Source organism: Diadema antillarum, unplaced genomic scaffold (assembly GCF_040938485.1).
Source record: "Diadema antillarum isolate AM-2024a unplaced genomic scaffold, OU_Dant_1.0 seq00000931_RagTag, whole genome shotgun sequence".
Lineage (NCBI taxonomy): Eukaryota > Metazoa > Echinodermata > Echinoidea > Diadematoida > Diadematidae > Diadema > Diadema antillarum.
The window spans coordinates 463,921-608,099 of NW_027271782.1; the positions used below are offsets into that span (position 1 = coordinate 463,921).

General features: G+C 38.4%; 1 protein-coding gene across 1 annotated transcript; it reads right to left on the reverse strand.

Annotated features, from left to right (window-relative positions):
* Positions 1 to 7,656: 7,656 nt before the first annotated feature.
* LOC139741458 (uncharacterized) lies at positions 7,657 to 73,615 on the reverse strand. Its single transcript, XM_071652042.1, has 2 exons — positions 73,261 to 73,615; positions 7,657 to 9,909 (listed from the first exon to the last, which is right to left on the reverse strand). The coding sequence occupies exons 1-2, from the start codon at positions 73,333 to 73,335 to the stop codon at positions 9,409 to 9,411; spliced, it is 576 nt and encodes a 191-aa protein (XP_071508143.1). The 5' UTR covers positions 73,336 to 73,615; the 3' UTR covers positions 7,657 to 9,408.
* Positions 73,616 to 144,179: the final 70,564 nt, after the last annotated feature.

Genomic DNA, 144,179 nt, shown 5'->3' on the forward strand with positions numbered 1-144,179 from the left:
ACCCTACCTATCACCACCAGTACCACGATTCATAACAGTCACTATCCTGAACAATACCAACATCCAGCAACCAATAGCCAAAAGATAACGAAAATCATCAGTGTAGCCCCAACAAGTAGGCCTACAGCAGACATACTCACAATACTCATTGTGGGCCCTATCCATACACCCACCGTACATTGATCTCCATGAATAAAACTCTTCTCCAAATCCGAATTTTCGGAGGCCTCCCCCTTCGTCAGGGATGAAAGTGCTAATTACCACTTTCATCCCTGACGAAGGAACGAAAGGGGACGAAGCCCCCGAAAATTCGGATTTTCAATTGAAATCAAGGCAATTGGCAATTAATGCATTCCTGTATTGTGACATTATTATTGCTATATGTATATATATATATATATATATATATATATATATATATATATATAGCGTGTATTAATTAGGCCATTCACTATGACAGCCTGATAAAGTCACCGGCATTCACTTGTCTCTGAATTTGTTTTGTTTTTGCTTTTGTTTTTACATTTTGTAGACTCCCGCTGTTTCCCGATGTTCCATGTTATATTGCTGAAAAACAAAGACGAACAAGCTAAAAAAAAGGTCGACACGATAGGCCAAACAACTGAGCCTGAAATTTGAAAATGTCTTTACAGTTTGAAATTTTGTCACATGGAGGCTGATATCTAAACGCACATAGTGTCCTTGAATAACGTAACAGGGTGTTTAAACTCAACGAGCCCAAAATGTGAGATGAATTGGTGGTTTTGAAAATCATATTTTTTGTTTTAATGTTTTTTCGTTGCCAGAGACTTCCTTTCTGTATTATCGTGTTGAATGGTCGTATGATTTTTCAACATCTATATATCCGATTTCCCCAAACCCAGACGCTTCCGTCTGTGAAGGCGAAATGGCGTCACGTGACTATATGAGGCCTCAGTATCAGTGGTGATTGGTTGATGCTTCTTGACCCTTCTTGACCTTTGCCATACACGCATGCGTACAATCAGTTAACTTTTCCTTCGTTTCCTTTGGATGTCCACCTTTTGATTGGTAATCCCTAAGAATTTAGGGTTTTTGGGACGAATACTGAACTAGGGCTTTCTATAGCTCAGTTTGTAGAGCACCGGGCTAGCTCCAGAGATCTCGGGTTCGAATCCCGATGGAATCCCATTTTCTTTGCACATTTTTCCACTCACAAATGATACTGATAACACTGTGTGTGGGTTATCCATTTTACTAAAGGGAACATGGTGCAGCGTGCATTACACATTGGATCAATGACCATATCTTGCGAGGTAAAAGGTTGATTTTGACAATACATCTCTCCGATTTGTCTTCTTAGGATTATGGTTTTCAAAAAAAAATTGATAAATACTGACATTTGCTCCCTCCGTCACGTGTGAGGGTGTGTCACAAAGAATTTAAGTCGATCTTAACCCATTCCATGCTGAATTCTGAAATCCCCATAGACTTTTACACAGGCCACCAGGTTCCCGTATGGAATTGGTTAAATCATAAGATCAACTTAAGGCTATAGGCTGTGTGCGTCTTCAATAATATTCTTACTTATTAAAAGAATGACAATTTTGGAGACTCTTCACCCATGCATTAATTAACAAAACAAAGTAAGCAACCAATGATTTTTTTTTAGTAAATAATCAAAACAATCTGAAGTGGATTCTGAAAACATTTTAGATAAACTGAAAAAACAAACCAGCGGCATACCATAATCATTTTGACGTCCATCTTAACTTCTAAGTTCGACTGAAACTCTTCGTGAAACACCCCCCCCCCCCGGGTCTGTTATTGCCGCTGTTCTTGATCTTCTTGTGCTTTTTTTTTTGTTTCTTATTGTTGTGTATATACCCGCTGCTTGACAAGTCATTGTCAGTCAAGACTCTCCCGCCATTCAGAAGTGAAGACGCCATTGTACTTTCTCCCTGACCTGACTCAAGACTGCACTCAAGATACAACAGTGGCGGATCCAGGGGGAGGGGGTGCACCGGGTGCGCACCCCCTTTAATTTTTCTGAAAATAAAAGAAATACAAAAGAAAACAAAAATCTGTTGGAGTGGCACCAGAAAATTGCGTTGAAGTTTTTTTTTTCCTGCTTGTCAGCTGATTACAGTGGCACCAGAAATATTTTTGCGCCCCCCTCCCTTTTAGAAATTTCTGGATCCGCCCCTGTACAATCCCCGTGGTTTGACTTCGAGTTTTTGAGCCAAATCATCATGCCTCTTCGTCAAATGCAAAGAAATCACATGGGATTTTCCGGTTAGTAAGAAAATCTACCTCGAAGAAACGAACTGGATCATTTTCTTATCATTATAGTCTCGCAAACCCATTGCGTATTTGATTCATACAATCTGAGAAATGGAAAAGATACGATACAGTAGACAGTGGTAGAACGTGACAGTATTGCAGTATTAGGATAATGTAAATTGAGCATCTCTTTATACTTCAAGGGATCGTACAGGTTTGGTTCAGACCTGTCTTCAGGTTTCAAACATTTTTCGTGAGATAATGAGAAACCTCTTATGAAATTTGAAAGAGCATGTAATTCCAAAAGGAATTCAACATTTCTTTAACGAAAATTGGTTTTGAATTGGCTGAGATATCCGAAACAGAGCGATCCCAAATATTCCCAATAAAAGGTGGGATCAACCTTTTATTACGATTGCCTTCTTGTAATTTGCTTTTGGATGTCTCAGCTATAGCAAAACCGATTTTCGTCAAATAACCTTTGAATTCCCCTAAGAATGGATGCTCTGTACTATTTCACAAGTGGTTTCTTGGTATCTCACAAAAAATTAAAGACCCAATCCTCATCTCCACCAATACTATACCATCCCTTTAAAGTGAAAGAAACATCACCTAGAGAACAATACTGACCTAACGTATAATAATGGACTCTTTTTGATCTTCACAGGCAACATCAAAAGATGATTTTCGAATTTCGTATCTCACAAAAAATTAAAAACCCAATCCTCATCTCCACCAATACTATACCATCCCTTTAAAGTGAAAGAAACATCACCTAGAGAACAATACTGATCTATCATGTAATAATGGACTTTTTTTGGTCTTCACAGGCAACATCAAAAGATGATTTTCGAATTTAATCGTCTTCGGCGAATTTCATGTTTGAGAACGCTTGATGTCCTGACGCTCTCATGACTTCCAAATTAAATGAATACTTCTCGTATTTCAAGTACTTCTCGGTTTTCTACTTTAAAAAATTGCATCGCAGTCTCATGACAAGGAAGGTCAAATTGATCGTCATCGGACTTATAATCAAACGTTATATAAATACCAAAACGTTCCTATGGTTTCTATAGTTGATTATTGGGGCATACATTTTTTTATTATGTTCTCTGGTTCTTGAAGTGTTTTCTCAATAAGTTAGTAGTAGTAGAAGTAGTAATAGTAGTAGTAGTTGTTGTTGATGTTGCAGCTGCTGCTGCTGCTGCTGCTGCTGTTGTTGTTGTTGTTGTTGTTGTTGTTGTTGTAGTTGTTGGAAATGTTAACTCTGAGGAAAAAAAGGATTTTATTATATAAAAAAAACCAAAGAAAATAAAATCCACCACCAAAACAGCAATATCAGTGGATCGTTGACAAAGTAATGGCAATTGATTATTGGTCATTTATATTACTAGAAAAGTGGATATCATGATTGGCCGCATGATGAAGGTGTTATGATTAAGAACTCGTACACTGTAACGTGATTTACTCTCATTTCAATGAAAGACGAAATTTTCCCCAGGGATGTACTGAAGACAGGTCAAGAATTCCATGTTTGTTCACGTCCTGTGAGATAAGTGACGTCAATGATTCTATGGAAAGTGATTCAAGGTCACTTGGATGACACTTGAAAGAAGATCTTTGTAAGAGAATAATAATAGGGGAATAATTATATACAAAACCACTTATCTGCATCATCCCAAGCCGTCATCATTCTAATTCCTCTCAAGTTCTTCTTCAAACTTCCCCGATTTTTCATCTTCATAGTTTAATGGGAATTTATTAATGTCCTTTAATGCAATTTCTTCGTTGCAGTAAAAATACCTTATGATAGGCTTTCACCGAGGAAGGGAACTCAACTAGATGACAATGACAACGGGGTTTCGGAGATTATACCAGAGTGCAATGTACTTGCGCTTTGTACCTGTCTTGGGGTAGGAGGATGAGTATCGTGATTTTGTATTCTGCGAGAGAAATTCATAACCAATGTCTGGCCATCTCTCGTAGGTGTAAGTCCCTAATGTGCTTGTTAGTAAAACACGACGAATATGAGCCATGCTTTTCTTCGTGACAGGAATCGCCGTCAGCATTGGAGTTTGTGTGATTCTTTTTTCCCCTCCCTCTCTCTCTCTCATGCCTGCAGGAACAGACTTAGAGCGGGGATGTCGAAATCTTCTCAGTTGCCGGGGTTACAAGTCATCTCAGGGAAAGGGACCCCGTGGGCAGCTTCCGTTCGACAGCGGGTGTTGCTGAGAATCAAACGGGCATCTTTTCCTCTACTCATTTCCCGCCTTTTTACTTTTCGCCACTGATAATTCTCACTAATACACGCGGTAAGAAGGTTGCCCTATAAAATGCCAACGGATACCGCAGGCTTTCATCCCTTGCTCCACGACATTCTGACATCCGGTGAAATACCTGGATTGCAAATGTTCAAAGAGGGCATGCACTTTCCCTTACGTTATAGCACACTCTATTTGTTATTGTCAATGACCATCCATGCACCCAGCTTCCCTTCACGTTAAACCTCTGCCGCATATTTCTGCGCCTGTGGTTAGAATTTAGAATTCATGTCAACTATACACGTACAAGTTTTTGTAGCCCAGGAGGGCACTTCATGAAGCATGTTGTCCGACAAAGCTGTCAGATAAATTTGCTCTCAGCCAATCAGATGCAAGGATTTCAGTAGCTTGTAACAGTTTGTCAGAAAAATATCCGACCAAAACGCTTCATGAAATGCCCCCCCTGGAGTTTTTGATGTTCACCCTGTTATACTGAGGATATCCCCTAACTATTAATATTGTGTAACCAAACCATTAGGCCTGTGAGATGTACAGTGCGTGCGTGCGCGCGCGCGCATGTGTGTGTGTGTGTGTGTGTGTGTGTGTGTGTGTGAGTGCGTGTGAGTGTGCGTGTGTGTAAGTTTGTGGGAGCGGCATGATATAAAGAATAATGACATGTCAAGGCGATGCATCTCTCTCAGTCTTTGCAAACATTTCAGTATCACACATATTTTTAACCGGGTGGTGTTCGTTATTCCGAAAATGAAATAAGTTTCGTTAATCATATTAATCCGAAAATGTTAAGACGGTGCGTACTAACGAATCTTCGGGACAATGGACCTCATTTTGTTTTCAGACTTACGAACCTTCGGAATAGCTGACTCTTTTCAGCTTCGGATCATGAACCTTCGGTATAAGGATCCTTATTTCATTTTCGAATCAACAAACTTTCGGATAAACGAACTTTTGGAAAAACAAACCTTCGGAATAAGGAACTTTCCGAATAACGAACCTTCCGAATAACGAAATACAATCTTTTTAACCACAAGACCGTCTCTGCCTGTGAGTCAATATTACTCTATAGACTATATCTTGGATTTTCTTTTTCTATATCAAAGTGTAGCAAGATCGCCACAGGTAATGATGTATTTTTTTAGAACCAAAACTCTATGAACTCAACAGGTTATCATGTGTATTTGCAATGCAACTGCAACAACAGAATAAATGCTTCATCAATATGCAGTCCAGTAACGGTATAATCAAATCATTTCGTGTTGTTTTATTTTGTTACTGTGTGTATTATGTACTTTTCTATCATCAATGTTCATCTTTCTTCTTTACGAATCTACGCTTCTTAATAATGCATTATAACATGTCCTATCTTAAAGGGATGGTACAGTATTGGTGGAGATGAGAATTGGGCTTTTAACTTTTTGCGAGATACCAAGAAAACACTTATGATATAGTACAGAGCATACGATTTTAAGAGGAATTCAAAGTTTATTTGATTAAAATCGGGTTTGGAATGACTGAAACATCCCAAAACAAAGTAAAACAAAGCAATCGTAATAAAGTGTGGGTCCCACACTTTATTAGAATCGCTCTTTTTTGGATATCTCAGCCATTTCAAAACCAATTTTCATCAAACAAACGTTCAATTCCTCATAGAATTACATGCTCTTTCATATTTCAGAAGAGGTTTCTCATTATTTGACCAAAAAATTTTAGAAACCTGAAATTAGGTCTCAACCAAAACTGTACGATCTCTTTAAAGGCAAACTGCTAGTATCTCAATATGTGTTATGAGAGCCTCAGCAAGATGTACATATTAGCTTTAAAATAAAGCTTTTGTCAAGCTTAGAACAGTATAGAAATAATCAAGGAAATCGCCGAAAGTAAGCAAAAATATTTGCGTTTTTCAAGTAGCCAATATATATATATATATATATATATATATATATATATATATATATTACCTCTGAAAATAACTTTCTGATATCATCTGCAAAGACATGAATTAATATCCTCTTAAGTATATGCTGACTTTTTTATTTGAAAGGAATCAAACAATCTTTCATGATTCTCATTTGAACGATCAGCCCTTTTGGAATGTGTATTTTATTTGTGTGTTTTTTTTTTTCATTTGGACAGGAAGTCAAGTAGTTTTACATTAAAACTATGGATTTTTCGTCATTACTTCGTATGATTTCACGGTTGCAGTGATTGCAACTTATATATCATGTCAATGTACGTGGAGACAAGTCACACACACACACACACACACACACACACATTCACACATGTCTGTCCGTTATCATATGTACATAAACATACACATTTCAATATAATGTATAAATATCATAAAATTATATGCTTATATATATAAATATAATATAAACATAATTCATATATATTTAAGGATAAATGTACATAGATATATAGAAAGATAGACAGATAGATAACAGGCATAAGTTCAATGTATGCAGCTTTGTGCAAGGGCGTTAGTCTGTTTCATGGGATGATAGTGATATTTATGGTGTAGGCCTTATATGGAAGAATTTTATTGAATTAATTATTTTCTTGCATTTACTGAAATGTAACTAACTTTATTCGTATTCCTGTGTTGTTGTCCCCGTTGGGAACTCGTGTAAAAAAAAACGATTGTTTCAGTTTCAATTTTTTGTTTGCAGTACCCACCGCAAACTTACCATTTCCATCATAATTGTGTTTGAAAGTTCAAAATAATTAATTTTGTAGTATATTCCTGAAATTTCTGTTAAAAAACTTTGAACAAAGAAGACACAAATATCATGTGCCATGTGTCCATTATGATCCCCAATCATGCTAATATGTATAGTGAATGAGGTCCACAATTTGAATGTATCTGTCCAAAAAATAAAAACAAATCTATTTACCATAACTTCACTAAGGTGAAGGCACCTCTCAACGTGCTCAATGCCGGTTTGAAGATAATCATGATAACCCCCCCCCCCCCCCCTCCCGAACAGCAGATAAAGCTGCTTCCCTGGATTTATGATCAGGCCGTGATTATTGCTTTAGATGTTGTGGAAACACGAGTGCAACTGTAGAATGCAATGATCGTAGATAGACACAGTGAAGATGTGAACTGAAAACGATTGCTTGATTTATTCCGATATGACAAACAATGCAAACATGAGTACACAAAGCGTCGATTCTTTTGACCTGGTGCCGAAAAGTGGTAGCTAACCCTGGACAAGGATCATCTCTCATCCTAACTGCAGGGCGTGCCCCCCTTGAACAGAAAACCTGAATGTGCCGCTCCTGATGTGGTTAAACCAGAATAAACTCTCCTACCTGGTGTTGATGCATGCATGATATACGGAAACTAGCCAGAGCTTTGTCTACTACCAAATGTTTTAAGATTGCCTGACTTACCAAGAAAACACAATCTTCTTTTTCTCTATTTACTCTATAACAGTGTTCTGTGCTTCCCCAAGCTGGTTTCTAGATCAGTAAAACAATTCGCAGTCGCCTCACGCTCTTCGCCCGGTGGGGAAATACAACTTAAGAAAATAGACCTTTCGTGATAAAACGTCTAAGTTGTTTAAGAGCAAAGCAAAAGAATGATAAAGATATCAATGAAAATATAACATATATATTTTTTTATCTGCGATTAGGTATTTACATTTGGTGCCGCAGTGGACGTTCCTAAAAGTAGCTATTTACTCTAGCATTAGGGAGCACTAGAAATAAGTGAGCGTTACTTTTTTTGTCACCTCTCACGTGAAATTGAAAATAAAGAATCGATTCAATTTACCCGGATAGCAAGAACGAACCTGAAGCACCGCACCTGACAACCATAAACAATGTCCTCTTTGAACGCAATAATTTCTAATACCGATGAGGATTCGCTAATTTTGGCATTATTTCATTGAGGAATTGTCTTTCAAGTCAATTCCTTTTTTGTGTGTATGTGTTTTGTTTTAAGAACTCTGTTCTGGGAAAGATTAATGACGAAATCTAGAATAGCCGTCAACATGGCGTCTGGACCCAGTTTGTTCCTCTTTCATACCCCGCCTGGACAGATACCTCTTCAAGACTAGAACTGCTACAAAGTCCTCAAACATGGCATTTGTTTCTCTCTTAATCTATCTCTCTCTCCCTCTATGCCTTTATCAAGAGAGGCTTCAATAACCCCCATAGGAAATAACAAGTCTTGTTTCTTTCGAGTGGTGGAGCACCCCCACCTAACCATACTTCACAGTACTACGAAAGTTTCTATGCTGAAGCCTAATTCATGTTGACGGATGGAGAAAGACTAAGAAAGAATAGGAAAGAGAGAAACACATGCGTACCGTAGGTGGCAGTATTGGTATAGACAGATAAAATGGACACGAAATTTACATTCGGAATAACACATTTAACTCGTTATTCGTTATCCCAGTCTAATTTGTATTTGGTCACATAAATACGCCCCCTGTCCCTGTCATCGTTTCCTCCTAATCATAGGTGTGATTCGTATTTTTGTAAGAAACAGGGCATCCCATCATGAAGCGATCTGCTTCGAGAAACCACCATTGATGTTTAGAATAATCCAGCAGTATTATCTTCTGGGGATTTTGTCGTCCCAAGAATCAGAAGATACTACTCCTGGATCCTTATACACCACATGACAAAAAGGAATACTATTGATTCCACCAGTGTTGTGAACACGAATGTCTTGCTCTGTTTTATTTTTTATACGTCAATTTATTTGAATTTTAAGATCTCTCCGACAAGAGCTTCTTAAAAATAGGATTAGAATTCAATTAGGACAAATTCCAGTCGGGTGAATAGGGGGAAATTGCACGGACAAGAGTTATTGTTTGAATTATATCTTTGTAGTGAAGTATGCGGTTATTATTCAGTCTGATTCGTCAGCTTGCCTCTTGAAAAATCCGCTTTGCATTGGTTCCATGTTCATGCTTGCTCCGAACCGCTTGAAGAATCCGCTCTGCATTGGTTCCATATTCGCGCTTGCTCCGAACCGCTTGAAGAATCCGCTCTGCATTGGCTCCATGTTCATGCTTCCTCCGAACCGCTTGAAGAATCCGCTCTGCATTGGTTCCATGTTCGCACTTGCTCCGAATCGCTTGAAGAATCCGCTCTGCATTGGTTCCATGTTCGCGCTAGCTCCGAATCGCTTGAAGAATCCGCTCTGCATGGGTTCCATGTTTGCGCTTGCACCGAACCTCTTGAAGAATCCGCTCTGCATGGGTTCCATGTTCGCGCTGGCTCCGAACCGCTTGAAGAATCCGCTCTGCATCGGTTCCATGTTCATGCTTCCTCCGAATCGTTTGAGAAGTCCGGATGAGAGCGGTCTGAAGTCTAGAGCCTCACCCCCCTCTTCTTGATCTACAGCATCCTATAAGGGAACAAGAAAAGGAAAAATAACACAACGACTTTGTTAGACACAATGGAAACAACGATTGCACGTGTATCAAGGAAAGAACCTGCCCCAAATGGAATACTGAATAATTGGATATTGGAAATGACATGATTGAAAAGACTAAAGTGCTTGAAGTTTATTTTGAAGCACAATAACGTTGATTGTACGTGACTGCTAAAACGTGAAAGGACTGCTACGCAGTAGTTCACAGACAAGGTGGCACGTGCACAAAAAGAGAAGACAAAAACAAAATCTGAACAACAGGCACTGAGGGATAATTCGTTAGTATGTATCTTATCCCTCCGACAACATTATGAGACCAAAGTGTGCTTCGGGACTCGTGAGAACGCCATTAGCTCAATTACATTTTGTGCAGACAAACACAGAGATTTCTGCTGTCTCGGGAGCCTGAACCCAGATTGAAGATTGGGATCACGTTCCAAATTAGCTTCGACTCTCGTGCGTCAAGGATGGAGCACGTCCTTTCGACTGGGGGAGCCTCCTGCGTCGCTAAAGCTAAAACACAGTAAGACCTGTACTCGGAAAAGCTCATCTTCCACCATTTGGCATTCGCAATAATATCGAAAGGCTTTACCGTGAAACCTCTCTGGCCGATGCGATTTGCTGGGATAACGAGTTGTTTCGAAGTATTTAGAGATCAAAAGTGTGAAATGATAAAACCTTGAGCGTCCTCCCCGTTCAGTAGTAGGTATGTAGAGAGCTGCTAAAGCTAACAAGTGATGATGGAATCGTGCCCAAACATTATTAAATGTGAAACGAGCTACATGCATTTCACTCGCGCAATGGGTAACACAAAGGCCCGATATATTGCAATCGGTGTAATCGAACATAAAACATGACGTAGCAACCACGATCGGGTAAGCTCTGAGATAGTAGTACTTCAGGTGAAGCTTTTTGGCTGATATTTCTCATTTTCGTCGTTACCCAACTGAAATCGTGTTACTACGGCGTAGTTTCACACATTTCTTATGCAATTTGTGTACATTTTAGAGCAACTGAAATCGACAGTTCTGCAAGCATGATTATGAAAATGCACGGCCATCGGGCGATGCCGGGCGAAGGGCGCCACCAATTACTAGAATCAGTTAGCCCTTCTAGTTCAAAGGCCACCAAACTTTTTTTCAAAACCTCTCTATTGAAAGTGATTTGAAGAATCTTTCTTAACGGCGAGTATTGATAGGAATATATGCATTTCACTCTGCAGTATATATACCCGACTTATCTTTACAAATTATATCAATTTTCCTTGTTTGACTGATATCGTTCTTATCTCTTGTTGAAGCTTTAACCAGATAAAGCTGAGGGTACAACCTCGAATCTTGTCATTTCTTGATATACCTACAGAAAATGAAAACTTCAAGATAGAATAAAGAATCGGCGTGACTCTTATGGTTTCTTTCTCTCTTTTGTTTTGTTTTCGTCAATCGCTGATTTTATTGTGGCATATAGGTTCTTCGAAATCGAAGATTTTCGAATTCATAAAGATTGACAATCGCGCGGATCAAAACTGTCATCAATTTGCGACGAATCTAGCGGCCTTGATGTCGCATTTATGGACGAAACAATCAAAACAAGATGAGCAATGGAAAAAGCTCCGCGTCTGCGAAAAGGAGAACGTAGACAAAACAAAACAAACAAACAAACAAAGAAACAAATCAAACTGGCAAAATGTTGTTGTTGTTCCTCGAGAATGGAAACCATGATAGAATGTTTTGTTTTGTTTTGTTTTTTGTCCATATTCAGCACCATTCTTCAAGATTTACTTCCGAAAAACCGGCCGTTCCCGGTTACAATCTGTTATATAAAGGCTGTCCACTCGAAAGCCTCTCCCAGGGTGACACAACGTTCGGAGAGACTAAAAGTGCCATGAGGGCACGCAGAGATTATTCTTTATATCGAAATCACCAAACAGGCAAAGTGCAATTTCCTCTTTTTTTTCCAACTGCGTGATCTGCGGGTAAACTTCAGCAGAGAGAGAAAAAAAAAGAAGCTCTTCTGCCGATTAGAGCACACAGCCGCGGCCGACTGCGCGTTGATGAATGTCACAGAAACGTTTTGCCAGAATGAATGAACATTCCGTGGATGTGACAGGCGCCTGATTGAACCTCTAAATTTGAGGTGCAGATGATGCGGAAAAAAAAAGCAAAGATCGTGACTATCGTCAGACTGACATTACACAGTTGGCAAATGAGAAATGACTAATATGCCTACTCGTATTTCTTTTCTCTCTCTCTCTCTCTTTTTTATTTTTTTTTTTTGGGGGGGGGGTATATCAACATGAGAAATGATTGAATATCACAGTCGTTCAATCAATATTGAAGTACATTCCGTGGCTACTTTGTGTACCTTTATGTTTTCATTCACACTTTTTGTGCAACTTCGTCATGGCAGATGATAAACGTGTATGTTGTTTTTTTTTTACAACGGTCGATTTTCATTTTATTTATTAAGCATTCGTTACATGCACCTACATATCAAACGATAATAATATACATTTGAAAACCTCGTTTATGCAGAATGAACTTACAGGTTACAAAGTACTGGTACATTAGACATCAGTCTAGAATCTGTCGCCTGAAAAAACATTAAATTTGCCGATGAAGAGATAACGCAACTTTACAAAACGCCTGATGTGAAGTATAGACCAGGTGTACAAATATTTGCAAGAAGCCTGACATCGCGCTTAAGCCCTTATTCACTCCTCCACTGTATTCTTGTCTTATAATACTTGGGGTTTACGGTCCTATCTATAGATCCCCAGTCCCCACCCCTCCCAGTATCCCCGTTTCCTTACCGCGACCCATTTTCAAGTCGAGACCGCACGCTCTCTAGCCAGTCTTTGCAACATGATACGAAATCGATCACCACCTTAACACCCTACATTCTGGCGGTGATACGCCGCCGTTGAGCGCGTCGTCGATATCCGCTGGGTCCATTTGTCGCTCTCTCAACGGCCGACGCTCTTCAAGTGGACGGAAGGCGGGTGAGATCATTCTACTAACCACCCCCTTTCAATATTCTCAACCATGCCCATCAGATGGCATACTACCCGACTCTAAGTGGTCATTCCCATTTTCTACCTCTCTTTTTCGTTCTTTAGTGCAATTTCATTCTCATTTGTTTCCCTGTCCTAGCTGACCGTTCGAAAGAAGGTTGTTTGACCTGCAGGTTCATGACAGGCGTTCATGACAGACATGGACGTCTTACGGGGTCCCGTCATCATTCTGTAATGAGCTGACAGAGCTAATGAAAAAGGAAAAATGGGGGGAAAAAACTCAGAAAGACAGGTCGTCAAGTTACATAAACCTATATTATAATGCAAACTCAGAATAAAACAACTTGCAGCGCAGGGGAAAAATTGAAGATTGACATTACATAAGGGATAAGATTTAATATCAAGACAAAATGCATGCATTATCACAGCCAAAGGGAATAAAAACTAGACTCAATTTCCTGGCAAGATATCATGAGCAAACGGCGGGACAGTGTTCAATCATTGTTTTATTCAGTCAGATACTTTTTATGGATTTACATAATCATGGTGATACAAAGGTTCCAGCAAGTCAGCTACTCCATTAAAATGTAGAAAATTATCCCTGCATCATCAGCAAACTGAGCTTCAGAACGAAAACAATAACAAATCATAGCGCACTCTTACTGATTGTTTATTGGCGGCATATAGTTATTTTTTTTTTTTATCAAAGCGGGTACAGTGTTAATCCTAATCATGGCTCGAGGTTATGACTCGATGTGAGGAAAATAAATATCCTTGAATCTATCTTTCCTCTTTTCTCTCTATTCAGGTGTGTTTTCAGAGTTACAAATCTCCCACGAGAAAAATTGTGTTCCATATACATGTTAATCCCAGATTCAGAGTATGGTTTTATTCATGGCAAATTTATCACTTTCTTGTCTTTGCGTAAACGCAGTAACATTCCTTCCTCCACATCTCTTCAATATTTCATGGATATATTGTTCTTTTTTCTTACTAGAGAAAACGCTGATATCATATATTTTCGAAGTGATAATTAAAAAAAAACAGTAACACCGTAGTAATAACACAGATACGATTCTGCAAATCCAACTGCATGCCATGATTTATGTTTTTACTAACTTGGCAGAAGAGTTCATTATTTTCCCCAACTCTATTCAGTTGGTAAAACTACTTGAAGTATCGACACTCCTTTGTCCCTTACCAGGAAGTTTGAACCTTTAAAAAGTTAGGTGTTGTGTCTGATCGGGACGACGCTCAAAGAAAAATTTAGCGCCCCCAAACTGATAAATGAAATCGCGCACACAAAAAAAAAATAATCAGCGAGTACATGAAAAGGTTAAGAGGTATTATAAAGACTACGGACGATTTCCGAGAAATATCCGGGAAAGAGGGATGATACAAGAGACAAGTCCAGGGACTTTGAGAGAGGAGGCGAATAAATGATAGCAGTTTAGTTTTAAAAGATCCATTCTTTAAATCATGGGCATCTACTTGCAGTACCTAGGTGCACCAAACCTTGTAAAATAAAGAAAAATTAAGCAAACATACAGCTGAAAGATGAAAATGCTGCTCGACAATTTTCTTTCCCGATCCCTGGCAGCCCATCAAACCTCCACCTCGTATAGCCGGTGATATTTTTTTTTTTAGTGAAGTCTGTATCTGTTGACATGCAATGTGGATTCTATGTATTTTGTGACACTGCATGCAATGTGGTCATCAAAGAAATGAACACATTTAGAATGCTCACAGGATGAGGTAACGCGTCCTCAAAGAGAAAAAAAAAATCAAACCTCCGCATTTGATGGGATTGGGGAGAATTTGTTCGCGAGGTCCAAATCAAAACGTATTTACTTTCCGGGTTTGACATGGAGGGCTTTAAGGCATGATTTTCCTTACATCAAGTCATTTTTTGAAAGATGAGGGAGTGAGTATGAGTGTGTGTGAGAGATTGGGAGAAAAAAAGGAGATAAAAAGTTGAAGTTTCTGAAGTGCAAATGTGTTTAAGGTCAATATTGACTCCTATGGCAAGCATGTCAATGTTACCTTACCAATTTTGTATACTTCGACGTCGGTAATAAAATGTGGAGAGTCTCTTAAGAGCAGTGAGAATTTTTGCTGTGTTGACGGAGACGTTGGTATCTTCAGCAGCATTCAGTCATCACTTACAAGTATGCAATCTCTCGAATCATCCTCAAAAGAGGATCAACTGCAATGAACTACCAGAATGATAATAATAACAAAATCCAACAATTTCATTCATTCCGCATCTTGTGTCACAGTTACGCAACTTGGGTCTAGTTCAACACGGTACAACGATCAATTCATATAAGAATATGTATTTTTTTCCCTATCTTTACAGTTGCAACAATGATTCGTAACAACTAAAAGTTATTTATCGAAATACGTTTAAGCACCTCATCGCAATGCGTGACACTTTTATTTTGCCCCGTTCAGAACGATCTCGGTAAAAGTATAACAAAGTAGACCAAGCGTTGGTTTATTCTTGTGACGTCACTTCCGATCGTCACTCATGTCTGCAATAGCACGTACCTGGCTCTCGGTAATTACACTGACCAGAGTGGTATCTGGATGGATAAGGGGAAGCATGCGTGACTTAACCTGTTGACTCCGAAACAGGTCAATTCTCCCTAGAGTAAGAGCATCGGTAGATCCTATAGCCGTAAACAATGGCTTAACTCGATCTTACGCTCGGTCACGATGTCAATTTTTTCGTTGCACTTGTCACGTCTACTAAATGCAGCACAGAGGATACGAGAGGAGGACAGAGTGCCTTTTTCATGTTTGTTTTGGGTTTGCTCTACTCGATCCTTGAAGAGTAAGGAGGGAAAAAACCCCGAGTGAGAATGGTAAGTGCTTCGAAGTGATTGTTTTGCTGGAAAGACACGTTGGTGACATTTTGGTTAATGGTTCGTTCCTTTTTCAGATTATTGTGTATCAGTTGTTGTTGTTGTTTTTTTTTTTTGGTCAGTCTGTTCGTAAAAATTGATTGTGTAACACGGTTTCCACATCCGACGCTTTCCTTCTTTTCTCAAAGAATTAAACAGAATACCCGCTTTTGCGCGCGCGCGAGTGTGTGTGAATATTGGTAGATATGTGCAGAATCGTTCACGAAAACTGGAAAAAAAATACGCTTGTTTGTTTGCTTTTTTTTCCCCCAGGAACTTTTGAAACCACTTGTCAAGGAACATGACAGCATCACAAATGTTCGTTCCTGACTCCCCGGGCAGCTAAACATAAAGCACGAAACAATATCTTGCACCAAAATCCCAACGTTTGTCTGAACTATACCCAAAACATTACGCTGCTATAAAACGCATTAAGGAAGCACAATGTCTGCTATTGCCACTTATAACGGGGAATGTATATCTCTCAGCTCCATTAGTCATAGTACGATCAAACATTAGTTCACTCTTTTTCACTTTTCATTTTCACGTCTTGAAATGGAATTAGGAAAGGCAATTGCCATCATAATGGTCGTTTGTATGCTTTATAATCCATATAGAGGGTACCCCGTAACGCAATATTTTTATGTAACGGAAGGTAGTGAGGCGTCAAATGGCTTTGATACCTCTTAATGATCGACCAACTCTGAGAACTCAACGTGTATAATATTCATCACTCCGAAACATTACGGTATTTTATTCCTCTGTCAAAACATTTTTCATCATCCATTTAATTCTCGACATTGCCAGTCATTGAACACACACATACACACGCCATCCACCTCCCCCCCCCAAAAAAAAAAAAACAAAAAAAACAAAAAAAAAAAAGAGAAAACAAAGAAACCAATCAAAAACTCTAGAAGATGCCAATGAGAAGCAAGATTTTCACATGGTTTCTATAATATCAAACAAAATTGCGAAGAACTCTTTATGAGTATTTTTTGAGATACCGTCTGTAAGTATTGATCAGCCCCCCTCTTTACAACAACAGTAAAAAGATACAAGGTCGGGTCGACACATGAATCGCCGAATAGATTTTCCCCATCACTCCAAAAGTGTGTCTGAAGGCATAGATATCCTACATCATTTACCGCAAGTCCACAGCCTTGACCTGTGTCGATACACCATACAGATAATGGTGGTCATTATTATACGAGACGATCTCGACCCGTTCGCCTCATGCATACAAAAGTGGTAGATCAAAGCGCTTGAGAGCCGCTGTGGTGTGTCTCGTCGCGATGTTGGAACTCGCGCAGAATGGCTAACAACTTGTGAGTATATGTGATCCCTTCGCTTCCATTATCCAAGAAAATGTACAAAACTTTACTGGTTGGGAATACACAAAATTTATGATCGTGTTATTTTCTTTTTCTCGATCTCAAGGTCGTTCCCTTCTGTTACCGTTTTTTTTTTCCGATGGAAGTGTCTAATTAAACTTCCTAAATCTTTTATCAGATTTGTAAGCATACCTTTAAGTTATACCCTGAAGTTTTGTTGTTGTTTTTGGTTTTTCAGGTTATTACTTATTACCTACCTTACCTATATCCTTTTGTTTTTTGTTTTTTGTTTTTTTGATAGGATTCCTCCTCAGGCTCTGTCACCTTAAAGGTACAGTTTACCATTGGGAGCAGTGATTTAAAAATGTTCGAAATATCACATTTGATGCAAATGTGTACACAGATCAGTTGTACCACAAAACATCCTATTATACCATGTAAACATTTTGCAGTAAAGCCAAAAATATAAGGAGATATCACTATTTTTTTTTCAATAAACCATAACTGTATACGGTTTAGTCTAGAAACATTGTTATTATGACTATGTTCACATTGTGTATATTTAACAATACTCAACGTTAATTATACTGATTCAAATTTTTACATTGGTTGTTTCTATCCCTAACTCACATTTTAAAACTATTTCCAAGCACTATAAAGCTGCTTTTTTTTTTCATCTGCAAATGGCAAATTACGTCTTTAAAGTATCCCCCTCTATATACAGCCCCTCAGTCCACACCCGCTTGCGTGGAATTTAGGTAAGGAAAATATAATTGCTGACAATATTGGCAAAATGATATTGCACGACACAGCAATATCATTCAGTGTTTTCCCCCTTAAATTATTATGATATGGTTATTAGTCATTAGGGCTTCTGAAAAAGGAGGCAAGAGAAAACAAATATAACAGCGCTTGCGATTGATGTCCATGTGCCCCCGAAACCGACAAAAGGCCGCAGAGATTTAATTTCAAAAATTAAGATTTGAAAATTTGGGGTCAAGAACTTTCTTCAAAGCAACCATCAAAGTTGTTGAATAATAAATGCGAAATTGCAAGTTTCTGAAGAGGCCACTAATATACCATCTAAAGCTAAAGTTTTGAAGCATTACATTGCGTAAAAGTAACGGTTCTAGCTTTTGACATATAAACTAATGTGTTTTCGGCCTGACATTAATTTTTCTCCTCCATTTTCCATCGATGAGGCCCATAAAAGTCACCAGCGACATTGATACTTTGCATTATCATGGATAGAACGTCCTGAATGTGGCATTAATTTTCTGGATAAACATGATTATAGCAAAGTGGCTGCTAGGGAGCATTAAATTGCTTTATTGCGTGCACAAAGTATAAAGTAGACCTAAGCTTACCTTTTGCGTATGTGTGTTTGCGTGTGTGTGTGTGTGTTGAAAGAGATGTTGTTATAGAGTATGTAGAGGGATATAGTGTTTTCAAGGAACGTCCAATTCAAATAAATCATATATCATATCAAAATTGAGAATCTTATCACTTACAATCTGACCCGAACATATAAAAAGATACACTTATCTGGTAATTTTTCGTGCACTTTGTGATGCTCCATCTATAATATAATTCTTGAGTAGGGGGAAAAACGAAGATCTTTCCCGAGCTGCCATGCTCTTCGGTGAACCTTCCGGTATGAGTCATAACGACCTTTTAACATGCTTAATATGTTTATTTCTCTTCCAGCTTGTTCATGCTAGACACGCGTCGATGCATACGCGTCGTTTGCAAGCAAACTTAATAGATCGTTTAGCGCAGTGGTTGTGACGTAACAATATTAATTGTCAAAAAAAAAAAGTGAGCCTTAATTGTTTTTCATGGAAAGAGTTATTACCAAGGATGCGCCTTCAAATAAGAAGGAACGTCTACCCTTAATGTACTCTTCGAGAATTACCAGAATTAAAACGAGTCATAAATCGGTGCCCCAAAAGAGATGTGCATTTCGTCTTTAAGCAAATTTAATGTCACGTGACGTCAAAGGCTTTTCAGTGGACATGTTGTCAAACAAAATCGCATTTCCCCCAATATTTTGACCTGCACTTTATTATTCTTTTTTCTTTGGTATGACGGCCCTCGTGTTTGGTCTACTGCCCTCACAGGACTTACAGCAACCAATCCCAAACCCGGATATTCATGGGCAGTTGCAGATATCTTAATGACTTTCTAACTCTGATACTTTTGCTAAACTGTTTGGCCGACATTTCACATTTTCGTCGTTACCCAACTGAAATCGTTTTATTTCTTTCAAGTCATTACAGCGTTGCAATTATCACACATTTCTTATGCAATAAGCGTACATTTTGGAGCAAACATCGACAGTTCTGAAGAGATAGGAGAACTCGGTTTTCACTTTAATGTACTTCCTCCTTTCATGGGCCGACATGTTGACCGATTTCCGAACAGAAGCCGTATAGAGGTAAATGCAAAGATGGTGAACTTGCTTCCCTGCAGAACGTACACCAAGCCTGTTTTCTTTCTCACAAACCAAACCGAGCCAGTATTTTCGCCTCGGTGAAAGTGTATCCATTTTTCTCGGACAAGGAGGCGTCGCTAAAGAGGAAGGGATAGTAAGGAAATCTGCTATAGATGCTGCCTGGCCACTTGAGTTCGCCAGAGATGCCCTTCTCGGAAGGCTATCGCGCACTATTACCTGCGACTGCGATTCGACAATAGAAAGAAGAAATCCACCTTTCGGACCAGGTCAGGTAGACTTTAATATTAGCCTAAAATTGAATGAACGGAGCAATAGCTGTTTCCTTACAAAAGCAAAAGAAAGTAATATAGATATAAAAATGATGGAAATTTGAATCTTTCTTATGTTTTCATTAAATAGCAGTTTAGCGATCACAGTCACATACGTTTTCTACATAAGAAGACTATATATGTCATAGCTTCACAATGCGATTACCCATTTTGAAAACCGCACTAAATTTGCTACTCGTTAAAACAGGATTGTTCTAATATTTTCATCGATGCCAAATGAAAGGGTTATTAGGTGCTGATTCATTGACAGAAAGAGTCTGATTGTGTTATGATACGTTTACGTTTACAAAATTAATCCAAGTTTGAAGCTGTGATAAAATCTCTTATTTTTGTAAAATGGTGTTTTGCGTACATCAATCATGTTAATTCCCGTATCCATATGAGTGTGTAATGGCTGTATTTAAATACCGTTTCACGAAAGCATGTTAAACTTCGATATTTCCCCGCTTTCAGGCTAAACTTAATGTAGCTCTAAAGCTGGTATCTCACTGAGCGGCGAACGTTTGCCAACGTAGCGAATTTGAGATTCGCCAACTTTTCTGACGAATGTTTGCGAAAAATCAAGGTTCACTTCTGCCATTAGCGACAGTTAGCGACTTCTATCGATGTTTAGCGACAATTAGCAACACTTGAGCGAATGTTTGCGAAAGTGTTTGCGAAACACAGGTGGCGACTATTAGCGACTGTTGGCAAATGCTAGCGACACTTTTGAAAATGTTAGCGACACTTTCTCAAATATTAGCAACTGTTTGCAAATTCCTTGCGACAATTTGCGAATGTTTTGGGACCTGGAAAAGTACCCGGCAATTATGTAAAGTTAGAACCATAAAACGAACGTACAACCTTCCACTGCATTCAGATCTCTTGTAACCACCGTTCAAGATGGATTTCCAAAATATGGAAATGAATTTCTTCCAAGAAGAGGCTCAACGTGCTACAATCCTTGAAGAGTTGCTTTGCCTGGCTGCTGCTACAGCTATCGTGCAGCTTAAGAGAAAGAAGATGAAGAAAAACAAGAAAGGAAGAAGAAAAGAAAGACTGTTTGGGTCAGAGAGTGGTTGTTGAGGACAGACTTTGGTCAATATGAAAAGCTTTCGCAGCAATTATATGATGGAGATGTCAAGAACTTCAAGAACTCTCTTAGAGTGGAACCTTTCCTATTTCAGGAACTTTTATATACACGTAGGCACTCTATGGTTACTTATTCGCTAGCAGTGGCGAATCAAATAAATATGTTAGCGACACCGTATTACGACCGTTTGCGAATTCTTACGAGTGTATTGCGAATATTTGCCACTGTTAGCGAAAATAGAAATTCGCAAAGAAATTTTGAACATGTTCAAAATTTCTTTGAGACAAGAAAAACTGCTTGCGACAATAAAAACCGTTTGCGAATATTCTTGCAACTGTTAACGAACCTTTTGCAACCCTTTACTAACCCTGGCGAAATCTCAAATTCGCTACGTTCGCAAACGTTCGCCGCTCAGTGCGATACCCCTTTAACTGTTTCGATTGTTTGAGTTTACTCTTATTCATCAGGCTCTTCTTGGCAATGTCGTGAATCTACAGATAGCATTTCTATCCAATCATCAGGGCGAGCCAATAAGATGGGTTAGCAAACCCACGAACAAAGAGAAAAGAGGATCGTAAAATCGAAGTCGGGTTGAACAGTGAGCGGCTATAATATCGCCTTGACATTCTTGGTAGCCTCTGGTGTGAATAGCTGTCCCCGTTGCTGCACGCCCGCAGGGCCTGGCAGATTGGAAATCGGGGTGATTAAAATGTGTAGCCTTCTCAAAGTCAGTTGAAAAAAAAAAGGATACAAAAGTTGATTCCGGGAAAGGGTATCGGCGGGTTCGGATGGGAACAGGTTGTCGAAAACAACAACAACAACAACAACAGACCCAATACAAGAAATAAGAAAACTAAAGAAAGCAGCTCTTACTTGCATTTTCCCACTTTTCTTCTTTTTGCTCGGTGTCTGCAGGGGGAGGGGGAAGGGGGACGGGGTTGGGCTGGGCTCACGTTCGCTTCAAACATAGGACCGGACCGTTCCAGAGGTTGAGTCGAAGGTAACTTTCATCACAGCAATATTTCCCAGGCTCTGATAGAGCTGAAAGATGCTACTTGTACAATCATTCAGTGGACATTAAAATGAACTCAGTGAATACTTTCAATTTCAGCGGGAAGTTATTGTGAGATAAAGATTTGGATTGCCAAAGTATCGCGCCACAAGTCATCTGCAAACGATAACAGGACACCTTTCAGAGATGAAAAAGACCCTGCAAATTATTCATTTTTTTCCACTGATATACTCAACGGTTTCGAGAGACTATTTTGGCGAGTAAATAGTGACCGTATGCCCCACTGAAGGCCAGCCTTTAGATCTGTGACGAAACAGGAGAGGCATCGTATGCTTTGCTCAATTACTCACGTGGAACATCGAGAAAAAAACAAATGAAGATGAGCATGAAAGTGAAGACTTCATCTCCCTGTTGTCAAGCGCGTTTTGGACAGAGAATGCTGATATTGACCATTCAGAAATATACCAACACTAGAGGACTAATCTACACGAATCTACACAGATTTATCTCGAGAGTATCATTGGATATGAATGATATTCTCGAGATAAATCTGTAACAGGCTCTCTCTCTCTCTGTTATTCTCACTCACTCTCTCTTTCTCTATTCATCTATCTATCTATCTGTTTGTCTATCTATCTATCTATTTATCCATCTATCTATCTATCTATCTATCTATCTATCTATATATCTATCTATCTATCTATCTATCTATATATCTATCTTTAAAGATCAAAATTGACGTCATGAATACGAATCAACCCGTTAGATTATCGCGGATAGGACACACTACCATCTCTCTTCCATTCTTAATCTACGTGTATATACCTGTCTCTTTCTCGTCTCGTATTCTCTTTTCAACATTGACTCCATTGATCGCAGAGATTCGTATATTCCCAGTGAATCATATCAGAGAGAGAGAAAAAAAAAAGAGAGAAAGAGAGAGAATGGGGATGGACAGCAGCGCGCTCAAACATGCCAAATCAACGGGCAGTGACGGACGAGCAGCGCCGACGTTAAGTAACGCAATCCGTCAAGCGGCTAATTAACCTCAATGAACTGACGCTTTTTAATTTCACAATTTTCACGGCTTATCGCCTGGTTGCAGTGCATTTTTCTTCATTTCCTTTTCCATCTCTCCCTCTCTCTCTCTCTCTCTCTCTCTCTCTCTCTCTCTTTGCTTATCCTCCGGGCATATAATTCCATTTGTTTAGCTAACGCAATTATACGCTCTGAGGAGGGAACATCACCTGCTGTCCTGTATTAATGGAAACTTGTAACCCTCATGGTAGAATATGGATACGTGAGTAGTATAACTAGAACAGAATTTCATCAAATAATGTATTCAGTTTATGGTCTTTCTTTACTAAAATACACACAAAAAATATATCATGCTCTAATTATCTCCACAATCAGCACAAATAGAAGTGTTTCGCATACTGAGTATCATGCATGTTTCTTTATGATCCTTTTCTCTCTCTTAAAAGCGATCCTTGAGTTCAGGTTCGGTGTTCTCCTGCACGAGGGCCGAAAAACGCGTCGGAACGTCGAGTCATGATGAATCTGGGTCTACGCATGATTGACGTCGGGAAATGATTAACAGTACAGGAAGGCTTTTGCGTGACATATCATGCGAGACTAATATTCGAAATTCAATCTTCCAGATCTCCTGGGAGACAAGAGAGAGAGAGAGAGAGAGAGAGAGAGTCAAGAGCTGGATCTTTACAACTTTGTTACTTTAAACTATGAGAGATGAAAAGAGAGGGAGAGGGAGAAAGATAGGGAGATTCCACTGCACGTGGTTCGCTTGTTCGCTATTCAAGTGTGGGGGGCAAAAAGACCAGAGAACGAAAGAAAAATAGGTAGAAAAAAACACTTATGTATCGTTGCATTTAATTCAGAATCAAATAATTCTCTGTGATCTATGCCGACCGCGGTTGAGGGCGTGCTTTGTCGAGGTGGCAACGATGGTGACGAGTAAAAATCTAAACTATGAAAACTGAGCTTACACAAATTATTACTACACGTGAGCTTATATAGCGCGGATTCTCGCAGTCGGCATTGAGAAAAATAAGGAGCGGATTCTCGGTTTTATTTTTGTTTGTTTCTTCTTCTTTTTTTCTGGCGAGTAAATCCGCAATTCCGACCTGAGTTTATGGCGGGTTGCTAGCACTTAGAAGAGAGTAAAAAATCGGCTCCCGAGATGCGAATATGTGTCCTCATAATAACGGCGAGAAAATGTCATCCCGTTGGCTAATACCCTTATAGACTGCTTTGACATTTTCAGGCAAAAGTCGGTTTAACCCCATTGCATAATAATTTCCAATGTATTTTTTTCTTCATATTAATGAGGAATTGCTATTGGCTTTTTCTGAGTTGATTTCTACTGTGAATGAGATGATTGCTATTAAAGTGTACAGCGGTCTAATTTTCTACTCGATTTGAGGTTAAGAACGGCATCTGACTCGCATCTGCACCCGCTCTCTCTCCCCCCTCTCTTTCGGAACGTGTTGAAATCAGAACACGAACGATAATGAGATTTTGCGACAGACATTTCTCCATTACTACCTGATGGAGGCAAACTATAAATTGAAGATGAACCGCTTTGATTTTCTCTCATCCTTGATTGTCGCTAATTCAACTCTAACCTGATAGTGCTTAACAACATCCAAGTGTCAATTCGTGACCTTCTTCTATGCATGCGGGGTATTTTTCTGTCTTATGCTGTCCTACAAAAATAAATTATTTTCTGAGTTTACAAGTGAAATCAATTACTACGTCAACTTAGAATTTGTCATTTGATTATCATTATCATATGAGAACTAAAAGGCGCGGGAAAGTTAACTTTAAGATTACCCAAAATGTTCTCGTCCAATTATAAAAGTCATCTCTCGTTGTATTGTGCTAGGTTTATGGGGGAGTGAATGTAACATGAAAAAAGGTTTCTTTTTCACAAAGTTCACACTGTCATATAAAAGGATACAAATCTTAATTCAGTGGCAGAAGTGATCATGTAACCAAGTTCTTTTCGGCGTTATCTTTCGGTATTCGGCATCGTGAGGCTTTATATGCAGAAATGTGTAAATGTATTTTGTTCGTTTTGATCTATTTGGACTCGTTTTGGTTTTCTTATAATGGATTTGAATCTGTTCTCCTACGCTGGGATTTAACAGCAAAAATTGCCATGAAAGTAACTAATGAGCAGTTAAGCGCATTCAATATCAAAAGCTCTTTTTATGGGGAAGATACTAGTACAAAAGAAGTATTATCATAGTCCTTTGCAGACAAAGACAAAAGCATTATAGAGGGGAAAGCCTTATGCAAATATTAAACATGAACGTGTATACTGATTGTAATAGACGAAAGGATGTATGGGTATGATCACAGAAGGGGCATGTATTGTAGGGACTTTAAGTTTCCTCCTAATCGTGATCACATGCAAAATGAACGTACCGCTTCGTTTTTATTAAAAAAAATCCAGTGGCAAGTAATTTTTTTGTTTCCCGTAGACGTTTATTTCACTTGGTACTTCGTACGGGATCATCCCACTAGACCGACACCCACGAGTCATATAGCCCACGAGTCCGACATTAAAAACAGGTCCATGAGTCATACAGCTCACGAGTCATACGGCCCATGAGTTCGACACTATAGGCAAATAAAGCCGATGAGACCGACACTAAGTGAAAACAGCCCATGAGTTCGACAGATACAACACGGCGCGTAATGTGTCGGTCTCGTGGGCCTTGTTGGCTTAGTGTCGAACTGATGGGCTGTATGACTCGTGAGCTGTATAAGTCATGGACTGTATGACTTGTGAGCTGTATGACTCGTGGGCTGTATGACTCGTGGGTGTAGGTCTCGTGACGTGTGCACCCCTTCGTACGCGTAAAGAATCGCACACGTTTGTGTAGGCGTTCGCTGGTGGCACATGAATACAGGACTCGGATGTTTGGTAATCTCGTCATGTGCTTTGGGTGATTAGCAAGAGGTATGGGATGTGGCACACGACAATTTAGTTGTTAGTTCGCCCACAGAATATGGATGCGCTGCCGGGGAGTTCTCGTCAAAACTCTGATTACGGCTCTTTACAAACGTGAAATGCAAATGCTGTACATACACCTTTTGGAATTAAGATACAGCATGGCTGAACGACATTGACAATTGACTCACTTAATATGCAGAGTAACCAATCATGGTAAATGGTAAAATAACATGCTATACAATGAAATGAGCACGGGCATTGTGCTATATTGTAATTAAAAGGGCATGTATGCATGAATAGAATAAAACTTTGATGACAAAAGACTAGTATATGTCAGACTATTGAATGACATATTGGCTGCCATTTCCATTGTCGAAATTTTCTTGAGGCATCCATGCATGACTAGACTATTAACCTAACACATACTTGTAGTAGTTGTACTTAATCAAGTGGAAAGCCAGTATAATTATCATGTCATATTTGCTGACAGAGTTAAACGTTTTATGTCATGCATATACGTTGTACACATAATATCAAAAATGGCGCCATGTGGGCCATTTACCTCCCTATACGATATACGTTGGAAAAAAAAACTTTTACGGCTAACACATTTCCGGGGCCTGCACATTTTTCCACTATCCTAGAAATAATATGATATACATTTCACTCAAAAAAGAATTCTGTAGACAACGTCAAACAAAGATTTCATCAAATTTTACAAGTCTAGGGCACAAGTCTGACCCTTGCTCCCTCTGCTGGTGTTGTTGGTATCGCTGCCATTGCTCTTCTTGTTTTGTCGCCGTTTCCATGGTAACAGCGGCATAGGGGCTTGACTGGATGCAGCGATACGCTATCGAAACGCTAACTGCATTACCAAGCGTTGAGCACCCTCGGCGAGCTCTCCCCTCGCATCTCGAGTGGCCGGCGGTGTAAATACACACCGCCACCTAAGTGGGGGCATTTCGCCTCGATGGCATTGATCGAAAAACAGGAAAGAAAGAGGCAGAGAGAGAAAGAGAAAGAGAGAGAGGGAGAGGGAGAGAGAGAGAGAGAGAGAGGGTGAGAGGGACAGAAGTGCTACAGTTTATTTCGTCTCGTACAGGAACGGACGCAACTTTCAGGACCTTTCGTGGGTTCACGTAGACTGAAATGACTGATGTGCGTCCGTGTGAACTTGTAGGCATTCTTGTTAACATCTAGAAAGTTCTTTGACTAGCCACTGCACATCAATTTATATGAATTCATGAAGAAGCTATTTATAATGACTGCAAATGGAACGATAGGGTTAGTCTGTATATAACGTGTTAAACACATTACGTAATTTAGGCATATGGCCTCTTCCAGAATGTAACGAGCACATTAGCATATTGGAAACGATTTCTACCTCTTTAAACAAAAATAAATCTCGAGTTCGAATTCTTGTAAAAATCGTCAAGTCTACTTTGCGAGAATTTTGTGTTATTTGGATATGGAAATAGATGAAATGAAGTGAAAATGAAAATGAAAATGTTTTTATTCATATTATCCTCTTAACCCAGGTGAATCAATGGTTATTTTGTCAATGTTGAAATAGCATTAATTGAAACAAAAATCTCTGGGAAAACAGTAATACATGAACTGGAGATAGAGTTACTTACAATAGTATTGATAGAAGCCAAAATAGTCTTCTTTAAATCTTAACAGGATATCATTCCGCAAAGTAAGCACGTACAATGTACATCAAACATATGAAACTGCATATTATCGATTAGGAATTTTACATTTTTTGAGTATATTATACTTTAGCAGCCCTCGCAATAGTTTCCTAATAGTATTGGTACGGTATCACGCTTGTTCACTATTGCTTGCCAACTCACAATTCAGGTCTTGAAAGGGTGTCATAATAGCATGTATATAAAGACTTTTTTTCTCGATATTTTGTTGGCGTAATTCTCTTTAACACTTAATGAGCACGTTCTATCAAAAAGTGCGCTCGTAAATCCATAACATCAAAGTGTTTCAGTGTTTCAGGACAACAATTTTGTTGAGTTTTGTTTGTCCAATCCTCTTTTATTTACCTCGTCTTGATTTACTCTACTTATATTAAAGTTTTTTTTCAACAATTATTATGTCAAGAACACTTTACCACGAAACATATACCTATGATCTTATTACTTTGCTTTTATCAATATTTTATGGCTGCATTTGACACTTCGTCGCACTGTACCTTTTTAGTTGTGACTGCCTTATAGTGTTGTCTGTCAACAGGCATATGCTGTACACGTTACAATATCAATAAGAAAGCTCTTTATGAGGAACTTGTTCTTCATGAGCATTTCATTAAAACATTGTCTATTTTTATGTGTACCACTGGTACTGTTTTGATTTGGTTAAACAGAAAAGAAAAAAAAATCAGTCGAGCTTGACTGTAATGTGGAACGAATGAAGTGTCGTACAGTACTACGTAATTACCGCACATTATACGACGTTAATAAGCGGCGCGATTTAGACTGATTTTTGTGCACTTCTGTTCCAGGACTAGTCTCTTCTGTTCTTTCTTTCTTAACATTTAACTTTAGAGTGTGTGAGTGGTTTTGTTGTTGTCTTTGTTTTTGTTTGTTTGTTTGTTTGCTTTTTGCTTTTCGTTGCCATGAGTGCAATTGCTGTTTAAGGTTTAAGGGAACCAGCAAGCAGATTTAGACCATGCTTTCCTCTAAGACGCATCCTTCTAAGTATTCCCCGCCGGATCTCTGGCCGCAAGAAATGTGTCTTCAGCATACCACTTCGGCAGATCTTCCGAGAGACCGAGTTCTTTATTCTTTAGATTAATTTTTACGATATGAAATCTCAACTTATAGTTGGTGTTCAGTTTCAAACTGGAAAAAGAGCCATTCCTCGATAATATGATTGTCACCGTCTCTACAATGGTATTCACACCACCTTAAGGGGGGGGGGGGGGGGTGGCGGCACCCTCTGGTCCGGCAGGGGAATTTCGTCGAGACAATCTGATTTTATTTGATTGTCTTTCCCACTTCTTTTTCTTCTCCTCCTTCGCAGCACAGGGGATCACTTCACACCAATCTGCGACAATTCTCGATGAGGATTTGCTTTCCACACTTTTTCGCTTGTTTGTTTGTTTGTTTGTTTATTTACACTGTTTTTCGGGATTCCATATTCATACCTAAATTTCACCATTCTATCACAGGGATCGCTTGTCTTTCTGCCAAGCAGGAGACTATATTGCCTGGCATCCTCTCAGGCCAACCTCATTACGTTACACCCGAGCAGACGATCAGTAATCGTTGTAATTAATTGTGGTGGGTTTCCCGCGGCTGTGCGCTTCTCTGCAGTGATGTTTGCTCTTATGATGCTTCTCTGTTACCCACAGGATTACAGAATAATAACACAAAAAGAAGAAAAGAAAACCCAAAGTCGATCAGAGTCTGTCTCAAATGCAAAAGAAGAAGAAAAAGAAAAGAAAAAAAAAACCAAATTCACAACTTCGGTTTTCCCTGATTCATTCGAACGAAGATCATATACCTTGCACAGGTTACCAAGATTTGCATTCGATTCCCATGACAAAGCCGCAGAGCACTTTAAGTCTCTTCTATAGTTGATATCATTAGTCTTTGTCAACAACATCCTCTCATTCACGTTATTCATTATATTTGACAAAAGGTTGTAATCCATACGGCCATTGGAAATAGCCCACGACATGTTCTGCCCATTGAACTTCCTCGAGTATTGCTTTTTTTTACTTTTTTTTTTTAATTTGTGGAAGCAAGTTCTCATCATCCCTGTATGAGGTTGTTATCACCATGAATTGAAAAAGAGAAATCAGTAATTCCTCCGCTCAAACAGACTTTTACAGCGTAGGTGGAGGCATATGATCGCCAAGATGTCCTCGTTCTATTGAAATAAATGAGATGTACATCGTGAATATATAGGTGGAAATTGACTCAGTATGTCTTTAAGTATAAAGTTGGTTGCTCTTTATTGGGGACTGCAGCAAAGTTTTGCTGTATTCTGCAGTTTCATAGTACTCTTCCAGTGCAAAAGGTATTTGTGATTTTTTTTTCATCAAGATGGTAACCAGGGCATCAACACAAACATGATAGATAAAGAACTGGATTCTTGCTTGGAATAGTCACTGTTTTTTATATAAATCCATTGGTCCGCCATATCCTTTGATACACAGTGAGAAAGAAGTTAAAATGTCACGGAAAATGTTCTAAAGCTGCCAAGTTCAAGTTCAAGTTCAAGTTATCAGTTATATTGCATCATTATCAATGTCGTTTCGTCTCATCATCATCATCATCATCATCATTTAATTTGAAAAGGACGCTTAGTCTAAGGAGACAAAAACCTTATAGTCTTGATAGTCTTGTACATAGTAACGTTGGTGTAAAAGCCATGATTACATTCTAAACACTGTAAAGTACCGTGATGTGGTAATACGAAAATAGATGGGGGAAACGGGTATGGATCATAGACTATTTCCAATTTACCTTTACTAATTTACTCAGCAAACGTATGCCTTTGTCAAAATAATGTTCCTCGATCAGTGATTTTTTTTTCTTCACTTGCATGGGTGATTTTCATCTCCGATTTCACAGCTCGTCTGGCCGCCATTGCTACACTGCTCCTGATTAGGCACGTACAGATCATCCCTGATTTCTATGAGGCGAGAATTTGGTCCATCGTACAGACAGACAAAGATCAAACTCTTACTCCTTCACTTTTTTGTTTTGGTTTTGTGTATACGGCTGGAAATATACCGTTGTATGAAAAGCAGAAATTGAAAAGTCGCATCGCCTCTCACGGAAAGCCGTGCTTCCCGGCTGATCGGACATGGCGATTGCACAATCACACACGACATTCTCATTAAACAAATTTCGCAGCGCAAGACTCGTTAATAGACAACGTCGATATCTCAGGTGCACGTTGTGCACGTTGTTTGGAATGGACGATTCTCACGTATGAGTATAGGACAGTTCCTTATCGCACCTAGATGCGGTGGTGTGTAAGTGAATTAAGCATGTGTTACATCAGAAAGGAATAATATTACAGTCGCACATGAGACGACGATGTTACGCTCATGGTTGTGTTTACCCTTAGCAAACAGGGACGCACACTAATCTTAAACACAAGTTCCGTTGAGAGATATCGAATCAAATTCAATGATCAGAAATGCTATATTTTTGATGTGCTGATATACAATGTTAGTAATACGAAATGCATATACTTATATTAATTCAAACATGCTCCTCATCGCTGTCGTTATAAACGCGTGAAGAGAAGAAGAGATGGAGAGTGTTTGATTCTAACAAACTCGTCTTTCCTGCAAGAAGGCTCTTCTCTAAACAAGTTTCGAATTAAAAAGTATAAGTGTAGCTGCAATCTTGTATCACTGAAAATTCTCAAGGTTTGTGCACTTGAGTTTTCAACAAGGGTACCAAGGGTCAGATATGTTGCACAACTGTCCGTTTACCGACACACTTGCTATATTTGGAATGAAACGGGCAAAAGTATATTCTTTCTGTAATGCCTATCCGAAATAATGAACCATATATAGTATGAATGGAGGCTGCGAAATTTCTAACAATTTCAATCAATCAATTTTTCCTTCCTTGACTTGCTTTTTAACAGGTCATCACGCTACGTTTGTTTCTTCAAGGTGATGCACAGTAATTTTGTCTGCATGAAGGAAATGTGTAGCAAAATATTTCGTCGTTGCGTGGTTCATGTCTTATTACACACTATCAAGAGGTCTTTTTTATCTTCTTTCTCTCCCCTTTGTAATTGGTGGGGTGTTTCTTCACGACCTGCGTCAATATATAGGTTCGTGTTGAATCATGGTTTTGAGGCAGAAGCTTTGTCGAGTGCAGTGGGAACATCGCCTGCTGCCTCACATTAAAATATTTGATTAGCCATTTCCCACAATTGTTCTAGGGAACCATCAAGGGCGAATGTAGGACAAATTGTTTCGATAAGGCGCGCTGAAAGCAGCATATAGTTGTAAAAACTGATGATTTTTCACTTCATTGATATTTTACTTTTAAAAATGAAAATCCGTTACTTTACGAAAGAAATGCTTTCAAGTCCATCATTCTGAATACATATATTAGAGAAGGAATAGTCAAAGGAGAATTCCAGCTCAGTTTTAAATTAGTCTGAATAGAGAGATTAGAGTTTCATAAGAACAGCAGAGAAAATTTGATCAAAGTAATGGAAGATAGAAATTAGTGAAGTTCTGAAATTGTGAAGTTTAGCTTTTTTCCAGAGTTCTCTAAGAGTTGATATGAAAATGCATAGGCGTGAGCTGATGATGTCTTCATCATTGATCATGTGCATACAATTGACAAAAATTCAATTTTTCTGTTACAAAAGTGTAAAACGCAATATTTTTCCTTGTTGAATAACTTCAGAAGAATGATTAGTCAGATATTACTAAGATTTGGGACTAGGGCAAAAGTAAATGCATTTGAACAAAAATGTGAAATTTCAAGAGTTTGTATACGAACTATATGGTAATATGTTGTAAGGGGATGACATCAGCAACTCACCCATTAGCATACTTATACTGCGTGTTCGACAAATGTTTATGAACATGAGCGAAACTTCACAATTTCATAACTTCCTTAATTCTTGTACAAATTTTGATCAAATTTTCACATTTATGCTTTTCAATTTTACTCTATCTTAACTTTTAACAGGAAGGGAATCTCGCTTTAACAAATCAAGTTCGAGAAACTACTCTTTCGTTGCTTCATGATGTATGTCTTTATCATAATTCTGCTATTCATTTTTGTGTGGTCTGCAACCTTTCAAATATTGTTGCTTGGCTTTGTTGCAGAATTTTCAAAAGACTTTAATTGCTAAATTCATAAAGGAAACGTTAATTGGCATCCTTTTGTTTCCATAGGTCGTTTGTGATGTTAACTTTGACCTCTTCTATGGAATCGTCCTATAATATAAGATATGAAGTGGAATTCCGAGGTGCCAATTAAATGATTATGATATACCTTCTGCCGCCAAATCTTCCCCCAGGACTCTTAAACGGGTTCATGTTGAAGGGAGGATGGTCACTTAGAGTTAAGTGTGCTTGTTCACATGAATTAACATCTATCGGGCGGGTAGACTGTGAGCGCTTAATACATTCATATCTACCTGAGATAACAATATTGAACAACACTGGCAGTAGATGTTACTAATGATAACTTAACACTCTGGATACAGATTCCTCAATTTAAACATACACTTCAATGCACACACACACACACACACATACACACACACACATACACACACGCACCTACCTACATAACTTAATGTATATATAATACATATTATATACATTGTTATATGTATCATACACATATTTTATATGTATATCATCGAAACACGATGATTCATCTTTAATTAATCACTGTTTTTAATTTTGAATGTTTCATTTTTCCTAACAAAGATGAAATGTGATTTAAAATTCGTCTTCATGTGTATATAAATTTGGCGCGCGAAGCACTACAGAAACAATACTTACTGGAGCTTTGCTTGAGGGCTGATAGTTATGATCAACAGGGGCAGCCACTTGCTCATACAAATTCAAAGGCGTGCCGATTTGGAAGCTGTATACAACTCTCCGTAAAATCACTTTACACCCCCACTTCGCCGTACTTGCAGTGGGAAAACGGCGCGTCCCCCCGTGGCTATTTTGGCAGTCATTCTTCGCGGCTCACATTTCTCGTCTCGTTGGCAGTGAGTCGTTTTCAAGAGGAGAGCGGCAAAAAAAAAAGTTCCGGGAGGGAAGAGTGCAGTGGAGTTGTTTGCGCCCAAGGCACTCAGCCGGAGCGATCCGTGCGCCATCTTCGCTTTTCTCCCGAAACACCGGTAGCAGCACAGCGCTTCAAACAGGTTGGAATTATCCCATCATAATACACAATAGAATGCCTTCCTGATAGAAATCTTTTCAATGCTGTATGCCTCTCCCCACTCCCACACCTTTTGACGACTTTAGGACTTCAATGTACGGTGAGGTTTCATTCCTAGAATTTATGAACTGCGCGAATCCATAGACACCAGAGCCTTGCTACAAAATTGCCCTCAGCAAAACATGATAATGGTATTACAGTTAACAGACACTACCTTTCGGCGTGCTCGTTATGTCTTAGAATGAGCGTTCCAGTAAATCCGGTCGTATACTATATTTACGCTATCCAGGCAAAGATGTCCTACCGTCTGATACATGCATAATCATGATCACAGTGTATACTTCAAGCAACAAATAAGATTGTGCATCACTGGAAAATGATGAGTGCTTTAGTGGTAAAACTGAAAAGGCTACCCTGGTTATTCTTAGAAGACCATATTGCTATTGTATATCCTTATCATCATCACTCATATACCTTCATAATGCTTAGACCTGATTTGACCCGATTTTGACCCGATTTTGCGTTATAGTATCTCATCGAATGCGAAACCCCCAGAGCTCTGTAGAACGCGGGCCCGTTGCTGCAGCCGGGCATTGTGGCATAGTGGATAGGATTTTGGCTCTCTATCGGCGGTCCTGGGTTCGAGTTCCGTCGAATGCCTACGTCCTTGGAAAAGATGTTTTACCCACCGTGTCCCTGTCGACTCGTGTGGCAACCTGGAAACACTGGATGGCTAATGGCAGGGCCCTCTGGCAGAGCAGTAGCAACACTTATGAGTCTTCCCTGGATAATTATGAGACCATAATTTTACAATTATCATTTGTTATTCCTCCACAAGGCTTGGACCTGATTCTGACAAATGCACTTTAGTTCCTTGTCGGATGTAAAATGCATAGAACCTCATAAAATGCGGGGTCGTAGCTCCATGCCGCAGTTAATTAATCTAAACACGACGTTCGTCTATATTAAGCATTTTATCTATTAAATCACTTTCTATGTGTTTTTATTTCCTCACGCTAAGACTTTTTCTATCGCTCATTTGTTTCTCTTGTTCTCCCAGCTATTTATCTCTCTCCCATTCCCTCCCTCGTCTTCTTTCCTCTCTTTCCTATTATCCTCCCACCTCTCCTGCCCCCCTCTCTCACACACTATTTCTCTTTCCATCCCCCTCTCTCTATTTCTATTTTCTCTCGAGTATAACTCTCAGATATTTTCTTCTTTTCCCTCTTTGCGTACATTCTCGCCATATACTTGATGGTTATTATGATAAGCCGACGGATTGAATATTGGTCATGGTCGACGTATAAGGAGTCGCGACACTAATGCCAGTGAAAAGCAGGGTGAGAGAGAGAGAGAGAGAGAGAGAGAGAGAGAGGGAGAGAGAGAGAGAGATAAAGAGGTAGAGGTGAAAGAAGAGAAAGGGGGAGAGAGATGGAGAGAAAGCGACAGAAGGGTCGGCAGAAGAGAAGTGATATTACCAAGCCGACGGCCAAGCAGAGCAAAGATTGAGAGACTGTTAACCGAGGCAACACTGGATCCCATTCTAACGCGGGAGAAAACAAAGAGCTCATAAACTGAGATGAGTTTTCGTGGCAGTACACGAGAGAAGTGAAAAGGAGGGAGAAAAAACCGGGATAATAAAGACTTAACAGCGTGCTTGTTACTGGGTCTGTTTTATGAATGTTTCCATGCAGTGCTTGGGCAACCGTGTGAGTACGTTGACTCAGGGCGCTTTAAAGCGGTTGGCAATATTTTGACACACGGTGCGCGCTTGAGGGGGCTAAAACCGCCACAAGAAATTGACTCCTTTTCCCTATCAGTTTATACTCTAGTTTATTGGACAGTTTTTGCCGCTCTCCCTATAGTCATCTTCCGTGAAATGACCTTCCTCTTGTTCAATATTGTGTTGGCCTATTTGTTTTGTTGTTGTTTTGTTTCTTCGTCTTTTGATTGAAAAAAAAATATATATATATGGGTGAGTGGGGATCCGGATCATAGACCAGGTCGTAAATGATCCATGCGGCCTTATCCGCAGCAAAGTGCAAGCCGAGAATGTCTCTACTGCCGGGAGACAGAGAACTCGTACTTTGCATCAATAGTGTAGACAGTCTTGTTAGTTCATCTTCTCAAATGTCAAGTTCTTTGGTTAACATGTGATATATATATATATATATATATATATATATATATATATATATGCATATTTGTGAGAGAGCAAAGTTCCGGAATGGTATGAGAAGAAAACTATATCACAGACAAACTGACTTGGCATTGATTTTCTTTGTTCTTTGTCTGATAAAAAAGTATAAAATGCCATTGCTTGGCCCACTGGGAAATAAAAGATATTGAGTATTTATGGGTCAGAAGATGCCCCTAACGTAATTTAGAGGAGGATGTGTAAACAAACCTTGTCAGGAACCTGACCTTCATAATATAGGTCTACGCCATATTGACAGTAATAAAGTAAAAGCCTTTTGATAATACAACTGGTTGGTACCCGCTGGTTTCGACGTCCATGCGTCTCAGGTGCGTCACGTCTGACACTTCCGGGTTCTATTGCAAGTTTTTTTTTTCCACCTGCCGAAACTAACAGGAGTCAAAAGCTTTATCCACAGAGGGGGACTTAACGTACCCATTTACGCAAAGCCCTTTCCAATCAGCATATCAACAGTGATGTAATCTGTCATGTGTTTTCCCAGGCAGGTGGTATCATACGACAGGCCGGTGAGCGAAAATACTCTGACGCAAGTTACGGTACACATGCTCAATTACTTTCATATTGTTTTCCATTACTTATATTTCCTTGTCCTATAAACCTCTTTATGACATCCAAAACAATCTCAAGATCCAACCCTTACAAACCTAAACACAACGGTATGGTACATGTATATCGTTGTTATGACTTCTGTTCCCGCTTTCAATCTCGATCTGTGTATAATTATATTAAACACTAAGGCTGAATTTGCAAGAAGGAAACTGACAAATGAATGAGCCTCCCCAGTGTAGTCCATTTTGTTCAAGTCGATCTCTGTTTTGTGGTTTTCAGATATCACAAGCCTTGTCCAGCAATCTGGGGTGCTATAAGCTCTCCATATGTCTAGTATTTGGATACTATTATAATGTAATACCGGTTATTGTTATATATTTTCTTATTTTCTGGTGAAATTGTCCTGGGAAGAAAATGATGAGCCTGCCAAGAAGAAGGTTGACAATCTTCCTTAGCGTTAAGACATTCAGATATGTACAGTCCCTTTCACCAATTGATTAAATCACATCCGATCTTTCGTTCTGACGACAGAATCTGATCAAACTTTGGAATGTTCCATCCCTTGTTTCTCAAGTACAACGAAAATTCCAGCGGTGTGACTCGGTCATAAAAGCAAAGCCATTACCTTAGTAAACTTTGGCACGCTTTTGGAAGGGGGGGGGGATTGATGAAAAAGACACAGAGTATGCAGAAATGGAATTAAATTCCATAAGATAATTACAACGGGGACTAACCACGACCCAAATCGGCTTAGTACCGCGCAATCAAAGCCCTTTTTCCTACTAGGGGTTGCACATACATAATTCTATACAACTGAAAATGACTCGACCAAAGGTCATCTTATTATCAACGTTAGCAAATTTGAAAGTCACAAAAGTATGCTAAAAAAAAACCACGCCATTCTTAATGCACTCGGAGATGCCGTAGCTACTCAGCACACTTTGTTTGTCATTGTTTGTAACATGTTGAAATGTTGCGACTGTGATTGGTTGGCTGTGCGCAGACAGCGTGAAAGCGGCCTGATTACGCAGAGTGTACGCCAGGCGGAAAAGCACCTGCTTTTAATAAGCTGCACCTCTATCTGAATTTCGTGAGAGAAGCAAGGCCCCTACTGTGTCGATTTTAAGCCCAGACTGGTATGATGTTGTTCCGCCACGATGCATGCTACTGAGAGCATAATCCAATGTTATATCATAACGTGTGAGGAGAGGGTTCACTGCTTTAAAGGCGCTATAGAACTTTCGTAAAACTATCTAACACTGTGCATTAAAAGAAGTCGCTCAAGGTCTAGTCAAACCGTCTTCATCTTCGAAAACAACCTAAGTTTTGGCAACTTCCAGAAAATGAATCTTAGTAGCTGTCTGTCTGCCAATGAAACACACATGATCATCATGTAATCCACTCAAAATTTTCTAATCAATCAGGGTAACCATTTATCCGTTTTTCAGATAAGATACATCGTAGATACGACGCCAGTGAGAATCCATGTAACATAATATGCGGCGTCATTTCTCGCGTCTTGTAAATTTCAGATAATGATGAAGCCTTCATAGTACAAAGGCACGTATATCGAATCAAGGGATCATAATTGGGGGTACTATAGAGTTGAAAACTGTTGTTGTAATCCATGATGACACTGAGTACTAACTCTATTTGCCGCCAAAAGTATCACTTGACACCTCCGGTCACTTAGGGGCATTCATGACCGACCATCTACTTAAGCGCGTAATGCTTGTATGCTCTAGCAATCCATGTTGACGTGACTTAAGTTGACCTGGCGTGCAAATGTCTTTCCAGATCTTGTGGGTGGTATACCACTTGCATGCGGGTCTATCCACCTCGCCGTTTTATTCATGCATTTCCCAAACGACCTTGTTTCATCCCCAGCCTTTTCCTCAACCTCTTCCGACTCCCACTCCTTCCCATCATACCTTGCAGTCATTGTCTTGGGGGGGGGGGGGGGGGGAGGGATGGGGGTGAGGCGACGTCGGAAAACGCAGGCTGCAATCCGCATCAGACGTTTGTCGGAAAACGACACCTCTAAAAAGTGGGATCGGGTTACGCAATCAATTGGCCGAGTCTCGCGAGATTGCGTTCTCCTGGACGATCGAGTGCCATAAAACACTCCGTCGGAAAGCGAGCCCAAGAGGGGAGGGAGAAGTAGAGCTAAAGTAAGAGAGTCAGAGTTTGAGAAAGAGAGAGAGAGAGAGGGAGAGGGAGGGAGAGAGAAACACGACAGATAAAAGTGACAAGGAGAGTGGAAGAGCCAAGGACATGAAGAGAGGAAGAGAGGTATAAGAGAGAGAGGGAGGGACAAGAGGGGTGAGATAGGATAGAGAAGACGAGAGAGAGAGAGAGAGAGAGAGAGAGAGAGAGAGATCAACAGAGAACTCGACTGAACAGCGGGGGAATAGGTGGGAAAGGTATAAGTTTGAGTTGAGTCTGCGTTTATTTTATTCACCATGGGTCACTCACTATGATAATAACTACTTCTATGAAAATGAAATAACAACTTATGATAGTTATGGTATGAAAAGTAAATTCTTCTTCCCTCTCATGCAAGAGAGAGAGAAACATATATATATAAAAGAAAGGGAACATAAAGACATAAAGATGGTCAATGAGAGTCAGAAAGAAAGAGAAACACTGAAAAGTAGGGCATGACGAAATGGATCTATCAATTTCATTAGATAACCTAGTTTTAAAATGTTTCCAGTTGGAACAATCCAAACTGCTCACAGCGTCCCTGGCTTTGTGTAAGGAATGAAAGATTTTTTTTTTTTATGCGAAACAAAATAACCATTGCAATGCATTCCTCGTCCTTAGAAAAAAAAAAACAAGATAGAGATCTGTTAATGAACGATCTCAACTTACTCAATGTTTCACGGAAACAGTCATGTTACTTCCACAGATATTGATATACGTCCGGTAGTATGGTGGTATATGAAGATTTTAATTGCCAACGAATTAAGCGCCACTCATGAACAACTTTACATAAAGTTAGACATCATCAGTGAAATCAATCCTTTCCAATAATACATCACTTGAAAAAAAAAAGATATTCTTGAAGTGATGATTAAGAATATTCCATAGTTACTAATTATTTTCGTCGTTTTTCAGCAGCTTTTTGAGATCAAATCCTTTATTTGTAAAAATATATATCAATAGTGACGATATTACATGTATTTTCATTCATTTCAACGTCATACAGCTCTGTCAGCCAAGCTCGATACCTTTTCCTTTTCTTTTTATTATAGACTGACCAACCACAAAGTTGAACAGTGATTCCGAGATTTTGTAATTCAACATGGAGTTGAAACAACACAGAATCGGGTCCCGCCGTCGATGGGTTTAATGTTTGGGAAAATGTCGAGTTATCACAATGAGAAAATGAATAAAGTCAAGCGAAAAAGAGAGAAATTGAAAGGAGAATGGCACAGGCCAAATGTGTCGCACATGGAGGGGAAAAGCAAAGAATAAAATTATGATAATTATGCAGCAGACAGATTGAGCATTTCATGAAGGAAACCTTGGCAAACATAAACTAATTCATGGAAGAATGTCAGGGTACCAAAGACAACAAAACACGATAAGCTTTTGCCCTTCCGGAAAATAATTTGACCTTGCTTGACTTTCTAACGGAACGTTCTATCTGACATTCTGTGCATGCAGCTAGCTGTCTGAAGAAAAGGAAACGGAAATTGTATCCAATGGAAATTAATTTTGTCTTTGAAGAGCGCGGAGGAGACAGAAAGAGAATGATGGGAGAGCTGGGGGAAATGAAGAGTAAAATAAATAAAAAAGAAATCAGGGGAGACTAATACATACTGATTTTCTCATTTCATTACCGATAGCAAGTTTAAAAGTCCGATATGAATATGGAAAGAGGTGAAACGGGTCTACATCATTCCAGAGACACGCAAACATTCAGTACCGTGTCCGGAAATGCACCCGAACATATCCCCATACTTGTCGGGCCATCAAAAACATCTATTTTGAAAAGGTCATGGTTGTCTTAAAGGCAGCGTTTAACAATGTTTCCAGTTTAGATATCCTACATGAACGCAGCCTATGTGAAAGCCATATGATGCAATTGTGGGTGAAAATTGGCAGAAAGGCAGCAAAAACAGTAAATATTTGAGCATGGGGGTAGTCTTTTCTACCTCTACGATTTGAGTGACCTGGGCCCCATTTCATAAAACTTGTTATTAATAACACGTTACGATAGCTGTTATAAGCTACTGAAATCCTTACATCTGACTGGCTGAGAGCAAATTTGTCATATAAATGTAGTAGTTGTCAGTGATAACAAGTTTTATGAAACGGAACCCGGATTTACCATACTAAAGATCTTTCCTCGACATTTATGTGGAGCTACGACTTCATTACATGGAGAGATTATTATATTACATTAACGATTTTATACATCTAAATTTACTCGCATTTCGGCAAGACCAGCACGATAAAACATCAATCAGCATTATCACGCAAATGCTCAATGAATTTTAAACTTTTAATTCCTTCCACAGAGTCTTGACTCATCACTTTGGAGATACAGGCAGACAGCAGACTCGGGGGAAAAAACAACAACAAACCTTTAAATAGAGCATTAAACCCTGCCACAACCCCCCCCCCCCCCCCACCCCCGCCTCAAAAAAAAAAAAAAAAAAGTACCAGCAGTCAAGCACCACGATGCAACCCAACAAGTTTGTTGATGTATGCAGCTTATAGCTAGAACAGCTGGTCGACTGGGAAAAAATGTGATTGCAGTTATGATATCCTTACAATTCTTTTCGGGTTTACCTTGCAGGACACAACATTACATTATGAAATTATGAAAAAGAGATGATTAAATTTTGGTAATGATCCGGATCACCGAATGGATCGCAGAAGGGTTTGTGAGGGTGGACGTCGCAATATGGGTGGATTTGAGCTGCTTGGAGGAGGTCTGGGATGATAAATCGCAAATCCTTGACTTTTTGGAGCGCCCTGCTTCTGATTCTACCCCATCCCCTTTCTCTCATTCTTTTGCGCATGCGCATAAATTTCAGCAATGCAGGATTACGTTATATACCATAATTATAGAATATTTGTGTAAATGTTACAATGTATTCGTCTTCATCAGCGATTGCACCTAGCGCGTGTGATTCACAATGCGTATGTTTTTTAAGTGTACGTATATAATACGAACTCATACATTTCCACTCTTGTCTTTCTCATTCATTATTTTCTGAATTACTGAGCCAGCACCAGCATTCAGTAATAGTGGGGCATGTTGATTTTATCATGAACCGATTTTGCTTTTACTCGTGTTAACCGACCTCATAATCTGGTTATGATGTAAAAAGCAGACACCATTACTTGTCTGTATTTGTGTTTACTTATTAAAGTGAAATTAAATGGAAATGCCAAGTGCAACAAAGACAACAGCAAAGAAGAACAAGAACAACAATAACAACAAGAAGAATTCAATACAGTGATAACGTCCACCTAGTCTTGTTGCATGCCACTTTTATATATCCGGAAAGATGTATGGACTCACGGGTAAAATCTTTCGGCTTCAAATTTAACGTCCCATTGTCGGCAAAGAATAATTAATTCAGCCTGATTTATCAAATAAGGCAAATGGGTTGACTCTGATGAATATCTGCTTCTTTCTATGTTTTGTTTTAAAATATAGTGTGGTTTTTTTTTCTTACTAGCTTAGATTGATTTCATTGCTTAGGCATGTGAGGAGAATAAAACAAATCAGTCCGTATGCTCTTAAAGCCGGACGCGAGGCAATGTGCGGACCAGGCCCCCCATTAATGATTAATCATTTCCAATAATACCCAAATCACCGTGCGAGCCAATGTAAGTCACGTTCATTTCCCTGTGCCCGATCAGTGCCGGCCGACCTTCCCCCTATGCCACGCTTCACCGATTGCCAGACCCTCTTACGTTGATTTTGGGAACTTTAATAGCTGATTTGTAAACAGGAAAAAAAAATGCGTAGATATCGTCAGCATTTGGCAACGCATTTACCATGAATTTGATTAATTATTTTGTGTCTCTTTACGCTTGGATAATGTTTATATAATCATCATTTGCACATTTAATCAAAATATTAACATTTTCACATTACGTCCAGATCAAGTGCGTCATGCCAGCATCACTATTATGTCTGCCCAGGCCCCTCCCTGTTCCTCCATCACAATGCATTTCTACTTGATTTAAGGTCTTTTAAAGATATTGTTTACCATATGGAGCAGTGATTTAAAGAAATGTTCGAGTTATAACATTTGATGCATATGTGTAGGTCAGTTGTATTTCAAAACATCCTACCCTATAACAATTTTGACTAAAAAGTAAGGAGATATCACTATTTTTCTCAATAAACCATAACTATAGACGGTTTATTCTAAAAACAATTTTATTATAACTATTTTTTTTACATTTTGTAAATCTAATAATACTTAGCATTGATTATACTGATTGATAGTTTTACATTGGTTATTTTTGTCCCTAACTCACATTTTAGAACTATTTTTTTGCACTAAAGCTGATTTTTTTTTTGTTTCATCTGCAAATGGTGAATAATGCCTTAAATAGCTGATTTTATGCAAGCTCACTGTGACTCCTACAGAATGTTTTGTGATTAGCGGCTTTGTAAAACATGACTATACCAGAGACAACGTCAGAACGCTTTGCCACAAAACGTGTCGTCATAGCATTGTACAGTACGCTGGCAGGCATCTCAAACGACGAAAGAAACCAGTCACAAAGTGCGTGCGCAGTACATAAAAATCGAGGTGACATGATTTTCGAACTGTCGGCCTTATCGGCTTCAATAACGTGACATTCTGAATTTCTCATACTTATTTCAAATTGAAGTGAGCTAGAGGAGATAAATCCATAATATGAATAGGTGAAAATCATTGATGCGTCTATGGAGTATTGGGTACACTTGTCAAATACGATTACAAAGCAAAAACACAAAAAGGAAAAAAAAAAGTAGTTACAACACACACGAAAAGACACGTGTCTCATTAAAAGTGAAGAAAGGAGAGCGATGAAGTACGAAAAAAGCTTATAGCTTATAGAGGAGAGAGACGGAGCTAAACATATACACGAGTATACGAGTATACTAAGGACAATTGAGATAGAAATATGTGACCACACAGGAGAAAAACAAGAAGGAAAATATAACTTGAAATATTCTCTATAATATCTGAAATATTGTGCTCTGATTGGAAGTCATTCACGCTTCTCCCCTCTCTCCTTTTGTCTTTCTCGTTCTCCAAGAAGGCGTGAGGAAGGGGTTTAATCCTCCCATGGAATTGTCAATATAATATTATATTCTCGTAGACCATTATTCTGTCGGATTTTACGTTGATTGAATATTGACAATCAGGAGAAAAGAAAAGCTGGAATCAGTTTCTCTCTTTAGTCAAACTTCCTTCGCAAATGCTCTTTGTTCTCATTCCTAACCACCCCCCCCCCCCCCTCCAAGGGACTGATTTTTCTTTAATGCAAACTATGATAAGTAGAGCCCGGCAGAGACTTTAATACATCCAACCACTTCAAGGAGTAAGCCTCGTAATATATTCTGTTCATGTTTGCCTCAACCATCAACTGTAATTTATAAGCTATTTCCATCAAAACGTAACCAATAAATTCTTAACATAGTAAATGTGAAAGGACAAATTTTGTTAGCTTTTTTTTGTGTATTGTTTGTATTAGTGTCTTCTCTATTGAGTTCTATTAGTATTATGAATGTGAAGTGAAACATAAATTCGAATCATTTCACTATATTAACAGTCCTACAGCACGTGTGTCATAATTCCTTCAAAAGGAATTATCTCTCCCTCTCCCTTTACGGTGTAACTTCGCTAAATAAACGAACAAACTTTAATTCTTATACCACGGTGATTGTGAACGCGCTAGTGTATAGGCTGCACTGAGTATCGATAGGCTGCCAAATGTCAATTGCCATCCGAAACCGGAAATAACTATTATAACAACGAATATCTGCCTGCCTCTTAATCATAAAAATAAATGAAAAAATCATCATTCACCATTTTGGGTTTTCATCAGCGAGATATTCATAGTACTTACAAATCCCAATTATAACAAGAACTCAACCTACATACATGAGACATCCTCCCTGTATAACGACACATTTATCATTCTATCACTCCCAAGAAAAACAAAGCGAATAAAACAGAACGGATCAAAGAGAGAAAACGGATGACGCTTGCAGGAGCAAAATTATTGGCTCTGTGGCAATAACATAGCGATTTTTTTTTTTTTTTTTGGTTTCCTAGGCATAGGGGCTTTTTCATCAGAGTCATAGAATATGACTGAATTATTTCTTTCACAACAATGAAGGAAGGATGATAAGAGCGAGAGATAGAATGAAAGAGAGAAAGAGAGAGTCAGAGATGGAGGTATAGAGGAAGAGAGAGAACGAGAGGAGAAGACCAAATATGTTGCTAGGTAACCAGACAAAGCACTGATCACAATACGCCATGCTTATCGTCTATGAAAAGATTAAGGTGTTAGACCAAAGTTATGGATAGTGAAGACAAAGAACAAAAGAAAACACAGAAAGTCTAGTTCGTCCAGCTACTGTGTTGCGTCTGACGAGACAGCAACTGAATAACATCGTGTGTATGTGTGGGGAGGGGGGGGGGGAGGTACATAGGTTATGAGTAGCCGTTGTTCTGCGAGAAGTTTAGCGGAATTATTAATATCTAATATCAAGTAAGTTAGGATTGCAGCAGATGAAATGCATGAAAGGACGGTTTCCTATAGTGATTATAGAGAGCTGGGATTCGACGAATTGTTCACAAAGGTAGCCGAGGACCTAATCATTTTGCTTCGTTTATTATTTGCAATATCCAGTTTTAAGTACAAGGAAATAAGGAGAAATCTGCGCAGCCATAAACTTTTACTGAACTACTAGTACTAAGGAGGGTTCCTGAAGATGTCACATTGAGGCATGTCATGGCCCAAATTTCAACTAAAGCACACATTTCAGGGCGAAAAAACAAACACGTGCATGACTTTATGCTTTATGATGTGACCCTAAATCAACTCGTCGTTTTGAGAATAAGACTTTTCATCTCACATTATTCAAACAAATAATTAATCACACTTTGATAAGGGATCACATCGACGCGAGTTGAAAAAGAAAAAGGATAAAAGGAAAAAAAGCCAGGTGCACGCCACTGTACTTCTGCTGGAAGCGCAGGTGCCTCAATATACGGCTCACTAGCGCCGAATCGTGTCTCCCTCAATGAATTCGGCGGTTGCGGTGGGACGCCCACCTTAACGGAACCGACCTCATTTCCGAAGGATTCTAATGATGAACAGAAATACAGACACACATACGCACAAAAACAAACAAAGCAAGAAACAAAAAGATGCGCGCATACATACTTACTTACAGACACAACTACCAAGTCGATAGAGTGTCATCACCCCCCATTCCGGAGAGCCGAAAATCGTTACAACTTCCCGTTGTCGGGACATAACGCCGAACCAAAAGGGATAAAAGCAATGCATGCCACAATGAGTTTTTTCTATTAAATTTCATCAACCAGGCTTTTGGCAGCACACTAGTATGAAAAGAAAAGCGACTTTGGAATATTTGCCCAAATGACACGTTGGCATACGCAGAGGTGGTTGAATGTATTGTTGAACTCATCTTGACTGAACGTGGAAGGATTGAGATGACGTGGTATAGGCCCGTACTGATCGAGCTATCAGGAATTTGAGTCAGCGAAATGAATGACGAGACAATAAGCAAAATAAAAAACAAACAAACGAACAAACAAAAAAGCCCAGATGTACACGTTATTCTCTTCATCAATACAAACAAGTAACAACTACAAAGAATGACATCACCATAGATGCCTGGAATAACGATCCGCCTCCCGGACGCACTATCCGTGTTCGGTAACCATCGTTACCACTTCCAAAACTTAGGAAGGTTAACGTGTGCCATGCCTAATATGTGTACAATCGTAAGGTTTGTTCTGTTTCTCTTCTTCTTCTTCTTCTTCTTCTTCTTCTTCATCTTCTTTTCTGTGGGGGATTATCTACGTAAGTCAACGAGATAAGATCTTGTCGAAATTCCTTTCCTCAAGTGAATCTGCCTGCTATTCTTTTCTCATTTTACTGTTTGTTTGTTTTGTTTTGTTTTTCGGGGGGGGGGGGGGTTCTGAGGATGTCTTAAGATATATCTTCAAGTGCTTCCAGTATCACTCGGTTATCTTCATCCAAATCGTGTCTAAGTCATTCAATGTGGAATCAAGCGAGTAAATCAGACGGGAAAAATGTAGAGTTTCATCTATCAGATGAGAAATAATAGAAGTTAAAATTGCAGAGTAGTAATTCTGGTCGGACCCCGTGTGTACAAAAAAGAAAAATCTATATATCAACTGAGTTTGTGGTGTCGTCATCTCGCAACACACTCCAAGTCATAAGTTATTGTGTGTTGTAGTCCACAGTTAAAGAACCACAACCTCTTTTCCAAGGAAGCCATATTTGCTAGGTTAATGCAACACAAGAGAAATGCCATACGATACTTAAAACTTTCAAGACTTTTTTATTGCCTACAGCAGGTGCGAGATTGATAGACTATTTTGTATAAACTCTAATAGGAAGTTTGAACTGTCGTTATTGATAAGGAAAAAGTGGGAGAGGGTTGAAAAGTTGAAAAGTTGGCCAGGGATTGATTAGGCAATGCACCTGTTTGTTTGTTTGTTTGTTTGTTTGTTTGTTTGTTTGTTTGTTGTTGTTGTTGTTGTAATGATCCTACTCGATTTTAATTGAACTTAATGATCTTAATTACTAATTGCGTTTGATATTGTTTGACGAAATTCAATCCACAATACCACGTAAGTCATGATACGGGCAAGTGACATTGGTGGATATCCTCACTCACCGTTTTCCTGGTGGAAAAAAAAAAGAAGACAGAAACACTTTAACAGACGAAACAATAGAGAATGTTAAAGAGAGCGAATGGGATGAGGAGGGGAGGGGAACCCTTTAAAGTCTTTTTTATGCAGAACATAGGATACTAGCTGAAGACATAAATTCCCTTTCGAAGAACTGGTGCAAACTACTACTTAACGCATGTACACATATATGCATATGTATTCAATGACGTGGTTTTTAGTGGCCCTAACCTGAATTCACATTGCCCTACTAATCGCTTCCTCCTTCGTTCTCTTCTCGTCCCTGCTTTGCGAAATACGATGTAAATTATCGCCTATTTCGGGTCAAATTCTAGGTTTCTGGACGATATCGTTACACTTTTGACGACTGGACGAGATGATCTCCAGGGGGATATAGAAGTCAATCTACACCGGGTAATTCTTGGATCAGCAGAAAGATGAACGCCCCCAAGGGTGTCTTACACTCTGTGCTTAACTGAATGGTTATAATGGGATAAAGTACGGGTACTTATCCCCGGGATCCCCGAGGAGGGAGGCTGATATTCCGCTAACTCGTGATACCGGCCATCAGTAGGGAAGATTTGATTGCGTCGTATAGAAGGGATAGTGGAGGTGGTGGTGCGACTGGTGGAAGTGGTTGGAAAGGAATGGGGGGGGGGGGGGGAGGTAGGGCACAATGGGAAACTATTCTCTCTGAGAGTGTGCGTGCGTGTGTGTGTATACATTTGTATACACCTTCGTATACACGACATTTTTGCAAAAAAAAAGAAGAAAAGTTGTATTATATGTTAAAAAATGTGATTCAGCAGCACAAGTATTACTGATATGAAGCAGATGTTGATTAGTATGATCAGGTTGATCAAGATGGATTTTTCTGAGATTTATGCAGAGTTTTATATCACTTTCACATACATGGTTTGCTTTGTAAAAAAGACAAAACCAAAACAACTATTGAATTGTATGTTAAAAAAATAATGTGATTTAGCAGTATAACGAGTGAGAAGAACAGCTGCTTATTCTTGTTCGAATTAGTATTATTATGAAAAAGATTCAAATATTAAATGAAATTCAAATAAAGAATAACATAGAAAAGTGTGTGTGTGTGTGTGTGTGTGTGTGTGTGTGTGTGTGTGTGTGTGTGTGTGTGTGTGTGTGTGTGTATGTGTACGTGTAGGTGGGTGAGTGGGAGAGAGGAACTGCATGTATTTTTCTCTTCAACTGTGAAACATTTTGCACGAGTACTTTTTTCCCTAAGACGTGCAGAGCATCAAAACTAATCGCCAGGGAGCCATTATCGTACGTTCCATAATGTATGCTATTACGTATGTTTGAGAGTTAGGGACTCCGAGCCAAATAAGTCGTAGTCTAGGAACATTCGACAATACTTTGATAGTAGTAACAGCAGTAGTACTATAGTAGCTCTTCTTGTTGTTTTTATAGTCGCAGCAGCAGCAGTGGTAATAGTGGTAGCAGTAGTAATTATGGTAGTAGGCTGCTAGTACTGTACCTGTATAAGTTTGTCTCTAGTTTATAGGCACGTGACCTTTGCACTTTGATCCATGACATAGGCAGGCATTGTGTCTTGTCTTCAAAATGCGCACATCCTACACCATCAATGACGGAGTTCATCACAATCATTCTCCTTTTCATCAAAGACTTCAAGACTTAACTGCTCGTGATTTCTTTGCGGTCGAGAAAGAGTGTAAGAAAAAAAAAGTAGGAGAAAACAAGAAAACAAGAAAATATCCTCCAGCAACGTGATGGTACATCGGAGTGGAAGTGCATTTGCATTATTATTTAATCAAATTTCAAAACAAAAACAAGGAAAATATTGACGCGGGTGTACAGTTCACTTCATCAGTATGCTTACCGTACGGGGAAAAAAAATCAATTTCACGGAATTGCTTATTACGATGCAGGGACACTGAAAATACATGCTAATTGGCACGTAGTCATTGAGGGTTTTGTAGGTCTTTATCACTTCCGGTGCAAACTCAGGGTGATATTAAAACGTGATAATTCAGGACACAAAAGCTAATGTCACGGAGAGACACAGGCACATGATTACGCGGATCAATGTATCCTTGACTACCGTCTTGAGCACACCACAGCTCCATCACGATCGCCTGCCCCTATCTTCTCCTTTTTTTTTCATATACCCTTCCAATTTTTCGTCGCCCTGTGCTCATTAAGTTTTCATGAATTGTTTTCTCCCTTTTCAAAAAGTATCGGTTTACCAACCCTGACATTGATAAACAGCAATGAGTTTCCGATCGTTCCAAGCGCGTGCATAATGGACGGTATCGTAACGCCTCCGGAAGACCGCAGCCAAATCGCTTGAACGAGGTGAGATAAAAGACAGCATCGCGGAATCGTCTGCTGAAAATGAAATATTCTGATCATGGATGTGTGTATATCGCTCTCTTCCACGGCAGGGTCTAGTTTGATATCGACAAAGATTGCTCAAATAGCGGGGTGTGCATCACATTGAGGAGAAAGCAAACGGGAAGGTGCTATTAGTGCGCCCATGCAACGAAGGCAATTGCACAGTGCTACATTTCGGGTTCCTTTGTGTGTGCGTGCGTGTGTGTATGTATGTGTGTGTGCGTGTGTGTGTGGGGGGGGGGGGGTGCAAAGATACGTGCCACTTTTAAGGGAAGTTTTCCCAATATTTTAGTGTGAATTCAGTTAGTTCAAACATGGAGCTACAAACGAAATTGTTTGTAGCTCCACGGTTCAAACGATTAGTGGGTGATGAAGCACTCCGTGACAGACTTGAAAAACTAGCGGTCAATCCAAACATTTACTGAGTGCTTCAATAACATCTTTGCATTAACTAAATCCCCATTTCATATTTTTTGGGAAACCTCCTTTTCAATGTATGTATTGACGCGTGTCTTGTATAAAAGTCTCACTAGATGCAATGATGAAACAAGACAATAGGTGTTGAGGAACTGTATGTGTATGAGTGTATTGTTTGACTTGCATCAAAAAGTTCGGGATTATTTGGTTGAACTGTCTGCCCGTATATTGCATTCAGTACAAAAATGATAAGTGAACGAATGAAATAAATCTATCTAGTCTTCCATGAGCTTTAAAGAATGACGTAGAAAGAAAATCTGTGATCTTGAAAATGATGTATAATACATCTTATATGCCTTTAGTATGCTGGAGGCTGTTTCCGCAATAATTGTCCAGCAGTAATCTTCTCATCAATGTGCGCCATCAAGAGGCGAATTTGGCATGTAATATCCAGTGCAACAGCACGAGACATCGGTTCTACTCATAGAGGCTATTAAACATTCATGCTGAGAACTCGAGGTGGGTTCCTGATGGCCATATAATCTTCCCCTCGACACACGAGCAGTGCGTGGGGCGTGTGGTAATTCCATAGGACAATAGTTTGCAATACTGAGGGCGCCTCACATTACCTCACCGCACGGAACAACAGCCATACAAGAGCAGAAGGCTGCCAATGCATGGGTTTTCAGGGGGGCAACCGAGGTGGAATGAACGACAGAGTAAATGAGAAAAGCATGGAAGTTCTTGACTCCTGAGACTGGGGGACAGGGCCAAGAGGAGGGGATCAGAAGAACAGTGGGGCCATGATGTCAGTGTCAGGTAAAGGATTTGTCATTGGACATTGACTCAACACAGAGAAAAAACAAGATGACCGTCGACTTTGTCGTTTGGACTTCGTAATGGCCTAATGGTTTATTATATCAGATAGATCTATGTCACGCAGCCTGTAGTGACATCATGGTACACGTAGGCCTAGCTGATATCTGAATTCGGTTTGAAATAAATAACGTCCTACAAATTATCTATAAACACAAGGAAATTAGGTTCGTCCGATTTAGTCATGATACATTGTATGCACCAGTTGATTTACCATGTCTGGGTGTAAGAAATCAAACGTTTTACACTCTCTTCATAATCTCGCCCTAAACTTGAATTCATCCCCCCCCCCCCGCCCCCAATCTTCTGTAACGGTTTCAACAAGAGGAAACATCGCTCGAAATTTGATACTCCAATGGATGAGCGAAGACTTAAAGTCTTTTCAGATGAGTCAAACACCATTTTAGCAAAGCGTCGGTTTAGGGCTTCTCTTCTTGGATAGGCATGTTGCTGGAGGGGAAAAACCGAAACGAAACGAAATCCTGTGGTTGCATTTGAGCGCAGTACTGATTTGTGTCATTGGAAATTTCTTCGATTGGTAAACCATACATTGTTCGTAGGCGCGACCTACATTTTGCATGAACAGGTTGGAAATTGTCCTCCTTTTCTTTCTGTTCCCTTTTACGTAATAGAAATTACATTGTAATCTCTTAAAACATGGCGAATGTACCTAAACATTTAACACAGTGGTTTAAGGGACAGGGATATTTCAAACAAGAGGTCCTGAATTCGAATCCTACCCGGCACTTACGTCGCTAGAAGACATCTTTTTAATCGTCCTCTCAACCTTGGTGTATAAATGGATGACAATACGGAGCCCATCTTTAATCATAATAGCAGGGCCAGCTGTGGGGTCTGTGAGATAGCACTGAGGAGGTCACCCCGGACAATTAAGACCACTATGCTACACCAGTGACAGCCCTTTGGAGTTTCCCTTTGGACATAACAACTGTGCAAAATATGAGATGTGCAACTCTCTATACGCACTTGCTTTTCTTATAAACAACTTGATTATTAAAAATAACACTGGAATCAACGAGGACGGTGAATCTAAATTTCCAAATAACATATTTTATTACACATGACCAAAGAATAAAAGAACCAATCTTGCCCACCCCCTCCCCCCCCCCAAAAAAAAAATGTGTCAATCAAGCGGTTAGCAAAGTCTTTCAGTGTTAACTCTTTAATCAGTCCAAGGACCATTGAAGACGGACGCGTTTCCAATCTAATCTCCACTTTCGAAAATACGTAATTACAACGAGGTTTTTCAGAAAAATATTCGCAAGCTCGAGTAACATTCTGCGTCAGCCGAGGATGAAACGAAGATACCCGACAGGATTTGCGTCTTATAGTCTCAGGGGTTGTTATTCTTTCCGAGATCTTCGACCGGCGGTATCATCTCATTGTTACCAGAAACTCGTCTCGTTCTCCATCAACAATGGACCTTAAAAACCAGAGCAACGTGTGGTCAGTATAAAAGGGTAAATGAAACTTGATTATGATATCGAAACGCTCGGTCGTTGGCCGAACGATTTCCCTTGGCGATAATGGATATTCTCTGAGAAGATTATTGGATGTGGAAAATATCTCTATTAGTGCGTTTGTTGGTTTTCTTCCTACCTACCACGCTCTTTCTTTCTTTCTTTGCTGCTGATCGTACCGGAAACTGTACATGTGTGATAACGTCAAAACTACAAGTCAATGGTTTTATGAAGTATTGTAGCCATTCATGGTATCATAACTTATGTAGCCGGCGACAGCTTTTTATAGAATGAAAAACAAGAACTAAAATGTCACAATTCCATATCAACATTCCCATTTTGATCAACTTTTGTTAACAAAGATGTCATGCAACCACCTCGCGACATCCTAAATGACGCTTTTCGTGGTCTGGTGCTATTGATATTTTTCAAAGAAGTTTATTTTTAACCCAGGTGGATTAGAAAAGAATGTTCTGGTGTTGTTCGGCTCACCGATATGTTTTTCTCGCTGTCCTGTGTGGATCAAATGACACCAATTTCCATATCAGTCAGAGTTTTGAAGCGATTGTTGTGAAACATGTATAACGATATAACGTAAAGGAAGTCAATTGTTAATACAAAAATAGGTCTTGAATAAACCAGGCAAACATTGGAAGTTTGCGAAATGTGGTGAAATAAACAAAAAAAAACACACACACAGGCACATTGTTTTGATAATGTAATGTTTATGAGTCTAAAGAATAAAAAGAAAAGTTCTTTTTAATTCTCTTTCACGACCTACCTATTTCTGCTCTGTTTGTAACTGAAATTACTATTTCTGTGAGATTCGATTTAAACATGAAATGGTTCTGTTCTAGCCTACATTCCATTCTTTTGCACACACTTTATATAAAAAAAACCTGATCTAGACTATTCAACTATGATTAACTCGGTATTTGGGGTCCGTTGCGGCAATGGCGGCTCTTTGCTGAATGCGGGATCGCCTTCTGATCATCAAAGCTGTAAACGAAATAGTAGCTGTTTAATGGACGTGTGAATGTACAGATAACGATCGCAGTGCTTTCCATCAAGATTGCTCATTAGATGATCAAAAACATAAAATAATAATTTATCTCCGTTCTCAGATTGTTGCGGTTGATCTTGATGTATATTTTAGTGATGTTAGCTTAGGCCGTAATCAAATCCTGCAATGGCCAAATGATGAGAAACCAGGGTGAGGAAGCCTAGTGCGTTTGCTTAAAAGAGAGACTCAGAGAAATACAGTAAAAGAAGGGGAAAGAGAGTGGACAGTCAGACAGATAAAGAGATTTGTTGTATGTAGATAGATAGAAAGAAAGGTAGATAAAGAGATAGAGTGAGTATATTGAGGAATGAAGACATAATTCTTTTCTTTTTCTTTCTTTTTTCCAGTGGAAGCAAAAAAAAAAACACCATAGTCGTCCCCTTCAGTTGATGTACCCGTAGATACTGTTTCTCATGCCACTGGAGTCATATATAGGTCCTATCACATCACCAATCAGAGAGAAAACGGGCAACGGCTTGGTATAAAAGCAGACAACCGTTCAAACGCATTCGCGCCAAATCAGCAGGGACGATGTAAAGGTATGAGTCACAATCAGTGTGGTTCATGGTAGAAAAATACCCTGCCGGTATAAGCAAGTGAGATTAGTTGCTTAAAGTAAGAGAGAGAACAAAAGGAAAAAAAGGAGAGAGGACTGTCTATATTCGAGTAAATGGTAACTTGTTTCAATATCGGCAACGCATTTTGACAGGATGTTGTTTGATTACAATATGTCATATACATGCTGATTCTCTTTGTTTGTTTGTTTGTTTATTTAATTCTAGACACAATAACATGTTTGAGGCCGACCTTGCAGGATTTCTCATCTCTGAAATGCCTGATTGAGTCAGCTATACCCAAAATATATATTCATCAGTGGATGATGGGTGCATATGGTTTGACGTGAGGAGTGAGTATAGTTTTCTTTCAGCCTTTCTTATATGATATCGCAGTGTTTTTTTTTTTGTTTTTTTTTTTGAAGCCGTCAGGCATCCGGCAGCGTCTTTGTTGAAAAGTGGTGGAAGAAACCGTTCCATTTTGGGGACAAAATGCTCCATGGTTCAAACTATTACATCCACGTGCAGGAAGGAATAGGATGGGTTCACGTGTTTCACCAAATATTATCTAACATACAGGGAGTGAGAACGCGTGTAATCCGTTCAAGGGATATGGTATAGTTTTGGTGAAGATGGGGATTCAGATTTTATCTTTTTGTGTGTGTGTGAAACAATTAGAAAACACTAATACGGAAAATTAAGGAGCATACAATTTTAAGAGGAATTAAAAGTTTATTTGATGAAAAGAGGTTTGAAAATCGCTGCGATATCCAAAAACAAAGTTGTCTGAAGAAAAGGTGGGACTCAACTTTTACTCAGACATCTTTTTTTTTTTTTTTTTTTTTTTTAGATATCTCAGCCATTCTAAAACCAATTTTCATCAAATAAACTTTGAATTCCTCTTGGAATTGTGTGCTTTTTAAAATCTTATATAAGTGATTTTAAAATCAAAACCTGAATTCTCATCTCAAGCAAAATCTATACCTTACCTTTAAGAAGAGGATGGTCAGAGAATAAAGAAGTAGAAAGAGCAAGAGGTGAAGGTAAATATCTCCTTCCCCTCCAGAATTCAGTGGTCACATTATCTTTTGCAGGTGCATCGACATTGCTTCGCCAAAGTGCAAATTTTGCAAGAGCATACTTCTTGCATCTTGCTTTGAGATGACAATTGAACGTTACATGACGTACATAATTATACCTATCTGGTAAAACAGGCAGAACTGATATCAGAAGTGCCAAAAATACTCGGTTTGAAATATTCATGACGGGACGGAGCAGGGTCGTCTGACAGAGCAATGTCGTTAGAGTGGATCAACCAGGAACTTTCTATTTGAGGTGCCATTTTTTTTCGCATTTCCCTTTTCTCATTTCTATTATTCTTTTCACTCGATCTGGCAATTTTCATAATGCATCCATGCATTTGAAAAGCAATTATTAGCCATGTGAATAATTAGATAGGAAATTGAGAAAATGACGGGATGGAAATATTCTGTTCATAAGAGAGAGAGAGAGAGAGAGAGAGAGAGAGAGAGAGAGAGGAAGAGAGTAATATGGTTTCGAGCGAGTTACGACAGCATATCTATTTACAACCACAGTATGTGTACGATGTAAAGGTTTTTTCGAAACTTATTAAGTTCTGTAGTCAGAATGACTTAAACCAAAACAGGTTTTTTTTTTTAATGTTTTTGTTTTTTGCTTTTTTGCTTTTCATCTGAAGAAACCCGGAAGTGGAATGGAATGATAGAGTTGCGCTGAAAACCTTTTTTGTTTTTTTGCTTGTTTGCTGATGAAACCCGGAAGTGGCACGAGAAGTATAAACTAGCTCCCACCCCCCCCCCCCCCCCACTTTTAAAAACGTGGCGCCGGCTGTGTTAAAAAAAGTAATAATAATCATTATTAATCACACAACCTATAGCAACATAAACCTCTAAAATATCGTAGTCTGCGCGTTTAAAGAGGATAAAAGAAGTTAAGTAATTATCCTTAATCACACAACATAGTTCAATTATCCTAAACCACCCTTAATCTACTCAAAGCTCCGATAAACACACAAAAAAAATGTAATCATAAAACACACATTAGATATCCTTCATCGGGAGGGGTGTCTATATTCAAGACAGTGCATGTGTCACGCTTGATAATAACTCTACTTGATGGAACACATGCAGTAAACTTTCGGTGACGCCTGACTCCCTTTACATAAGGACAAAATGGCGTATCGGTGAAAGGACAGTTGAGAGTATAATTGTCATTGCTAGTGACACACTTGTATAAAGTGTGATTGGCGTCATGCGGGAATGGGGGTCCTTACCTCTGTTGAAAGTATGTTAGCCAGGAGTTCGCACGGCCCTCCCTCCAAAAATAAACCAATTCAATCGCGACGTCCCGCTAATACAATTACGGCGGCGATACCGAAGACGAAGCTTGAATATGATAGCCCAGAAAGCGAAGAGAGTTAGTTGACCATCGTGTCACCGGACCAATACAACACGCCCATGTTGAGTTTACCTATTGACTGTGCTTCAAACAGCATTATCAAATCACGAGTCAGCCAGCTTTTGCCAACGAGATATTAGAACCCGTGCTATGTCTTCAGAAATCATCCCCATTTTCTTATTCTTTATGTAAAGTTCCCTCTTATTTAAGAATAGTCTGAAAGGAGATATTATTGACGCACAATCAAATTTGTGAAGGGAACGCTACCACGAGTTGAGCTGGTTATGCTGGTCCCCGAAGTTTATATAGATTAAGTAATCAAATAATAAAAAAAAATACGTTATATTTCCTGGACGGACAGGAATTTCTTCATAATGATGTTTACCTTTTCTAGAGAAACTTGCACTACACAAGCCTGTTTTCATCGTTTTTTCTGACCTTATCAAGTCAGTTGTCCATGATAAGTGCATCATATCACACATTTCAAGAGAATTTGCATCTATTTTTATGGTATATTTTTAAACAAACAAAAGTCTATACTAGCTCTTCGTTCATATCAAAGGCACTTGGGGAAAATTAATCTTGTATACTTCACATACTTGGTTAATAGATTATGTCGATGAGTTTTGTTGCCTGCTTTTGTGGCAGCACAAAACATTTGGCAGAAATATCTCATTCTGTGCCACTGACTTTGGACAGTGTCTACAATTCCATGGGTGTGTTTCTGTTTTGTTTTGCTTTGCTTTTTTTATGCAGCCAATCGGCGCTGATACAAAGGGTTAACAGGTAGAACGCTTTAAATCTTTTTACTTTTTCATTGAACAACATCAGAACTCTTGTTGGCTTGGTTAGTGAACTCGAGGTTCTCTGCTGTGTAATTCGTCAGGTACGCCGCAGTTCCCGGTGTGTATATACGGCCAGTTTTGATAAAAACGATAACTCGATTGTAGATGCTACAGGCACGCGTGTGTCATTTATCGAAAAAAAAAAGTAAGGCAATATCCAAACGTGAGACGTAGCTGTGGCAGCTACATCAGAGAAGGTGCTATCATGTAACGCCCTTAATAACTCGGCACACTCGAAAGTGAGCAAATGTTGTGATGACCCCAAATGTCGCCACGGCCTCGGCAGCAACTACGCATATCTAGTTTCTCACGCCTGCTAAATGCCCCAGTCAAAACCCACCTCGATTCCGATATCTAGGTGCTAATGTCTAGGAGACTGTTATATTTTTGCTCTTTTTGATCATTTTGCTTCACATTCCCCACATGGGAGGGGGGGGGGGGAAGAAGGTGAAACGACAGTGAGGTGTTCTCCCGGCCCTCTCTTCCGAGGCATGGGGGAGGGGGATGATGGGAAGTTCTGTCGAAAAGAGAGGTTAATGAGCAGAATTGTTTGTCTTATAAACTTATCCTCAATTTTCGAATGGGAAAATAGTTTAACGGATTTTTTCAATAATCATACACTGGTCGTACATGCTACTATCGGTAGCATTTTTATTTACGAACAAACAACATAGAAACAGAGTGGAATAGAGAGAAAAGATAGCAAAGAAAACGAAATACTCGGTATCTTCGAGTGGTAATAGGCCCCAGGTGAGTTTTTCGTTGGACACCAGATAATCCAGATACCAAATAAGAGGTGACTAATGACACCCGTAGGGGGGCAAATTAGCGGTAACGTAACTCCCGTGTACCGACCACTCCGGGTCCCAATACTACTTACCGTGCTAGCTCCGGGAACTTCCTGCTCACCAGCGACAATTAAAAACGAAAATCCTAGGTAGGTATCGATATACCTATGGCGGAGCGGAATAAATCAAGCGAATTACTTCCTCATACTCCAATTTTCCTCTACGAGCGCCTAGTTTCATGTCCAAATTGTAACATAGCATCAGATAAGAGCAATCATCCTATAAGTCCTAACTTTTCCACGCATTTTTTTTCTTTTTTAAAGACTTTATATATATGGGTATGAAAAAGTAAGAATTCTAACAGTGCTTTTGGAACGCGAAGTCGCAGAAGATAAACTGTAGACTAAAGTGTATCTATTTTGCCAAACACAGAAACTGAGCGGTGCTGAGATTTGTCGGTCTCACTGCGTTTATCATGAGTTGATGGTCACGGCAGTTGTTGCTATTGTTTATCCTCTCATCCAAAATATTACCTTCCTTTGTATCGGTAGGGGAAAAATTAGATTCTATGGAAGAGAGGAGATAAAGGACCATTAGAGGGGAAAAACCCGTATGCATATACCATTTTACCAACTAGCAGCAACACTCGTTGAAAAGTTTCATCGGCGAGTGTAGCATCTTTTCATCGTGAGACAAATCACAGGTACAAGCGAGGGAGAAGTCTTAAAACGGAAATATTTGGTATATATATTATATATATATATATATATATATATATATATATATATATATATATAAGAATACACATAACAGTGAGTCCTGCCTGCAACACATTGATTTATATCACTCTATTTTTTTTTTGTCCTATTTGGTTTATGCGTTGGAAAACGTATCAATGAAAGTTAATTGGCTTAAATAACGAGATATAACCTTTACGCTCCTTTAAACTGCTTTTTAGGTAAAATTAATTCAAGTAAGACAATGACAGTTCTGCTCTATAGGCCTACCACCTAATAGCTAGTAAAAATAAAAGGCGTTTAATGATGCCCTTAGTTTTTAGTCATTCGACCTTACAAAAAGAAAGAAAAAAAAATCGCATAAAGGAACATTGTTTTGCCGAATTATATTTCCATTCGATGGAAATGAATACAGTTAATTCTATTTACCCATCCTGTACGACATTATTTGAGAAACGTACTGAAATTGATACATCAGACATATCAAGCTTGTAGAACATCTCATAGTATGAGTTTATCCAAACAGTTGTCATTTTGTTATACTTTCTTCTATATATTACTTTTTATCATCAAATTTTCCTTGTCATTATTGATTTATTAATGTGTTTATTCATTCACTTATCAATCCGTTCATTGTGGTAAGTACTTATCTATATTATGATCTCCTTAATTCAATAACACCAATGATTATATCTCAACAGCAAACAAACTTGTTTTCATGTTGAGTCCCATTACATTTTCGTGTTTCGTTTGGAACGTACAAAATATAACTGTGTCATTGAACATTTTGTCGCCCTGTATCAATAATGCTCATTAAGTCAGTCAGTTTTATTTGTGATTTTGTTATATTTTCAATCGAAAGAATATGAATATATATGCGAAATTAAAAAGAATAACACAGACCGCATGAGGAAGGGTACCAATTTTGCAATAATATGACTCAGAAAAGTGGAAAGATTGTGTGTCCCCGAGTAGTGAACGTAGCGCGGTAATTTCCATGATGTAAAGAAGAGGAGACATAAAAATGATATAATTTAAATTTCCTTCCGAGATGAGTTCATGATGCACAAACACTATTTCATTTAGACCACACATATCCTTCTTTCTTATTTAACTCGTCCGCCTCAAGCGCTAATAGGCCAAGTTGCAAGAGCGTATAAGCACCTGCATTCTAAGACAGAGGTTAGCTCACCCGTGGTCATTTCGCTTATTCGATGTTCGTTTATTGGCGGAAATGATTTGATGTAGCATGAAGGAGTGCCCTAAAATGGGCAAAATGAAATTACACGTCATCATATTTATATTTGTCTGTGTTTATTTGCTTGTCTTGTAATACATGGGAGTCCAGGTGTCGTCACAACAGCTGATTAAGAGAGACGCATTTCTACCAAGTTTAATTGCAGTACTGGTATTTGTCAAAACTGCATCATTCACTGTTCATGTTTTTGCCGGTGTACGTTGAACTTTCAAGACAAAAGTTTATTGACTTCACTTGGGAAACAAATTACTTAGGTCGATTTTTTTGTTGCTCCAACAAAAGATACTATTTTGTTTTATGTCTACGCACATATCATGTAACTTGTCTGAATAACTCATGCATAGCTCATTTACGTGTGCGTGCGTTTGCGCGCACGTGTACGTGTGCACGTATAGTTATAATCCAGTCTCTGCATTTTTCTCACCGTCAAACCTTACAATTTTTCTCTCTTGAGTGACTTTTCCAATACAAGCTACTATCTACCTAGCATGTGCCCTCCATCAAAAAAAAAAAAGTGTTTAGTTTGATCAAAGAATCGACGTTTATTCAACTTCGCACTCAAGGGGAATTTATCCAAAGCAGTTAGAGGTCGATTTTCCGAAGGTTCGTTATACCGAAGGTTCATTAATCCCAATAAACAAGGTTCGCTATTATGAAAGTTCGCTATTTATAGCATGTACCTTAATTTTCATTTTCGGATGAAAGGACCTCATTTCATTTTTGGTTAAACGAAATCCCGAATAACGAACCTCGTAGTATTTTCGGATTAACGACTCTTCAGAATGTCAAACCTTATTTTGATTTCGGATGAGTGAACATTAGCAACGAATAATCCAATTTCATTTTCAGATTAACGAACCGTCGGAATAACAGCAAACATGTTCGCATTAGCCAACCCTTTTTCATTATTAGGATTGACCGACATCAAGGCACAGGGAATTTGTGTATTTTCGGAATAACGAACCATCGGAATAACGGACATGTTCGCATTAGCCAACCCTATTTCATTATTAGGATTAGCCGACATCAAGGCACAGGGAATTTGTGTATTTTCGGAATAACGAACCTTCGGAATAACGGACCCTCGGAATAGCGAACCTTATTTCATTTTCTGATTAACAAACCTTAACAGGCATCATCCACCCAAAACATGTGTGTGAATCCTGTGAATGCAGACATATAATAAGAACACATTTTGCGTTCCAAGTTTTCCAAGTTTTTGGAAAATTGGTCAATCCGTTAAAAAATTAGGAAGTTTTTCAATGAATTCAATCCATGTTCCACGAAGAAGGAGGCTATACAAGAATTTTCTGATGTCGTAGTAGTTAAAATTGATATGAGGAACGAAGAGAATAATCATACCACTTGATTTTTCCTTTCTAACATAATGACAGGCCCTTGACTTACGCCGCTTTTGGAAGGGAGGGGTGTGTCCGACATGTTATCCATGTTATTTTAGTAACTTGGTAACAAGTCAAGGGGATACTGTACTCTATGTAAAAACATGGGTTTTTTCTTCACTAAACACATTATGTTTGCTGTAAATTTCTGTTTTTAAGTATTTCACCATCGTCGTATCAAATGATACGCAGGCAATCACACACACACACACACACACACACACACACAAATGCACAGCACAAGGAGTTAGAAAAAGTCGAGCTATATAAACATGAATTTCTCGCACTTTTTCCCGCCAAATTTCTTTCTCTTTGACGGTTTCCCGTGTCACCAGAGAATATCGAAGGCGTGCAAAGTCAAACTACGTCAAACGTAAAGAATTGCTGCTGAACAACAACTACCAGTATTTAGGAAATGAAGTTCCATATTCGGGCTTCCCAAGTAGGAAGCGACCTTGTGAAACAATAGCCATTGCCTTTCTTGTGGAAAGCACTTAGCTATTTCAGCCTTTCTGATTAATGTCAAATATTTGATTGAAAAACAACACAGTTCACTCACTGTTTTGTTTAGGTTTCAGAACGATTCACAACACTGGTGCTTTGAGGGATACTGCAATTTACCTCTTCTTTATATTCTTGCAGCATTTGGCCTTTAACTCGTACTCGTCTTCAATCAATTGCGAACGTCAGGACTGTATTTAAGTCATTGTTGTTCAACTGCTTCTCTCCTCTTAAAGACTGGATACCCTGATGAAAATCTTCGCGCACTCAGGCAACCCCTTTTTGAGTGGATGGGGTAAGGTTTATCTTTCTTTTTTTTTAGAACACCTACCATAATTTCTGCATTAACTGAATGCGCCTCATAAATCATATTGATTGTCAATATCATTGATTGATGTGTGAAATTTGCGTGATTTACAATATTGATAAATTGTCATTACATTTTAATGTCATTATTATCTATTTATCTTATTTCACGTATTATTCATTTCTATTTTTGATTAATCAATTCGCCTAGTTTCTCTATCTATTTAGTTTTATTTATTTATTTATTTATGCTGCTGACAAATCGACCAATGATTTAAGATTTTGAAGAATAACACTTATGATCAGTCAGAGGTCGGAATTTTAGGTTGTATCAACTGGCAATAATTTGTCTATTTAAAAAATCATCAATAATGTGAATCTTTCGTCTATCAAAGATGAACCTCGGAAGAACCGACTGCGTGAGGCGAGAGCTACGTAACGTGTCATCGAAATGAGGACATTTACAGCTAGGAAAGGACTGTAATTGTCTTCATGGCCATTCACCTTTGCGAAGCCTATTGGCGTGAAAAGTCATTTAATGCAGGCAATTTCAGATCGCTTAAAGTGTTCATGATCAGGAGAGCCCCCTCCGGCGACGACAAACTATCATGCATTTCCACCCATTAGCTGGAACAATACTTTGAATATTACGGAAAAAACAAAGGGCGAAGAAGGAAACAACACAAAAATGTTTACACTTCCTGAGGATACAATCAAGTCGACTCAATGTGGGTTAGGCATGAAGCGAAATGAGCACCAGCTGCGCCACACCGGGTATGGTGTTACGAGGCGCCGTTCTGTGTCGATTACATCCCGAACCCGCAACTCGATCAGGCGTAATGTCTTTTCCCCGCGGCTGCGATCAAGACTAATTGTCACGGGATCAGTCAAAAGACATGACGGCCTAAAATGTCCAAGGGGGGCATAAATACACGAATTAGCACAGGCAGCTAGGCGCGAGCAGGAAATACAGGTACGTGGTCTCCTGTGTAGCAAAATCTCTAGTGGCCAGAAAGAGCAAATAAGAATGGCATCGGCGCACTATTCTCAATTTTTTTGCCAGAGAGGTGCTTACCTCCTTCGCTAAATTGAGTGAAATTGCTTGTAGAGATTGTTAACCAAGTTCTGTTGTCCATGTTGCAAAGAACATGACAATTTACCCTCTCCCTTAACTTGATTGAAGGTTGGCGGGCTGTAAGTATATATATTGAGACCGTGTATACCTTGTAAACTATGCAAAGTAACTGACACTATTCCGTCTATATCCTCGCTACTTTTCTGATTTATTATGGACAAGTTGTTTCAAAAGATTGACAATCAAGTTGATTTTATTTTGGCTTCTTTAGTAGCTTGTTTGTTTGTTTGTTTGTTTGTTTGTTTGTTATTGTTCCATATTCCACAAACAACAAATCTTAATGGGTGAATTGTCGGACACAGCAATTAAAACAACTGGACATGTGAATATGAGGAATCTACATAGGAGCACAATTTTAGGAGCTAGATTCCCAGATGCTGATATCATAATTTAAGATGATAAGTATCATATTTGATGGTTATATTATGATAAATGATGCGAATTGATATGAACAACATTCATTCATCCCATCGCTTGATAGGCGTTGGGGCAAACCTCAATTGTTTTGGACGCTACTAGATAAACTGATTCCGAAAACAGTTGTATAATCATCTATAATTTATGTTATTTAACTATATTATTTATTTTCCATTCAGCCTCTATAAAGACGAGGAGACAACATGTCCAATTTTAGAATGTATAGTGAACTCATTTCCAATAAGATTCTTATATCATTGTAGAATTTTGTATTGAAGCCGTCATGTTCCCCTGGCCATACCAGTTGGTTAACTCGAGAAGTTTATAATTTCTGATATATATATATATATATATATATATATATATATATATATATATATATATCTACATATATGATAGAGAGAGAGAGAGAGAGAGAGAGAGAGAGAGAGAGAGAGTCTTATCGCAAAGCTATCGAACTGCATTCTTATCAATTTGAGATATTTGCGATTAAATCTGCTAAAAACAAGTAAAAATGTTATGTTACCAATGAGATATCACTTGAAAGGTTTTATTTTGCTCTATCTGATGATGGACTTACTTTAAAATGATTAAAAATGACACTTATCCCATTTTGCGATGAAATGTGTGTATGTATACATACATTTAATACATATTACATCAAGAGAGAGAGAGAGGAGGGGGGGGGGGGTATAAGAGGCCTGACACAAAATGTTCGTAGGTTTGATCTTAAGTAATGACGTTCACAATCGCTCGGCATTTACGAACATGGTGGGCGTTTCTGCATGCATGAGTGCGCAATGATGATGAGTTTTAAGCATGAGGGGGCAGTAGTCACGTTGTTGGACCTAAACACACATTAACTGTCCATCTCGAAACGCGTTAACAGTCACTCAGGCGGAGATAGATTTCGTCAAGTCGTGCTTCTTTTGCCAACTCTTAAAATCACGCAGATAAAATTATTCAAGCACCGGAGCGCAGCAGGGCGGGAACATCAAAGCTCATCCTTGGAAAGTGTTTCTGAGATTAGCGACTGGCTTTAATGAACACCAACGAATTAAGACCATGTTCTCGATGCGACAAGTATACAACGTCTATCAGAGACGTCCCAGAAAGTGCATGACTTCAAATGAGTATTTTGTTTATCACACATTACTGAACTTTAACATGTTCTCACAAAATTAATAAGGAATTTCTTGAAAGCTCACCTTGTGTTTGTGTATTTCTCTGTGTGTGTATGTGCGTGTATGTATGTACGTGTGTTTCTGGTCGCAGACTTGATAAAATTCATTGTACAATAATATCTCCACTTTGAGTCCAACTTGCAAGAACTATTCTCCCGAATTTTAAAGATCCCTCCTTGTTTAATATACGCGCTCAGCGAACCTGCGGGTTTACTTCGCGATCTAAAACATACATACTACATGCAATAGTAAATTAGCAAACCTGCCGTGAATTTTTTGGCCCCAAATCGTGGAGATTCTCCCGGACGGTTCCGTTGAAAAATTTAAACGAAAACGCAATAGATCTCTGCATCTTGGCCCCGACAGCATCAACTCGCCCATAATCACACATCATTAAAATACAACTCACCTTGAGACGAAAGCGGGAGATACAGAATTAAACACATGTTAAACACAGTCAACCTAACACTCGGTCCTTACAAATATCAGCTGCACAGCAAGTCTTATCTTGCCTCACTGAGCGGGTTTATAGCTTTCCTTGATTTATTTCTTTAGCAATGTGTAAATGTGTCCGACTTTCCTCAGCCTAGTTTACACAAGAAATAAATTAATTTGCAAGTGATTATAAAGGACCCCTTTCTTAGGAATTTGCGATTTAATAAACAGCAAGTGAATTCAGTACAACTAGCACTTGTAAAGGGTAAGGTCAAGGTGTTTTCGGAACAATACAATGAAGAAAACGAAAAACAGATTTGAAGTTATCAAACATGCACTTTATCATAATCTAGATATTTTTTCCCAACGTAGAAGAAAAATTAAAGTTAATTGACAAATAAACCCTTGCAATGCAAAGTCATAACTTCAACGTTGTCGATGGTTGTAGAACGTTGACTGCTGATTGATAATTTATTGTGTGGGTTCACGTTTGTCTATCATACGGCCAGATAAAACTAATCAAATTATGAGTGATCATTCATATACAATGACGCACACGGGGATAGTGGAACAATGTATCAAATTGGTTATGCACACTGGCAGTTTTTTTTTATTTTCGGTAATTCATGGTCGCAGTGTGACTGTGGTTCACGGCAGAGCGATGCTCATGGATCAACCCGCTGGCGGTAGATGGTGGAGGAGTCAAGCCGCTCAATCGCGGGCATTATTGGGAGAGCGGCCGCTAAGAAAATGATTGGTAGCAACAAAACTATTGCACAGCTTGTAGAGCATTGTTGTGCTGATTTGATCACTTTACTCTCACGTCGACTGTAGAAGTATAATGCAGGTAGAAGAGAATCAGAAAATTACCACGAATATTGTAAAGTGCTTAGTACTCATTGATCCATGACCCAAACTTGAAAGTATACTAACTGGAGTCAAACCACACGTGGCTAGCAGCTGGCACTGCTGTGAATTGCCTGGATTTGAATTTCTGATGTAAGACGCCTTTACATGAATTGATCATTAATCCTTGCCGAGATCGAAGCGAACTCACGAAGCTGAAAATGTCAGCCACGTTTGCCAATATCTTATCTCGTGTGCCTTCGACGTCTGCCGGGAGAGATTCTAATATAGGGCGAGTTGATTTATCTGTTTTTGCCAGGGCGCTCAAACAGCTAGCAATATTGTCGCTCTGAGACCGTCTTTATGCAATTGTTTCTACGAACCGTATACCATCTAGACTATTTTAGTTAGCTGCAAATACCGTGAAACACTGAAACCAATCCAAGCATGTTTAGACGAAAAACATTAATCAAGTGCCGACCTCTCACATATTTGTGTTTATATTCGATATTTAGCATTTGGAAATTTATGGCTACGAGTTTTTAATCACTTCTTTCTCTTGGGTATATATGTAGGACCGAAGAATTCTTCTTTCTCGTACAATGTCCAAAGGTTGTGCATTAGTGTCAGAAACTAGGCTAATTAAACTTAGCAAAATTATAAAATAGTATAACCAATCAACAGTAAAGATTGCAGATTCCATATAAGAATGTTATTATCAGCTCTTTAGAGACAATGAAGGAGGCACAAAAAGTCGAAAAGCAAACACTAATAAGTATTTTGCAATGTTGATACGTCACTAACTGACTAAGAAGTATATAATTGGGATGCAATATAAGACGAAATGAATAAAAGACAGGTATTTATGAAATTAAATTGACATAAAACGTATCATTAGGCGGAAATACTGTTCACATGTCAAGCGTTGAGTCGGAACAAACATTCGAATGAAAACGATTGTAAATCTTTTGTTAACTTTAATGGTTTCTTGACTATTAGACACTGCTTGGAGCAAATTGACATTATAACTAACAGCTTAAGATTATTGAAAACATCACACACAAAAAAGAACATAGATGAACTGAATTACGATGGTTTAATTACTAGCAGCCAGGGTTTATTGCAAGTGCTGCTGCAATTTTCCTTTACAAACTTTCATGCGGGAAATCATATATTGATTGTTTCATTTGCTTGAATAACACTGGAAGTTTTTTTTTTTTCATTTCCTAATGGATTGATATGTTTACGTTGGATAAGAAGTTTACAGTGTACGGTGATAAGCATTTAGTTTTCACATTCAAACATAACTTATGAACAAGGAAATACTTAATTAATGACGAACTTTACCCGATAACAACGATAAAAGTACTGGCGGTGCAACATGTACTCTCGAAAAATCAAGAAAAAAAAACTTTCAAAATTGCTTGTGTTCTTAACCGGTTGCCGGATTTTACCGGTTATATGATAAAGGCATTGCTATAGCCAAGAAAATAATTAGGCCGCATCATCCTTCACCGACGGAACTGACATCAAAAGGGATTAACCACGAGTTTGATATTAATTTCGGTGTCAACAATTATTAGGTCAATAATTTCATTGCAGAATAATTTCGTTTTATCTTATAGCGTCTCTTCACCAAGCCTGTCTTAAATTAGGTCAAGCCATTCCTTCTTCTTCTTTCCATTTGTCTTGTCTCAATTTAGTTTTCGAAGTAATTAGACAAAACAGTTTATGTAATTAGTCATTATTTTAGAATGCTGTGCAGAATATTAGCACAAAAACATGTCTTTGAATATATCCACATACACACATACACAAATATATCGCTAAAATACAACAGACCGCACTACGATCAGCTGTATTATGGCAGAAAACCAATAAATTCATGATATAGCACAGTTCCATTGTTGGATTCTGATAATGGTTCCTTCGTAGGTACGGGAGGGTGGGTGAAAGGGGACAGAATATGCTGTGACAAGCATTACCACGACTAAACTGGACGAGTATACAATAAGATCGTCTTGTTTCTGCGCGCCCGAGCGCCAACATACACACGTGATCAATATAAACGTCCAATTCCCAAATAAATCTCCCTTCAGACGGTAATTGATTCGTGTTTTGATATTGGAATTAAGGCCTCTGTACGGATTGAAAAACTTTGGGACCTTGACATGCCTTCCCGAGATCAAACCTTTGTATTCATTTGCTTAGCAAAACAGCTCGAACTTTACGAGAGAAGAACAAAAACGACAACACATCGAATCACTGTACTTTGACAGTAATGCTTCTTCATCTAGACAAGACGCAACAGTGACAGCGCAGACTTACAAATCGAAATCCCGCCTTCATGGAGATTTATTGGCCGGGTGAATATCCCACGATGCCCACACTTCACTATGTACTTGAATCTTTGTTACGTATCAAAGCTCCGTTTAATCCCTGTCATCGGCAGATCAAGTACACAATTTCTTCGACTTCCCTCCCCCCCCCCCCCCGTCACAAAACACAGCGTAAGGATTGTGATAAGTGATTTCTTTCATATTTTCGCCTTTACTGAGGCTGTTTCTTGTCGTCATGTCGAGCTGATGAATAAATATGGAATATCTGGTCGGTAGAATGTCAGATTTGAAATACTGCTGACATAAATCACAGCGCATGCGGAAACTATCAGTCCGGCAAAATGTTAGGCCAAAATATCTTTTCCAATTAAGCGGATTGAGTGTGCAGTAATCGAGATAAATCGTCTTGCATCGTGACCAGCTTCAACTCAACCTATATTATACTCTATTTTTAAAGACTGTAATGCTTAGAACTCTGGATACAACGTGTGCTTGATTAAAAGAGAAGAGAGAAAACTCGAAAGCACTTTTCTACAATTTAGCGTTCATGATTCAGTGCGACTTTCACAATTAACACGAACACACACACGCATAAAACCGTCTTACTCTCTCTCCCCCATTCTCTCCGTCCCTCTCTTTCCCCTATTTTAGCTGCCCTCCCCCCCCCCCATCTCTCCCTCCATTCTTTTCATTCATCTTTGCACGACACAATCAAAATCCTAGATGTGTCAGTTGTTTTAACTTCTAGAGAACCCCCCCCAAAAAAAAAAAAAAAAGAGAACATTTTGGCGCATGCAGGTGTAGACAAAATTGTCTCCGCCCCTACGCAAACGAAGACACATGCATTATTTCTCCGAAAAAAACCGGCAAGCCATCAAATGTAACAAAATGTCTATATGATCATAAGAAACTGATTATCTTTGCTTCTCAAAAAAAAGAGAAAAATGACATCACTGGTGGTAGTATGATGTCTTTAGTGGATCCGTGGTGAAAGGTGGACATTGCAGACATAAAGTCGAAGAAAGCTAAACGACAACATCCTCAACATGGCATATCTTGTCAAGGTGTAAGTTCGTCGCAGCAACAAGTCGAATATACGAATCGAATATTGCGTTCTCTGCATTTCTCGCCAAAATTTTTCGATCAATATTAAAGTCTATAACCAACCCTTTACCGAAGTAGCTGTTGGCTCTTTGCGTGTTCAATATGACGGGACACAAAAAGTTGTATTGTCGGTTTGGGGATCAATACAAACAGGTACTGACGGTAAAAAGAAAAAAAAAAAGCTTTATACACTCTATACGAAATAAGTCACGAATATGAATATCAACTTGATTTACTTGATTTCTGTGTGTTAATGCGTTAATCTAGAACGCGTTCAAGATTACCTCGTCGGTTTTAACTACTGATATAGTAACTACGCACATAAAGAGAAAATAAGATCACAAAATTGGTCGAAGAAAGAATAGCGTTTCGTTTTTAAAAGACGGTAAAATGGCTTCTTCACAGGTGGCGTCTATTTTAATTCTCATCCATCTACTCGCTAGATCAGAATGTATGATTTTTTTTTTAATGACGGTATCAAATGCTTGAAAGTGACTACGAGTGTCAAAAGACTAGTAACAATGGTCCCTCCTTTTCAGAATTATTGAAGGTTTATACCATCACCGTCAAAAATAGATTCAGTCCAGGTTCCTGGAAAATGAATTCCCAAGAACCCTGTAGTCAATATTGCAGCTCACTGAGACGTGCAATATGAAGCAAAAAGACAAAGTTTGAGCTTTGATCTAGCGTCTGTATTAACAACATTCAGGAATATTGAATTATTGAGCTTTGCTTATTTTTCTACTGATATGAACGAGTCGTAACTATTATATAACAAAACCCTTCTTTTGACAATACTGTTGTAAACACATATTTCATATTGTTAAAGGTGATTGTGTAAGACGCTGTTTGCAAGTCATTGTCTTATAGTATAATACAGTAAAATACGAGACCACCACTTTGTAACAATGTTAAAGGATAAAGTATAGCTTCCGCTTTCTAATGGCGAATGGAGGTTTGCATCTCTTGAGTTCGAAATTTAAGTACTTGATTTTTCTACCGTCAGTCTACAAGGATTATACGAAGGTCGAATTTGAAATTACCTCACTCATATACACTTTCCTTTCATAATCATTTCCTTCGATAAACAAAGTTACATTCCTTTACGAAAATGACGTTGACTAAATCACCAGACCACCATCCGAGCAGAGCATCAGATATTAATGCGAAGAAATGATCAAAATAGTGTCATTACAGTAAACTCTAGAGTCCGACTGCACCTTATGCAGACAGTAATGAAGATTGGAGCAACCATTACCTGCTCTTTCAAACACAGAGAAGAACCAACAGCACTTAGCATCTCCTTTTCCTGACGCGTTCGTAGATGATGTAACATTAAACGCGCAGTTATGGAGTGAGTATCCTGATCGATTAAAGTATACGTACAATACACATTTAATTACAAATGTGTCTTTTGCATTAATCAATATAATATATGTGCTACACACAGGGAGTGCTGCTTTTTGGCGGAGAAAGTCGACTGCCATATTGTCCGTTGGAGCCAAAATCTACACTCAAACATTTGTTGTTGCTAGGCGCTCGAGACGCAAGCGCACTTTCATGTACTGTGCATTTTTCCAACAACACTTTTATTTCCATCTCTTTTTTATGAGCGCCTGAAAAAGGTCAAGAAGATGATTTCTCATTTGGGATTATGTTTTTCTTAACTGAAATCTATCATACCATCATTGTTTTTCACTTCTAGGAGGCATATGAACTTTAATAGGGGTATGAACTTTCCCTCCTGCAATCATCATTTCGCCGGTAATGGCTCGTTTGCTGGGCGAAATGGCCTGGTAAATCACGCGGGCTGGAGACCTAGGTATGGCGTCCTCTTCACTCTCGCTGCTTTCTTAAAGCAATTATATTTTTTTTCTTTTCCTGTATAAAACGGAGTAATCATGTTTCCCAACTTCACACTATAAGCACTTCCTGTAGTATGCATTCGTTGCACTGGGCTAGCTAACCTTTTTTTGTTAAAAGTATAAACTTGGTATCGAATATATCTAACATTCGTGTAAGTCTTAAAATACTATGAGTACTGTAAATCCATTATACATAATGTTATTTTAAACCAAAATTCACTCGATTTCTGTCACTGCAGCGACATCTTATCCCAGTCAAACATTAGTAGATGCAATCCTGATGACTGAGACGACTAGATAAATTCTAACTTGCATTGCAAGAAAGAATATACATTCTAGAGCTATTCCTGCTCGTGCACATGCATCGTGTTCGAAATTCTCAGATCACCAAACTTCAGCGATCCTCGAAAAGATAAGAAGACGACTATAAAAGACGAGTCGTGTCATATTGTATGGTCCCGAAGAGCAATTGCCCAGTAAATCACGCCGACAGAGGTCAGAACCCACGTGGTTATTTATATCGACAAATCCTGGCTGAATCAAAACTTCCATTAATCTGATGTCAGATGCAGATTCAGATGCGGATTTATTACACTGTCGGGCAACCGCGACCTCATCCATCCCCGCCATGATATGTAGGCGACCAAAAATAAGACCAATAACGTTTGAATTCCTCCTATCTTAGGGTCTAAACCAACAGCATTTGAATTCAAACAGACAGGTACTCATACATGACGCTGTAAAAAGGAAGATATCGCAGTTGAAAACGCAATACAAAGAGCATCGAGTTATTCGTACTTCTGATCAAAAAATCAAACAGAACGAACTACCCCATCCTTCAGTTCCAATTCCGCTGAAATGGAAATGTGCGAGTTTCGTTTTTTATCCTCCGGACAATAAATTGACACTAATGTGATTGCTTAGTATGGATCTGTTTCCCATTGCCTTTCATTGCGAACATTAACTATGCAGATCGTTTAAGTACTGTTAAGGACATTTTCATGAGTGCTAATTGCATTGGCATTCGGATTCTTTCAACAGAGACTACAGTACATTGCCATTGGTAAGTCGCTCTATATTGTGTACGAAAGGCCGTAAGTAATGCCTCGCGTTTGTGTTTGGTTTTATTGATTATTATCCAATCACGAGAATACCATTTTATCATTCTCCTTAAATATGAAATCATTTTGAAGCCCCGAGTAAATGAGACAAAAGATTGGGTTTACCTTGCTGTCGACTGGTAGAGTCCACACCTGCCCAACGGCACAGACCAAGCAAAATAATACAGCGTAGCTATTCATGGTTCTGGCTTGTTTAATTCAATAAGGACCTTGATAAAGTGGAAACAAACTGCCGGAGGGAAGTAGAGATAGCACCCAAGACGAGGCTTCCGATATGAATCAGCAGATTGTTGCTATGCCCAACTTGTCGGGTTTGTTATCTTATGTAGATGTTAAATGCGTGGTGGTTGATACGTTGCCTTCTCGGGAACACAGGTGATACTGTAGGTGGTGGAGAAAAAACGGGGCTGATAACGAAGTAGCGCGTGGAGGTTGAGTAACAAATCTGCCGCCAAGTGACGCTCGCCGTCTGGTCTTATGTACGCCTCGAGTGACGGCGTGCTCGCGTGGCGTCGCCGGAGTCGTCGTGATGACCCACTCTTGTCTGTCAGCGCGATGACGTCACAAACATCAAAGTTGTTTCGGCCAATCAGGAGAGTGACCAGCGTGTACGTGTGTGAGGCGGTGTTACAAGTTACCCGCCCATGCAGCCTGACTTAGAAGGAAAACGGGAATGCCCTCAAGTTCGGCTTGGTGTGCTCTTCACGCAAGATAGACAATTCAAAGTTGGCGAATTTTTCCTTCTGGAAGCAAATACTTCCTCCACATTGCAATTTTTGTTGATAATGACCTTCGGTGGATCAAATTCTCTCGGAGGCCATTTGTCTATAAAAGACAAACTGGGGAAGGATAAATCTGGCATTATTGAGTGAAAATACTCAGAGCAGCTCAGAGCAATATCACATTCAGTACCATGAAACGGTTCATTCATGGCTAGTGCTTTGGCGGTAAATTGGACCCTGACTAACGGCTCGAGGTAATGTTATAAATCTGTCGCTATGGAGACTGTTTACCTTGTAGGGATTGTTTAGCGATGCACTCTCCATGGAAAAGGGGGAGAGAGAGAGAGTGATGGCGGATGGGGGTGGGGAGTTTGCTGGTCAATATACAAAACAGAAACATACTGAGAAACGATTCGGCGGAATCATAGACCTACGACTTTAATACGTAATCATAATTGTAATAATGATCGTGACAATAATGAAAAACAACAACAAATGTATAAGTTACATGTAAATTGATAATAATATTGATAGTACTGCTACTGACAAGAATAGTCGGTTCCGAAGAATATTTATGATACTAAATTGTTATTTAGTATAGAGTTTTCTACCACCTCTAAGTGCTCAGAGCTTTTAGCAACATTATTGTATAATGGCCCCAGTGTCTGAAATTAAACTTGCACCCCTACAGTGCGCTCACCCCACCCTCTGGAAGAACATTCTATCCGTGCGGCCTCTTAACTCTGCCACCACCAGCTCCGAATTTTTAACGTACAGTATCAATGACATTTTGAGATTGGTGGTTATATAGGGGGCATGGCACACACATGCATAATATAGACTAACCACAGATAGCACACCCCTCCCCCAGGTACCGATTCACTCACTCAGAGAGGGGGGGGGGCATTGTGGATATTAAAGGTGCCTCGGCGCAAGGACATGTACGTACCATGGCGCGCCTTAAACTAAGGATCTTTATTTTCACTTAGAGTGCAGCGCGTGCTCCACTGAACCACTTCATCTCCACATTAACTATATTGTGTTGATTTTCTTGATGATGATGATGATGATGATGATGATGATGGTGATGATGATGACAATAATGATAATCATAATAATATTATCAATAACAATAATAATTTTAATAATAATAACAATAAGAATAGCAATAATGATTATTATTGTAATATAGAAGATTTCCATCATCATTATCGCATAACATTATCCTTTGTGTTCATAACGGAGGTAACTTAAAGGACAAGTTCACCTTCATAAACATAAGGATTGAGAGAATGCAGCAATATTAGTAGAACACATCAGTGAAAGTTGGAGGAAAATTGGACAATCGATGCAAAAGTTATGAATTTCTAAAATTTCTGTGTTGGAACTGCTGGATGAGGAGACTACTACAGCTTGTGAGTCATATGCGTACAACAGTATAAAGAAAATGTAAAGAAAATTCAACATATTTTCACTTTTTTCGCATAATAAAAGAGCACTTGACTTGCCTCTTTCTAAAGGCAGGGGGAATGATATTACCCCTAACATATGTCGGTAACGAGTCAAGGGAATGTGTACTTTTTTTCAAAAGATGAAATTTTGTGAAATTCTCTTTGTATTTTCCTTATATTGTTGTACGCATGTGACATCTAAGTTAGTCATACAATGCAGTAGTCTTCTCATCCAGTGGTTACTGCATTAAAACTTCTAAAATTCATAACTTTTGAACGGATTGTCCGATTTTCCTCAAACTTTCAATGATGTGTTCTGCTAATATTGCTACATTCTCTCAATCCTTATGTTTATGAAGGTGAACTTGTCCTTTAACATCATTAATGCCTCAGATGCAAAAGTTTTCGACTGTAACACACAGAATAACAGCTGGTGGAATTTCAAACAAACACCTGAGATATATCTTTGTCGTAATGGTACAGGATACATGAATGAAAAGCTTTGATTTCATCGACAGCTGAATCGAGGCCTTGCTTTTATAGCAAAGAAGATTTGATTAATATATCACCAAACATTCACTTTCTGCCCTATCACGGAACCTTCACATCATAGAAGATGCATTTGGCGACTGCAAAGATTCAGCTCATGGCCACAGAGAAATATTTTGGATGAGCCATTACACTTGACTTTCACAAATGCAGAAAACGATATTTTTCCAAACTCGTTAACTCACTGGTAATGCGTGATTTTCCATGAGTCCGATTGAAGGATACGATAATACAGGCAGAGAAATTGATATTTCCCCATTTCATGAAACATAAACAAAAAGAGAACAATAGACAAACATATTCGAATCCTAGGCATACCTTCATAAACCAATGATAGCAGGGATTGTTCCTATAAGGCCCTATCCCGAGAGTTCACCATATGTTTACTCGACATGGCAATCAAGTGCAATACAGAGTGTGGAGGAAGAAGCAAATGTCATTGACCTGTCAAGGCTTTTCCCCTAGTAAAAGGTAACAATTATAATCAACACCCAGACAAAACAATGCAAAACAGAACAAAAAGGAAACTATGAATGTATAGCAAAGCATCAATAACATATATGGGTCTATAATAGGAATTACTATATTATTATATCGCTTATACATGATTTTACAACATAATTATATATGTTATCTGTTGAATGAAGACAAAGAAGGAAACTACTTGATAACATCATATTTGTGAAAGTATTTCACATTTTAGGGCAAAAATATGTCATTGTGTATCACGACAGCTCACTGTACTTTAAATTGGGCAGTCTATAATTTTACGCCCGTCTTGTACAGTATGCATTTACCTCCTTTCTTTTTTAATTAAGAGCATGGCTTTATATCACTTCTAAACACATGAAGCAAACAGTTTGAGTTTTGTTAATATCAGATATTTTCAAGAAATTCAAATAGATGGGGACATTCCGAATGGAGTTTTTAGTTTGTCAAAATTCTTATTGCACGCTTCTGAAGATTTAGGATTCTATTCAAATGCCGTGACCCAGTATTTCCTCAAATAAAATTGCTGCAGGTAACGTGTGGCAAGATCAAGGTTTGATCAAATATAACGCGAATATCAAAAGGTAAAATATGCTTCAGTCTATTCAAACACCAATGAAATAAACATGCAAACGGGAACTGAGTACGAAAATATATTTTCGTATAAGCGTATAGACACAAATGAATGGTATAGTTTATGACTGGTACTCGAATGAATTTTCATTGGCTTGAAATGTACTAACCCGGCCCATTCTGGCAACAGTACAGATATCAATAGCGCGGCGCGGAAGATTTTGGGTACGCATACAAACGTATCACACACACACACACACACACACACACACCATACACAACTAGGAATTATGTTCACGTCATTGCGACTACTAGATTAGCCGTTTAAGAGCGCCCGAAGGACCGCCCACAGTTTCGTTGGTTGCATTTTAATTACACATTGAGGGTTTTCATACTTTCTAAGAACTCGTTGGTAAACATGTATCGGAGCACGTTCCATGACGAATCGGATGTATAATTATTAACTTAAATATGCTAAGTTGAATCACATAAAAAAAAAAGGGAAGAGAAAAATCATCTCATTTTACGACGGGGTGCACCATTTGGGGTGCTGTTCGTTATTCCTAAGGTTCGCTATTCCGAAGGTTCGTTATTCCGAAGGGTCGTTAATCTGAAACACGCAAATTCCCTATACCTACAGGTTCGTTAATCCGAAAATTTGTGGCGTTATTCCAAAGGTTCGTTTTTCCGAAGATTGGTTAATCCGAAAATGAAATTCGGAACAATGAACCTTCGGAATAACGAATCTTAAGAATAAAGGGCCTTCGGAATAACGAACCTTCGGAATAACGAGATGTAACCCCTCATTTGCTCTCCTTATTGTCATCTTTTTTAACCAAATCACTGCTTGCTTGGACATGATTTATCATTTTTATGTCAGGTGTATGTGTTGCGATGGATCAGGATGTCATTTTCTAACATCCGTTTGCAGCTTGTGTCCTGCCAACAGAAAAGCATCGTAAAGCAATCATTCAACAATTATTTATCCAAGCAATAATGAAATCACATTCATTCCCTATATCTCAAGGCCAACAAAAATACACACTATAGTGTGTGGCGATTTGATCCAAGTATATTCACATCGTAATTAATTTTATATTATTAATGATTTGCATTTGCGTGAAGGCTATGTCGATCGAAAAAAACAAACAAATCTTCAAATCGCAGTTTATGGACTTCTAATCATTATATACCATGAAACTTCCCCCGGTTGAAGGGTGCTCTGGTAGCATCATTTTGTTTTCTCTGGAATGAAATTGATCAACTACAATTAAACATCATGTTTTATTAGCAGATTCGTGTTTGTGCACGTCAATATGAATGTATCACCAAACGTCGCTAAATATGTACATATGTGCGTATGTATGATTATTCGTGTATTGAATCATTTTGCTAAAAACATATTATTTGTTCAGAAGTTATGCCATTTTGATTTAGGAAGGGGTTACTTGTTTGTTGTGCGTATACAATCAAACATTAACGAAATGGAAAATGAATGCAATCTCTTTAAAACAGCAGTGCTAGATTTCATTAATGGTCATCATGTCATTGAGGCGTAAAATACATTTCATTGTAATGACTGGAAGTAACGTGAAATTTTAATATAGTTTGACGTTTACCTTCGGAGCCATGGTTCCGCTACATCAGTTTACATACTAATCAGGTGTGTGCTGTATACAAGCACTGGCTCACTCCTGCCTATTCTCTGAACTTTCGCGAAAAAAAGTTGTAAAATAACCACATCATTGTAATCGCGAATGACCACGAGGACATTTCATGGATCATTTTGTCACTTTGTCATTTTGTCACTGAAATTCTCGCTTCTGATTGGCTAAGAGCAAACTTTTCCGACAAATTTGTCCGACGAAACACTTCATGAAATGCCCCTCTAATTAAGGTATAAATAATATATATATATATATATATATATATATATATATATATGTATATATATATATATATATATATATATATAGAGAGAGAGAGAGAGAGAGAGAGAGAGAGAGATGGGAGGTAGGGGAGGGGTGAGCAAGGTAAAGAGCTACATGTCAATGAACGCAAGCCTGAATAAAAGGTCAAAAAATGAATAATCGAAATAAAAAATACACGCCCCACTCAAAACCTTCATTGAAAAACAAATACAAAAACAAAAACAAAGGGTATCCGTGATTTTCATGAAATTGAACCTGCATGGCATTGGCGACATGAATAGGCGTGCGTCCCAGCCTCTTGTTAAACCGCATGGTGTCACGGGTATCATGAAAGGCTAGATTAATTACAACCGCTTTTTCCGAATCGGAGAAAATGATACTGCCACTTGCTAACCGTACACCGTCAATGATGTGAGCTGCTTAAAGGCGAAATACATTTTCATGAATAAGAGAATATTGTATCTCCCACTTGTACCTTTCTCTCATCTCTTGTGTTTTTTTTTCTATTTTTCAATCAGGTGGTAACTTCAGAATTCTCACAGGTACTAACCGCTGAGAACGTGCTCGCAGTGCACCGTTGTTACACTGGCCATTCCGCGCACACGGCGGATAATGATTTTATTTGATTGGTTTGGTACGTGGCTTTTTGAGAAAGGAGTCCTTGAATGGAATTGTAAATCAAACCCCACAGCCGACGCCGAGGTAGATATCGATTAAGAGCGTAGAACGTCACGAACAACATGAGATGGAGTCTAGGCATTGTGAAGGTAGGCAGGAGAGAAGGAGGGAGAACGAAAGGAAAGGAAAGAGGGGAAAGAGCTTGACGGAGGGGTAAAGGGGAACGCAACGAAGGGGTAAAACATGCCGAGTTTTCTGAAACAAAAGCAAGTAAAAAATGGTCATCAGCCAAACGTGAAGACAGGATGCCACTCAGTGGTCGGTCATGGCATGGCGACATCAAACCGAAGTACGTGCCGCGTCATCGATTGCATTCTCTAAAGGTAGAAGCCATTTCAGTCTTCCACCAGCCCCACCCCTCCTTCACCCCTCCCCCACCCTACCCCTCCCATCAGTTTTCCGAATTCAGGATTCAGAATGGCGTCAACATGAAATCATTACTTAAAGGGGAAATCTAAATATAAGTTAGTCTGATAAAAAAGAGTAAAAGCTCAACGGTTAAAATTTGACTGAAATCGGATAAAAAATAGTAAAGTTATGACATTTTGAAGCTTTGCTAATTTCTGCGAAACAGATCTTGTACAGAGGATATGAATATGCAAATTTGTGAGCCAACCATGTCATAACCTCATAATTTTTCATTGATCGTGTACAAAAAATGATGAAAATTCAGTGTTTCTGCCATAGAAGTCTGAAACATTATGTTATTCCTGATTGAATAACTTCAGAATAGTGATAAGTTGGGTGTACCAGGATTTGAGCCTCGGGCATAATTGCGTTTGAATGAAAATCTGGAAATGTCAAAATTGTATGTACAAATTATGTACAAGTTGTGAGGGTTAGATATGCCCGCTTTGCCATTTGCATATTCATATTGACCGTTCAAGAACTGTTTCCTGAAAAATTAGCAAAACTTCAAAATGTAATAACTTCCTTATTTTTCAACCAATTTTAATCAAAATGTTGCTGTTGAACTTGTATTATTTTACTCTTACTTATCAAATTTACTGCCAATATATTTGGACTGGATCTACCTCTTTAAGAAACGGTCTCTTACTCTTTATAACATGTTATATAATAGAATGAAATAGTAAGAGTAGAATATTTTCCTTACAGCTGCCCGTCCCCTCTTTGTATATATATATTACTCTTTCGATTGGCCTTCGGGGGAAAAAAAAAAGTTGTAATTCTTGGAAGATTTTAAACAACACTTCACATGGGTGTCAAAGTTTGTAGACCTCTCTCGACGGGAATTCTAATTGTGTTTCATGCCACTTTCGGGGCTTTTCTTCGAAGTTGGAGTGACTGGAATCAATGGCGGAAAGTCTCCAGGCGAAAAAAAAATCTATTTGCTTTCACAAAAACTATGTCCAGTTAGCACTCTGTCTGCATTTCCGCACCTCGCCAATGTTCTGGCACCAATGCTCTGCACCCATCAGCGCAATACTGGACCGAATACTGCCGAATTTCTGAGAAGATGTTTTGAGGTAACTCGGCAATTGGTTTCCACATCGAATACGAAATGGGTTTGTAACTGATACTGCACCTTCCTGAGTAAGTTCAAGTGCAAATCAAGCGTCAGTCCGGTCGGCTCAAGTTCAGCTAAGCTGATGTGACAAGCAACCAAATTTATGTCCCGCAGTTTCGCTCGGTCGACCTTTCATGAAATCTACTTTTTTTATAGATTGCAAAAGAAACATACCTATACATTGCATTCTTTTATCTTATTTTGTTACTGTTACTTTGGTTTTGCATTGTCCTGATGTTACCATGATTACTATATCTCTCACAGATAGCACACGTGCGCTTGGCGCCATCATAAATCCAATTCTTCTTATTATTATCATTATTATTATTATCATTATTATCATTATTATTATTATTACATTATCTGATGAGCTTATAGGAATTGATAATGTGCATAATGCATTATTTTAGTAGAAGCAATGAAAATAATATCATGAGCATACACATACTACTCAAGGACTGGATTTGAACCAACGATCTCCTGATTTTTTTTTTTCGATGTGCGTTTGCTCACATGTGCGGGGTGTTAGTGTTTGTATGTGTGTGTCCGTGTGTTAGTGTATGTGTGTGTCTACGTATATGCGTGTGTGTGTACTAACTTGTCCTTGCTTTGGTGAAGTCATAATTTGCAGAAATATTTATGTCTGAGAAAACTCCACCTCCTCATTTCCTATTTATGTTGTTCATTTATCAGCATACTCTCCGCCAGTTTCCATAATATATGGATAATAATATATGTCAGTGTTGCGTCAGCGCGAACAGAATACAATGGAAGTCCCAACATTACACGTGGCTGCCTAATTGGTTTGACATGAAAAGTCTACTGCAAAGAAAGTGATGAATTGGTATGAAAGAAATAATAAATCTTTACCTTCAACGCAATGACAGGCAGAAGCATGCTTCTTTCTTTTTTCCTTTATCACCCTCGCTGCTCCTGATTCAATATTTTGTAAGCTCATTGAAATATTTGATATGACTGGTTTGAAATACTGAAAAGATTTGTCTCTGAGTGAACATTAAAGTAGCATTCACAGTTTGAAAATAACGCCATCACAATAAAGATATGTGCTGCATACATCACCAGTCTCTATTCCCCCCCCCCCCCGAAATTTTACATTTAAAAACCACGTTATCCTGTCTGCTTCATCCACACTGTTGTCAGATGTAATTTCACCAGCAATTTCTAAAGCTCCACTTTTGTATGACATCAGTGACACCGGTAATAATATGCAGCTCAGCTTTTCCACTTGGGTATAAGTAACTGCTAACTAATGCCTTTAAGATAAGTGAATATCTCTCATTTGATATGTATATCATATATTCGATTGCAGCATTGTCAAAATCCCCTGCTAAATTGGTAAATTCATGATTAATCCTCAAATACAACTTTCAGAAGATCAATGTTCATGTTTTCCTCTTAAATAAGCAGAATTTTGTAAAGTTGTTCTCAATTTTTCCACATTTTGTGCATATTTATGAAATTTTACAATTCCATCCAATCTTTACCATTATTCAACTTCATTTCATTTCATCTCATTTCATTTATTTTTCATTTCCAACAATGAGTATCAGTATACAGAACATAGCTTGAAAAAGGCAACGAACATGTTATATATACATCGAAACATGATATAGGCACAACCAATTAAGTAGGCAATGGATGTATCATAATAGTATTAACTAAATAATGTTAAAAATGTTGAAAATGGAGGGGAAGCTAAAAAGCAGTGGTTGTAAAATGCATTCCCCTCAAAACCACTATTAATAAGGTGAAATAAATGTAACAATGTAGGTGCAAAGCAACTTATATATACATATATATATATATATATATATATATATATATATATATATATTGGCAACAATATATCAAACATTGACGACAAAACTAAAACCCTACAAAGCCCTTTGGAAGGTCACATTCTTGCAATAAGGAATGGGGGGGGGTAGGTGAGAAGGAGTCATGAGTGAGTTTGAAACTGATCTTTTTGGACTGGGTATAAGGCATGCAGAAACTATGTACTTCCCAATTCAATGATGCAATATGTTAATTTTTGCAGCAACGTTCCCCGAAGATGTGAGAGGGGTTAATATAATACACAGCGCCATCAACACGCTCACTATACTCATTGCCACTTCACGGAACCCAATTACCAAAGGACAGGTGTATAATGCAACGATATCATACAAGTATACATCGCGCCCTGTCTTGATGCGTTCATTATAGAGCAGCGTAAAGCGAAACGCACTTGATCCAATTTACCAATTAAGGTAGCGAAGAGAGTATTGTCCTTTGCCAGTCGTTTGTTGTACGGGTTGGCTTTCATCACCTGATTACGCCGTCAGTGTTGCCACGAATTATGTCATAATGATATACAAATTTCAATTAGAATAGGGATTTTTTTTTTTGTTTTTTTTTTGCTACAAGTCGTCTGATGATCCCCCACCACACAGACACTAACAGAAACATGATTAAACTTTGTTTTAAAGTTAGCTGAAAATAATGTGTAAATCTCTATGCATATGTGTGTATGGTGTATGGATATTGAATCTTGAATATGTGTGTTTTATATGTGTTTATTACGAAATTTTGTTGTGACTAGCTATCATGCTCAGAATGTTGTGTTACATGAACGAAACAGTAATTTCTTATGTTGTCTGATTTTTTTTTTAACCTTTTCCACTTTGTGGCCTTAAGTTCCCAGTGGTAAGGAAGACGTAGTTATTCTTAGATGTTAAAATTTGTCCAAAACACCATGATGAAAGGTAGGAGTAGATCGGTGCGCATTTGAACTTGTTTGCAGTTTACATTCTCGCCAAAATTCATCTGAACGACGTTTATCGTTATTGAAATTTAATGAAAATTGTTTACTCGGGTTTCCTTGCTGTATTATTAATTTTCTGGGAAGAACAGACGCTGCTGGGAACTCGATGTAAACAATCGAAATACGAGTAAGTTAATGTCCCACTGCTCACGAAATGCATCGTTCTTTCATCTACAAGCAAGGAGAGAAAGAAAAAAGAAAGAAAGAAATAAAAAGTGCGTTGTGCGCTGGACGCAAGACTATATAGTTTCTTGCTAACAACACGGACAGTCTAGCTGCTGTACAGGCGTGCATCGCTCTACCGCCATGCTTTTAAGAAAGTGTCAAAATTATACACCGCTCACTCGGCGTATCATTACCAAACGTCAACTTCTCTACAGAGCACCGATGAATGTTGTTAAGTGCATTTCGGCAAATAGGAGACCAAGAAAGAGACAGTTCGTGGGGGAAAAAAAGGAAGATATCCTTTACATGTTGTGTGTTCAAATTGACCTCGACGCGAAAATGGCATGACTGTATTTATACGGCAATTGGACTCTGCAGTGCACACTTTACCGGCTGAACGGGGAATTCACGTTAACACCCTCGATGACATCTGGCCGACACGGAGGATTTTAGATATCACCCCGGAGATCCATCGGTGTCGCCTGCCCGGGATCGTGGTTTTCGCTCGGGCGCGCTGAAAGTCGAGGGAGACCCATCACCTCCGCCAGCCAGCTTTCATTCACGGATCATTCCCCCTCTGTACCGTCATTGTTACAATGACATGGTTGTCGATGATACGCATATAGATAGATACATACATACATAGAGATAGATGAATAGATAGGAATATAAATAGATAGAAAAATATATTCAGAGAGAGAAAGGGGAGAGAAAGATATATATTAGATGTTCAGTGACTCTTGTTTACAAAGACCTTTTGAGAGACTAAAAAAGCAATCTTAATGGGCAAGCGGTATTTCAAGATTTCATTAACATGCAACGTATACTGTGAAAAGAAATAAACACAATCTAATATATATATATATACAATGTATATATATGTATATGTGTATATAATGTATATACATACATGAATGCATATATATATATATATATATATATATATATACAATTAAAGGCAAGTGAACATACTGCAACGTCTACCAGCAGTCATTCCTCCGTCACACCTATATATATAAATATATATATACATATATTATCATATATGTATATATGTATATATATAGAGAGAGAGAGACCTAGACAGAGATACCTATACATAATTATACATATACATATACATATACATATATGATAAAACTGACTTATTACGATTAATTGCATTGGATTCAAGAAATATCAGTTTATCCAAAACATGTATTCTATGGCAGCAGGAATAGAAGGCGACATAAGAACCAAAGCCGAGGAATTGGGTTTAGCAGTTGAACAGTCAGTAGTTTTTAGAGTTTTGAATTACTTGCTATTTGAACATTCTTTTTAACTGTATGGCACAAAACTTTCCCCACAGCTGTGCATACTGTAGCGTTTAGTTGCTTGTCCATCTACATGCCGTGCAGTAAGGGACATCGTATTAAAACCACAATCAATTTGTGGTTGTACAGATACGCCTGTGTGTAACATTCCCGCAGACAGCAATGTGCGCCTTACTGTCTGCGGGGAATTAAATTCTGTGATTGTTCAGTTATTTTACGGATATCACTATAATGGGACGTCAGTGTATACCACACCGCAGCCACTTTGTCTCTCCACCTCCTACCCCCACCAACTGATTGTAATGGTTGCTAATTTCCTTGCCGTAGGAACTTTATTCCTCTTTCCCTTTTGATTACGGGATAAACTAAACAATGTTGGTTTTGATCTTTGGCTGGCGTCATACGCAGTGGCGTCACTTTAATATATCAATAATGTAAAAGTCTTTTTTGTGGCTATCAGTTACTTGAGAATTAGTGGATCATTGACAACAATCAAAAAATGTTTTGAAACCAGAGTATTTCAGAGTTCTCAACATTTTAGTAAGTGTGTGCATTTTTAAAGATATGGGGATTCTTTACTCGTTTTTCCAGGAAGCGCGATGGAGTTTGGATCCTTGTCATCTTGACCAGACGGCGGCCTCTCACTGCAAAACTCTTCGAGTTGAGTTACGTTGGCAACAACTATTGCATAAAAATAACAACGCCAAAACAAATAACACGCACATTTCTTCATTTCAAGTGCAGTGAAACCAGGATTTACCCATGTGCCATTTATTTTTGGATTATTGATAGAGTATCCTTGCGTTATTATCAATGATGTTTTTGGAATATAATCGCTTGCATGGGGGTACACTCAGCAAAAAAAGAAAGAAAGAAAATAAACACTTTTGCAAGTTTATATTTTTTCATAGAATTTTTGGATAAATGTTAATGTATTATATACCATATGAAAGGTAATTTAATTGGCTATCAACTTGGTAAGTCAATATAAAGTGAAACTTTACGCATGACTGAACAACTTTGTTTCTCTCTTCCAAGGCACAAAAGTGAAAATCGCAAAAATGAGCAAGTTGTCATCATGCGTAAATGCTCTTCCACGTAACAATAAGAACAAAAGACAAATTCAACACAATAAAAAAAAACATGAATTAAGTTGCAAAAATATACCTTTGATATATCACTCTATGATATTTTTGAAGCCCAAAAGATTGATAAAGGCTAAAAATAATGGAGGAAAATGAAGAATTTTCTGTCAAATACAAATTCAAATGAAATGAGCGAAGAAGCAATATTAACAAAACTGATAGGATTTGGAATTGATTTCTCAAATAAGGAAAATTTGTCTTACGAATTCTTGAATTACTGAATCGAATGAAAGAAATAACGATATTCTGTTCATTTAATCATCTTTGTGCCTTAACTGCCTACGTCATTTGAAGTTTGAGTTGACAGAAAATTCATATTTCCCCCTTAAGCTTCCCACTTTGATTCTGTTTGAGGTTATAAACTGATAAAGAGAACGAAAACTTATTTTTGCTATTTCATTCATGTCTTTCATTGTGTTAAACTGGTTTTTTGTTATCATTGTTATCTTAAAGGGCATTTGTAAATGAAAGACAATATGCCATCTTTTACTTTTGTGCCTTGGAGGACAAACACGAATGTGTTCACTCATGCGTAAAGTTTCGCTTTACATTGACCTACTGAGTTTAAAGTCGATTAAATAACGTTCAATATAGTATATATATATATATATATATGGTATATTTTTTCGGATTAATGCGGCTAGAAACACCAGTATTAAGTGCTATATAAGTATTATTCATTATCATTATCATTATCATTATATAACACATTAATTTTCATCACTCATACACTCATGCTGAGTGTATATTATGTTTATGATACACATAAATGACTGTATATACATACATACCATGTTTGAGTATGAGTGGAATTCGCCATTGTGGCGTCTAGTTGTCCATCAGGTAAGAAAGTTGTTATAGTGACATATTACAGTGATTTTCATTCTTGTATATTTGCATGTGGAAATGAGAATGTGTTACTGATTCGTCAAAATCTTGGAAAAGCGGGAACGTAAAGATGCGCTAAACAAACTCAAACTGTACTCAACGTCGAGCAATTCACGAAAACATACACACATTTCGATGCAGGTAAATATGATGTAGTATAGCTTGGTAGGAGTGATTCTAAGAGTAAAATTAATCATCTGTAATCTTGTCATGAAGACAGCATTCAACTATTGCAGTGCCAATCTTGTGTTAGAAGGTAGTTACTACATCAGCCTTGTGTTAAAATGGCCACACAGAAGATACACATATAGATAGAGAGATAGATACATATAAAAAGGGGGATATTGGATTGGATACCGTACTGGATCTTTACTGGATGTTACCTTAAAGAGTGTAAATGAGCATGTTGTTGAACCCTTAACTTATATCTCTAATTTATCATTAAGTAATGGTGTTGTTGCCCGTTGCGAATGAAAATCCCCGACTACATGTCTTCCTGGACCTCTCCAAGGACTTCAATACCATTGATCATAAAATATTACTTCATAATTTGTGTCACTATGGTGTCCGTGGTAAAGCATTGGATTGGTTCAGGAGCTACCCTACCGGTCGCAAACAATACGTTTCGTTATCTGGTCAAAACTGTAGCAAATATTCTATCAACTGTGATGTTCCTTTAAAGGAAGTTTACTAGGTCGTCTTTTGTTCATTGCGTACATAAATGATATAAAAATGCCTTAAATTATACAAGAATATCATAATTGCAAATTGTACAAAATAGACCTTAAATTCTGCACTTTTAAATATTGTTTTGTTGAATATATAGGTAAACAATAATTTTTAAACTTGTTTCGTTCAATGTTTAATGTACATTGTAATGCAATTTATACATTCAACGTCTGCAAACAAGTTATATGTTTCTGTTGGAAATGGGAAAAAAAATGAATGGATAGATGAATAAATAAATCGGATACAATAGTACAAGAGCATGGGACGTAGAAGATTCATGACAAATGTTTTTATCATGATGGCAATACATGCAAAGTGTACGTGTGTGTGTATTTTGCCTGTTTGTTGTTGTTTTTTCTCAAGTGGCTCAAAATGGTTTAAAGATGTTAACTATATAGGGTTAACGGTGTGTAAATTGACAGGGTGTGCTTTAATGGTATCATAATTATTCACCTACTCCTCGAAACAAAAACACACAAACAAAAAGCATGCACAACGAGCGGGTTAATCGTCTTTTCTGTGCAGGACGTACGCACAGGAGCGAGGCAATACCTATTCTTCTCAACTTTCCATCCAACTCCCATGTACTCTAATAGGAAAAAAGAAATTGGCACTGTTTGTGCTGGCCGCAGGCAGCTGAGTACACAATGTGGGTAGCAATGCACATTCCCTTCGCCATGTCGGCCGACCAAACCTCCGCAGCTTTCTTTCTCTCCACACGAACGCCGCCACCTTCTTCGATAAAGGGCGGACATTAGACATACAGAGTAATTGGCTGTTGCTTGCACGCTTGACCACAATGAAATACAAGACACATGTCTAAACAGACTAGAGCAAAACGCAGTTCAAATTATTTGTGTCTCTGCCTAATCCATAAAAAATTTGACTTTAATTTTGTACGCATGGTGTATCTGTCCGCATACCTTGGGTTGTACGCGCACGTATTTCCATTTTTATTTCTTTATTGATAAGTTCTATGTAATCCATTTTTGTTATTCACCTTTGACGTCAATCAAATCTTATTCTTTTCACATATTTTGTCTTTCAGTGTCGTCTCTGAAATCACAATGTCGTGGTTGAAAAACCTCAGCACAGCAATTTACGCTTTGATTGATTTGTGCATCCTTCCTTTAAGTGATAGTCCTGACACGTTATGGATATCATAATACATGCATGTATACTGCTCTAAAAAGGTAGGGCAAATGCTACGGAAGGCTAAACAGACACTCATTAAATTCTTTTTTTTTATTCAATTCACATCTACTTTCACGTATAAACATGAGACACAAACTGAACTCATTTAAACTTTGACCATAAGGATCAAATTGGTAATGAATAACACAATGATTATTGATAATGAGACAATTATAAGTCGTAGCGGTTACCAATTTTCAATTAAGTGAATATACAAGCATATATGGATGCAGACTGAATTTACATGATCATAATCCTTTATCCCATAGACACTTTAAGATATTAAAGTGTCTGCTCTATAAGCTAAATCTTACTAATAATCTCAGTGGAAGAAACCTAATGGAAACTAATGAGTTTGTATATAGAACAGGTTCTTCATACAAATACAAACATACGTGTACGTAATATAGTTTAAATAGCAATAGATGCATATTAAAACGCAGTGCACACATAGACAGTCGGCAATACAGATGCATAATGATCTCACAGAACTTTGATACATGCAGACACGAAGTCTAGAGATTTGCAACTGATTTACTTCTGAGAGTATTTGCGATTATCTACACCATTGTACACTGTGATTCCATAGCTTCCTGTGTTTTTTTTTTAAGAATAAATTGACATTGAGTTTGAAAAAAGAGTGATTGATATTGAGTAAAACAGCTCTTTTAAAATCGCATGATATCCTTATTAGACGTGGACAGTAACATGATTGTAGTGAACTACAATGTAGCTCTCATCTTAATTCCCAGTTATAAGCATCTAAGATCAGAAGATAATCGCTAGACGAGCTCAACATATTTCGACAGGTTGTCGATTAATCTTAAAGAGTTTTATAGGAGAACAGTATTCGACTCAACTCCACTGTCAGTCATCTCTCAGATTTCGTTTTTTCAACAGCATCTTTGTGATCTGCTTCTTCGAGTGAAAACAGAAAGAGAAGCCTTAAAGAAACATGGCGCCTGGTCGTATTCCTTCAGATAATAGTGCTTTATCGGAGTATTCCCAGCTCCTCGGAGATTTGATGGATCAAAAAAAAAATCTTTAAGTCCAACTCGTCTGTTGATGAATTGGAAAAAGGCAAAGTAGTGACGCGCACGAATATGATGATGTTTGCAAAGCCTCCCTGTTTTGTTCTGATTTTTTTTTTTTTGGGGGGGGGGACATTCATTTGTGTGCCATATAATGAAGGCGTTTATTTACCAACGTTTGCAGTAACAGTAAACGTGTCAATACCTCATCACATGAAAGTGAGGAAGATTAATGATTAGTCGTGGCAGTGATGAACACTTTTATAGACATTTCAGACGAAAGAAAAAAAAATAATGACGTAAAACGGAATATGAACAGCCATGGTTTCAGCAACAACCACCATTAAATATGAAAATGTTATGGACATTATTTACTTCTTGGATATGCAACTCACTTAATTGATTTCCGAATTTCTGTTTCCTTACTTCTGTTGTGATTACAGCTAATCAGCTGCTGACGTTTTTCATTTCCGAATGGAATGACTTTCATATTTAAATATCATTCAAATATAACCTTGTACTCATACATCATTTTGATTAATTTGTGTGTTTCTGATCGTAGTTTGATAATTTTTGGTTTTCTTGTTTTTGTCGATGATGTACATGTATTGGATTTTATTGTTGACTTTTTTGTCATGAAAAACGAGAAAGAAGTCTAATTAAGTTCAAATCATAGGGTCATGACATCATAAGTTGACAATGCAATGTAAACCAATTAATTATAACATTTTCTTTTAGACCTGGCCACTACATCACACAAACGTTTCTGCCTGAAGAAGGAGCAAATATGCCAGCGTGTCGGCGTCATGAGTTTGACATATTATAGTCGGGTTTTCTGTTTAAGGAATATTTTTCTCTGAGGTGAATTGTGATGACCAAACCTCTTGATAAAACATCTTCGCCATCTAGTCGACCACTTAGAACAAAGCTGCTGCACTGTTCATTCAGTCTAATCTGCGACGACCAGTCCAAGCCAGACTGCCTCGCAGACAGGGCGCACATGCATGGGCGTCACCAGGGGGGGGGGGGGGGGGGGGTGCGTTGGGTGCGAACGCACCCCCCTTCAGATCTAAAAAAAAAAAAAAAAAAAAAAAAAAAAAATCAGTCTGCGAGCGACCTCAACGCCGGAGGCTAAATAATTACTCTTTTCTAATTTGTTTTTATATTTTGCACCAGGGACACACACACACACACACACACACAAATAATAATAATAATTCGCACCCCTGGTCACCTGGCAGCACTGATTTTGTACATATCTATTAGTATTCTACAGTGTTTACTATTTATCGACCGTACTGTACATCCGTACGATACGGAGCACTTATACACGTTTGCCCCATCCCATATAATCATAATTCCCGCAATGAAAAGATTTTCTTGCTTTTTTGTTAGAATTCAAGAAATCTGTCCAATTAGTTCACCCAAAAGCAGTGGCGTAACTACGGAGGGGGGTGCGCCCCCCCCCCTCCCAATCCGCTGGCAAAAAAAAAAAGACTTACCGAAATAGTGATTCAAGTGTTAGTAAACTGCTTTTGAATGAAAGGGTGATCAAGAAATAAGATATTTTTCTATGATTCCTTTTAACCATAATTAGATAGGTATATAGTGTGAAACATTGTTCAAAAAGCCCGGACCCGACAAAAGATTGTGATTCAACGTGATTCCTGGTTGGCATTCTGCATAATTATAAGCAGGATGTGCGCAGTGTACTCAGTACATCCGAACGAAGAGTCGCTACAATGTTGCGCAATGTGATGTAGAATGTATACTTTTGTACCTTACTCTTCGTTATATCAAAGCTAGATCATTGATTTTGCAGTGTTGCTTTATACATACTAGTCTATGTAAAAATGTCTTGCATTGCCAATAAAAAGACTTGCCCTGGGCTAATTCCTAACTTTTCCTTGTACATATAAGACACACACACAAACAAACACGCACAATTATAGTTTACGGGATGCTCTAAAGTGCAGATTTTGGACATCCTTTCCCCGCTTGGTCACTTCGACGCCACCTCGCTGGTCATACCTCCCCCAGTCATGAACATAAACCCACACCCTTGACTACCAGTGGCGGATCCAGGGAGAGGGGCGCACCGGGCTCACCGGGCGTCCCCCCCCTTTAATTTCCAAAGCGAAAAAAAAATAATAATATAGCTTCAAACGGCAGTTTTTGGACAGTAAAATGTCAAAATTTTCAAGCTCGCTCGTTCCTCTCGCTCGCATTAGTCGTAATGCCATTCTCCTGAAGTTGCTGCCAGTAATTGCCGGCAGTTGCGCCTGGTGCGCCCCCCACCTTAATTTCCAAAGTAAAAAAATATAGCAACAAACGGCAATTTGGGGACTGTAAAATGTCAAAATTTTCAAGATCGTTCGCTCCGTTCGCTCGCATTTAATCTTTATGCCATTCTTCTGATGTTGCTGCCAGTAATTGCCTGCAGGTGCGCCCGGTGCGCCCCCCCCCCCCTTAACTTCCAAAATGAAAAAATAATTATGGCTAAGAACGGCAGTTTTGGGACTGTAAAATGTAAAATTTTCAAGCTCGCTCTCTTCGCACACTCGCATTTAATTGTTATGCAATTCACCTGGATGTTGCTGCCAGTAATTGCCAGCAGTTGCGCCCGGTGCCCCTCCCCCCTTAATTTCCAAAGCGAAAAAATATGGCTAAGAAAAGACCGGCAGTTTTTGGACTGTAAAATGTAATATTTTCAAGCTCGCTCGTTCCGCTCACTCGAATGTAATCAATATGCTCTCCTGATATTGCTTCTAGTATTTGCCAGCAGTTGCGCCCGATGCGCCCCCTTAAATTCTAAAGCGAAGAAATATAGCTACAAACGGCAGTTTGTTTGTTTGTTTGTCTTTTACTGTAAAATGTCAAAATCTTCAAGCTCGCTCGCTCGCTCGCTCGCATTTTATTGTTATACGCAATTCTCCTGATGTTGCTGCCAGTAATTGCCGGCAGTTGCGCCCGGTGCGCCCCCCCCCCCCCCCCACCTCCTTTATTTCCAAAGCGAAAAAATATGGCTCCAAATGGCAGTTTTGGGACTGTAAAATGTCAACATTTTCAAGCTCGCTCTCTTCGCTCGCTCGCATTTAATCGTTATGCTATTCACCTGATGTTGCTGCCAGTAATTGCCAGCAGTAAGATGCGCCCGGTGCGCCCCCCCCCCCTTGATTTCCAAAGCAAAAAAAAAGATGCGGCTACAAAATGCAGTTTTGGGACTGTAAAATGTCAAAATTTTCAAGCTCGCTCGCTCACTCGCTCGCATTTAATTGTTATGCAATTCTCCCGATGTTACTGCCACTAATTACCGGCATTTGCGCACGTTGCGCCCCCACCCTTCCTTTATCTCCAAAGCGAAAAAATATGGCTCCAAATGGCAGTTTTTGGACTGTAAAATGTCAAAATTTCCAAGCTCGCTCTCTTCGCTCGCTCGCATTTAATTGTTATGCCATTCCCCTGATGTTGCTGCCAGTAATTGCCAGCAGTTTCGCCCGGTGCGACCCCCACCCCCCTTAATTTCCAAAGCAAAAAAATATGGCTACAAACGGCAGTTTTTGGACTGTAAAATGTCAAAATTTTCAAGCTCGCTCGCTCGCTCGCATTTAATTGTTATGCAATTCTCCTGATGTTGCTGCCAGTAATTACCGTCAATGCGCCCGTTGCGCCCCCACCCCTCCTTTATTTCCAAAGCGAAAAAATATGGCTCCAAATGGCAGTTTTTGGACTGTAAAATGTCAAAATTTCCAAGCTCGCTCTCTTTGCTCGCTCGCATCTAATTATTATGCCATTCACCTGATGTTGCTGCCAGTAATTGCCAGCAGTTGCGCCCGTTGCGCTCCCCCCCCCCTTAATTTACAAAGCAAAAAAAATATGGCTACAAACGGCAGTTTTGGGACTGTAAAATGTCAAAATTTTCAAGCTCGCTCGCTCGCTCGCTCGCTCGCATTTAATTGTTATGCAATTCTCCTGATGTTGCTGCCAATAATTACCGGCAGTTGCGCCCGTTGCGCCCCCACCCCTCCTTTATTTCCAAAGCGAAAAAATATGGCTCCAAATGGCAGTTTTTGGACTGTAAAATGTCAAAATTTCCAAGCTCGCTCTCTTTGCTCGCTCGCATTTAATGATTATGCCATTCACCTGATGTTGCTGCCAGTAATTGCCAGCAGTTGCGCCCGGTGCGCCCCCCTTAATTTACAAAGCAAAAAATATGGCTACAAACGGCAGTTTTGGAACTGTAAAATGTCAATTTTTTCAAGCTCGCTCGCTCCGCTCGCTCGCATGTAGTCGTGATGCCATTCTCCTGATATCGCTGCCAGTAATTTGTCGTTTCACACCGTCATTCCATAATCCATTTATAAGGGGTACAACCCTCTCCCGCACTTCCACACCCTCCCCCACCCTTTCTCGCTCCCTCGCATACTAACCCCCCCCCCCCCCCCCCCCCCCCCCCCCCCCCTAAGATGAAATCCTAGCTACCGGCGCGCCGGTGCCCTTTCCCCGCTTGGTTTCCTAAAAAAAACAGTAAAAGTCTAGGGATTGAGAGCTTCCTATATTCCAAATGTCTGTCAAAAAAATCTCGTAAACATTTAGTGTCAAAACGCACCCCCCTTAAAAAAAAGCTGGTGACGCCCCTGACATGCTGAATGTGTGGTTATAGTTCGTTATTTCGAAGGTTCGTTATTCTGAAAGTTCGTCATACCGAAGGTTCATCATTCCGATGGTTCTTCAATCCGAACACGATACAAGATTCTAACGTTAGTACGCACTTTCTTGGCATTTTCCGGTTAACGAACCTTATTTCGGATTAATGAAAATCTGGGTACAGGGGTTTGCGTTTTAGGAATAACGAATTTTCGGAATAACGAAACTTCGGATTAATGAACCTTCGGAATAACGAATATCACCCGAATGAAAAAGCAAATTTATGGTCAGCTACATACTGGACATCCATGAATAACGCTGTAGCTGAGAACGGGGGGAGGGGGTGGTTACAAAGTGTCTTGATCGGGATTCAAACCCACACAAACAATCCAGCGCGATATACAGGCCTATATGCAATAAACTGACTACCTGACTACCACTTTAGAGGCCTTCATATCAACAAGTCGTTTTTGTTGTATTCATGCGGTTACTCTTTTTTTTTTGTCAGTCTGAGAAGGATTTGGCAAATATCATTTTTAGTCCCATTGACTCGGCCAGTCCATGGGATCATTAAAATAGAAAAAATACACAGAGATGAATATGTCTAACAATCCTTTTGGGAAAGCAAACGTGTCGCCTCCTCCCCTCCAACTCACGCAAGAATGAAAAATTACATGCAAGCACAATGATTTAGATGGTTTGGATGTGCATAAATCATATGCTGCTGATCACAATGGAGAGCATCGACCTTTCCTGCGAATATCCTTCTTTCCTTTTTTGTGTTTTGTTTAGATCATCATGTGATACTGAAAATACGATCACAGCGTTGAGAGTTATACCACGATTGCATTCTACAAAAAGCAGGTAGAAAGTACGTGCAGACAAATTAATTTCAGTAGCACTGGACACCAAATAGTGGAAGGAAAAAAAAACGAAGAGAAAGAGGGGAAAGAAGAAGGAGGGAGAAGAGAATGATAGATAGGTGACAGAGAGGGAGAGAGATAGAGAGATGGGTGTGGGGTAGAGGGAGAGAGATGAAGACTGGATATATACCCCAGCACAAGCTTTCATTTGATATCATAACAGTCCTCGCTTCAGGAAAAGCCGTTGCGAGGAAAACAATTCTGCGAGTTTTAATGCCCAAATTGACTCCGTGCATGCATCCACTCTTAAGGCACCAAAAAATGCAATTGTTGGTAAATGGGGATTATCATGATGCAGGTGCCTCAGAGCCAGAGCAATATGCCTCGTGGTGGCCTTTTAATGGGTGCATAACGACACCTCTTCTCTCATGGGTTCTTTTCAAAGAAAAAAAAAAGAAAAGAAGAAGAAGAAGAAGAAGCCTTGGATATGGTGTCATTTTGTGGGCCTTCCATGCAGTTGCCTCACAGTTGACGCTTTTAACACGAAACATAGGGAATAGAAATACCAGGGGAAAAAAATCCCAAACAAACAACAAATCTTCGTTTGTCCGTGATTGCACCTTTGACCTCGATTTCTTAATGTTGGTTGAACATCTTATTTTTGCCATATCAACGCAGTTCTACCATTAACCTCTTTTTTTTTTCTTCTTGTGACTACGTCACGAGAAAGAGATGAGATACGAACGAGCTCTACTGGCCCGCGTCAGCATTTAGTGATCATGATTTAGAGGCAGTCTGAAGTACGCTTTTCTTTATACGCAATCGCTCACCCTAGCCGATGATGTATCTTTCTTCTCATTCAGATAATACATGCATGACTTTGTCAAATTCGACAATATGCATTAAACTAAGAAAAAATGATAATAAGAGGTTAGAAAAATAAGCAAATAATTCTCTACTGTTCCAGGCAGGAGACTAATTGAAGAATGTGACAGATGAATACCAAATACCAAACGAGGAAAGGATAGATGAAAGTATTAGTACATGTATGTACGATATGTATGCATGTATGTTATATGTGTATATGTATGTATAGATTGTATGTATAGATTGTATGTATATGCATATGTATATGTATGTATATGTATATGTATATGTATAATGTATAATGTAAATGTATACGTATGTATATGTATGTATGTATATGTTTATGTGTATGTATTTGTATATGTATAAGTGTATGTATATTTATATGTGTGTGTATATGTGGCATATGGTATATAATGTCTGCGTATAACGGTGTACATGTGTGTGTATGTATGTATATGCCGTCAGGAGGGACACTATATCTCAACAATTCAATCAAATTCATAAATGAAAGTCTATAAACCTCATATTCACGTTGCCGATAGCCCTTCGTCGGAGGAATTTATGTGATAGATTATAGGGCGTTATGTACAGATTCAATCTGCGAGGGTGGAAAGGTGTACATGTATCGATACAGCTATATTTGACATAGCTGCATAGCGACCGTTGATGACACTATAACTTTTCACGAGTCCTTCACTCGGATATGAAGTGTGCGTGTAGGAGACTGTTTGCATTGCTAGCATGACTCCACAGGAATATATATACCAGTTCCCCTGGCTTTTATGGAAAACTACGTCACTTACTGTATGTGTTGAACAAGTGACAAGGGTGACGTTCGTTTCTGTAATTCGAAGGCTCGTTAATCCGAAATGAAATGAGGTTTGTTATTCCGACTCGTTTTCTGAAGCACACAAAGTCCATGTACGTATAGATGTTCGCTAATCAGAAAATGAACATTAATGTGGCGTTATTCCATAGGTTCGCTTTTCCGAAGATTCGCTGTTCCGAAAATGAAATATGATATAATACTGAGTATTCCAAGGGAATATTAATCCAATAATATAAAAAAGGAACATAAAAAAAAAAAATGCGTACTTCTGAACCTTCGGAATTACCAACCATTTTTCATATTCAGATTTAAATAACGAACCTTCGAAAAATGAACCTTATGGGATGTATCATTTTCGGATTAACAAACCTTCGGAAGAAGGAACTATAACCATTGTACGAGCTGCCTAAATTTGCTTATGATTAAAGCCCAACAATGGAATAAATGTGTCAGCTATAACCTGGAAAACAAGCTAAACCCATGTTGGCATATACAGTGATCATTTAATTGGAAGCTCATAGTGTATTGATTTCGCATTCACTGCATTAACAGTGAGTTTAAGGCCGTCGTATGTGACACGGCATGAGAACGTTGCTCTAATCTGGCACACTTTATTGTTACCATAAACTCTTCAACTCTTCAAAAAGAATTAACAGCAACGACATGCATCAAATCATTTTTTTTCAAAACACTAGGCCTACTGTGCTAGAAAAAAAAAAATCTGCGGTATATACATTAAGATATCATTGTGTAATAAAAGCTAACGCGTTCGGCTCTACAGATGAAAAAGAGGAAAAGTTTAAACATCCTAAAATGCTCTCATTCGAAGGAGCAAGTCTCCATCTATTGACTGTTTTGCCATTTGCCTTCGAGAAGAAGACAAGATATTGGAAAAATTGCGAGTGGGCAGACTCGAAGGAGAAAAATCTAGAAATACAAGATCTGGTAGTCACCTTGTCTTTATATTCATTGTATCCATTCCCTATTTCCATTTTAAGTTACCATCCATTATAGGAACTGAAAATATGTTAACTAATGCAAATTTCAATCTGGCCCTAGTTTTGGAGGGAAAAAAAAGTGGCTCACTCTGTTTGACTCATATCAGAAATAGCCGCGTTAGAAATGATTTGACCTTTCGAAAAAGGGAACAATAAGTGTGATATAGTAATGAACGAGAACAATTAATGCCATTTTCAACACTGAAGATTGCTCCTGTGTGTGTGTGTGTGTGTGTGCGTGTGTGTGTATTTTAGAGTCAATAATTATACACTGTGTGTACATATACCTGTTGTGCTTTTCGAAAAGAAGAAAAATAAAACGGTCGAATAGAAAGAATGAATAATTACAGACTCTACGTTAATGTACGCAGTGATATATACAACATTTCCATTCACACACACACACACACACACACACACACACACACACACACACACACACACACACACACTCATATGGAAATAAATGTATTTCAATAATCACCATGAAAACTATAGTTCCAAATCTAACAGGAGTCAAACAAGAAACAAGTAGGGCCTAATGAGTAAAAGATTGCCAAATCTAAATGACCAACTATCATCTTTGGAATAACAACCATGACAACACGAAGTGTTACTGAAGATAAGAACAAATACAAAGGATCAACTTAAAGACACATCAGTATAACTTGTCATATGCACACACACACACACCCACACACACACATACACACACACACACACGCGCGCGCGCATTTGGGTTGTTTCCCTCCTAGCTCCACATTTTCTTTTTTGTTGCACACACATTATATGAAAATGTAATGTAGCCGTGGACATTTTCTCGTGTTGAGAAACATTTGGACAACTGGACGTATTCCCTCACGCCTCAACCCAGAATTTTTTACTCCATTTTATCTTCTTCTACTTGTGTGTGTGTGTGTGTGTGTGTGTGTGTGTGTGTGTGTGTTAGTACTGGAATAAGGTGAAAGACACGTCACTGCTGAAAACAGAATATCACTGTCTTAATTTATCAGGACGGTCATTTATCCCTATCCAAAAGAGCTGCTTGTGATGTCGGTATCCAGAAATAAAGCGTGCGGCGGACATTGTTACCATTTTTTTTTTTTTGCTTTACCGACCAACCTAGTCGATTCCCTTGATTAATCCCCTTAAAATCGAGGCCTAGACGTAATGACTTGAAACTCAAATACACTTCAAATGAGTGAAGCGATGACGGCTCAGAAGGAATGGGGGAGAGCGCGAGATATATGGGGAAAGTTCCGAATCGAAGATAAGTCTGCATATTCCTCTTTAAAGCTATTTCTGATTTAGACTCGTGTTATGTCTGCTATATGGAGCTTATATTTCAGAAACCCGAGGGAAGTTGAGTGTATGACATTCAAAAATTGCCGCAGAGTATGAAGATTCATCAGCACTGCCGTGTTCTATTTCAGTCAACCAAATTTTTATGGCAGTATACATGCATCAGAATTTAAACTAGTCGTGAGCCATATAAAGTCCAGCCTTCGCCATTTTTTGTAAACTTTCAGACTGGTCGTACATTGGATGGTGAATAACATGCGACGATCCTTGTCTTTTTATTTTAGGTAAGTTGAATGACATTGTCTTGCGCTATCACCATTCACTGAAAAAAAAAATGGGGGCAACTGAAACTCTTCGGAGAAGAAAATGTTTATTGCAGAATAATATCAAGCAGACTGTGCTAACTATTTGGTAATTCGTTCGATATCCTATTTTCCTAATCTTGTTTCATTTTGTTCTTTTCTATTTCAGAACATTCACTTAACGATTGCTTGCCTTTAAAGGAACTGTAAAATGCAAAGGCATGTTGACCCTCAACATCACTTAAAGATTACTTGGATGTGTCCACACACACACACACAAAGGAAAATAAAAAGCACAACTTCCAAACCAAGATGCTACCAGTGACACCACCGGGCAATCATTGCTTAAAGGGGATTCCTAGTAACTGATCAGTGGGAATCAACAGGAATGCGGGGATGATTGTTCCAATCCTTGTGGGATTCATTTAAGAATACATTATATATCTATTGTTGTGTGAAAATTATTTGCTTCAAAATGGTCTCATATTCAAATAATGTGCAGTTTAATGTTTCCAGGTTAATAGCATGCTTGTACAGTGTCGGGGAGATCGTTAACGGCCCGTTATACTAATATGACTAAGAAAAAATGAGGGAATGCTTCTTCCCCTTAGACTGAACAAAATTTGCGGTTTTTGTTTATATCACTAATATGATATATGATTGGCAAAAGGCATATGCTCTGTCTAGGGGAAGTTGCATTCGTCTTGTGAATTATTAGTACTCCAGCGATGATTGGGAGATGATATCAATTCAATTCAATTCAATTCAATTCAATTCAATTTAATTCAATACAATTCAATTTTATTCGGCACAAAATAAATCAAAAGTACATTATGTACAAAATAACAACAAAATCAATGCGTACATGCACATGTTAAGGAAATTAATTCCGGGACCCCTTTGAAGCATCTAGTGCTTGTTGTTGGTACAGTCGTTAAATGGCATATTGTGCAAAAATGAAAAGAAAGACAACACACACACACACACACACACACACACACACAAAAACTTATCAGCCCTACACTATACACACATACCATGTTCTTATCACACACGCAGCGCACACCCAACACACACATTCAGTAGCAATGTCAGGATCAGAGAAGTGAAGAGAAGAAGAAATTTGGTATCAAGCAGTCTACTCAGTCATGGATAACAGTTTCTTAAAAGTATGCTGTTTGAATAATGTTCTGAAGCGAGAAAGTGTAGTGCTGGACTTGAGATCTGGACTAACTGAATTCCATTCATTTACACCTGTAACATGAATTGAATGAGTCCTAACTGTTAAACGGGCTAATGGCATTCTCAGGCTATATCTTTCCCGAGTAGAATAATCATGAAAACACAAATTACATTTAAACATATCATGAAGCAAAATTGGGAGAAGACCTTTATAATACTTAAACATAAACACTAATATATTAAATCGAACAAGTTCATAAATGGGCAGAATTTTTAACTTGACAAAGATTGGTAAACTTGAACTGCGAGAATTACTCTTAGAAATCAGTCGTATCGCACGCTTTTGTAACATGCATAATTTCTCAACATGAGTTTTGTATGTCAAATAAGATTTTCTATGTACAAAATCTACCAATTTAGATAACACTCCAACACATTTTGATATTCTCGAAGATATGTTTTCTAAATGGCGCTTCCAATCAAGAGACTCATGAATAGAAATACCAAGAAAATTCATCATTTGAGCTCTTTCAATAATTACATTTTCAATCTTAATCAAATCAGAATTTAAAGAAATTTCCTTTCTCTTGGAGTGAAATAAAACATACTTTGTTTTCGTAAAATTCAAAAATAACTTATTGCATTTAAACCATTCATTCAACAATTGTAATTCATTATTCAGAGGATATATAAGTGTGTTTACATTTTTGTGAGAATACGATACTACAGTGTTGTCAGCAAAAAAAGAAAATTTCAACATTTTTGAACAATTTACAATATCATTTGCTTATACTAAAAATAACAGTGGCCCCAGCACAGAGCCCTGAGGTACACCGATGTTTACCTCTCCTTGCATGGATTCGACACCATCAACCACCACATATTGTTTTCTATTTAACAAGTAATTAGAAAACCACTGCAGGGGTAAACCTCTTATTCCATATAAACATGCTTTGTTAAAAAGATATGGTGGTTGATGGTGTCGAAAGCCTTTGAGAGGTCCATGAACACTCCACAACAAATATTACCTTCATCAATTTCTTGTAAAATATATTCAGTAAAATATATCAAACTCAATGAGGTGGAATGGTTTTTCAGAAAACCAAACTGTTCAGGAATCAAAATATTGTCCTTGGTAAGATAGTCATAAAGCCTATCATACGTAAGTCTTTCAAGAAGTTTAGCAAAATAGAGAGGAGAGCAACAGGTCAATAATTTTCAATATTTTGTGGATTATCTTTTTTAAACAAAGGAACTATTTTGGCAAGTTTAACTTCATTTGGCACAACACCAGTGCTCAATGACATATTAAAAATGTTACATAATGGATCAGCAATATACTGAGTATAATCTTTAATGACTCGAGGAGATATATCATCTGGCCCACTGGCCAGATTTTATCGCTGACAAAATCTTGGTATCGCTGACAAAATCTTGGTTTTGAAGTTGTTATTGTTGTTGTTCTTGCGAATTAAACAGCGTTCGTACGAAATTTGTAAGAAGGCCGTAAGAATCTGTGCCCCATCTCTACGAATCTCTACAAACTCCAGAATTTGTACGAACAGTTACATTCGTACGAACGCATCGTTCGTACGAAGCTTTGTGACCGTAGCTTTAAGAGCATCACGGCGCACCAAAATGCTCTTGAGTGACACAACAACGTGATTACCCTGTTTCAATTCGACTGTAAATTCGAGCGGACTGTCGTCTGGGAAATGGATCGTGTACACTCGAACAAACATGTCAACCCGGATCCCAAATATCAAGATCCAAATAAATTCCCTCTGAGCAATCCTGCATGTGTTTTTTCGTTTACGATAAGGACCATCACTGAAACTCAATAGCCTTGATCTTAATTGTCAAAAATGTTTCTTCCCACTGGCACCTAATTACAATCATTACGGGATAATGGAGTGCGAACGGATGTCATCTCAGCATCTTAACAGCAAAGAAAAATGATTATGCTATTACAATATTATATGAAGAGTTTGTTAGCAAAAACCGATAAGTCCATATTTGCCAAATGAAAATATTTGCGATTAAAGGTCATGAAAAATACAGAGAATTATAAGACAGCTTTTGCTTCTTTTGACCATAACTTTAAAAATGTACCTTTATATGTAGTGACCAATATATCATTTAAAAGGTATTATTTTGTACTTTATGACAGAGACCGTACTTCAAAAATCTTCAAAAATGGACTTATCGGTTTTTGCGAACAAACTCTTCATATATATATATATATATATATATATATATATGCGTGTGTGTATATGTATGTATGTATATTTTGTACGTGTATGTGTGTCGTTTGCAAGTGTTTGTATGTAATTGCTGCAAGGCTCAGCGATCATTGCGAACTTACATGAAAAAAAGTAAGTCACTGCAACATGTATTTCGAATCTTGGTTCTTACTGCGTCATAGGAGAACCGCAAAAAAAGACAAAAACCACCACCAACAACAACAAGAAAAACAACTCTGAAGTCATTGGACATTGGTTCCTTTGATGTTGTTTTATATCTGTTTGTAGTTTCATTAATTCATTATTCGTTCTCTTATGTATTTTCTTAGGGTCCCATATCGTATAGGGTTTGCTTTTTAGTGGGACCCTCTATTTCCATTCCCATCCTTATTCAATTTGTATTATGCATATGTATGTATATATTTAAAAAGACAGTTATGTTTTCTTCATTTTCGTTATTCATTATCACCTACATTTTGTTAATGCAAGTTTTTGCAATTATTACAAATATGTTCTGCTTATACATTGTATATAATTATCTCTGCTTATTTGATGGAAATGAAAATAAATTTCAACTTGACCTCGAAGTAGACAAGGAGTATACGCCTACGGTAGGCGTAATACTCCTTGTCAGTTTTGCATACTGCATGTGGAAATTTCTTAAATCTCTAACAGACTTGTCATTACTCTCTTCACAATGCGTTAAGAGCTGTATACGTCAGAGGGAAGTCACTTATTCCGAGCAAATTTTACAATAAATCATAATTTTCTCACGATTATCTTTTCCCAACTTACGTCACAGTCACAACATCATCACACCGATTTTTTTTTCAGTTTTCTTCTATCGAGTCGCCAAGCTGCGTTCAAGTCCTCGCTCTTTCAAACATCAATGCAGTCAAATATTTTGAGATGATGTCTTTTGATCTTCTACCGGTTGTCCGAGAGTGGGCCACGGGTCAGTGGTTCGTAGCAAAGTATTCATGTTTGTCTGCTTATCTGTTTGTCGGTTTGTTTGTTTGTTTGTTTGTTTGTTTGTTTCGTTATTAGGAGCATGGGGCAACTGATTGGCATTTGTTGGTCCCCGACACATCGATGTACTACGTCTACCGACCGTGCCCAACGATTTTTTTTTTTGCCACCATCACTGGTCATGCAACAATCTGTACGCTAGGAGATGAAACTTCTCGACAATTTGGGAATTGCTGAGCGAATCTTCAAGCAGTCGACTACGGCTAATACAACACCACAACCCATCCAACTATATCGTGTGTATAGGGTGAAGCCAACTGAACATGAGTCACCATTGCGAACCTTTTTTTTTGGGCAAAAAAGTTCTCTTCAGTTGTTCAGTTCCATCAGCTTCCAAAGCTGATGGTCAACGGGTCAAACCACCAAGTCATCACTAACTTTCTGCCTGTCTGTTTCTCCTTATCAGAATCTAAATAGTATACATATCTATTACTACATGTATGCTGTGTGTGTGTGTGTGTGTGTGTGTGTGTGTGTGTGTGTGTGTGTATTGATATTATTGATATACGTAACATACATACTCGCACACGTACATAAAGTGGGAAGGAGGGAGAGAGGGGTATATAGATATATTCCGTTTGGTCCAATCAGCCAAGACAAGCTCTTCTCTTGATAAGTATGGATACGTTGTCTTTCGAGTGGCGGTGATGAAGTTGATATGAAATTGACTATTTCCATCTTGTTTTGTTTGTCCTGTTACATCTTGCATGTCATTTTATCTCACTTGTTATAGTAGGTGTAGAAAGAGCCGTACCAAATATTGTAATTTTTGTAACACTTTTTGTAACATGGGTTTCTGCTCTGTCCTTCAGTCAGAAATGGCCAACTGCATAGTCTTAGCCCTTGCAAAGATGTGTCTCCAGACATTGCTGTCTATTTATGCAGCCGTATCTTCGGCTAGCGTCGTGTACAATGCTACAACAACACCATTTTTAAAAGGGTTCTCCAGTATATAACAGGAAGCTGACAGTATAGCCGTGTGACATCCATGTGCCTGCGAAACATCGGGAAAAGTAAATCTGTGTTAGCTTTGTCATCCATGGGAACATACGTGTAATGATGATATATGACTCTTGTCGGCTGTGATGTTTCTTGCCGTGCATTTTACCCAGTAGCTGGCTCTTCAGTTTTCCATCCATGCTACACATGTTTAAAAGAGAAAAGGACATTTGAGATGTTTGTGGTATCCACGCACAATCACACAAAAAGCCTGTCCCGGATGTCATCTTCCAGTTGAAAATCTAAGCGAGAAAACTGGGTAATTACTGTTTTAACTGCTCCAGCATCAAACTCATATCAAGGTTTGACGTCACCGGATCTGACCTGAGGTGCTCGAAGAGAAATTGGCTAAGTCCAACTATATATATATATATATATATATATATATATATATATATATATATATATATATATTGGCCACTGCTTGACTTCATACACTTTTAGATGGTACATGTATTTGACACAAGCCATTGTTCCAACTTGGGCATTCTTATACTTCTCGAAAATGACGCGCTAAGATAGAGCTTGCTCCACATCGATTTAAAATCGATCTACGTATTACTCATTTCCATATTACGTTCAGGTAAGCGATAGACCATAGACTATAATATGCATGTGTTGATATTGTATTATTGTCTTAGCCCTTTACGCAAGTTTATGTACATTAAAACACGAAGGAGACTCTAAACCGGAGTGACACAAGATATGAAAGAAATTACTATGACGTAAATTTTACTAGTCAATAGGTGTTATAAAGGAAGTAAAGTAATTGACAGAAGTGCTCGACCACGACATTGTCCGACGATGACCAGGCAGGCTAAACAGTTCACGCCCTTAGGCTCAAACCATGCTTGCATAATGCAACACTCTAACGGAAGGGGAGCGATGCAATATCAGGCACGAAGCGTGAAGAAACAATCATACCACACGCACACACAAACACACACACAGACACACCTAGGTTTTGGACCCAAGTAACTGTCTCCTCTGCCTAATAAGTCCGTCGCTCTTTTAGCTCTCTTGAGACGGGGTTCCCTTGTTGCCCCCCTAACGTGACAGCGTGGGAAAGAGGGGACGGTCGTCTGCAAGGTGAGGGAGGAAATCTAAACGCGATTTGTCGCCACGAGGTGGCGGGACAGCACAAATGTGTCAAATAATTTTCTGGGTAATGAGATCATTTATCGTCCCGGTACACCGTCCCGATACGTGTCACTGGATGTAATGATGACACTTTCTGAACCTGTCTGTGTCCAACTCGAACGTTGCTTGAACTTAATTGACTGAATAAGGTTGACGCATGTGAGACGTTACAAAAAAAGGATCTTGTTTATGGCATGAACACAATGCCACCAGATAAAGTAGAACATCTTGTCCATGTTGCTTGTTGATATGACGCTACAGCACCACTTTTACTACCTACTCATCTTTTGTCTTAATTTCACTGACATAATTTATATTTACAAAATGATAACATAAGGCTTTGATAAGCGTACCAATCCTAATGATCTACTTCGTGAATGCTGCGGGGAGGGGGGGGGGGGACAGAAGATGTAAGACATTGTGCAGAGTGTCAGACGTCGAAATGTCAAAAGCTTGAATTCTAGTCTCCCCATTCTTTCCCACTATTAGACGTAACCGTTTCACGATTCATTCTTTATCTATTAAAGCAATTTCACCGTGGATGGTGGCGACACATTCCGCTTCTTCCTTTTTTCTTAACATTCCCATTTTCTCTTATTTACATGGCTTCTTTTAGTTCCCCCTTCCACGGACAATACTTCTCACAGAGGTAACGTTGTCTTCGTTGAACTCGAAACCCCGATTTCAAAAGAATTGGATTACACATAGATCATTGTGCGAATATGTGAGGGCTATAACCCAAACTAGGCTATGCACACATTGAGAAACGGAAAGCATTGACTACATATGTTTTTTCTGGTCATCGCAGCGGGTTTCAAGCGCGGACGTGTGCGGCGATGGACGGAAGTGAATGTGATATGCTACATGGCGGGAGAAAAAAAAAGAGCCGACAATTTGTTGCTCGATTGTCCGCGAGCCCGTAAGGCGCTCTTTTCAACCAACCAACCCCAAATCATTTTCTTCTGATCATCATTTAGCAACGACGCAGATGAAAGAGAGAGAAGGAGTGAGAAAGAGAAAAACTATGAATGTTTTCTTACGTCATGCGATACCCGCAGTAATTTTCTAGCACAGATGTTATGGCGATCACTCTTCTCGATGATCGGGCAAAGATTTGGCGGGAAATGACTGTTAGTGTCGGTCGCGCTGCAGACGATTATTCTGGGTCAGTATGTTTTGTTGTGGGAAACAAGCCTGGCTTTCTGTCACGTAAAGTCGTTCTCACTTCACTTTCCACTTACACTTTTAAACAAGAGTTTTTGCTTCTCCTCTGTCTGTTCCCAGTGATAATCAGGACTTTCCTGTGGATATTAGGACATACGGCCAGCATTTTAAAAATTAAGTCCCATCAAAATAATAATCTTTCATGATTTTTCTTGAACACATTAGCGATTACGGAAGTTTATCCAGGTTTATCAAACCGAAGGCAATAGATTTTTATGGTTGCAACGGCTGGGACAGAAATTTTGATGGCATGCAGATGTTCCAAGATTTCTTAATGCAATTATTGTCGTTATCATCACTAACAAACTATCATTTTCATCAACCTTTTTATTGCTTATGTTTGTTTTTTTTTTTGAGGGGTGATTGCAAACACCAATCTTCCATCACAAACATCCATTTTTATTGGGCTTCACTCAAGCCACGTCCGTTTTCAGTGAGATATTCTTTTATTCTATACAGAAGAGCGTTATTTAGGCACATCGTTTTGCAGCGTTTTTTAAGTGGCGTTTTGTTGTGTCTCTACAGTTTGTTCTCCGCTCACGTCTTTCAATTCATTTGCCACAAACGCTGAGCGATGCCTTACATCTATTCATATCATGGCGCTTATAAACATAATGTGAAGGGGTATCCAACCGCCAGTGCCTGTTTGTTGCGAATGTTTGCATATTTTCTTTTTAAATTCATTATGCAGGTTTGTATGCAATGGTAATGGCTCAGACGGAAGCAAAGGAATACTAGAACATCGTCTAACGACACTAAATTGTCTTGTGTTAGGACACACTGGCAGAGTTAAGCGATGTCTACGTTAGAAAACTATTTTCATTTCAAATAATTTTGAAAGTGATACCAAATGATATGGTGATATCTTCATTTGATTACATGGTGACTGGGGAGCTCAGTTTTACTCCCAAATTTACTCCATTTAATATGATTTTCTCATATCTTCGACTCGAGAAGATTGGTAATAATGACTCCTGATGGAGAAATGTTGGGATTTTTATGCTTCTTTAATGTTGTAATTCCCTTTGCTTTGAACCCTCGGTTACAAGAATTTAAGGTTTGACTAACAAGAGAACTTTAAACATCTCAGAAGTGTTAAATGGCAACATGTGCCTGTGTTTAAAGGAGGAGGGGAAGCCTAAATGAGGCTTAGTGTGCAATCGTGTCCTAATCCAAGTCATAGTTTGTTACACTCATTTTCCTTCATACTCGTCGTTTTGCCCGGAAAATCCCCGTTTTTTAATGCCTGCCGATGTTCACGTTGTCAGGATGATTAGCGTGTGTGAGATGTAAACAGTTACTTCAATTCATACAGGGGGTTACCATTAGGTTTCATCTGACAAGGAAAGACCAGGATAAGCTCATAAATTTTTGCGAAAGCTCTCAAAAGAGGAGGCGTGAAAATGGCGTAGCAGTTGATGGACGTTTCCTGAGCTACAGTGGAAGCTGAGTGTGTCGCCCAAAACTTGGCGCCAATTCAGTTCTGCAGAAACCACCGGCTGCGAAACTCTGAGGCGTATTGATTTTGTAACGATTACGGACAGGAATGAGCTGTGTTGCGTGCTTCCTGCTGGTTCATGCTCTTAGTCAAATGATCATCCCGGAGTGATTTTTCTTTTGACAGCTTTGTGAGCATAATTCATTGACGAAAATATCACGGATGATAACTGTCGAGTTTCACCACTGGAGGCCCCATACAGGAAAGGATACTGAGATGACGTGCCATATTTATTGTTTGTATACACTATAGATATCCTCCGAAAGGCATTTTCAAATATTAAGACTCATGATCATTATGACCTGTTAGATGCCCCAACAATATTGCACAAGTACACATGATTATTGCACCAGTATATGCACAATCAGTATTGAAGCAATTGTATATTGTTTACTTGAGGATTCATCTTGAACCGCGATCTTTTAAAGAACACATTTCGAGCTGCAGTTGTATACGGTGACATTATATTGGAACAACTGAGACATTCACCATGTTCGCGCAATATCAGGTACATACAGTGTTACACCATGAGACGGCCTGTCGGCGCTTGCACCACAAGTTCGGCGCTTCTTCATCTTTTTCTTTACCTATAGACGCGGTCTACGTTCGATGAATGAAAAGTGATTATCTTATTATCCTCATTATTTTTACGGTAAACAAGTTGTTGTTGTTGTTTTTGTTGCTTTTTGTTACGTATTGGCAGTAAGTGAATTATAATGACGATGTCATCAGGAACATGATGATTCATCAGGGCCTGGAAACTCGTCGGTCATGTCGCTGTTATGGTTGAACATAATGATGGCTGAATGGCACAATATAGTAACTATAGAATGGCATTTCCCCTCTCGACACGGCTTTGTGCGCTCTTTAATACCGCAGCTATCCGTGGGCGCGCATATCTGGTATATAGGGAGGCTCCGTGAACTACTTACTGGTTTGATACTCGGAGGAATGGGGATTAATGACTTGAGAATTTCTCCCCCATGATGACTAGATTTTTTTTCACTCCATCTTAATGTATGATCTGTGCTACTTATCCGGCATGTGGGACGAAATATTCCATTCACTTTTTGACGGATGCATCTTTAGTATCTTTAATCCGACATCCGGCCTATTTGCTTATTTCAAAGAGCGTTTGCTCCCCCCCCCCCCCCACTCACACACACAAACCAGTGCAGTTCAGATCAAACTTTTTTTTTTCTTGAGTAGAATAATACAGAAAAGTTCAACGGTGCCATGACCTCATCCAACATGTAGTGTAGACTGCTGTTTTCATATAACTGCAAATCAGTTTTTTTCGTGACATTTTTACAGGCATGAATGTAATTGCAATGAAACTGCAATGAAACTCAAATTTCCATTTCGCCCAGGTCAGCAGGTGAAACTACGTTTAAAGGGGCTGTACAGTACTGGTTGAGGTGGGGATTCATGATGTTTACATTCCTAAGTGAGATAATGAGAAACCTTTTATGAAATATGAAAGAGCTTGTAATTTTAAGAAGGATTCAACGTTCATTTGATGAAAATTGGTTTTCAAATGGCTGAGATATCCAAAAAAGTGATGATAATAAAAGACTACAGGCTACAACTTTATTAGGATCTCTTTGTTTCACCTTTTTTTTGATATCTTGGCAACTTCTAAACCGATTTTCATCAAATAAACTTTTCATACCCCTTAGAATTGCATGCTCTTTGACATCTCATAGAGTGGTTTCTGAATATCTCGCAAAATGTTAAAAGCTAAATCCTCACCTCGACCAGAACTGTACACACCCTTTAACCTTTCTCACTTTCCAGCCAGCATTTATTCAAAGATATAATCAGATGTTCTCATCTGGTCTCTTATACGATGATACATCAGATAGATAACACTGGCGTCCTTATCCACCTGTTAGAGTGAAAGAAAAAACTGTCAGAATGAAAAGCAAGCATGATTGGTAGTCATCCCAGATAGACCATTATGATAATAGCACACATTTATAAAAGCATGTTGTAATTTGAAATATTCTACTCTTAGATCTGTCTTTTCTCTATTCACGCGCTATTTTCATTTTCTTTCTTTTTTTATCATCTTCGAGTATTGATGAACTGATCAGTGTGCGACTTCAAGAAAATGTCACTGGGAGTATTCTTGTAAGATTGGGAATGTCACCGGCTTAACCTAGATCGCAGATGATCTTTTTTCTTCCCGGCCAAAAAGGCGCTATAAATGTTGACGGTATACATGTGCATCGCACAGATTATGATTGGCCGTAGCTGGCGTTTGATTTGCATGTATGGCCAGCTTCTATAATGGAGACAATTCAAGGAGAACCCACCAAAAGGCAGGGTGGTAAATAGGTTTCTATGTCACAAGCCGTCTTCTCTCATGCCTAAAGAGGGAATTAATGAAGTCTGAATTCCCCATCGGAGTGCCCATATAGAAATGTAGAACCTTTGCGTTCTAATAATGCAGAAAATATAACCCTATCCTCCATTATGAATGAAGTTGACTTGGTCATCGCGACTCTAACATAGTTTGATGCACAACATGTTTTGCCCTTTCTACATTCATGCAGAACAGAAATAGTAAGGATTTTTGTGCTGTTCTTTCGAAGATCTACATAATAGGCATGATAGGTGACGGTTTAGTTGAACGATGAATATCATTTTGTTTTATAGTCCAAATTATTCTAAATGTGGAAATCATTCTTCCAATCTTAACCATCATCGTTTTGTTGTTGTTTTTGCTTTTTTTTTAATGTATTCATTGAAGTCAACTTGAACGTGAAGAAAAAATGTTTTGGACACATTTTTCCGTTTTTCCCCTCGTTTTCTTTAGCTTCCCATCCTTATATATAAGAAGCTCATTACTTTGATTGACGATTACTGTTCACTGTCACATTTCATTTTTTTTTCATTCATTCATTTATTTTAAAATAATAACATTTAGAGGTCCGTCTGTTCCAGATTTATGATATGCTTTCATTTCAAATGATTTCTTTCATTGCTTGACTGCTGGAACCTGCTGGTGTGTCATAATATTGAACTTACGAGAAATTATCTGATGTTGAAGCCAGAGGGTTATGTGAAATTCTTTTGCCAATTATGTAATTACGAGTTGACATGCAGAATTTTCCTGAGTAGATATGATTATAACTATTCGTCTTTCACCCTCACTTTGATGTGAAATCTGAAATTCACGGCCAATAATACGTACAGTGTATGATACTACAAGGTCTCCTGTTTCACACATCGGCGTTAACTAAACAACAAAACATGTTTTCTAAAATCATTAAAGAAGCAGTCAAGTGACAGTCGACCAATGTTTTTAGGAACGTAATTTGACATGGGGACTGAATAACTGGTTAAGAATCAAATTATAAAGAAATGACATGCTTTTGTTACGCTAATCAAGTTACCATGGGTCGCCCTACCTGTAATGTATTGACTATGAGAAAATTAGTCGTTCTTGCGACGAACACACTCGTTACACCTACCACTAATGGCTTCGCATACATCTACCTATATTCCGTCCATTATTCAGTCTTATAATACCCCCTCTCGCCCTTCCCTCTCCCTCTCTCTCCCCTCCCACCCTCTCTCTCTCTGTTCTATATTTATCTATCTCTCTCCCTATTGATATTTCCTGCTCTTTATGTCTCACTTTCTTTCTATCTCTGATTATATCGGTCACATCTAATAGTCCGGTATCTCTCTCCTCTAGGTTCAAAGGTAAGCTTTGGAAGTAATTGTTTTTTTTTTCTTTTTTTTTCTGCCGTGCCGGACCATGAGAAGCGATGATTACTATCCTGGTAACTAAATTAGGAAGCTGCGTTTGACAAATGGGACTAAGTGTTAAAATGCAAAAATAAAATAATAAAAGCACGCAAACAAAACTTTTCACACATGCAGACATGAGAGTCAATCTATCTATTGAATCTACGCTGCATGCATTATACCTTTTTTTGGGGGGGGGGGGGCTTAAGAATGATAATGATGAAATAATGTTAAAAATGACCATCATCATCCTCATCATCATCATCATTATAAGATAATAGTGATGTTTGGTAAAGATGGTATTCCACAGAATGACAAATGTAATAAAAATTGTGACAAAATACAATATCAGATAGATAATATCAGTAAATATAATCAACGTTGGTAAACATTGCCATATAAAATTAATTATTACACACAAACCATAACGAAAAAAAGAATTGACGACCAACCAAATAAAAATAATGATAATAAAAAAAGAATAGTTTGGGCGACCCTTGAGAGCCCCCGCGCCGTTTTACCGATCATTTACAGACTACAATACAAATGTTGGATTTTGCCCTTTTTTCGACATTCGCATCCTTCCCAAGTCGTTCTAGTGCTCCGTGAAATCAGCCCTTTAATAAAGGGCAAAAGGAAATGCCTCTCATTTTGTGTGTAATGAGAATGGGTTTTGATAAGAAGAGCTTTTCCCATAAGAGACCTAAATCCATTCGGTATATTGCGTGATGTAAACATACTCCAGTAAATGTGGACGAGGAAAAGATACTTTAACGGCAAAAGCGTACTGATGGAAATGTGCATCCTGGTCACACAATTCTTTTTAGTGATTCTAAAACTTAGTGGCACATTATCGAGAGTATTTAATCCTTCTAACGGGGCGAAAGACGCAAAGATACACAGGGATATTCCCGTCCTAATTTTCTACTTTGCTCAGAAAGTGCACAGATCTATGACCGTACATTGACAACGAATCTAGTAATTCTATGCAACATTAAAGCACTAAGCTGTTACGGAACTTTGGCAGATTCGTAATAAGACCTCAAGCGTCTGTATACCTTAACGTACTCATTATGACCTAGAAAGCGTCGTATAACTTTCTTTGATAAAATAGTGTGATCGTATTACAGACGTTTTTATATCGAAGCGTAAAGAACGTACCCACCCTGAAAGATTAACATGAAAAAAAAAAACAAAGTTGGCATGATCGAATCAGAGACCTCTTAATCAGGAATGCGGTTTTAATTTTTAGCAGTCCCCTTCATTTCCAACAATTTGTTTCTACCTTTAACATAATGATATAACATTTATTTGTATCTCTGTTGATAACTTACCTGTGTCTTTATTATATGTTATTATGTTCATCGCATCGTTGTACCGATTTTGTGACATTATCTGTGTATGCGAACTTTTCATTGTATTCCTAATTATTTGTTTGCTGGAAATGAAATAAATCAACTTGAACTTGAACTTGAATTTCCAAAAAGTGTCGGAGATATTTAATAGATAGAAACTGAGTGAGTTAATTGACACTACTTACTTTTTTACTACCTAATAGTTTAGAGCGGGGATATTTCCGTGTGTGATGATTACTTTTCCCGTAACAACGACAATCTGTACGTAAAAAAACAACAACAACGTAGACATGGAAGTTAGGTGCTGGACAGAATACAGCACTGCCTTTACAACCTAAGTAATATTGATATTAAACTTTATCATCCATTTCTGAAGCAGACTGATACTGTATAATTATATGTAAAAACATTTTTGTTTGAGCCTGGAAAAGGTGGATTTTGGTGTGTGTTTTTGTGGGTTTTTTTTTTTCCTTGCAATACTCTTCCTCTTCTTTCTCTCTCTCTTTCAATTCATTTGTTTTATGTGCATATTCTTACAACTATTTATTTTTGTTCATACTAGCTTCATTGTGAAAATGAGCCTGATATTGAATGAAAGTTTCAAAAATATAAGAAGAAATTATTCTCATAATCCCACGTATATGTTCTTGTTTAGCAGAAGGCATGGCTTCAATGGTATGTAAGCTAATAATATTGTTCTGTTTTTATCTAGGTTACAAATTGGATGCAACGCAACTTTTCAAGCTTCAACCACCCATTGCATGCACGAAACGAACGATTTGCAGCATAGATGCTTTTTTATGCAGGATTACTGCAGGGAATGAAAAATTTAACCTTTGTACTAAAAATGAATCAAGAGCTTGCGAGCTTAAATCCTGACCGTTTCGTGTCTATTCAAGTAGGAGGACAATCCATAGTATTGTCCAGCCCGTGACCGAAAAATATTCGACAAAGTAACTACATACATATTTGCACGGACAGTATATTTATTGCCAAGCTGTGAAAAGTGGGCTTCTAAACTAGAAAAACCCTCGCATATTTTGTCCGCCAAAGGAATTATGGTGGGCAGGTCCTCTCAATGTCTTTACTCGTAATTTGGAATAATTAATGAGCGAAATCTTGACAAGGATTAAGGGAGATTTTGCAGTAATTCCCCCTGTCGCATTCAATTAGAGCTGTGAAAGGATAGTTGTACGTAAAAGCATTTGAATGCCGAAAGGAATAGTCTCGCCTGGCCAACAACGCGTGTACGCAATGCGTGCATACTGATCTTAAGTAGATGTGAATGTGTGGTGTGAATGTGTCATCGCGCGTTGCGCGCGCGCACGTGTGGGTGCTCCTTCTATATTGTTGAAATAAATTGAAATACACTGGTAGATGTCTTAATTTTTTATTCACCGGTGATAAGGCAGCACTATTTTTAACAAAAATGCAGCAGTAAAGTCGGGGTGAGGCCTATACGCCAGGACAAGCAAATTATTGTCTTTCCCACTCAGAGAATCACCTGCCTAACCAACACACATACTCATGTATGGACCTATGCAATGAGCCAATAAGCAACACGATATCAACCATTGAATTAATCAATCTTACAGACAATACTTTGTTCTGCAATCAAGTGACAACTTTTTTTTAAATAAATTGAATGTATACTTATAACTGTCGCTGGTGCCAGTCCTGAGGACATGTTTTTTTTTTTTCCAAAAAAGTCCAAAAAAGAAGAAAGCACAGTGCGATTGTACGTATAAGTTGCTTTGCATAGCTATAGCGGCGATTGCAATCCTGCACACATCACACAATAGCGCTATCTCATGCAGTATTCAACTTTTGATACTACAGTGTGTGTGAATGAAGACATACCTGTACTCAGCTATTGAATAGTGTGTGTGAGTGTACATACGCTCTGTCATTCTTCACATTATGGTCCTACATACAGAAATACCATTCAAATCCTGACACGCACTTTGTATCAACCGGAGCAAAAGATAAAACAAGCATAAATCGTTTTGGGGAAACACGTGGATATAGCAATGACAAAGTTTATTATCAAATTAGAAAAAAAATTGTAGAAAGGCAATGAGGTTTTGATCCCGACAAAATCCTTAAGATTTTGTTTTTCTTCTGTCTTTATCACCAAAGTCGGGATGCAGCTTATTTATATCCGGCGTTGCGGCCTTATCGCCGGCGAATACGATACTAATACGAAGGGTTATAGAACTAAAGACAATAGTGTAATAATTTGACTGACATGATTATTCTAGGTATAGACACGTCAACGTCAAACACACACAAACAAACCTACACACACATAAACGCACACTAAAAAAAAAAACACCTTGGTTTATGAAGTTTGCCCTTGATCACAAAATGACTTGTCACCAAGCTAGTTCACACGCCCTCCCTTTTCGAGGACTACACGTTTCTAGGGACATTCCCTTGTGGCTAAGTTCTATTGCCATGTTACACAACTATCCAGAGAGGTGCCACTTAAAAAGTGCAAACTATCACTTTTGTTTTCTTTTCTTTTCTTTTCTTTTCTTTTCTTTCTTTCTTTTAGGAGAATTTTTTCTGGCATTTACCTGTTACAGATTAATATCGTCTTTTCTGTTTCCAGGAATCTCATAAGCAACACCTGTACAGGCGGCTTGTCAATGTTGTTGTCACTCATATTAGATTCAACAACGGCTGCGTTCATCATCTTTCCCCTGTTTAAACGGCTTTCAAAAGCCGTTTCCAAAGCCCTTTAGAAACTGTTTCTAAAATAATTGCGAACTTGATAACTGGCCTGTCACTGCACAGCTGCATTGCGCAATTCGACCCGAGGAGAAGAGGTCATAAGGCGTGCATGGTTCGTTACTGCAGTACAAAGCCGTTTCAAACAGCTTTGCGTTTATCTCGCTTCAAGAGGCTTCTAGAAACAGGTTTGGAAACCTATTTCAAAATGTATTTCGGAAAGCACAATTCGAAAAGGTTTTCAAAACAGCTTAGCGTTTATCATCTCGTAAAAATTTCCTTAAAGCCGTTTGGAAAACCTGTTTCTGCCGAGAAAAGGAGTTGATAAACGCACCCAACAATTTATAAGACTGAAAAGTACATCAATCTTGCAGCGACACTGGTTCTTAAAGGTTCCATGACATTTTCTCCTGCGGCAATCTCTCCCATGAAATACTTGCATGTAATCTAAAAGCCAGACAAACATTCTACCCACAAACATAACCCTAACCCTAATACTAATCCTCACATCAAACTAAACCTAAAACCCTTTCACAACTCAAACCCCAACCCCAAGTCATTAGAGAAAATACGACCGCAGCAACTGTCGCAGGAGCAAGTGCAGTGACAAAATGAATGAGATGAAATGGATCAAAATGATAGTGATATGAAGTCTGACTGCATTGTCTGCAGACAGTATCAGCATGAAGCTGGAGGTAACATTGAATCTTTATGACTGCAACAGATGAATTACAGTACATACTCCGTCACTTTTTTCCCCTCCAAAAGCTTGTTTTAGCAGTTTCTGTACCTTGACAGCTTTAATTTGCTCTGAGCACAGAATAAAAAAGTTTCATTTGCATCAAACATACATTTTGATCTTTTCCTAGAATATGTGAGTGTGTGTAAGCATTCACATGCGTACCGCAAAGAACATTTCAAAAGGAGCAGATTTCCCTGTTTCAAAACAAACGAATTTCTTATTTCAAAACAAGCAAATTCCTTTTTCAAAATAGTCTGAGTAAGGGCAATCGGGTAGGGCAAATACAGTACCCCCTCACAAGTTTAGCAAGTTCGGCACTCGAAAAAATGAGCTTATGGTGCGCGTGCCACTGCGTAACATAGCTCCTCTCGGCGCTATGATACCCGAGGGCTGGTATGTAACGTCATCAGCTGCAGTAGCGAAATCAGTGCACGATGTCGCCGCTTTTTCCCCCTCCCTAATTTCGTATTCCGGGCAGAGTTGAAAGAGATAGCTCTTATTAAATCCATCAACCTTCCGTTCATATTCCCCGCCAGCTTTTTTTCCTGCCCCTGCCTTCTCATCAAAGGGAAAAGAAGGCGAAGACCTGGTGATTCCTCGCGTCGGTCAGACTGGAAGAAATATCTCGTCGTGGGAGGCGGTGTTCATTCAGAGATTCGACCGGGGAAATAAGAACGGAAAGCAATAATGCATTCGATACGCATTATTTGCGGCAACATGGCATCAGGATCGGAGGGTGAAACCGATTTAATCCGGAGTACATTTATGCACTAAGAAAGAGAGGGAGAGAGTGTGTAAGGGGGGATGGAAGATGGAAGAGAAGGGAAAGGAGGGTGAGAAGGAAGATGGAAGGAACAGTCAGGTTTCACGAATATCTGAGGATTTCCATCTTATCATCCAGACGTGTTATGCTTCATGGGAAAATAACGATAAACGGTGATTCTTTTTTTGTTTGTTTCCGTAAACAGCTAAACAAGTCGTGCTCAAGACCCCCTGACATCCACTACACGTTGATTTCTGTTGATGTGAAAGGGTTTACAAATTATCACAATGGTAATCATCCGGGTAACATCCCATAGATAACACGGGGTAAAGATGAGTGCACCGTCTTAACAGGCGTTTCTCGAAAACCTCCTCCGGGTACATTGCTAGAGTATCCTTGGCTGGTTCATTACCATGGTTACTGGTATGGTGGAAATGGAAGCATATCACATCACTGCCATTGTAGTAGCAAAAATTCTTGTCAAGTACTGTGCACGTGTCTACTGATAGAGGCATGTATTATCTACAGAGGCGTTTGAATGATTGCTTTTACTTAAAAATACTTTACCGTGCAAACGCAGTTTATATTTACAAGGATATAAACTTAGATCATAAAATCAGCAACATAATTTACAATCAGAATGCAACTGTATTACATACCTTCAACACACAGAACTTGATGAATGTATTATACAAGGGAGAATTCAGAGGATTTAAGTGGAAGTGCAGGGCAGCGCCGTTCGTATGACGTCATCTGGTCTCTACCCGGGCAAGATTTACCTCGTGAGCGTATTAACAGCTCTTTACCCGGATGTTCCCTGGCCGGTCGCAGGGTGAGCTTTACTCGGAGGCTACTCGGAGGCTGTCCTCGTGTCGCGTCTGAACAGACACAATCTTAACTTGGGAACAATCTCACCCGGGTGCTACCTGGAGTCTTCCCTGCATTTTGTGGCCTGTTAAAGCGGGGTATAACAGAGAAATGAAAAAAAAAAGAAAAGAAAAGAAAACGGCGGAAGAAGTAGAGAAAGAAAAGTCGATGTACGCGAAGGATGCGAGCTACATGGTAAGTTCAAGCAAGAGATAGATAGGGAAAAGAAATTCGAGTGAAGGGGGGGGGGAGGATCATGAGAGGGTCATAGGAAGAAGCAGATGAGGAAGTATACCAACAGAAGTGGTGTTCGCATCATATGCCACAATCAATCTCAGGGAGGAACGTCTGAGGTTGAGTGAGGCGTGGAAATGGAGGAAATGGTTATACCCAAATGAATTGAGTACAAACGCTGATATGAGCATAAACAGTCGAGATTGGTTGCAATTAAAATTGATAAACTAACCAATCTAATATATCTAATTATTGTACACATTTAAATCAAGACATCTAGATTTCCAGAATTAAAATTCAACTGTTATTTTGGCTTTTGTGTTTGAACAGCATATACCCATTATTCAATTTCATTCCATCTCGGTTCTCCATCATGTTTAGACTTATATTTATAAAAGCTTTATTCTTAAAGTGATCTTTTCTTGAATCTATGCTCGGAATCTCCCTCCAGTATCATTTCTGCACTATGAATGAGAGATGCTTGAGCCATCTAGTAGGTCACATATCCTCCACATTCTCCATGGTAACAGATCGAAGGAGGAGAAAGGAGAGAAGGGTCAGTAGGGTGTAAGAACGGGGGAAGATGAGGAACGTATTCTTATGACGCGGATGTCATGCGAGCAGATCGGCCGCAACGGCTCGGCACGTAGTCGTCGGCAGTGCTGCGTCTCTCGGCGCACCTCCGAGGGGTGAGAGGAGAATCCGTTTATCACGAGGTCATGTTTCATAAACTAGACACTCCAATATGCGGATGAATATTGAAGGAGGGAGAGTAACAGGAGGCGGTAAGAGAGCAAGAGTTGGATAGAAAAATGAGAGCCCGGAGAGGAGAGGGAGTGAGAAGAGCAATGCCTGAATAATAAAGAGATGGAAAAAAGTACGAGAGATAAAGATGAATGGTTAGCGGCACATTGCGAGTTTTACGATGCTTTTCGGAGCACTTCAAGCTCAGCTCTTCAAAATTTCGAGTCGCCCTCTTGAATTGCCGTCGTAGTGAGGAGTTCTCTCGAAGTGGCACGAAAAAGAGACAGCTAGAGAGGGATAGACATCATTATACTGCATCGCAGCATTGAATGCAAACCCCCCAAGACTTTCGCCGTGAACGAATTGTGCGTGATATGCCCCCCTGGTTCGAGTATTCCGTCTAACGGTGGTCCACATTGTGCGTGATATGCCCCCCTGTTTCGAGTATTCCGTCCAACGGTGGTCCACCTCCGCATAGAGTCCACGTCTTTTCCGCTCACCAGAAAGGAGACGACGGAAAAATTCGGCAGTCATAGGGCTGACAAGTGAACAACAACAACAACAACAGCAGCAGCAACAGCAACAACAACAACAACAACGACAACGACAACGACAAACCAAACAAAATAATAGCGTAGAAGAAGAAGTCTGGTGGAGTCGGATGCTGGGTCGTACAGGTGCTACTATCTCTTTAGAATTTGCATATGATTCCTGGAGAATTTGGCAGTGTCGTTATAATCATTATGATGATGAGCGTCCTTCTCCTTATATTCTTTTTGAGGCCAATTATATTCACCTGCAGAATAAGCCCTCAAATAACTCATCGACTATATTCAAATGACATCCCACTTGAAAGTAGACCATGTTCAGAATTGATTTTTTTTCCTTTTCCTCTGACATCGCTCGCGTTATTCACAGAGTGAGCATTCGAGAGGATTTTCTCTTTATTTTAGAATAGAGGATAAATTGCCAATCATCTACAGCGGAAATGAAATTATATACTCCCAAATACGCTGGTGGCATAAGCAGACTATACACTCATTCAACTTTCTTACATAGCATAAGCGCTGTTTATCAAATGTGGCAGTTTGTGATTGCAGTGACAAAAAGGAGGCTAGAATGAATAAACAGGAGGGTGCAAAATGAAAGACATCTAAGCTGAAAAAAGATGAATGTGATGAATAACGGGTGCCATCTGGTGATTGTCCGAAGAAATGACCACTCTAATTTTTACGACCCCGCATTTTGATTGAAACTTCGGATTTGTATCTCACCACCTAGAATGAAGAAATCTGTGTGACGGAGAGATGAATTATGCATTGACATCATCTCCTAGTCTTTCACTGAATACACGTGGGGGATTCAAACCTTGTAGGGTCATGATTTTATGCACTGCTCCATTTATCTATGCAGCCTCTGGTTTATTTCCACGTCATCATCACAACGAAAAGAAGAGATATTAGAGAAACATGCAGGTACATCAAGCACTGACGCTAAAACGCAGATGAAATGACACATAATATGACTTCAGTTCTGAGGAACTTGGAAGCAGGAAGTAACATTTCGAAGGAAATTTGTATTACTTCATGTATTTTTTGCATGGTAGTACATGGTCCAAGAAATATCAGTACAAGTTCAAGACTCACCAAAATAAAATACACAGACAAAGACACACACACTCGCACACACACGCACACGCACACGCACACACACACCCACACGCAGACACACACACACACACACACACACACGCACAAGAGAGATAGAAAGTTAAGGAATTTTCGCCAGTTAAGCTTTACATGGTATATCATATATAATGATGTTTGGAGTCCACATCATGGTACCAATAGAGAAGAGTTATGACAAAGTAGAGAAGTAATGCATCTTGAAGTCCAAGAGTAATAGCTATCAATACCAAATTTTGACGCATGCATTCTTCCTCTTCAAGGTCGACATGAATTTTCACAATAATTCTTGGAGAGGGAGAAAGGAAGAGAACAACAGATAGATATAATTTAGTATAAAGCGTTGCCTTCATTCAAATATTTTTTGGAGGCTGCACATTTGGCAATTTACATCCCTAATTATATATTATATCCCTCTTTGTTGAAAAGCTGGAAATCTCAATTTATTCTTCACGATTTCTGAAGATAAAACGCGCTGCCATTTTCGCAGCTAATGTTGATAACAGCATCGTCGTGTTTTCCTGCAGAACAAGCCCCAACAATATACTACGTAGCCTTTTGATCGAATAAAAAGAAGAGAGGATTGGGCATTTATTTTGGTTTAGATTTTTCACAGTGAATTCGAGGCAGTAACAGACACAGAAGCTATTAAAAGAACCTAAATATGATTTCCCCATTTTTCTTCTGCTCCCAATAGAAGAAGACTGTACCTCTCTTTCTGGCCTCTAAGCTATTTAGTCTTAGTCCATTGGTCCAAACAGGAGAGAGAGGCCCATCTCGCTATATCTCAAGAGAAGATCAATTAAGTGACCTGGGGATTGCACGAGAACTCGTAGGAAGTCAGAGCAAGACTTCACCTTGAGTCCTAAATCCTCTCCTTTTCAGAAGGAAAAGAAGACAGATAAGTGATATTAAGATTCCTCGTCTTAGTTCCTAAATACAAGACGGAAATGAAGCGAAAGAATAGCGTAATAATGATGGCACGAGATGTAAGGAATGTCTTCACAGCTAGATTATCACGGATTGTCAGGGATGCAGCCGGTATTAATGACCCTCATGGTGATTGTTAGGAAATATTCGCCAATCCTCTCCGCCGAGTTGATGACGGCGTTTGGGGCAATCAGTTAATAACGCTTAGAGGCCGTCGGTAGGTTGTATGGGCAGACAACGCAAATACAAAACGCGCAGAAGAGGCATTACCACAAAACAAAGTTTGCAGAGGTTCCCAATTCAGACTTCATCACATTGAAATACATCATTTATTTGGTGTGGTCACTGAAACTGGGAACATGTTGTTATTTCAGGCATGGAATACTGGAAAATTAAATTTAAGATTCTTAGCGATATTCTCCCAAATTCAAAGTGCTCATCTGGTACTCCCCAAAGGTTGAGGCAGATTTCTTTAGGGAAGACAACAACGATGGAAATATTTATAACTTCAGTGGCGCCATCGGCTATTGACTTGTCTTCCCTTCAGAACGATTAACCGCGAGGAGTTGACACCCCTGTGCCCAAACCCCTCCATTATTTGAGGACTTGCAAACGTTAAATTTTCGAGACAGAATTTCATTTAAACGTGGTATTTTTATGTATAAATATGTTCGCTCCGTCTTGCCAGATATATTCAATGATTATTTTTCTTCTCATGCCAAGAAACATTCTTTCAATACTAGAAATAAACAATGTTATATTTTACCATTTTATCGTCTGAAAATCTGTCAGTCCAACTCTATAAAGTACAAAGGGGCTAAATTGTGGAATTTGTTAAGCATGAAACTGAAATCTGTTAACACATTGAATCTTTTTATGACTCAATATAAGCAGCTTCTTCTTAATCTGTATTGATTAATGTTTATGAATGAATGATGAATAATTGTGCAATTCCCATACAAACCTTTGACAATTACCCTGCATGTTTGTTTGTTTGTTTGTTTTTTATTGTATAGTATTATATTGTATTAGTTCAGTTGTTGTTTTGTTTCCTGTTTCCTGTCTCTATCATAATGTATTGTTGATTTTGTAACGGCCTCTAATTTTGTTTTGATATATATATATGTTTCATTCAAAACTGTGATTTTAAACTATATTGTAAAGGAAATCTCCATTTCCAAGCCCTAGGCTTTTGCGTGATTTCCTCCTTTGACTCACACATCTATGTAAATATTTTATATGTGATTTTATGAAATGAATAAATTGAATTGAATTGAATTGAAATTGAATTGGTATAGCTTGGGTGTTAAAGAGACAATAGCAAGCTTTAGATCTGCAACGCGAACGCTAAGACGAAGCAGCCTCCCGGCTTGAACAATTGGAAACGGCTGTCTCTTGCATGTGCAGGACACAATTTTGTGCCTAATTAGCGTCGACTTTACGTTCGCGTGGCAGATCTAAAGGTCGCTGAAAACACGGTGTTGAAAATGACCGCATTACACACGGCCAGTATTCATGAACAGGTGAGAAACAAAAAGGCAGAATGATATGTCTCGATCCAAAGTGTCTAAAATGAACAAGAAAATGACACAATTGGAATGTTGTGTGTATGTTTGTTCGTATGTGTGTAAAAGGTGGATTAAAGGTGGATTAAAGGTGGATTAAAAGTGGCTTAAAATGTCGGAGTTATTTTCGGTAGTGAAGAATTGTACCGTCATTATTAAAGTCACTGTAAAAATCTTGGGCACATTTTGTTCTGAAATATAGATTTTAACTAGAGAATATATATTTTTTTACTTTGGGTAACACTAGAATGTGTTTTCATGTCAGATCACATTTTTTTTTAAATCTAATTCCAGAGGTTTTGGAAACAACTGTCACAAAAAGATTAAAAAAGAAGAGAAATCACTTACATGTAGACTTCTCAACTCAAGTATTCTTAAAAGGTTTGTTAAATACGGCCCGAGATCAAAATCATTATGTTCATCAATCTATATAGTTGATATTGCCTCCCTGATGAAATCAGCTGAGTTTAATAGGAGGCAAGATAGCCAGTTTTATTCCATGAACTGAGCTTCTGGTTTCGATTAGTTTCATTTGAGGGTCATCCCACTGGTATTCTTCACTCGCAATATTATCAGGGCTGAAAACTGCCAATTGGGGGACCACCGGACACAAGAAAGAGAATTGTATCATTGTTTGTCTTTTTCGATTCTCAACGGTCTCTTATATTCTATGACATATATATTTGAAAAGTCGGCTTCTGTAAAAGTCTCTTGAAGTCCAGATTTATGATTAATTGACTTCCAAATACATGTGAAACAATTTCCTTTCTTGTTGAATAAAAAAATTGATTAAAAAACCTGTCCCACTTAATATTATATCTTTTTCATGAACACAGGAGTATTAAAGATAATCTCTTCAGCCATGTCAGCAGAGGTAGTAAACTTTAGCTTACCAAAAAAAAAAAAAGGTCTGAATTGTTAAGGCCACAAGGCATGTATTGCCGGATCAATTACTAAAGGAAAAGATTCTAGGATTGTCATTCGAAATGATATATAAAAATGTGTCGCCATTCGTTCGTCTTTTGGAAGGAATTGCAGATGTAGGTATCGTCTGCTCATTTTACATGTTCTGTAACATTAAGGGTAATTGCTTCGCCTTTGTATATTCTCTTTTGTATTGTCCGCCTTTTCTTTGGTGTAATCTCTCTTTCATGCAATAATGATAGCCTGTTTTCTTTTTTCATAAAAACCTATGTTCTTTGTATTGAATTAACTATAACCCTGTCTGCACGTCCATGTCAATTCCATAACCCTAAAGGAAATACGTCCTTACGTCTAGTAACTTTGTATTTATCTGTTTTCCCTCTTTATTTCTTGTTTCTTTTCTCATCATTCTTTTTAATCAGGACTCATTGAAGAACAACCTGTGCCGAAAGTGAGTAACCGTGTCGTAATAAAAGAAAATCAATAAACTCAATCAGGTTGTGAAAATACATAGAATAAAAAAGAACGCAACATATTTCAGTGACCAACATCAACAACGTTTAAACGCGACAATTGCAGCAGTTGCAGGACAATCATCGCGTGTGTAGTACGTACCAGTCTGTTATAAACTTTGTCGGTCAAGAATTTCATGGATTGTTCAGCATTATATCAAATAATTCAGGCATTTGCTCACCTGCATAGTGCTGGGTGGTCCAGATATGGTCTTTCAATCGTGGTTAGCTGGCGACAAGACCTACAGACAAGAGGGAATTCTCTATTTTTGCTACCCAGTCGCGGACTCTCCAAACAATGTGAGATATAGTTCTAGCAAAGGATTAGTGTTTTATGTTGCAAGATTATATATCTACGGGACCCTTTGCTCGCGCATATTCGCAAGCCTTATAACTTGCTCATTAACGAATTGGTATACCTTTTTTATGTAAATGGAGGAATTCGAATGTGATCGGTCTTCGACGAAGTAAAAACATGCGATTACGTCAGTCGCAAAATGGAAATATTACACTCATGACGAGAGAGAGTCTGTATCTCTGTCTGCAATGGTTATTTTTCAGACCAAACGGTGCCAAAGGACTTTAAAAATAGTCGATCAGTCGCTATGATTGAGCAGGACATACTGACTTGTTTCGACAGCCCTCTATTGAATCATGACTCGGCTCTGCGGATATTTGCCCCCCACCCCAACCAACCCCTACCTCCTACCCGCAGGCGAATTTGACGAGGGTTCAATGCCCACGCATTCAGGGTGACATCACGACGCATCGTCGTCTGCTCGGAATGATAGACCGCATCATCAAATTTTGAAGTTCTGCCCAAAATCGATTATGAGAACACAGTATGTATGCCCACGTTAGGGAATAACCTCCGCCCGAGAAATTCTAGAGGGGGGAGAGGTTTCCGTTGCATCACTAAAAAGTAAATTTGAGCTGATCATCATCATGATAATAATAATAATGATTATTATTGTCATTGTTATTATTATTATTACTATTATTACTATTATTACTATTATTATTATCATCATTATCATTATTATTATTATTGTTATTATTACTATTGTTATAATTATTATTATCATTATTATTATCAGCATTATTACTATTATTATTATTATTATTATTATTATTATTATTATTATTATTATTATTATTATTATTATTATCATTATGGTCATCACCATCGCCATTACCATTATTACCATTACGATTAAATATAGTTACATGTAGACCCTATACATAATCATGAATTTGCCTGTTATGGGTTTTGGCAGTCCTCCAAAATTAAGACATTTAAAATATGTTCTCTTTCACTCTCGTTGGGTCTCCATGTAGTAAAGATTTGCGACAGCGGCTTCTATTTTGGTCTCACTTATCCCTATTGTCAACTTTTCATGCCAGCAACCTGCCAATCAGCTCCTGTGGTATCAAAATCCCTAAGCGTATGGCATGCGGGTAAAAGCTGTGGAAATTCAAACCATTGTTGACCAAACAGACTTTGCAACTTTATCTCTCGCCCTCTAACTTGACGAACACATTATTGTCTTTCGATTCAATTATCTTTTGACAATTACTCCTCCCACCTATTTCCTGCCAGATCCTTTCTTTTTATTTCTTCATCTCTCCCTTACTCACTCAGTCACCTTCCTCACACCTCCATCTACCTTTTCTCCGCCCAAAGATTTCAATCGAGGGCAACGGCGCCTAACCTTTTCCGAGCCATGTATCCCCGTGGACAGTGGCGTTTGTATGCAAAACACACAGAAACGGGACCATCAGCTGTACGGTGAAAGTGTGTGTAATCATTTGAACCAACACTCGAGAGTATATTGATGAAGAGTAAATATGTATTCAGCTTGCCCCCGTCCTGCAAGACGATGGCCAACCCCTTGATAAACTTGCATACACCCCTCCCCGCCCTCAAAAACAAAGACGGAGCAGGACAAAAACCAAAACGAGAATGCACTCTATGCCAGCTTCGTCAGGCTTTCTCATCATCAGCTTAGATTCGCCCCCATTATCAAGCAGGACCAAATCAGCTTCGTTTAATATCAATATTTGGTTTTCGATCACTTTGACACATATACCCATACCTGAAACACCCGCGCAACAACGATACAAAAACTAGAGACCCTGCTGCCACTCATCGTATTGCCAATTTGCGTGCCCTGCAGCGAGTCGCAAAAATAAACTTCTCAGTGAGGGGGAACCGCCAACGCTATTTGTTTGCTGTCCTTCTGCAGGTTGAGGTTGGCTTGGCAAAGTGCATTCCTTTACGTGTTTGTCTTTAATTTTTAAGGGATTTAAACAACACTGGACTTCTTTTTTTAGTTGTTTCCTGTGATTGTAAATCTACGAAAGAATTGTATCGTTTTTGTTATTTCAAATAGATATTCTTCAAGGACGAGTATCTGTAGTGGAATAAATGCAAAGTTGCTGTACTTTCTCTAGGATTCTTGTTCTTTTTTATTCATTCTGTCAGGTTGAAAGCAACTTGACGAAACCCATCAGAGCAAATGAATGAGAAAATTAATAAGAATCATCATAAGATTACAAGTTGACAGTGAACACACTGAAGTATTATAAGCTCGCCCCCCCCCCCCCCCCCACGGAGGTGCCTGAGTTTTCAGTTTTAGGATTTATTCTATGTACTTTTCTGTTTTAACCGTCTTTCTACTTTTTTTTTTGGGGGGGGGGGGGCTGGTAAGTATTGCACGTCGATCACATTTTCTGCTAGATTTATTTGATCCACCTGAAAGAGATACGGAAAATGGTTTCCCTAATGGAGTCCTTGAAGGCACGTTAAAAGATTTTTGACAGGTGTCTGTCACCCAGAATTACAGCATGAAATTTAGAATGGATTGAACGCTTATATAGTTATGCCTAACTAGTACTACACTTCTTTCCCCCTAACCCAGCACTCCCTCACCCCCCCCCCCCCAAAAAAAAAAAAAACCAAACAAACATAAACAAAACCAACGGTCGGGTACAGACTCCATACGACGAACCGGAGACTGATAGTATATATGTATTTGTATATAATCTTATATTTGTCTGTAAAACATTTGATAAACAGCAATTAGGTGCCCAAAAATTAATTGTGAATACAAAATAAATTGTCGGTGTACACCATGAAAAGTTTCCTGAGTAATTTCATTGTTCTTGTTCTGTCACTATATTCTAGGACAAGAGAAGAGATGAGGAAGTCGACCCTTTCCTTCCAAAGTCACGTTGTTATATTCATTCGTTTATTTTGAATAAAAATTATGGCCTTCATTTTTACCTAGAAATTGTTAACAACACATGATTTTCATTGTATACCTGGTATTTGTATTACCCTTCTGTTGGATTGAAATGAAACTGAAAAGTAATTTTACGATAGAACCAACAAGTGTGCAAATCTTTTTACACGACGCTTGAAAATGCGAAGTCTGTAGCAGTTCGATCGCCAGCATTCATCAATAGAGACTTCACTCATTTGTCAAGACACATTTAAAAGTTTAAAGCTTATTTCCTGTTGCCTATTGCAGCAAACCAATCTGACAACCCTTTCTTTACAATTTTGTGATCTCAGCTTCGCGTTTAGATCATTCTATTACATAACATATAGAGCACGCATTCAGGAATGATTGTAACTACATATTATAAATTCTAAATTATTATTTAATGATTCCTTTTCTAACAACAGACAAAATCAAGTATGACATCGTAGGAATCACATTTCTACCACATACTTTTTCAGTCAGAGTTTGTCATATATGAAAGTTGGGACAAACCAACCGTGGCAATACCTTAATGATGAACGCATTACAAACGTTTCCGTAAAGAGAGAAACAATCAACTTCGCTGTGCCGAAGTCACACCACCAAGAAATCGTTAATGATAATTCCATGCTTTGGTTATTTCCTGATAGCTCTCGCTAACCTTCTTGTAACCCATTTTAATTATTCATAATGTTCTCGCCTTTCTTGTTTAATCCCTGTCTAATCATTACCATCAATGTTATCGTTTTTGTTTTGTTGGGTTTTTTGTCTCCTAACAAATGCCTAAGTTTTGTTCTCGGATTGTACGTGCGTGTTTTGGTGTCATGGACAAACCAAACGCGGTGCGTGTAATGTCTTTTCACAAGATTGCACCACCCATGGTTGTTTGCGAACAGAATTCATACTCCATATTGAATGTATCGATTATTATCGCCCAAAGGTTCCATCGGGCACGTTTGTTTAATATATCTCCATCTCTTAAGTACTTCTCGTACTTCGTGTCAGGGCCTGTGAATACTCAAAATCACAAACGTAAATATTGTAGATGTGCATGTTCGCGAAGGACACTAAGTAAGGAGCGGGTCACGTGCGACCATGACACGAGAACGTTGTTGATGCAAGGCCAAAGTTGTTTTTTTACAAGGAACTGAAAAAAGAGGTAGGGACGTGCTCGTGCAATGCAGTTCCATGTACAGAACAAATCGTGATGTTGAATCAAGCAAAAGAAGTTGAATGCAACATTTCAGTCGCTCGCGAAAATATGCACGCAAGATTTATTTGCTGCCGGTTGGTTGCAAGATACAAATAATAAGTCAGGCATTCTACCGTGTTCAGCAGATACGCGACAGAAATCAGATAATGAATAATACTTGCAGTGCCATATAGATTTATGATATCTCCCCTGGATCCCAGCCTCTACTGACATGATTTATGCAATACTGCGTAATAGTTGCTCCCGACTTCGAAACGACCTACAGCTGTATCATACCGAGCGAAATATCCGCATTGTGCCATCAGAGAGAGAGAGAGAGAGAGAGAGAGAGAGAGAGAGAGAGAGAGAGGGGGGGGGGTGGTGCGGGAGAAGTGGAGAAGAAGATATCTCTTTTGTTTGAGTTATTGTCAAATCTTGAAGTGGAGTGTTAGCCATGACGTGATCGGTAGTGTGACAAGTCACATCGCGCTGGAATTAATTGCGTAGGTGTGCTTGCTTTCTTCTCGTAATATGACAGGCCAAACATGTGAAGCCCCTTTGGGTGACAAGGTGACTAATGTATATATGTGTGATATATATATATGATATATGTATGTATGTATATATATATATATATATATATATATATATATATATATATATGTATATATATATATATATATATATATAGATATATGTATATATATATATATATATATATATGTACATATACATTATAAATATGTCGTAAAATCATAAAGGATATGTTGAAACCTCAATGGGTGCAGTTGATGAGGCAATGCTAATACTTTGAAATCCTATTGCAAGGGTGTCTTTCTTACAAGGGATGCTATGGCGGATGTATGGTTCGTTCCCACTCGATCTGCAGGCAATTGTCTTCATTTCCATGCTTGGTGAGACACGACTTACATTTAAGTTCGTTTTCCGTAAGGAATGTGACTTGATACACCCTAAAACACACAATTGTGTTTCCTTGATTGATTTCCTTTATTGATTTCATTGTCAAATCATTCATAAACAAACAATCCGTTCTGGATACAAAATGAAATATACAAGCACAGTTAAAGACAAAATCAACATTATATTGTAGTATTTACTGCCATTATCTCTCTCTTTATCATTGACAATGATAAAGGATCAATTGCAGTCAAAGCAACTAAGCAATACTAACGAAACAATACTTTTCATACTATGCATAATATTCCACTTGTTTATGCCAACAAATCTAAAACATATTTCACTCGAATATGTCAACATATAACTCATATTCCACTCTTAAGGAAATATATGTAAAAAAAAAATATACAACTCAAAATTGAAATCTTTCATGTCACCTCCTAACACACACACACACACACACACACCCACACACACACACACACCCACATACACACACACACACACACCCACATACACACACACGCACGCACACACACAAAAAATGGTTTCTTGCTTCCCCACATCCCTACAATCCCTCTACCAAGGAAACTCCATCTACCCACACCTCTCTGAGGAGATTCTGCGATGCTATCCAAATCTTTCGAGTGTTTCTCTATTTCCGCGTGCTGTCTTCTCCACCATCATGTTTTCTATACTTCTTGACACTGTCCGTATTGCCTGGCTCTGTGACACGCACGAGTGTTTCGGTAAACAGTTGCGTCAATGGATACCTGTATATTTCTGGAGTGTGCATTTCGGATGAATTGTCGGATGTTGCTAAGATTTCGTCTGGACTTCGTCCCTTGTCTTTAATATGTGCGTCGAGATTAAAGTAAACTTTAGGTTAAAAATATGTCCTTCTTGGATTGGTTTTGAGCCACTTGAAAGTGATATTAGACTCACAGAAGATTCTATGTTAGTTTTGAAGGTACTCAGAATTCTGTGACGCATGGATGTGTGTTCATAAATAAGAACTGAAGGAAAAATATTCCAGGAAGAAATATGTGCTATCGTTATTTGTATTATTATTATTATTATTATTATTATTATTATTATTATTATCATTATTATTATTATTATTATTATTATTATTATTATAATTATTATTATCATTATTATTATTATTATTATTATCATTATTATTATTATTATCATTATTACTATTATTAAAGTTTTCATTATCTATTATCATTATTAATTGTAATATGGCGGTGGAATAAATATAAATGAAAAAAAAGAATGTCAGTCTGTGAAAGTTCCGATAATTCCGAGTTTAACAGATTATGCTGTGTATCAATTAGTCTGATCAGCGAATGCATGCATTACTCTTGGTCACTTCAGAGATAAGGGCAAATTTGACTTCATTCTCATCTCAAGCATATTAATCTTGGGAAATATCATATGGGACTCATAATACTCATTTCAGTTGTTTGAATATTGAGCAACTGATTTACATGATATTTCGTATAGATATATTAGTCATGCGTTTTAGTGCTCTTAGAATTCAAAGCATATTCTTATGCTAGACTATCTTGTCGAATCTGAGTTGAGGAATGGAGTAAAATGACGAAATTGATTCCTGTTTTTGGCCTGCTTTATTGATCCATAATATTTCCCAGGGCACTTGTAATCTCACATCCACTGAACGAGTCAAGCATTTTTTTTTCTCAATTGATGCATGTGTATAAATACAATAAATATATTCATATCACCTTCAAATTCCAAAGAAGGAAATGAATTCTAATATTTTTTTCTACGCTGAGACACTGCGTGAAAAAGTAGGAAATTACATTTGGAAGTGAACAAACGTGCACTACATCCAAGATGTTAGAATACACGTGTACAGACAGTCTTGAATCAAATGTACGTTGATGGTAGAAATGAATACATGATTGATTACCACTGCGTTGCTGAATCAGTCAGGTGAAAATAATCTAATGGCTATTTTTAGTAAGAGTCAGCAAATGTCGATTCCTCTGATGTGAGAGAGCCACCACAGACGCCCATTTTAACTCTCAAATCACGTTTAAATTTATGCAAAGTAATAACGGAGGCGGCTTTGGTCAACAGGAGAAAAACGGAAACCCACTTACAATATTTTGATTTAGGTCGAGAACAATGATAGCTCTCAGACGATTGTATGTTGGAATGAATAATTCAAGATGATGTCCTCGTTTTCGACAATATTGGTTTGAAAAACCCACTTATAGTATTTCCAAAACAGACAAACCTGCTCTGCTTTCATATTGTGGCCTAAATACGTTGACTTGATTTTTTTTTTTCATTCTTTACTCTTTCCAGTTCATGAATTGAATCAGAAGACGATTATGTGAACATAGTTTGTCTGAAAAAAAGTGATTTCAAAATATTGTCTTTGATTTCATAGAAATGATGAAACATCATGATAATTATAACAGATTAAGTACTTTGTTGTATGTATATCATATCCACGGTAACGTAGTCAACATTAATCCAGATTAAATCCAGATTAAATAACAAAACCAAACAAAGGCGCCCTAATTTTATTGACTGCATGTTGATGCTGATAAGGTAACTGTTAAACCAAAAATATATATGTATACATGTATATATATGTATATATATATATAGCTGCACCTATCGTGTTTCTCCATTCTATCTAGGTTGTTATCATTCTTTTTCTGATCCTCTCTCTTCTCTATCTTTCTCTCAAGCTTCCGAGTAATGGCTGTCGGAGAGTGGACAAGTTGTCACACTTCTCCTCTGCCTTACGATACATACCGGGTCATGGGATAGGGCATATAATGACACAGGGTTTTACCAGGGAGGAACAATATTGACAGGCTCAACTCCCCGGCGTGTGTCGCCGGGAGAACTCCTCTCGCCTTGTTCTCACCCAGCGGTGTCTCCTCCGGATAATGTCCCAGGTAGCCTCCGTGTTCGATGACGATTGACCCCGACACCAAACACTTGGCTGATCTCAGCGCGCTTCCGCTGTGGAATCTTATACATTAACCCATTGGTCGCCGAGTGCTGAAACCCAACACTGTCAGATTAAAGCTCTGGGCACTATCTGAAGATGGCGCACAGCGCTTTCTATTTAGCTGGGGGTGGGGTGGTTAGGGATGTTTTTGCTACTGACCTATTCACGCATAGAGCAATTTTTCACGAAAACATTTGGGCATAGGGCATAGTGATTGTTCTGTGAGTAATATGCATTCCATGACTACTTGAAATTTTAGAGTATAGTTTTGTTTTCAGGCTTTAAGATTACATCCCAAGTCATTTCCTCATTGCATAAGTTTGTAAACTTTGGACCATCGGAGTAAGCTGTAAAACGTTACATAATTATACACTCAGCAAAAAAAAAGAAAGTAAACACGTTTTCAAGTTCATCATAGACTATCTGGGTAAAAAATGGTGTTTTATATACCATGTTAAAGGTAATTTAATTAGCTATCAACCTAGTAGGTCAATGAAAAGGTTAACTGTATGCATGAGTGAACACATCCGTTTCTCTCTTCAAAGCCACAAAAGTAAAAATTGCAAAATGGACAAGTTGTTATTCAAGCGTATTTCCTATGAGAACAAAAGACAAATTCAGCACAATAGAAATGCAAATTAATATGCAAAATTAACCTATGATCTCTATAATCTCTCTGTAACCTTCTAAAGATAAAGAAAGGCAAAGACAAAATAATGGAAGAAAATTAAGAATCTTCTGTCAAATCCGCAGTCAAAAGAGAAAAAAATTATGGTAACAAAGAAAGTTAAATTTGAAACATTATTCCAAATTAAGAAAGTTTGAAATAATATTTGATTCTTGAATTTGTCTCATGCATTCTTAAATTCCTTAATCAAAAGGTAAAATGAAGAAATTCTGTCGATTTTACAACCTTTACGGCTTACTCCCTATATCATTTAAAGTTTGAATTAATGGAAAATGCTGATGTTCCACCTTCAGTTTCCCCACCATGCATTTGTTTTGAATATAAAGGCAAACAAGGGAAAGGAAACTTATTTCTGCTGTTTCATTCATGTCTCATTGCGTTAAATTGGTCTTTTGTTATCATTGCTATCTTGGAGGGCATTTTCAAATGATTTCAATATGTCCAATTCTGCAATTTTTACTTTTCTGCCTTGGTAGACAAAAACGAATGTGTTCACTCATGCGTAAAAATTCCCTTTGTATAAACCTACCAGGTTGATAGCCAATTAAATAATCTTCGATATGGTATATGACACATTGATTTTTATCAAAATCTTCTATGAAAAATATTGACTGGAAAAAGCGTTTATTTTCTCTTTTTTTTTGCTGAGTGTATATACAAAGTATTATGTAGGTCTCCTCATCAGAAGAGTTTAAGTGCAATGCCACTTCTTCTTTAAATGCAATTCATTAACCACAGAATAGAAGAAACATCATTGAAATTGGGCAAAAAAAAAAACGAAAAAAACTTACAATTCTTAAGATTTACATCTTTTCGGGAATACAGTGATGTTTGTTGAAAACCAGATATGCGAAGTGGAAACGTTGTTGTTGACGTCATCACCTATTAATAAGTCTCCTGTGAACCCCTATGCTGGTGTAAACTAAATTTTCCTACCAGGAAATACGATGTAATCAATAGGAGTATCCTAACCCTCGCATCAAATTATTGTTGTGATAAAAGAACCTTGCGATGATGATTTTTCAGCGGAAACGGTTTGTATCTATATACTTAATCATATGAAGAGTATTGTTTTCGTAACACCTACGTGTAGAAACGTATAAAGTGGAATAGAATAATAACATAATAGCTCAATTTGATTTGCATTGCTGGTTCCTACCAATGTCACTGTTTTATAGAAACTTGTATGATTCTATAACTTTCTTTGGTCGCTTCTGATTTTATTCAAACTTCTGCCTTTCCGTTTGTCGGCTTGTACCTTTTAAAAAAAAATCAGCTTATACATAGGGCAGTTGTAATCTGATAGTACTCTTAATAGAGCACACACCTCCCTGCCAATGCCGCTATATTGTTTTGAAGGTTTACAGTTCGTTTTTCTAAATTTTCGTTATTCTGAAGGTTCGCTAATCCGACAACGAAATAAGGTTCGTTATTTCGAAGGTTCGTTAATCCGAAAATGAAGAAACAAGGTTCGTTATTTTTAAGTTAATTTTTTAACCAGAAAACGAAATATCGTTCGTAATTCCGAAAATAATATGTTAGTACGCACCTTCTTTTCAGTTGCGAAATAACGAACCTTATCTCATTTTTTGAGTAATGAATCTTCGGAATTACGCACTTTATTTCAATTACGAAAATACGAACCTTCGGAATAACGAACCCTATTTCATTTTAAGATGAATGACCCTTCGGAATGACGCACTTTCTTTCCTTTACACAATTACAAACCTTCAAAATAGGGAGCCTTCCAAATAACGCCAAAAAATTTTCGGATTAACAAACCCTTTTGCATTTTCTGCTAAACAAATATCTAGGAATACGGAATATGCGTGTTTCGGAATGATGACCCTTCGGAATGACGAACCTTAGCTCATTTTCGGATTTGTCAAATCTTCGGAATGAAGAACATCACACGTTTCGAAGGCAGATTTATTGTCTCGGATGGTAGTAAGAACTTATAAATAAAACTTCCTTAAAAACAATAAGGTCTATGAATATCGACACCTCATAAACTGTGATTTTCGAATATCATAGGTGAACTAGATCAATTTACATAACATATCAAACTTCACTCCAAGGATTTTATATAATAGTACCTTTTTACACAAACACAACTATGGTCCCGAAAAAACAACACAAACAATAAAAACATGACTGTGTCCATTATGTTTTGTTATGGGAAGAAATTGATTACCTGAATTCTTAAAGATGCTCTTGACCAAACCTTCCACAAATGACACACTAACGGAATTTCAAGGGCGTCTCTCTATCTCTCTTCAACCCACGCCCTGACTGATCTAAGGTTGTTCGTGCCTCATTCTATTTCGAGCCTCCGTTTGACAAAATTTCGTATCATGTTCCATTGGGTGGGATGGTTTGGTAAAGTATCGCTATCACGACATCGGCATCGCTTTGCGTCAAGAACCTATTTGTGTCTATCGCTTGTTTGCCTTTCTCAGTTGTTTGTTTTTGCATGTGTGTTTTCAAAAAAGACCACCGCATGTGCGCAGATAACCTGTTATTCCGAACGCAAAGCTACGTCCGTAAAAAGTTGTGGCTGTTTTCTATCGATTTTTTTTCTTTACTTTTTTTTCTATTTAAGGACACCATATATGACACTCGAGGCATTTCACTTTGACCGAGCTCCTCCTCTCCGCAACGGAAGTGTTCTCCAAAGAGAGTCACGGCACTGTCTCTCTCATTGCGATCTTCAAGTAACAGAAAGCCATTCAATACATCTGAGTGAAAGCTGATTTCCTTCCTAGAAAGAGCGAGCCCCGATCACACTAGCATTGCTACGTGGTTGCGGTCGACATTACCGATGTAAACCTTATGAATTACATAATTTGCCTGTTACTTGATTTGATTTAGTGAAACTATCATCGTTTATTTGTTCGATATTCATTCTATTCATCAAAGTTTAGTAGTTTTCCACCCCGAAGAAAAAGGAAATAGAAGTAATGATTATTGTGAAAGAAAATAGAGGTCAAGAAAAGCAAAAGAGAGGAAAAAGAAAAACAGCAAGCCGTATTATTACTTTTCAGTGTAGGAGTGATAATATAAGAGAAGGAGGCAAAGTAATCAAAGACAATAAATTAATGACATTTCCACTTTGTCTCTTTCAAAGGTTAATGCAAGCAAAATGAAGATGAGGAAAGGGTGACAACGCTAAATAGAAAGAGAGAATTGAGGCGGAGTGATATTCTAAGAATGAGAAGAACTAGACTAATCTTAAAGAACGAAAAAGAACTCAGTTGTGGCAGCATGCCCTCTAGCTGCATTTCAATAACCGTCGACGTTTTGGAAGGTGACACCTTCTTGAAAACATTCCCCCGGACGAGTTCTTGATGGGACTACTTTTTTTTTCCAAACGTTCCTCTGTTCAAAGAACAAATTTTTGCACGAGTGTGTACTACGCTTCTGTATACGAGCCCCCATTCGCTTCAGGGCTCGACAGCTCGCTCGTGTACGGCTTGGGGGAGGACACAGTCGTCCTTGGCGTACACGCTCTTGAGGATGCGTACTCGTAGGCTGTTCAACTATTGCTCTACACATTTCATCATTTGCAATGCAGCGTTATTTTTTTTTCTTCTTCTGATTGTTGCTGTTTTATCCTGACGTCATCAAACCGCGGCGTTTCTGTCAGAGGTCGTATATCATAGTTAAATTGATGGAAGTCAGATTTCAACTTTATGAATACATGTCGATTTAGGAAAATAGAGATAGATCTCATATGCAAATCTGAAAGAATGCGTAACGACGAGAACAAAAATAAGCAATATATTTTCTTTCCTATAATTGTTCATGACGCACAGTTCGGAGAAGGGTTAACATTGCAATAGTAGACGTTATAGTCGTGACAGGTTTTTAGTTTTTGTTTATTAGTCTTTCATGGACCCAAATCTTTAGTCTTATGAATGTCTCCATCGCAATCTGTAATCGTATTTGATTAGAATTTGTTGTTCTTTTCTTCTTTAGTTTGGTTCTAAGTTTAATCCGTACTCTTTATCGTACTCCACACACGTTTTCAAGAGTATACTTGGACCGATACGCTTGACCAGCTTGCTTTATTAGTAAGCTCCATCGTATTTCTCTAGCATTTTCACATATATCAAAATGTTTACATAGATTGACCATCGTGTTCAATATTTCAGTAATCTTTATTGTGCATCCAAGCTCAATTTCATTCGTCATTCTACTTTGTTATATCAGATGTATTCTTTTCTTTGAGAAATATGAAAATAGACTGAAATTAGAGGAAACAAAAATGTTTTCAGATGATAAGATGCCATCACATTCTCGGGGTATCCAATATTTGGTTCCCTTTATTATTGATCTTTATTATCGAATCGTCTTCACGGATCAGGTCCAAGAAATTACATTTCTGTCATCTGATGTTGATCATATATACAGGGCTCGACATTAACTTCCTTCTCCGTGAATTTGAAATTTTGATGGCCCGAAAAAAAGGCAAATCCAGAATTCAAAGGAAACGCATGTAAAAAAAAAGATAATCTATTTTCAATTTTAGTTGCCCTATATCAGGGGACCAAAAGATAGCATTTGGAGAAATTTGGTGGCCCGAGGTTAAATTTTTAATGGCCCCTGGCCATCGGGCCATCGCTAAATGTATACCATACATTGTTCTTGCAATTTTTCAGAAAAAAAGAAGATATTCTTTATTTTATAAAATGACATAAATCCCAAGTACAGGCCCGCACATTCTCCCCTGTGTTCCTCCCTAGTGCGCCGCTCTGATTAAGAAGAGAATACATAAGAGAATCTTGGTATTCTCAGAGAAGTTACGATCCACGATTTATCCTGCTATAGTGGGATGATAAAGTAGAATGTAATCCACTGCGTAGCTTCCGGGTGTGTGTTTTTTTCCTCTCTTTCCCGAAGGAGTCTTACTCAAAGAATGAGAACGAAAATATAACAACAACACGAGAGTATTTTGTCAATCCATATACGCACTAATTTAATATCTTACAATGATGGTTGCAGTCATCAACCAGCTATACTTCGAGGTCTTTCTTCTCTCTCTCTGTGAACACAAAAGATCACTCAAGATGAATTTGATGTCTTTCAAAGCTTTTAAAATCTTCGTTTGACAAGATAATGCTTTCTATTCACTTAGCATTCGCCCTTCATCTATCATTGTTTATGCCAAAATGTATTTCTTTCCAAATATTGTGCTTCGTAATGACTTTAAATGCTGCTGTTTATATTCAATACAAGATGAGATTTTCCTTTAACTAGCATAATCATTGTTTATTGGCTCAGAAAGCGAAGATCAAGTCCAAGGATACTAGAGAACATCTTGAGTCAATGTCGTCGCAATGCTAATTTCTGTGTGCTTTCTCGCCCCAACATACAGTGTGTTCTTCAACTGAAGATCAACAGTAGTATAAACAAATCTTTATCGAGACCAGCCGAATCCTTGATATTACTGAATTTTTACTTCATAGCTGATCCCAATCTCTTGTTTCCTTGTAGTGCCACTATTTAAAGCCAGAATGAAAATTCATAAGAAGGTCATGAAATGTAAATAAATAATGCATATGATAAATATATAAATTTATATATATATATATATATATATATATATATATATATATATATATATACATATACTCCCATTAGTGTATTTATTTTCTGCCGTCTCTGCCTCTACCATTGTTGTTATTTTCACTATTGCCTTGATCATCATTATTTTTTGTATATGATATCCATGTTTTGTATTTTGTCCGATTTGTCCTCAGTCTTGAAAAAGGGCAGAGCCCGAAAGCTCGAAGTAAAATCAAATTGTGAGGATTCAAAAGCAACGTACCGCCTTTTCTTTACTCTCGTTATAGCAAAGGACTTAACCACAACATGGCGGGGCGGTGCAGGGACAGTTAATATAATTGGCAGCAAGACTTGCACAAAGACGTGGCTGATATCACTTCTTCCTTATCTTTATTCACCTTCAAACGCAAATTAAAACAGTTATTACTTAGTGGATACACACTACCAAGCCTTTAGCAACCTTTTTACGCTCCCAGTCTTTTGTCCTTGTCCGCAGCACCAAGTTACTTAAGTTATTTCATGGTACCGATACATCTTTTAATAATACAGCATTTTTGTTATTCAATCACTGCGAGATTTGTATGCAGTCTGGTTTGTGCGATATCTATGTGGTTCATTAGTTTATTACTCATCTATTTTTTTGTACTGGTGTAATTTTTGTTGGTCAAGACAAACATATCCGTTCTCCGTGTAAAATCATATGCCTATGAACTCGGGAACCTACAGTTTTACAAGCTTTAAAGCTTTTATGTAGGCCCCATCATATTTCTTATACTTACTAGTGACATTTTCATACGATGTGACCATGTACATTTGTGTCAAGTATATTTTCTTTTTCTTTTTCTTCTACAATCAAAAGACATGATTGTATATATTTTGTACTCTTGTTTTGTTGTCAATAATTTTGTAATGTCATCATTGAGAAAATGGAAATATGAAATAAATTTGAACTGAACTGAATTGAACTGAACTGATGTTGGGTTGCACCCCTTTATTCAAGCTTTCGGGCTTGAATAAAGCTTGAATAAAGGGGTGCAACCCAACATCAGCCACGTCTATGTGCAAGTCTTGCTGCCAATTATATATTATTATATATTATAATTATACATGTTTCAAAATATCATGTGTGTGCGAGCGCGCACGCGCCTCTCTCTAACCCCTTTCTCTCTTTCTGTGCTTATTTACACACAGAGAAATTAGGGTTCTATTAGGGTTCTAATTTTCACCCTACGAGCAAATTTCACTAAGTGGCACCTTATAGGGTTCGGGATGGATGTAGGGGTGCAAATCCGAACCCTAAAGGGAGCCAAGTCTTAAGGGTTCGAATTTGGAACCATTCCATAGTCTTTCCCGAAAGCTGACATGTGGGTGTTGAATGGTGTTTGCTTAAAATGCCACACTATTTTTGGATATTATCGTATATTTTTATTTGAAAATATAACTACACGTTGTTAAAGAGTAACAGTGTCATCAGTAATACTGTACTAAAAAAAATACTACTTGAATTAAACATTTGTTTTTTCTTCTCGCACCGGGATCAAGAATATCATTTCAATGACGTTATCATAGAGAGAAAGCAAACGAGTACAAGTACACGTATTATGCGTGCACGCGTGGACCGTTGAGCACTTGGTCAATGGCAAAGCTAAAATCGCATGCGCACGCCACGCCGTAGGTCGCGCGGTATACGTACGTGCATACTACTGACGTTCCTCGTTTGGAATGGACAGACGACGGTGAGGTTGGGATGATGAATTAATCTTTTTGATGAGCCAAACGTTGTGAGTAGATAATTGTACTGTAATTCCGTTGAAAATATTTCACAGTAATCGATGATGATATGTGTGAATTATGCTCATCCAATGCTGAGTGATGAAAACTGATGCGAAAGACTTGTATCGAGGTACATGTGTACTAACATGTCAGAAGTGCGATCATACATAGGCCTACAGTAAAGCATAGCGAATAAGTCAATGAAAGTGCACGGTAATACGGAAAGCCTCAACCAAGGTACTAACTACGACCAACAGCCCCATACGCATAGCGTAATTACGCTATGCGTATGGGGCTGCTGGACGCAGTTACCAAGGTACGTACGTAAATAGGTGACCGGATATAGTCGCATCATTTTCGTTAATGGGAATTATTACATTTGAGCCGAGTTGAGGCTCAGTTGGATATTGGTTTCTGTGAAGTTGACAGAAAAACGATATAGGCATGTATGATGTGCCTAATGAAGAAAAATAGTGTTCCTGGTTCATTTAGGAGAATTTAAGACATGTATGAAGATTGAAGTCAGAAAATTTAGGCTGGCCTTGACTCCTTGTTGTCTATCAATGAAAATAGAGTGTGTGTTTTAAATTAGCAATGCCATAGTCACAGAGCATAAGCAATGATACACGATATGTGAATTTAGATAATATCCACTGGAGAAGTTGCATGTGCTAGACATAACATAAAATAAGTCACACAAACAAGGTATGTAAACGGTAAATCACTTCAGAAGTACAACTACTTGATCCCATACTTTAGCAGGTAGATATTCCAATATTGATTGTATGTTGAACTTTGTTTTATTCAATTACAGGTTGAACCTTGCTGATCCATGCTGATGCATGGTGTTAGCTTGGTCTCATACTGGGCCAAAGGGACCTGTGTTTGATTGATTATTTTATCATCGAGTTCACTGTGCATCAAGTTCAATAATGGTCTTCAGGATGAGTGATGCAGGTCAACCTCGAGAGACTGGTGAGCCATATAGGATGCCAGAGCTGGAGATGGAAGATGTTCAGGATGTCAATCCTGGTTCCTCGTTGAGTCAGTGTGGAAGCCATGCCAGTTCTTCTGAGAGTGATGGCCAGAAGGGCATACCATTGGCAGCTGAAGCAGCTGCTATAGAAACGCAACAAAAACTAGAGCTTGAGGAGTTTCGACTTATGCAGCGTAAGATGAGATTAGCTTTGAAGACCAAGCTGCAGGTTGCTGAAGCAGAGGAGCAGATATACCTTGACTACGAGAACAAGATGTTGGGAGTCGGCTTTCCTGTGAAAGCAGAGGATGAAACCTTGCTGTACCCAACTGAATGCGCCAACCAACCAGTACACACGAGTACACCGATTTCCCTGACTAGAGAAGTAGCAAAAAAGTTATTTTCAAATTTTCTTTGACTTTTAGCAGATATAGTCCAAAAGCCAATAAGATCATCAGCATCATGTAGTATCCCTGAACCAGGTTTGATG

Coding starts and splice junctions, on each gene's coding strand:
- LOC139741458 (XM_071652042.1), bottom strand. CDS start 73,335: ATGAATAGCTACGCTGTATTATTTTGCTTGGTCTGTGCCGTTGGGCAG. Junction 9,910..73,260: donor CTCTACCAGTCGACAGCAAG/GTAAACCCAATC, acceptor GTTCCCTTATAG/GATGCTGTAGATCAAGAAGA.